This window comes from Leptodactylus fuscus, chromosome 6 (assembly GCF_031893055.1).
Source record: "Leptodactylus fuscus isolate aLepFus1 chromosome 6, aLepFus1.hap2, whole genome shotgun sequence".
NCBI classification, from domain to species: domain Eukaryota; kingdom Metazoa; phylum Chordata; class Amphibia; order Anura; family Leptodactylidae; genus Leptodactylus; species Leptodactylus fuscus.
In genome coordinates this window covers 119,363,788-119,507,966 of record NC_134270.1, presented here as the reverse complement: position 1 = coordinate 119,507,966, position 144,179 = coordinate 119,363,788, and the positions used below count along the sequence as shown (strand labels likewise).

Here is a 144,179-nt window from a genome sequence, read left to right as displayed (position 1 = left end):
CAATCGGAGAGGTCAGAGCCAGAAGCAGTATGAGAGGTCAGAGCCGGAATCAGACTGTGAGGTCAGAGCCAGAATCAGACTGAAAGGTCCGAGCCGGAATCAGTATGAGAGGTCAGAGCCATAATCAGTATGAGAGGTCAGAGCAAGAATCAGTCTGAGAGGTCAGAGCCAGAATCAGTATGAGAGGACAGAACCAGAAGCAGTAGGAAAGGTCAGAGCCGGAATCAGTATGAGAGGACAGAGCAAGAATCAGTATGAGAGATCAGTGCCAGAAACAGTATGAGGGTGCATGCACACTACGTAACGCCGGGCGTGTATGAGAGCCGTACACGCCGGCGTTACAGCAGACTGCCGAACACTTCCCATTCACTTCAATGGGAGCGCTTGTAACAGCGGCGTTTACGAGCGCTCCCATTGAAGTGAATGGGAAGTGTTCAGTAGCCCTGCTGTAACGCCGACGTGTACGGCTCTCATACACGCCCGGCGTTACGTACTGTGCATGCACCCTGAGAGGTCAGAGCCAGAATCAGTCTGAGAGGTCAGAGCCAGAATCAGTCTGAGAGGTCAGAGCCAGAATCAGTCTGAGAGGTCAGAGCCAGAATCAGTCTAAAGAGGTCAGAGCCAGAATCAGTCTGAGAGGTCAGAGCCAGAATCAGTCTGAGAGGTCAGAGCCAGAATCAGTCTGAGAGGTCAGAGCCAGAATCAGTCTGAGAGGTCAGAGCCAAAATCAGTATGAGAGGTGAGAGCCAGAATCAGTCATAGAGGTCAGAGCCAGAATCAATATGAGAGGTCAGAGCCGGAATCAGTATGAGAGGTCAGAGCCGGAATCAGACTGAGAGGTCAGAGCCAGAATCAGTCTGAGTGGTCAGAGCCAGAATCAGTATGAGAGGTAAGAGCCAGAATCAGTATGAGAGGTAAGAGCCAGAATTAGACTGAGAGGTCAGAGCCAGAATTAGTATGCGAAGTCAGAGCCAGAATCAGTCTGAGAGGTAAGAGCCAGAATCAGACTGAGAGGTCAGAGCCAGAATTAGTTTGAGAAGTCAGAGCCAGAATCAGTCTGAGAGGTCAGAGCCAGAATCAGTCTGAGAGGTCAGAGCCAGAATCAGTCTGAGAGGTCAGAGCCAGAATCGGTATGAGAGGTCAGAGCCGGAAGCAGTATGAAAGGTCAGAACTGGAATCGGTATGAGAGGTCAGAGCCAGAATCAGTATGAGAGGTCAGAGCCGGAATCAGTATGAGAGGTCAGAGCCAGAATCAGTATGAGAGGACAAAACCAGAAGCAGTAGGAAAGGTCAGAGCTGGAATCAGTATGAGAGGACAAAGCAAGAATCAGTATGAGAGGTCAGAGCCAGAATCAGTCTGAGAGGTCAGAGCCAGAATTAGTCTGAGAGGTCAGAGCAAGAATCAGTCTGAGAGATCAGATCCAGAATCAGTCTGAGAGGTCAGATCCAGAATCAGTCTGAGAGGTCAGAGCCACAATCGGTATAAGAGGTCAGAGACGGAAGCAGTATGAAAGGTCAGAGCCAGAATCAGTCTGAGAGGTCAGAGCCAGAATCAGTCTGAGAGGTCAGAGCCAGAATCAGTCTGAGAGGTCAGAGCCAGAATCAGACTGAGAGGTCAGAGCCAGAATCAGTCTGAGAGGTGAGAGCCTGAATCAGTCTGAGAGGTCAGAGCCAGAATCAGTATGAGAGGTCAGAGCCAGAATCAGTATGAGAGGTCAGAGCCAGAATCATTCTGAGTGGTCAGAGCCAGAATCAGTATGAGAGGTCAGAGCCAGAATCAGTCTGAGAGGTCAGAGCCAGAATCAGTCTGAGAGGTCAGAGCCAGAATCAGTCTGAGAGGTCAGAGCCAGAATCGGTATGAGAGGTCAGAGCCAGTATCAGTATGAGAAGTCAGAGCCAGAATCAGTATGAGAGGTCAGAGCCGGAATTAGACTGAGAGGTCAGAGCCAGAATCAGTCTGAGAGGTCAGAGCCAGAATCGGTATGAGAGGTCAGAGCCTGAAGCAATATGAGAGGTCCGAGCCGGAATCAGACTGAGAGGTCAAAGGAAGAATCAGTATGAGAGGTCAGAGCCAGAATCAGTATGAGAGGTCAGAGCCAGAATCAGACTGAGAGGTCAGAGGAAGAATCAGTCTGAGAGGTCAGAGCCGGAATCAGACTGAGAGTTCAGAGCCAGAATCAGTTTGAGAAGTCAGAGCCAGAAGTAGTATTAGACGTCAGAGCCAGAATCAGTCTGAGAGGTCGGAGCCAGAATCAGTCTGAGAGGTCAGAGCCAGAATCAGTCTGAGAGGTCGGAGCCAGAATCAGTATGAGAGGTCAGAGCCAGAATCGGTATGAGAGGTCAGAGCCAGAAGCAGTATGAAAGGTCAGAACTGGAATCAGTATGAGAGGTCAGAGACAGAATCAGTATGAGAGTTCAGAGCCAGAATCAGTCTGAAAGGTCAGAGCCAGAATTAGACTGAGAGGTCAGAGCCAGAATTAGTATGAGAGGTCAGAACCAGAATCACTATGAGAGGTCAGAGCCAGAATCAGTCAAAGAGGTCAGAGCCAGAATCGATCTGAGAGTTCAGGGCCAGAATCAGTCTGAGAAGTCAGAGCCAGAAGTAGTATTAGACGTCAGAGCCAGAATCAGTAAGAGAGGTCAGACCCAGAATCAGTATGAGAGGTCAGAGCCAGAAACAGTAAAAAAGGTCAGAGCCAAAATCAGTCTGAGAGGTCAGAGCCAGAAGAAGTATGAGAAGTCAGAGACAGAAGTAGTATTAGACGTCAGAGCCAGAATCAGTAAGAGAGGTCAGACCCAGAATTAGTATGAGAGGTCAGAGCCAGAAACAGTAAAAAAGGTCAGAGCCAGATTCAGTCTGAGAGGTCAGAGCCAGAATCAGTATGAAAGGTCAGAGCAAGAATCAGACTGAGAGGTCAGAGCCAGAATTAGTATGAGAGGTCAGAGCCAGAATCAGTCTGAGAGGTCAGAGACAGAATAAGGGTGAATTCACACTGAGTAAACGCTAGCTTATTCTGAACGTAAAACACGTTCAGAATAAGCGGCGTCTAAAGCAGCTCCATTCATCTCTATGGGAGCCGGCATACGAGCGCTCCCCATAGAAATGAATGGGCTGCTTCTTTCACTCCGTGCAGTCCCATTGAAGTGAATGGGGAGTGCCGGCGTATACGGCAAGCTCTGCTCATGCCGGAGCGTACGCGCCGGCACTCCCCATTCACTTCAATGGGACTGCACGGAGTGAAAGAAGCAGCCCATTCATTTCTATGGGAGCGGGGATACGAGCGCTCCCCATAGAAATGAATGGAGCTGCTTTAGACGCCGCTTAATCTGAACGTGTTTTACGTTCAGAATAAGCTAGCATTTACTCAGTGTGAATGCACCCTAAGTCTGAAAGGTCAGAGCCAGAACCGGTATGAGAGGTCAGAGCCAGAAGCAGTATGAAAGGTCATAACTGGAATCAGTACGAGAGCTCAGAGCCAGAATCAGTATGAGAGGTCAGAGCCAGAATTAGTATGAGAGATCAGAGTCAGAATCAGTATGAGAGATCAGAGTCAGAATCAGTATGAGAGATCAGAGCCAGAATCATTATGAGAGGTCAGAGCTGGAATCAATATGAGAGGTCAGAGCCGGAATCAGTCTGAAAGGTCAGAGCCAGAAGCAGTATGAGACGTCAGAGCCAGAATCAGTCTGAGAGGTCAGAGCCAGAATTAGTATGAGAGGTCAGAGCCAGAATCAGTCTGAAAGGTCAGAGCCAGAATCAGTATGAGAGATCAGAGCCAGAATCAGTATGAGAGGTCAGAGCCAGAATCAGTATGAGAGGTCAGAGCCAGAATCAGTATGAGAGGTCAGAGCCATAATCAGTCTGAGAGGTCAGAGCCAGAATCAGTATTAGAGATCAGAGCCAGAATCAGTATGAGAGGACAGAGCCGAAATCAGACTGAGAGGTCAGAGCCAGAAGCAGTCTGAGACGTCAGAGCCAGAAGCAGTCTGAGAGGTCAGAGCCAGAAGCAGTATAAGAGGTCAGAGCAAAAATCAGCATTAGAGATCAGAACCAGAATCAGTCTGAGAGGTCAGAGCCAGAATCAGTATGAGACGTCAGAGCCAGAATCAGTCTGAGAGGTCAGAGCCAGAATCAGTCTGAGAGATCAGAGCCAGAATCAGTCTGAGAGGTCACAGCCAGAATCGGTATGAGAGGTCAGAGCCAGAATCAGTATGAGAAGTCAGAGCCAGAATCAGTATGAGAGGTCAGAGCCGGAATCAGACTGAGAGGTCAGAGCCAAAATCAGTCTGAGAGGTCAGAGCCAGAATCGGTATGAGAGGTCAGAGCTAGAAGCAATATGAGAGGTCAGAGCCGGAATCAGACTGAGAGGTCAAAGGAAGAATCAGTATGAGAGGTCAGAGCCAGAATCAGTATGAGAGGTCAGAGCCAGAATCAGACTGAGAGGTCAGAGGAAGAATCAGTCTAAGAGGTCAGAGCCAGAATCAGACTGAGAGTTCAGAGCCAGAATCAGTCTGAGAAGTCAGAGCCAGAAGTAGTATTAGACGTCAGAGCCAGAATCAGTCTGAGAGGTCAGAGCCAGAATCAGTCTGAGAGGTCAGAGCCAGAATCAGACTGAGAGGTTTGAGCCAGAATCAGTATGAGAGATTAGTGCCAGAAACAGTATGAGAGGTCAGAGCCGAAATCAGTATGAGAGGTCAGACCCAGAATCACTCTGAGAGGACAGAACCAGAAGCAGTAGGAAAGGTCAGAGCCGGAATCAGTATGAGAGGACAGAGCAAGAATCAGTATGAGAGATCAGTGCCAGAAACAGTATGAGAGGTCAGAGCCGGAATCAGTATGAGAGGTCAGACCCAGAATCAATCTGAGAGGTCAGACCCAGAATCAGTATGAGAGGTCAGAGCCAGAATCAGACTGAAAGATCAGAGCCGGAATCAGTATGAGAGGTCAGAGCCAGAATCAGTATGAGAGGTCAGAGCTGGAATCAGACTGAGAGGTCGGTGCCAGAATCAGTCTGAGAGGTCAGACCCAGAATCAGTCTGAGAGGTCAGAGCCAGAATCAGTCTGAGAGGTCAGAGCCAGGTCGAGCGCATATGTATGCGAACGCATATGTATGCAAGGGCATATGTATGCGACACCCGCGCACATGTGCGCGCAAATTTTTTTGGGACACCCAGTATATATATGCGAGCACCCTGTATAATATATATATATATATATATATATATATATATACACATACATACCTACATACATGAGCACATATATATATGGGACACCCGCATGAGCGCATATGTATGCGATGTCAGAGCCAGAATCAGTATGAGAGGTCAGAGCAAGAATCAGTATGAAAGATCAGTGCCAGAATCAGTATGAGAGGTCGGAGCCAGAATCAGTCTGAGAGGTCAGAGCCAGAATCAGTCTGAGAGGTCAGAGCCAGAATCAATCGGAGAGGTCAGAGCCAGAAGCAGTATGAGAGGTCAGAGCCGGAATCAGACTGTGAGGTCAGAGCCAGAATCAGACTGAAAGGTCCGAGCCGGAATCAGTATGAGAGGTCAGAGCCATAATCAGTATGAGAGGTCAGAGCAAGAATCAGTCTGAGAGGTCAGAGCCAGAATCAGTATGAGAGGACAGAACCAGAAGCAGTAGGAAAGGTCAGAGCCGGAATCAGTATGAGAGGACAGAGCAAGAATCAGTATGAGAGATCAGTGCCAGAAACAGTATGAGGGTGCATGCACACTACGTAACGCCGGGCGTGTATGAGAGCCGTACACGCCGGCGTTACAGCAGACTGCCGAACACTTCCCATTCACTTCAATGGGAGCGCTCGTAACAGCGGCGTTTACGAGCGCTCCCATTGAAGTGAATGGGAAGTGTTCAGTAGCCCTGCTGTAACGCCGACGTGTACGGCTCTCATACACGCCCGGCGTTACGTAGTGTGCATGCACCCTGAGAGGTCAGAGCCAGAATCAGTCTGAGAGGTCAGAGCCAGAATCAGTCTGAGAGGTCAGAGCCAGAATCAGTCTGAGAGGTCAGAGCCAGAATCAGTCTAAAGAGGTCAGAGCCAGAATCAGTCTGAGAGGTCAGAGCCAGAATCAGTCTGAGAGGTCAGAGCCAGAATCAGTCTGAGAGGTCAGAGCCAGAATCAGTCTGAGAGGTCAGAGCCAAAATCAGTATGAGAGGTGAGAGCCAGAATCAGTCATAGAGGTCAGAGCCAGAATCAATATGAGAGGTCAGAGCCGGAATCAGTATGAGAGGTCAGAGCCGGAATCAGACTGAGAGGTCAGAGCCAGAATCAGTCTGAGTGGTCAGAGCCAGAATCAGTATGAGAGGTAAGAGCCAGAATCAGTATGAGAGGTAAGAGCCAGAATTAGACTGAGAGGTCAGAGCCAGAATTAGTATGCGAAGTCAGAGCCAGAATCAGTCTGAGAGGTAAGAGCCAGAATCAGACTGAAAGGTCAGAGCCAGAATTAGTTTGAGAAGTCAGAGCCAGAATCAGTCTGAGAGGTCAGAGCCAGAATCAGTCTGAGAGGTCAGAGCTAGAATCAGTCTGAGAGGTCAGAGCCAGAATCGGTATGAGAGGTCAGAGCCGGAAGCAGTATGAAAGGTCAGAACTGGAATCGGTATGAGAGGTCAGAGCCAGAATCAGTATGAGAGGTCAGAGCCGGAATCAGTATGAGAGGTCAGAGCCAGAATCAGTATGAGAGGACAAAACCAGAAGCAGTAGGAAAGGTCAGAGCTGGAATCAGTATGAGAGGACAAAGCAAGAATCAGTATGAGAGGTCAGAGCCAGAATCAGTCTGAGAGGTCAGAGCCAGAATTAGTCTGAGAGGTCAGAGCCAGAATCAGTATGAAAGGTCAGAGCCAGAATCAGTATGAGAGGTCAGAGCCAGAATCAGTATGAGAGGTCAGAGCCAGAATCAGACTGAGAGGTCAGAGGCAGAATTAGTATGAGAAGTAAGAGCCAGAATACGTCTGAGAGGTCAGAGCAAGAATCAGTCTGAGAGATCAGATCCAGAATCAGTCTGAGAGGTCAGATACAGAATCAGTCTGAGAGGTCAGAGCCACAATCGGTATAAGAGGTCAGAGACGGAAGCAGTATGAAAGGTCAGAGCCAGAATCAGTCTGAGAGGTCAGAGCCAGAATCAGTCTGAGAGGTCAGAGCCAGAATCAGTCTGAGAGGTCAGAGCCAGAATCAGACTGAGAGGTCAGAGCCAGAATCAGTCTGAGAGGTGAGAGCCTGAATCAGTCTGAGAGGTCAGAGCCAGAATCAGTATGAGAGGTCAGAGCCAGAATCAGTATGAGAGGTCAGAGCCAGAATCATTCTGAGTGGTCAGAGCCAGAATCAGTATGAGAGGTCAGAGCCAGAATCAGTCTGAGAGGTCAGAGCCAGAATCAGTCTGAGAGGTCAGAGCCAGAATCAGTCTGAGAGGTCAGAGCCAGAATCGGTATGAGAGGTCAGAGCCAGTATCAGTATGAGAAGTCAGAGCCAGAATCAGTATGAGAGGTCAGAGCCGGAATTAGACTGAGAGGTCAGAGCCAGAATCAGTCTGAGAGGTCAGAGCCAGAATCGGTATGAGAGGTCAGAGCCTGAAGCAATATGAGAGGTCCGAGCCGGAATCAGACTGAGAGGTCAAAGGAAGAATCAGTATGAGAGGTCAGAGCCAGAATCAGTATGAGAGGTCAGAGCCAGAATCAGACTGAGAGGTCAGAGGAAGAATCAGTCTGAGAGGTCAGAGCCGGAATCAGACTGAGAGTTCAGAGCCAGAATCAGTTTGAGAAGTCAGAGCCAGAAGTAGTATTAGACGTCAGAGCCAGAATCAGTCTGAGAGGTCGGAGCCAGAATCAGTCTGAGAGGTCAGAGCCAGAATCAGTCTGAGAGGTCGGAGCCAGAATCAGTATGAGAGGTCAGAGCCAGAATCGGTATGAGAGGTCAGAGCCAGAAGCAGTATGAAAGGTCAGAACTGGAATCAGTATGAGAGGTCAGAGACAGAATCAGTATGAGAGTTCAGAGCCAGAATCAGTCTGAGAGGTCAGAGCCAGAATTAGACTGAGAGGTCAGAGCCAGAATTAGTATGAGAGGTCAGAACCAGAATCACTATGAGAGGTCAGAGCCAGAATCAGTCAAAGAGGTCAGAGCCAGAATCGATCTGAGAGTTCAGGGCCAGAATCAGTCTGAGAAGTCAGAGCCAGAAGTAGTATTAGACGTCAGAGCCAGAATCAGTAAGAGAGGTCAGACCCAGAATCAGTATGAGAGGTCAGAGCCAGAAACAGTAAAAAAGGTCAGAGCCAAAATCAGTCTGAGAGGTCAGAGCCAGAAGAAGTATGAGAAGTCAGAGACAGAAGTAGTATTAGACGTCAGAGCCAGAATCAGTAAGAGAGGTCAGACCCAGAATTAGTATGAGAGGTCAGAGCCAGAAACAGTAAAAAAGGTCAGAGCCAGAATCAGTCTGAGAGGTCAGAGCCAGAATCAGTATGAAAGGTCAGAGCAAGAATCAGACTGAGAGGTCAGAGCCAGAATTAGTATGAGAGGTCAGAGCCAGAATCAGTCTGAGAGGTCAGAGACAGAATAAGGGTGAATTCACACTGAGTAAACGCTAGCTTATTCTGAACGTAAAACACGTTCAGAATAAGCGGCGTCTAAAGCAGCTCCATTCATCTCTATGGGAGCCGGCATACGAGCGCTCCCCATAGAAATGAATGGGCTGCTTCTTTCACTCCGTGCAGTCCCATTGAAGTGAATGGGGAGTGCCGGCGTATACGGCAAGCTCTGCTCATGCCGGAGCGTACGCGCCGGCACTCCCCATTCACTTCAATGGGACTGCACGGAGTGAAAGAAGCAGCCCATTCATTTCTATGGGGAGCGCTCGTATCCCCGCTCCCATAGAAATGAATGGAGCTGCTTTAGACGCCGCTTAATCTGAACGTGTTTTACGTTCAGAATAAGCTAGCGTTTACTCAGTGTGAATGCACCCTAAGTCTGAAAGGTCAGAGCCAGAACCGGTATGAGAGGTCAGAGCCAGAAGCAGTATGAAAGGTCATAACTGGAATCAGTACGAGAGCTCAGAGCCAGAATCAGTATGAGAGGTCAGAGCCAGAATTAGTATGAGAGATCAGAGTCAGAATCAGTATGAGAGATCAGAGTCAGAATCAGTATGAGAGATCAGAGCCAGAATCATTATGAGAGGTCAGAGCTGGAATCAATATGAGAGGTCAGAGCCGGAATCAGTCTGAAAGGTCAGAGCCAGAAGCAGTATGAGACGTCAGAGCCAGAATCAGTCTGAGAGGTCAGAGCCAGAATTAGTATGAGAGGTCAGAGCCAGAATCAGTCTGAAAGGTCAGAGCCAGAATCAGTATGAGAGATCAGAGCCAGAATCAGTATGAGAGGTCAGAGCCAGAATCAGTATGAGAGGTCAGAGCCAGAATCAGTATGAGAGGTCAGAGCCATAATCAGTCTGAGAGGTCAGAGCCAGAATCAGTATTAGAGATCAGAGCCAGAATCAGTATGAGAGGACAGAGCCGAAATCAGACTGAGAGGTCAGAGCCAGAAGCAGTCTGAGATGTCAGAGCCAGAAGCAGTCTGAGAGGTCAGAGCCAGAAGCAGTATAAGAGGTCAGAGCAAAAATCAGCATTAGAGATCAGAACCAGAATCAGTCTGAGAGGTCAGAGCCAGAATCAGTATGAGACGTCAGAGCCAGAATCAGTATGAGAGGTCAGAGCCAGAATCAATATGAGAGATCAGAACTGGAATCAGTCTGAGAGGTCAGAGCCGGAATCAGTATGAGAGGTCAGAGCAGGAATCAGACTGAGAGGTCAGAGCCGGAATCAGACTGAGAGGTCAGAGCCGGAATCAGTCTGAGAGGTCAGAGCAAGAAGCAGTATGAGACGTCAGAGCCGGAATCAGACTGAGAGTTCAGAGCCAGAATCAGTTTGAGAAGTCAGAGCCAGAAGTAGTATTAGACGTCAGAGCCAGAATCAGTCTGAGAGGTCGGAGCCAGAATCAGTCTGAGAGGTCAGAGCCAGAATCAGTCTGAGAGGTCGGAGCCAGAATCAGTATAAGAGGTCAGAGCCAGAATCGGTATGAGAGGTCAGAGCCAGAAGCAGTATGAAAGGTCAGAACTGGAATCAGTATGAGAGGTCAGAGACAGAATCAGTATGAGAGTTCAGAGCCAGAATCAGTCTGAGAGGTCAGAGCCAGAATTAGACTGAGAGGTCAGAGCCAGAATTAGTATGAGAGGTCAGAACCAGAATCACTATGAGAGGTCAGAGCCAGAATCAGTCAAAGAGGTCAGAGCCAGAATCGATCTGAGAGTTCAGGGCCAGAATCAGTCTGAGAAGTCAGAGCCAGAAGTAGTATTAGACGTCAGAGCCAGAATCAGTAAGAGAGGTCAGACCCAGAATCAGTATGAGAGGTCAGAGCCAGAAACAGTAAAAAAGGTCAGAGCCAAAATCAGTCTGAGAGGTCAGAGCCAGAAGAAGTATGAGAAGTCAGAGACAGAAGTAGTATTAGACGTCAGAGCCAGAATCAGTAAGAGAGGTCAGACCCAGAATTAGTATGAGAGGTCAGAGCCAGAAACAGTAAAAAAGGTCAGAGCCAGAATCAGTCTGAGAGGTCAGAGCCAGAATCAGTATGAAAGGTCAGAGCAAGAATCAGACTGAGAGGTCAGAGCCAGAATTAGTATGAGAGGTCAGAGCCAGAATCAGTCTGAGAGGTCAGAGACAGAATAAGTGTGAATTCACACTGAGTAAACGCTAGCTTATTCTGAACGTAAAACACGTTCAGAATAAGCGGCGTCTAAAGCAGCTCCATTCATCTCTATGGGAGCCGGCATACGAGCACTCCCCATAGAAATGAATGGGCTGCTTCTTTCACTCCGTGCAGTCCCATTGAAGTGAATGGGGAGTGCCGGCGTATACGGCAAGCTCTGCTCATGCCGGAGCGTACGCGCCGGCACTCCCCATTCACTTCAATGGGACTGCACGGAGTGAAAGAAGCAGCCCATTCATTTCTATGGGGAGCGCTCGTATCCCCGCTCCCATAGAAATGAATGGAGCTGCTTTAGACGCCGCTTAATCTGAACGTGTTTTACGTTCAGAATAAGCTAGCGTTTACTCAGTGTGAATGCACCCTAAGTCTGAAAGGTCAGAGCCAGAACCGGTATGAGAGGTCAGAGCCAGAAGCAGTATGAAAGGTCATAACTGGAATCAGTACGAGAGCTCAGAGCCAGAATCAGTATGAGAGGTCAGAGCCAGAATTAGTATGAGAGATCAGAGTCAGAATCAGTATGAGAGATCAGAGTCAGAATCAGTATGAGAGATCAGAGCCAGAATCATTATGAGAGGTCAGAGCTGGAATCAATATGAGAGGTCAGAGCCGGAATCAGTCTGAAAGGTCAGAGCCAGAAGCAGTATGAGACGTCAGAGCCAGAATCAGTCTGAGAGGTCAGAGCCAGAATTAGTATGAGAGGTCAGAGCCAGAATCAGTCTGAAAGGTCAGAGCCAGAATCAGTATGAGAGATCAGAGCCAGAATCAGTATGAGAAGTCAGAGCCAGAATCAGTATGAGAGGTCAGAGCCAGAATCAGTATGAGAGGTCAGAGCCATAATCAGTCTGAGAGGTCAGAGCCAGAATCAGTATTAGAGATCAGAGCCAGAATCAGTATGAGAGGACAGAGCCGAAATCAGACTGAGAGGTCAGAGCCAGAAGCAGTCTGAGACGTCAGAGCCAGAAGCAGTCTGAGAGGTCAGAGCCAGAAGCAGTATAAGAGGTCAGAGCAAAAATCAGCATGAGAGATCAGAACCAGAATCAGTCTGAGAGGTCAGAGCCAGAATCAGTATGAGACGTCAGAGCCAGAATCAGTATGAGAGGTCAGAGCCAGAATCAATATGAGAGATCAGAACTGGAATCAGTCTGAGAGGTCAGAGCCGGAATCAGTATGAGAGGTCAGAGCAGGAATCAGACTGAGAGGTCAGAGCCGGAATCAGACTGAGAGGTCAGAGCCGGAATCAGTCTGAGAGGTCAGAGCAAGAAGCAGTATGAGACGTCAGAGTCAGAATCAGTATGAGAGGTCAGAGCCAGAATCAGTCTGAGAGGTCAGAGCCAGAATCAGTTTGAAAGGTCATAGCCAGAATTAGTATGAGAGGTCAGAGCCAGAATCAGTTTGAGAGGTCAGAGCCACAATCAGTCTGAGAGGTCAGAGCCAGAAGCATTCTGAGAGGTCAGAGCCAGAAGCAGTCTGAGAGGTCAGAGCCGGAATCAGCCTGAGAGGTCAGAGCAAGAAGCAGTATGAGACGTCAGAGTCAGATTCAGTATGAGAGGTCAGAGCCAGAATCAGTATGAGAGGTCAGAGCCAGAGTCAGTCTGAGAGGTCAGAGCCAGAATTAGTATGAAAGGTCAGAGCCAGAAATCATTCTGAGAGGTCAGAGCCAGAATAAGTCTTAGAGGTCAGAGCCAGAAGAAGTATGAGATGTCAAAGCCAGAATCAGTATGAGAGATCAGAGCCAGAATCAGTATGAGAGGTTAGAGCCGGAATCAGTATGAGAGGTCAGAGCCGGAATCAGTATGAGAGGTCAGAGCCAGAATCAGTCTGAGAGGTCATTGCCAGAAGTAGTATGAAAGGTCAGAACTGGAATCAGTATGAGAGGTCAGAGCCAGAAGAAGTATGAGATGTCAGAGCCAGAATCAGACTGAGAGGTCAGAGACAGAATCAGTATGAGAGGTCAGAGCCAGAATCAGTCTGAGAGGTCAGAGCCGGAATCAGTATGAGAGGTCAGAGCCAGAATCAGTATGAGAGGTCATTGCCAGAAGTAGTATGAAAGGTCAGAACTGGAATCAGTATGAGAGGTCAGAGCCAGAATCAGTATGAGAGATCAGTGCCAGAATCAGTATGAGAGGTCAGAGACAGAATCAGTATGAGAGGTCAGAGCCAGAATCAGTCTGAGAGGTCAGAGCCGGAATCAGTATGAGAGGTCAGAGCCAGAATCAGTCTCAGAGGTCATTGCCAGAAGTAGTATGAAAGGTCAGAGCCGGAATCAGTATGAGAGGTCAGAGCCAGAATCAGTATGAGAGATCAGTGCCAGAATCAGTATGAAAGGTCAGAGCCGGAATCAGTATGAGAGGTCAGAGCCAGAAGCAGTATGAGAGGTCAGAGTCAGAAGCAGTCTGAGAGGTCAGAACCAGAATCAGTCTGATTAGTCAGAGCCGGAATCAGACTGAGAGGTCAGAGCCAGAATCAGTCTGAGAGGTCAGAGCCAGAATCATTATGAGAGGTCAGAGCCAGAATCATTATGAGAGGTCAGAGCCAGAATCAGTCTGAGAGGTCAGAGCAAGAATTAGTATGAGACATCAGAGCTAGAAGCAGTCTGAGAGGTCAGAGCAAGAATTAGTATGAGAGATCAGTGCCAGTATCAGTATGAGAGGACAGAGCCAGAAGCAGTATGAAAGGTCAGAGCCGGAATCAGTATGAGAGGTCAGAGCCAGAAGCAGTATGAGACATTAGAGCCAGAAGCAGTCTGAGAGGTCAGAGCCAGAATCAGTCTGAGAAGTCAGAGCCGGAATCAGACTGAGAGGTCAGAGCCAGAATCATTCTGAGAGGTCAGAGTCAGAATCAATATGAGAGGTCAGAGCCAGAATCAGTCTGAGAGGTCAGAGCAAGAATTAGTATGAGACATCAGAGCTAGAAGCAGTCTGAGAGGTCAGAGCAAGAATTAGTATGAGACGTCAGAGCTAGAAGCAGTATGAGAGATCAGAGCCAGAATCAGTCTGAGAGGTCAGAGCCAGAATCAGTCTGAGAGGTCAGAGCCAGAATCAGTCTGAGAGGTGAGAGCCAGAAGCAATATGAAAGTTCAGAACCGGAATCAGTATGAGAGGTCAGAGCCAGAATCGGTATGAGAGGTCAGAGCCAGATTCAGTCTGAGATATATAAATACAGGGTGTCCATAAAAACGCGCGCGCACATGGGCGCGGGTGTCCCATATATATACGTGCACATATACAGGGTCTCGCATATATATGCGCTCGCATATATATGCGCGCGCATATACAGGGTGTCGCATATATATGCGTGCGCATATACAGGGTGTCCAAAAAAAATGTATACACATTTTAGCAGCTGATAATTCAATTATTTATTCTTTCTTTACAGACTGAACCCATTACGAGCGCTCCCATTGAAGTTAAAGGGAAGTGTTCGGCAGCCTGCCGTAGCGCTGGCGTGTACGGCTGTGATACACGCTCGGTGTTACTCTGTGTGAATGTTCCCTTACACGTGGTTGTGCACGTCAGTTTCACAACCTGAACAGGTGAGAGGCCATCGGGTCTAAATAGATATTATTACTTTTTATACTTTTTTTGTAACAACCATATTTTAAAAATTACTACACTATCATCGGTTTTTGCTCGGTGCTGTTTTGTTTTGTGTTCTCTTTGAGGTTTAATATGATGGAAGTTCTTGGTTGTCCTGATCTGGTCCTAGTCTTCGCTGAAGTCCTCGCCTGTCTTGGATTGTGTTCAGTCCTGGTCTTGGGTTGTGTCTAGCCTTGTCCTGGATTGTGTCTATTCCTGTCCTTGGGCTGTATCTAGTCCTGTATTGGGCTGTGTGTAGCCTGGTCTTGGGCTGTGTCTAGACCTATTCTTGGGCTGTGTCTGACCCTGTCCTGGATCGGGTCTAGTCCTGTCTTGGACTGTATCTAGTCCTGGTCTCGGGCTGTGTCTGACCTTGTCCTGGATTGAGTCTAGTCCTGTCCTTGGACTGTATCTAGTCCTGGTCTTGGGCTGTGTCTGACCTTGTCCTGTCTTGGACTGTATCTAGTCCTGTATTGGGCCGTGTCTAGACCTATTCTTGGGCTGTGTCTGACCCTGTCCTAGATTGTGTCTAGTCCTGTCTTGGACTGTATCTAGTCCTGTCTTGGACTGTATCTAGTCCTGTATTGGCCTGGTGTAGCCTGCTTTTGGGCCGTGTCTAGACCTATCCTTGGGCTGTGTCTGGCCTTGTCTTGTATTGTGTCTAGTCCTGTCTTGGGCTGTATCTAGTTCTGACCTAGGGCTCTGTTTAGCCTGATCTTTGGATGCTTCTTAGTCTTGTCTTGGGCTCCGTATACTCCTGATCTAATATTATCTATAGTCAGAGTGTTTTGAGCATGCATTATCCCTAGCTTCACACAGCGGGGACTCAGTAGTCAGCACTGCTACATCTGTCAGACCCCATAGGAATGTTATTATCCATATTCTGCACCGATTCTATGCTGACGGCTTAAAGTGACAGAGCAGACTTTCATATAACCTTCATGGAGTGCATCTGTCAGGGGTTTGTGTGATGCTGCGGTGCCGTACGTGTCTCATTCAGTCCATTCTTTGTTACACACACACACATATATATATATATATATATATATATATATATATACACACACATACTGTACATATCATGGAGGCTTCAGACCCGGGAGGTCAATTATTACCATCTCCCAGTACATGCTCGGCGTTCTACCTCCCAGAGGACACAATCCGCAGCAGAACCATCACCCAATTATATCGACAACCCAGCAGGAGCCACAATTATTATTATTTCTTTCTAGTCACGTCCAATGTAAGCATTATAAAAAAAGTATTTGCCCCCTTCCAGAATCATTATTTATGAGTGTAAATGTACTTCAGTACTTTCCTCCTGTATTTGTAGTGCAGAAGTCTCGCCCCTGGCCATTGGGGGTAGCTGGTTCCATAGATCCAAAAAGCCCCAAGATGTCTCCGTAGGACAGAGGCAGGGTCTTCAGTATGGCACCTGTGAACCGAGTAGGGTCCAGTACGTAGACAATGGGGCTGAGCCACAGAACTACCATTGGAGAGGCTAGACAATGTTGCAGACAGAAAAATGGAAAAGAGTCCATGTTGCTAGTTGGGATGGGTACAGCACAGATCCAGTTGTGAACCCTCAACAACATGGAAGACGTCATCTTATCAAGAGACTGAGTTGGCCTGGAACCTGGAGGACAAACCTGGGTTTGTCCTTGTAACGTAAGAGACCAGCTTGTAGGCCGTGGGTTGAAGACCAGAGGCAAAGACAGCAGAGACACTGCACTTATTTGGAGATCCCTGGGTGGAAGTGGTGATCCTTATACCGCCAAAAACGGCCTATAGAGTCACCTGTAGGGGTGGGATGAAGCCTCTTCTCCCCAGTTCTGTTGATCTACTTGTTAAATATTTGGCAGGTTTGCAAAGACAGTGATAAAAGGTTCCACCGATGTGATTCTGAGCCTCCGGTAGAGCAGGAAGCCATAGGCCTCCTGCCCTACCACTCTGATATATAGGTTAAAAGTACCCTGCGGTCTACAAGGTGCGAGGAAAAAAGACAAGTTACGTGTCCTGGTGCAGGTGGTGGAATAATTACTGCCTTGTGTCCCCCGTGTCGGGTCACTCATGTCCTCTCAGAGCTCCCGATACCTTGTATGTGGCTCACAATTTGGAAGAAGAAGCAGCGTCACCGCGGGATGGCGGAGGTGAGTATAATATTCACACATCGGGGGGGTTATAATAAGGGGACATTGTGGGGGATTATATTATTGGGGTAATCAGGTTACATTACAGGAGGGTATAAAAACATGGTGGCAGCAGGTGACATTGATGGTCTTAGAGCACATTGGGGGGATTGGTTATATCATGGGGGTATCAGGGGATATTGGGGGAATATTAATACAAAGAGACACCATTTATATCAGGCTATAGTCATACTACCTTCTTTCTATCTTGAAACACTATGCTAAAAAAGCGCAATGCCACAAAAAATGTTTAACAAAAATATATCAGACTTTATTTAAATACATGTTAAAACATATATAAGAAAAGAGATAATGAGGTGGTACAACCATACAAAAAATGGAGGCCCAATTGAGATAATACTATATATTAGTAAGTAAATGACACTCTCATTGCATACATATAAGGATATATACAATATCCATAATTTTTAGAGTGCAAATACAACATAGAATTATCATAGTACAAAAATATTAATTATCTATGGGAAGACCTCCATATAGTAAACGCACCCCAGGGACCTCCAAACAAGGACACAGGTCGCAGCATGGGCATGTTATACTGTATGGGGGAGCACTGCTGGGCTTGCTATACTGTGGGGGGACACACTGCTAGGGATATAATACTGTGGGGGGACACACTGCTGGGCATGAAATACTGTGTGTGGGGGGGGACACTGCTGGGCATGTAATACTGTGGGGGGGGGGCACTGCTGAGCATGAAATACTGTGCACGACACTGCCCTCCCCCTTGGATGCAGCAGTACCCCCAAAGATCTCCTGCTCCCCCTTAAATGCCAGAAACACCCAAAGAACCCTGTCTCCCTCCATGCCAACGACTCCTATACCACCCTAAACATCAATCCAATCCCTCAGACCCTCCATGATACAGTCCCATATAAAACATCATTCTCTTTTCAGCCTCATCCAACATGCAGTCCCGTGTAACTACATAACTCACCCCCCCAGCCTTACCCAACGTGCAGCCCCATGTAACTAACTCACTCCCCCCTCAGCCTCATCCAATGTGCAGTCCCATGTAACTACATCACTCCCCCCTCAGCCTCATCCAACGTGCAGTCCCATGTAACTAACTCACTCCCCCCTCAGCCTCATCCAATGTGCAGTCCCATGTAACTACATCACTCCTTCCCTCAGCCTCATCCAACATGCAGCCCCATGTAACTACATCACTCCCCCCTCAGCCTCATCCAACGTGCAGTCCCATGTAACTACATCACTCCCCCCTCAGCCTCATCCAACGTGCAGTCCCATGTAACTACATCACTCCCCCCTCAGCCTCATCCAACATGCAGTCCCTTGTAACTACATCATTCCCCCCTCAGCCTCATCCAAAGTGCAGTCCCATGTAACTACATCACTCCCCCCTCAGCCTCATCCAACGTGCAGTCCCATGTAACTACATCACTCGCTTCCCTCAGCCAACGTGCAGTCCCATGTAACTACATCACTTGCTTCCCTCAGCCTCGTCGAACATGCAGTCCTATGTCACTACATCACTCTCTCCCCTCAGCCTCATCCAACGTGCAGTCCCATGTAACTACATCACTCTCTCCCCTCAGCCTAATCTAACGTGCAGTCCCAAGTAACTACATCAATCCTTCCCTCAGCCTCATCCAACATGCAGTCCCATGTAACTACATCACTCGGTACTATTCCGTTATCGGGCCAGCAGCAGCGCAGTTCAGCAGCAGCTTTCGGGACAGCAGTTCAGCAGCGGGAATTACAATGACATCCGAGGACTGCTGGCCCGATGCTTGTGCCCAGTAACCAGTACATCGATGACCCCCCTCCCCCATCCTTCTCCTCCTGCCAGTGCTGCCCCCCAGCTCTCCTTACATCTTCCCCGTACCCTCTCCCCGCCACACGACTAGGCCTCACCTCAGCGCTAGTACCGAGACCGAAAGGAAAGACACCGGGGCTCAATCCAGGCCCTGACAAGAAACACGCCGACTATAGGAACGGTGAGCTACAGCGAGCCGGAGGGACAAACTTTCTGCAGCGTCCGGCGGCTATCTAGTAGCATTCATTGCTCAAGATTTACGGTGAGGCCTATTACAGGGAGAGGGTACGGGGCAGATGTAAGAAGAGCTGGGGGGCAGCACTGGAAGGAAGAGGAGGATGAGGGCATCGATCGATGTACTGCCTACTACACACAAGCACGGCCTCTATCATCGGGCCAGCATCGGCTTAGTCATGTGGCGGGGAGAGGGTACGGGGTAGATGTAAGGAGAGCTGGGGGGCAGCACTGGAAGGAGGAGGAGATGGAGGGGGGGTCATTGATGTACTGGCTACTGGGCACAAGCATCGGGCCAGCAGTCCTCGGATGTCATTGTAATTCCCGCTGCTGAACTGAACTGCTGTCCCGAAAGCTGGTGCTGAAATGCGCTGCTGCTGGCCCGATAACGGAATAGTACCCATCACTCCTTACCTCAGCCTCATCAACGTGCAGGCCCATGTAACTACATCACTCTCTTCCCCCTCAGCCTAATCTAACGTGCAGTCCTATGTAACTACATCACTCTCTCCCCTCAGCCTCATCCAACATGCAGTCCCATGCAACTACATCAATCCTTCCTCAGCCTCATCCAACATGCAGTCCCATGTAACTACATCACTCCTTACCTCAGCCTCATTGAATGTGCAGTCCCATGTAACTACATCACTCACTCCCCTCAGCCTCATCCAACATGCCGTCTCATGTAAAACAAACCTGTCTCTCCCCTTCCATCCTCCATTACCACGCTACAATCCCCTCTGCTTTCTGTTCTCCAGCTCCATGTGCTCTGCTCCGGCTTCCTCTACACAGCACAGAGCAGTGATGGCCGAAACTCCGCCCTCCTCTGAGAGGCCACGCCCCTTCCTTTGACATCATACCTACCAGGAGCAACTCCACTCTAGTCACGACCCTGTGATAAGAGCGGGGGTAGCAAGGGTAGCTGTCACCGGGCCCCTAATGTCCCGGGCCCTGTGGCAGCTGCCTCTGCTGCTATGGTGGTAGTTACGCCACTGTGTCAAGGGGAAAACAGGTATGAGAAAGAAGAGAAAAAGGAAAACAAAAAGACACCGGGGGGCACAGACAACAAAGGAGGATACAGGAGGAAGGGGATTGGGGGGACCAAGAAGGCTTATGAGAAGAGACTAGTAAACTCCGAGGATCCCTGAAACACCAACCATGGCCACTGGAGCAGCTAGTCTGTTATTAAAGGGGTAAATTAAGAGTTTTCCCAAATACATTGCTTTAGCAATGCTGCTTCATTCACCTGCTCTGTAACATCATTCCTCCCATTGTTTACACATCATTGTCAAGGCTCCTGGCCTCTACCTGATCTTAGGTCAGATGAACTGATTCACTCACTGTTCCCTGGAGCTATTATTTCTTGCATTTCTGTCCAGGCAATCAGGCCAGCTAACTGCAGTTTGCTGACAAAGGCTCAGACAGTGTCATTTATCTCTCTATGATAACTTTTCTCAATGCAATTCCATTCTCTCCTCTGCAGCATGTAAGTTTGTTCTCTCCTAGTCTGTGTAATGTAATATACATTTACTGTGCATATTATTTGGTCTGCATTTCTATTAGATTTCTAGTAATAATAATAAATAATTTATCATGATAAAGGCAATGTCTATATCTACTGAGGTACCTTATAGTGTTCTGTTCATCAAACACTTAAAACCCACCCCCCAGATTGTTGAAGAATATAGGAAGTGAGAAGAGATAGCAGGCAAAGGCAGGCCTTTTAGTTTGGAAGTGTTTACTTGTGCAGAGGTGTTCTGGTGTTGTAGTCTGTCATTCACTTACCATGTTTTCCCAAAAATAAGACAGTGTCTTATATTAAATTCTCGTCCTAAATATAGGACATGTCTTATTTTGGGGGGACAACACGCTCCATAAAACATGCAGGACGTTAAGCGAGGGGAGGGGGAGGTAGGCTACAGAAGTGGTGGGCGGGGCTTAGCAAGGTTGCCAGCAGTTGCCAGGGAGCCTCACTTTGTGGGCATTGCAGCCAGCTGAATGCTGTGCAATGTGTTCCATGTGCACAGGAAAGCCGGCTGCTGCCTCTGCTGTGATACTGGCTGCTGTGGGATGAGCTGGGAGAGCCAACTCCCTGCAGCATATGCACAGCGGGCATCTCTCAGTTCATCCTACAGCGGGGACAGTGGATACAACCCACGGTATCACAGCAGAGGCAGCAGCTGGCTTTCCTGTGCACACAGAACATTGTGCACAGTGTTCAGCCAGCTGTAATGGTTTTTTGGGGATGCCTTATTTTCGGGGGGTGTCTTATATTAGGCAATTAAAAAGAAACCTCCCCCATGCCTTATTTTCGGGGGATGACCTATTTTCAGGGAAACACGGTAATAAAAGCTATGGTAGTACTGGCAGTCTATTGTAATATTCTTGAACAATTCCATCCCAAATCATTAGTTATTTCCTTGCTGTATACTTTACAGCATCTCCTTTGTATCTAATCTCAGAATCTTCCTACAGTCTATGTAATGAAAGTGATGATTCTGTAGACCACAGGAACTAAAAGATGGATTTGGTTTCTGTAGTTCTTCTTACTTTTCTACTGAAACTAGATAGAAGCCCTGAGCTCTTATTGACATAGCCCTCACCTCAGTCAGTGCTCAGGAAAGTTGGGTACATAGAAATCGATTGCTGCACACAGGCAGTCATTTCAACACCAAATATACTGGAAATCATCCTTGCAAAACTAGTCATTTCAACATTTGTGTTCTCAGAAGGAGATTTTTACTTTCTGTTCCACTATTGGCCAACACTAAGGTACGTGCAGATGAGGACGAGGTAAACGGCAAACACTTCTGCATGTGTGACTATCGAGGGTGTGTTTGCTTGGTCATCAGTTTCTGATTCAATGATCCACACACAAACAGCCAATGACATATGTGTACAGGATATGGCTGAAGACAGTAAGTTGATGCAGTGACTACCGACAAAACATTGCCACTTCAGACCACCTGCAGCCTTGCAGCCCCAGAGAAGGGAATGTAGTACCGGTCATGCAAGTGCATTGGTGGTTCTTTCGTAAGGAAGCACCAGGGAGCCTTTTGGGCCCTTTTTCTCCTGTGGATAGGAGATAAGTGTCTGCAGTGGCCAAAGCCCTGGCAAAATAGGAATTGTCCTTGTCCTCTAGGGTAGGACTAACAAAGATAGTTTATGTCAGTTTTTTTGAAAGCCACAAAAAACGGACATGCGAATAAACACATTAAATTCAAGGTGTTCTCAAAATGGATGTGTGACAGACTTGCAGAAATGGCCTTTACATGTCAATTTTTCATGTTGTGTGAATAAACCCTAAGGCTAGGGCTACAGAGCTACTTTGGTCATGTGCATTACTTGTGATGTTGAAAGGCTAGACGGCAATCTTTTGGACATGTGATGGCAGTTTCATCCAAAAGGAGACATTGTATACACGAACTATATGAATAGATCTACTCTACAAGGAAAGTTACTGGCAAAGTAGTCTTTTCTTCAATCAGAGTCTGTCCTCTTGTTGAGCGTACGCATTGTATTTTTTTTGCTGCCTTTTTGTCTATGGTATATCTTCACTTATTAACCCCATAACACAAAATGACATAATAGTACGTCATGGGAAGGTGTCATGTTAATTTTATCCGCTCAGAAGCCGCGCGGGTGACAGCTGTAAACAACAACTGACACCCATGTGTAATAACCATGGCCCGAGGCTGAGCTCTGATCGTGGATGTTAACCAATTATATGCCGCAATCAATCATGACATTCGCAGGATTCCCGCTTAAGAGTTTTTGAAATGTGTCCCTCTGCTAACATAAGCTGGGCACAACATATTAGGCACTAAAATGCTGTATCTCTGGAAAAACTGCAATTTTCACCTTTCAATATAAGCTGCGCATTTGTTTTTAGAAATTAAATTAATGTAACATTCAAGGGTTAAAAATGCTTGCTACACCACTTGATAAATCCCTTGAGGGGCGTAGTTTCAAAAATGGGGTCACATGTATACGGATTCCATTTTACTGGCATTTCAGGGACTCTGCCAACACATATCATTAGTGATATGTGGAGGAGTGACGACAGGATTTGCAGACTGAAACAGAATCCTTTGGGACTCACACCTTATGTACTCTAACACCGCATGGCTTGAACCATAAATGTGATCTATTCATTTTTTTTATTTGGCATCTATGTATGATCGTCCACACAAATACTCACCTCCACATTTTTATATTATAGATCAGATCTTTAATATCATCCACATAGTAGGATCTGTTTTTTGTTCTGTTTATTGCTAGTAAATAGAGATGAGCGAACACTAAAATGTTCGAGGTTCGAAATTCGATTCGAACAGCCGCTCAATGTTCGTGTGTTCGAACGGGTTTCGAACCCCATTATAGTCTATGGGGAACAGATACTCGTTAAGGGGGAAACCCAAATCCGTGTCTGGAGGGTCACCAAGTCCACTATGACAACCCAGGAAATGATGCCAACACCTCTGGAATGACACTGGGACAGCAGGGGAAGCATGTCTGGGGGCATCTAACACACCAAAGACCCTCTATTACCCCAACATCACAGCCTAACAACTACACACTTTACACACTCAATACCACCTCTCTGACAGTAGGAAAACACCTTGAAACATGTGTATTTGGCACTTGCAGTGAGGAGAGCTTGTCACCAGCAGTGAATTTGGCCCTTGTAGTAAGTTGAGGTTGGCACCAACATTTGTTTTGAAAATCAGGGTGGATTGAGCCTCTAACCAGCAGAGTTTGGGCAAATTCATGGTGGAGGGAGCCTCTAAAAACCCCAGTTTGGACCAATTCATGGTGGAGGAAGCCTCTAAAAACCCCAGTTTGGACCAATTCATGGTGGAGGGAGCCTCTAAAAACCCCAGTTTGGACCAATTCATGGTGGAGGGAGCCTCTAAACAGCCCAGTTTGGACCAATTCATGGTGGAGGGAGCCTCTAAAAACCCCAGTTTGGACCAATTCATGGTGGAGGGAGCCTCTAAACAGCCCAGTTTGGGCAAATTCATGGTGGAGGGAGCCTCTAACCAGCCCAGTTTGGACCAATTCATGGTGGAGGGAGCCTCTAAAAACCCCAGTTTGGACCAATTCATGGTGGAGGGAGCCTCTAAAAACCCCAGTTTGGACCAATTCATGATGGAGGGAGCCTCTAAACAGCCCAGTTTGGGCAAATTCATGGTGGAGGGAGCCTCTAAAAACCCCCAGTTTGGACCAATTCATGGTGGAGGGAGCCTCTAAAAACCCCAGTTTGGACCAATTCATGGTGGAGGGAGCCTCTAAACAGCCCAGTTTGGGCAAATTCATGGTGGAGGGAGCCTCTAAACAGCCCAGTTTGAGCAAATTCATGGTGGAGGGAGCCTCTAAAAACCCCAGTTTGGACCAATTCATGGTGGAGGGAGCCTCTAAAAACCCCAGTTTGGACCAATTCATGGTGGAGGGAGCCTCTAAAAACCCCAGTTTGGACCAATTCATGATGGAGGGAGCCTCTAAACAGCCCAGTTTGGGCAAATTCATGGTGGAGGGAGCCTCTAAAAACCCCCAGTTTGGACCAATTCATGGTGGAGGGAGCCTCTAAAAACCCCAGTTTGGACCAATTCATGGTGGAGGGAGCCTCTAAACAGCTCAGTTTGGGCAAATTCATGGTGGAGGGAGCCTCTAAAAACCCCAGTTTGGACCAATTCATGGTGGAGGGAGCCTCTAAACAGCCCAGTTTGGGCAAATTCATGGTGGAGGGAGCCTCTAACCAGCCCAGTTTGGACCAATTCATGGTGGAGGGAGCCTCTAAAAACCCCAGTTTGGACCAATTCATGGTGGAGGGAGCCTCTAAAAACCCCAGTTTGGACCAATTCATGATGGAGGGAGCCTCTAAACAGCCCAGTTTGGGCAAATTCATGGTGGAGGGAGCCTCTAAAAACCCCCAGTTTGGACCAATTCATGGTGGAGGGAGCCTCTAAAAACCCCAGTTTGGACCAATTCATGGTGGAGGGAGCCTCTAAACAGCCCAGTTTGGGCAAATTCATGGTGGAGGGAGCCTCTAAACAGCCCAGTTTGAGCAAATTCATGGTGGAGGGAGCCTCTAAAAACCCCAGTTTGGACCAATTCATGGTGGAGGGAGCCTCTAAAAACCCCAGTTTGGACCAATTCATGGTGGAGGGAGCCTCTAAAAACCCCAGTTTGGACCAATTCATGATGGAGGGAGCCTCTAAACAGCCCAGTTTGGGCAAATTCATGGTGGAGGGAGCCTCTAAAAACCCCCAGTTTGGACCAATTCATGGTGGAGGGAGCCTCTAAAAACCCCAGTTTGGACCAATTCATGGTGGAGGGAGCCTCTAAACAGCTCAGTTTGGGCAAATTCATGGTGGAGGGAGCCTCTAAACAGCCCAGTTTGGGCAAATTCATGGTGGAGGGAGCCTCTAAAAACCCCAGTTTGGACCAATTCATGGTGGAGGGAGCCTCTAAAAACCCCAGTTTGGACCAATTCATGGTGGAGGGAGCCTCTAAACAGCCCAGTTTGGACCAATTCATGGTGGAGGGAGCCTCTAAAAACCCCAGTTTGGACCAATTCATGGTGGAGGGAGCCTCTAAACAGCCCAGTTTGGGCAAATTCATGGTGGAGGGAGCCTCTAAAAACCCCCAGTTTGGACCAATTCATGGTGGAGGGAGCCTCTAAAAACCCCAGTTTGGACCAATTCATGGTGGAGGGAGCCTCTAAACAGCCCAGTTTGGGCAAATTCATGGTGGAGGGAGCCTCTAAAAACCCCCAGTTTGGACCAATTCATGGTGGAGGGAGCCTCTAAAACCCCAGTTTGGACCAATTCATGGTGGAGGGAGCCTCTAAACAGCTCAGTTTGGGCAAATTCATGGTGGAGGGAGCCTCTAAACAGCCCAGTTTGGGCAAATTCATGGTGGAGGGAGCCTCTAAAAACCCCAGTTTGGACCAATTCATGGTGGAGGGAGCCTCTAAAAACCCCAGTTTGGACCAATTCATGGTGGAGGGAGCCTCTAAACAGCCCAGTTTGGACCAATTCATGGTGGAGGGAGCCTCTAAAAACCCCAGTTTGGACCAATTCATGATAGAGGGAGCCTCTAAACAGCCCAGTTTGGGCAAATTCATGGTGGAGGGAGCCTCTAAAAACCCGCAGTTTGGACCAATTCATGGTGGAGGGAGCCTCTAAAAACCCCAGTTTGGACCAATTCATGGTGGAGGGAGCCTCTAAACAGCCCAGTTTGGGCAAATTCATGGTGGAGGGAGCCTCTAAACAGCCCAGTTTGGGCAAATTCATGGTGGAGGGAGCCTCTAAAAACCCCAGTTTGGACCAATTCATGGTGGAGGGAGCCTCTAAAAACCCCAGTTTGGACCAATTCATGGTGGAGGGAGCCTCTAAAAACCCCAGTTTGGACCAATTCATGATGGAGGGAGCCTCTAAACAGCCCAGTTTGGGCAAATTCATGGTGGAGGGAGCCTCTAAAAACCCCCAGTTTGGACCAATTCATGGTGGAGGGAGCCTCTAAAAACCCCAGTTTGGACCAATTCATGGTGGAGGGAGCCTCTAAACAGCTCAGTTTGGGCAAATTCATGGTGGAGGAGCCTCTAAACAGCCCAGTTTGGGCAAATTCATGGTGGAGGGAGCCTCTAAAAACCCCAGTTTGGACCAATTCATGGTGGAGGGAGCCTCTAAAAACCCCAGTTTGGACCAATTCATGGTGGAGGGAGCCTCTAAACAGCCCAGTTTGGACCAATTCATGGTGGAGGGAGCCTCTAAAAACCCCAGTTTGGACCAATTCATGGTGGAGGGAGCCTCTAAACAGCCCAGTTTGGGCAAATTCATGGTGGAGGGAGCCTCTAACCAGCCCAGTTTGGACCAAATCATGGTGGAGGGAGCCTCTAAAAACCCCAGTTTGGACCAATTCATGATGGAGGGAGCCTCTAAACAGCCCAGTTTGGACCAATTCATGGTGGAGAGAGCCTCTAAAAACCCCAGTTTGGATCAATTCATGGTGGAGGGAGCCTCTAAACAGGCCAGTTTGGGCAAATTCATGGTGGAGGGAGCCTCTAAACAGCCCAGTTTGGGCAAATTCATGGTGGAGGGAGCCTCTAACCAGCCCAGTTTGGACCAATTCATGGTGGAGGGAGCCTCTAAAAACCCCAGTTTGGACCAATTCATGGTGGAGGGAGCCTCTAAACAGCCCAGTTTGGACCAATTCATGGTGGAGGGAGCCTCTAAAAACCCCAGTTTGGACCAATTCATGGTGGAGGGAGCCGCTAAACAGCCCAGTTTGGACCAATTCATGGTGGAGGGAGCCTCTAACCAGCAGAGTTGGTGGAAATCAGGGTGGAGGGAGCCTCTAACCAGCAGAGTTGTGGGAAAGCAGGGTGGAGGGAGCCTCTAACCAGCAGAGTTGGTGGAAATCAGGGTGGAGGGAGCCTCTAACCAGCAGAGTTGTGGGAAAGCAGGGTGGAGGGAGCCTCTAACCAGCAGAGTTGTGGGAAAGCAGGGTGGAGGGAGCCTCTAACCAGCAGAGTTGTGGGAAAGCAGGGTGGAGGGAGCCTCTAACCAGCAGAGTTGGGGGAAATCAGGGTGGAGGGAGCCTAGTATTAGCAGAATTGTGCAACGCTTATGGTGGATGAGTATGAGGATGCGGAGGAATTGGAGAGGTTGAGTACAGACATGGAGTTTCATGTTGGGGTGCTTTACACAGGTGGGCACAAAAATGAAGGCTCTATCCAGTGGTGGTTCATTTTTATCAAAGTGAGCCGGTCGGCACTCTCAGCTGACAGACGGGTGCGCTTGTCAGTGATGATGCCACCGGCTGCACTGAACACCCTCTCAGATAGGACGCTGGCGGCAGGACAGGACAGCACCTCCAAGGCATATAGGGCAAGTTCAAGCCACAGGTCCAACTTTGACACCCAATACGTGTAGGGCGCAGAGGGGTCGGAGAGGACAGGGCTGTGGTCGGAAAGGTATTCCCGCAACATGCGCCTATACTTCTCACGCCTGGTGACACTAGGACCCTCTGTGGCGGCACTTTGGCGAGGGGGTGCCATCAAGGTGTCCCAGACCTTAGACAGTGTGCCCCTCGTTTGTGTGGACCGGTGAGAACTTGGTTGCCTACTGGAGGAACTGCCCTCCCTGCCGCCAACGTCACATGCTGGAAACATCTCCATCATATTCTGCACCAATTGCCTGTGGCAAGCATTGATGCGATTGGCCCTCCCCTCTACCGGAATAAAAGACGAGATGTTGTTTTTATACCGGGGGTCAAGGATAGCAAAGATCCAGTACTGGTTGTCCTCCATGATTTTGACAATACGCTTGTCGGTTGTAAAGCACCCCAACATGAACTCAGCCATGTCTGCCACAGTGTTAGTTGGCATGACTCCTCTGGCCCCACCGGAAAGTTCAATCTCCATTTCCTCCTCATCCTCCATGTCTACCCATCCGCGCTGCAACAATGGGACAATTCGAAGTTGCCCGGAAGCCTCCTGTATCACCATCACATCATCGGACAACTCTTCTTCCTCCTCCTCCTCCTCCTCCTCCTCCATTAAACGCAGTGAAGCGGACAGATGTGTGGACCTACTCTCCAGCTGTGACGGATCGGATGCTATCCCTAACTCCTCTGTGTGATCTGAGTTATCCCTGATGTCAATCAGGGATTCTCTCAGAACACACAAGAGCGGGATTGTAAGGCTCACCATCGCATCCTCAGAGCTCACCCTCCTTGTGGACTCCTCAAAGACCCGTAGGATGTCACAAAGGTCTCTCATCCATGGCCACTCATGGATGTGAAACTGAGGCAGCTGACTTTGTGGCACCCTAGGGTTTTGTAGCTGGTATTCCATCAAAGGTCTCTGCTGCTCAACCACTCTATTCAACATCTGAAACGTTGAGTTCCAGCGTGTGGGGACGTCGCACAAAAGCCGGTGTTGTGGCACATGCAGGCGTTGCTGGAGAGATTTTAAGCTAGCAGCGGCTACTGTCGACTTGCGAAAGTGGGCGCACATGCGCCGCACTTTCACCAGTAGCTCTGGAACATTGGGGTAGCTCTTTAGGAAACGTTGCACCACTAGGTTGAAGACGTGGGCCAGGCATGGAACATGTTGGAGTCCGGCAAGCTCCAGAGCTTCTACCAGGTTCCGGCCATTATCACAAACGACCATGCCTGGGCCCAGGTGCAGCGGCTCAAACCATATTGCCGTCTCATCGAGGAGGGCATCCCTCACCTCGGAGGCAGTGTGCTGTCTGTCCCCCAAGCTGATCAGCTTCAGCACAGCCTGCTGACGTCTACCAACGCCAGTGCTGCAACGTTTCCAACTCGTAGCTGGGGTCAATCTAACAGCGGAGGAGGAGGCGGTGGCGGAGGAGGAGGCGGTGGCAGAGGAGGAGGCGGTAGAGGAGGAGGAGGAGGGGGGTGTTCTTCTCGTGTCCCTGCCAGGAATGTTAGGCGGGGAGACGAGGTACACCGGGCCAGTTTGGGAAGCAGTCCCAGCCTCAACTACATTCACCCAGTGTGCCGTCAGTGAAATGTAGCGTCCCTGTCCGCATGCACTTGTCCACGCGTCGGTGGTCAAGTGGACCTTTGTGCAAAGCGCGGAACTAAGGGCCCGCCTGATGTTGAGTGACACGTGCTGGTGCAAGGCGGGGACGGCACACCGGGAGAAGTAGTGACGGCTAGGGACGGCATAGCGAGGTGCCGCAGTTGCCATCAGGTCCAGGAAGGCGGGAGTTTCAACAAGCCGGAACGCCAACATCTCCTGGGCCAGCAGTTTAGCGATGTTGGCGTTCAAGGCTTGCGCGTGTGGGTGGTTAGCAGTGTATTTCTGCCGCCGCTCCAATGTCTGAGAGATGGTGGGTTGTTGTAAAGAAGCGCCTGATGGTGCCTTTGATGGTGCAGGAGAAGGAGATAAGACAGGAACAGGGGAGGATGAGGGAGAAGTCAACAAAGTGGCGGAGGCAGATGAAGTGGTGTCCTGGCTCGTCCTCTGGAGTGCATTGCCAGCACAGTCAGCAGTGGCAGTGGCAGAGGCAGAGGCAGTGGCAGAGGCAGTGGCAGTGGCGTGAACGGCAGGCGGCCTTTGTCCTGCCGTTGCTGCCTGCCACTGATTCCAGTGCTTGGATTCCAAATGACGGCGCATTGAAGTGGTGGACAGGTTGCTCTTCTCAGAGCCCCTAATCAATTTCGAGAGGCAAATTGTGCAGACAACACTATATCTGTCCTCGGCGCATTCCTTGAAAAAACTCCACACCTTCGAGAAACGTGCCCTCGAGGTGGGAGTTTTTCGGGGCTGGGTACGAACTGGAACATCTTGGGAGATTCCGGGTGTGGCCTGGCTTCGCCTAAGCTGCTGACCTCTGCCTCTGCCTCTAGCTACCCTTTTTGGTGCTGCACCTGCCTCAACATCCACACTACTTTCCCCGCTTGACATCCCCCCTGTCCAGGTCGGGTCAGTGTCCTCATCATCCACCACTTCCTCTTCCAACTCCTGTCTCATCTCCTCCTCCCGCACAATGCGCCGGTCAACTGGATGCCCTGACGGCAACTGCGTCACATCATCGTCGATGAGGGTGGGTTGCTGGTCATCCACCACCAAATCGAACAGAGATGGAGGAGACTCTAGTGTTTGAGCATCTGGACACAGATGCTCCTCTGTTAGGTTCGTGGAATCGTGACGTGGAGAGGCAGGTTGAGGGACAATGAAAGGAGCGGAGAACAGCTCTGGGGAGCAGGGACAGTTGGGGTTATTGTTCAGTGAAGCTTGGGAATTTTGGGAGGAAGGAGGACAAGACTGTTGGGTAATATGAGGAGAGGAGGCAGAGTCTGACTGGCTGCTGGACAATGTGCTGTAAGCGTTCTCTGACAGCCATTGCAAGACCTGTTCCTGGTTCTCGGGCCTACTAAGGTTTGTACCCTGCAGTTTAGTTAATGTGGCAAGCAACCCTGGCACTGTGGAGTGGCGCAATGCTTGCTGCCCCACAGGAGTAGGCACGGGACGCCCTGTGGCTTCACTGCTACCTTGCTCCCCAGAACCATTCCCCCGACCTCGCCCACGGCCTCGTCCACGTCCCTTTCCGGGAGCCTTGCGCATTTTGAATTCCCAGTTAGAAATTGGCACTATATACCAGTAGCAAAAATTGTGGGTGCACGTAACCCCAATATATTCTTTGAATTACCAGTCAGACAATGGCACTATATACCAGTAGCAAGAAATGAGGGTATTTATAACCCCAATATATTCTTTGAATTACCAGTCAGAAACTGGCACTATATGGCAGTAGCAAGAAATGAGGGTATTTATAACCCCAATATATTCTTTGAATTACCAGTCAGAAACTGGCACTATATGGCAGTAGCAAGAAATGAGGGTATTTGTAACCCCAATATATTCTTTGAATTCCCAGTCAGACAATGGCACTATATACCAGTAGCAAGAAATGAGGGTATTTGTAACTCCAATATATTCTTTGAATTCCCAGTCAGACAATGGCACTATATACCAGTAGCAAAAATTGTGGGTGCACGTAACCCCAATATATTCTTTGAATTACCAGTCAGAAACTGGCACTATAGGGCAGTAGCAAGAAATGAGGGTATTTGTAACCCCAATATATTCTTTGAATTCCCAGTCAGACAATGGCACTATATACCAGTAGCAAGAAATGAGGGTATTTGTAACCCCAATATATTCTTTGAATTCCCAGTCAGACAATGGCACTATATACCAGTAGCAAAAATTGTGGGTGCACGTAACCCCAATATATTCTTTGAATTACCAGTCAGAAACTGGCACTATATGGCAGTAGCAAGAAATGAGGGTATTTGTAACCCCAATATATTCTTTGAATTCCCAGTCAGACAATGGCACTATATACCAGTAGCAAGAAATGAGGGTATTTATAACCCCAATATATTCTTTGAATTCCCAGTCAGACAATGGCACTATATACCAGTAGTAAGAAATGAGGGTATTTATAACCCCAATATATTCTTTGAATTCCCAGTCAGACAATGGCACTATATACCAGTAGCAAAAATTGTGGGTGCACGTAACCCCAATATATTCTTTGAATTACCAGTCAGAAACTGGCACTATATGGCAGTAGCAAGAAATGAGGGTATTTGTAACCCCAATATATTCTTTGAATTCCCAGTCAGACAATGGCACTATATACCAGTAGCAAGAAATGAGGGTATTTGTAACCCCAATATATTCTTTGAATTCCCAGTCAGAAACTGGCACTATATGGCAGTAGCAAGAAATGAGGGTATTTATAACCCCAATATATTCTTTGAATTACCAGTCAGAAACTGGCACTATATGGCAGTAGCAAGAAATGAGGGTATTTGTAACCCCAATATATTCTTTGAATTCCCAGTCAGACAATGGCACTATATACCAGTAGCAAGAAATGAGGGTATTTGTAACCCCAATATATTCTTTGAATTCCCAGTCAGACAATGGCACTATATACCAGTAGCAAAAATTGTGGGTGCACGTAACCCCAATATATTCTTTGAATTACCAGTCAGAAACTGGCACTATATGGCAGTAGCAAGAAATGAGGGTATTTATAACCCCAATATATTCTTTGAATTCCCAGTCAGACAATGGCACTATATACCAGTAGCAAGAAATGAGGGTATTTGTAACTCCAATATATTCTTTGAATTCCCAGTCAGACAATGGCACTATATACCAGTAGCAAAAATTGTGGGTGCACGTAACCCCAATATATTCTTTGAATTACCAGTCAGAAACTGGCACTATATGGCAGTAGCAAGAAATGAGGGTATTTGTAACCCCAATATATTCTTTGAATTCCCAGTCAGACAATGGCACTATATACCAGTAGCAAGAAATGAGGGTATTTATAACCCCAATATATTCTTTGAATTCCCAGTCAGACAATGGCACTATATACCAGTAGCAAGAAATGAGGGTATTTGTAACCCCAATATATTCTTTGAATTCCCAGTCAGACAATGGCACTATATACCAGTAGCAAGAAATGAGGGTATTTGTAACCCCAATATATTCTTTGAATTCCCAGTCAGACAATGGCACTATATACCAGTAGCAAGAAATGAGGGTATTTGTAACCCCAATATATTCTTTGAATTCCCAGTCAGACAATGGCACTATATACCAGTAGCAAAAATTGTGGGTGCACGTAACCCCAATATATTCTTTGAATTACCAGTCAGAAACTGGCACTATATGGCAGTAGCAAGAAATGAGGGTATTTGCAACCCCAATATATTCTTTGAATTCCCAGTCAGACAATGGCACTATATACCAGTAGCAAGAAATGAGGGTATTTATAACCCCAATATATTCTTTGAATTCCCAGTCAGACAATGGCACTATATACCAGTAGCAAGAAATGAGGGTATTTGTAACCCCAATATATTCTTTGAATTCCCAGTGAGACAATGGCACTATATACCAGTAGCAAAAATTGTGGGTGCACGTAACCCCAATATATTCTTTGAATTACCAGTCAGAAACTGGCACTATATGGCAGTAGCAAGAAATGAGGGTATTTGTAACCCCAATATATTCTTTGAATTCCCAGTCAGACAATGGCACTATATACCAGTAGCAAGAAATGAGGGTATTTATAACCCCAATATATTCTTTGAATTCCCAGTCAGACAATGGCACTATATTCCAGTAGCAAGAAATGAGGGTATTTGTAACCCCAATATATTCTTTGAATTCCCAGTGAGACAATGGCACTATATACCAGTAGCAAAAATTGTGGGTGCACGTAACCCCAATATATTCTTTGAATTACCAGTCAGAAACTGGCACTATATGGCAGTAGCAAGAAATGAGGGTATTTGTAACCCCAATATATTCTTTGAATTCCCAGTCAGACAATGGCACTATATACCAGTAGCAAGAAATGAGGGTATTTATAACCCCAATATATTCTTTGAATTACCAGTCAGAAACTGGCACTATATGGCAGTAGCAAGAAATGAGGGTATTTGTAACCCCAATATATTCTTTGAATTCCCAGTCAGACAATGGCACTATATACCAGTAGCAAGAAATGAGGGTATTTATAACCCCAATATATTCTTTGAATTCCCAGTCAGACAATGGCACTATATACCAGTAGCAAGAAATGAGGGTATTTATAACCCCAATATATTCTTTGAATTACCAGTCAGAAACTGGCACTATATGGCAGTAGCAAGAAATGAGGATATTTGTAACCCCAATATATTCTTTGAATTCCCAGTCAGAAACTGGCACTATATGGCAGTAGCAAGAAATGAGGGTATTTGTAACCCCAATATATTCTTTGAATTCCCAGTCAGACAATGGCACTATATACCAGTAGCAAGAAATGAGGGTATTTATAACCCCAATATATTCTTTGAATTACCAGTCAGAAACTGGCACTATATGGCAGTAGCAAGAAATGAGGGTATTTGTAACCCCAATATATTCTTTGAATTCCCAGTCAGACAATGGCACTATATACCAGTAGCAAGAAATGAGGGTATTTATAACCCCAATATATTCTTTGAATTCCCAGTCAGACAATGGCACTATATACCAGTAGCAAGAAATGAGGGTATTTATAACCCCAATATATTCTTTGAATTACCAGTCAGAAACTGGCACTATATGGCAGTAGCAAGAAATGAGGGTATTTATAACCCCAATATATTCTTTGAATTACCAGTCAGACAATGGCACTATATACCAGTAGCAAAAATTGTGGGTGCACGTAACCCCAATATATTCTTTGAATTCCCAGTCAGACAATGGCACTATATGGCAGTAGCAAAAATAGTGGGTGTATATAGCCCCAATTCTATTGCTAGGAGACTTGCAGTGTATTTCTGGGGTGAAGGTGGGGGGGCACACCGTTGGAACGGGTATCGGGGGTATATATCGGGTATACGGGAATACACTGTCAGTGTATTCCATTCAGGATCCTGGGAAAGCTGGGTTGCGGCGATTGAGCCCGTCAGTGCCACGTTACACTGACAAGCTTCTCCCTGGAATTGAAGTTATATGTAAGCCCAATATATTCTTTGAATTCCCAGTGAGACAATGGCACTATATAGCAGTAGCAAAAATAGTGGGTGTATATAGCCCCAATTCTATTGCTAGGGGACTTGCAGGGTATTTCTGGGGTGAAGGTGGGGGGGCACACCGTTGGAACGGGTATCGGGGGTATATATCGGGTATACGGGAATACACTGACAGTGTATTCCATTCAGGATCCTGGGAAAGCTGGGTTGCGGCGATTGAGCCCGTCAGTGCCACGTTACACTGACAAGCTTCTCCCTGGAATTTAGCTCTTATAAGAGCTGTTGGTTGTCTTCTCCTTCCTATCCTAGCCTGTCCCTGCCTACCCAGAATCTAAGCCCTAGCTAACTGGACGGAAACCTCCGTCCCCGGTGAATTGCAAGCTCAGAATGACGCGAAGCTGGGCGTCGCTGTTCTTTTAAATTAGAGGTCACATGTTTTCGGCAGCCAATGGGTTTTGCCTACTTTTTTCAACGTCACCGGTGTCGTAGTTCCTGTCCCACCTACCCTGCGCTGTTATTGGAGCAAAAAAGGCGCCAGGGAAGGTGGGAGGGGAATCGAGTAATGGCGCACTTTACCACGCGGTGTTCGATTCGATTCGAACATGCCGAACAGCCTAATATCCGATCGAACATGAGTTCGATAGAACACTGTTCGCTCATCTCTACTAGTAAACCATCTTGACATAATGCAATTTTTATGATGTAGATTTTCAAGTTAGGATTTAATATGTCATGCATGATATTTATTATATTGGTCACTGGGCCCTTAAATGTGACATTTTTAGGGATGTTGTATCTAATATGATTCTAGAATTATTGAGAAATCCATTGATCATCATTATAATAATAATAATAATATGATGTTATGATAAACAAATTGTAGATTCCTTTTTCCTTGAAGTTTTTCCTCCATATATGGCTACAATTACTCCATATAGAGATCCTTTTATATATCAATATAGGTGATATTCTTCCCTTTTTTATGTCACCCTATTTCATCTGCAATTTCTCTACAATGGTGTTAATGTGATGCAAAATAGCGTAATGAATTTCATATATGACTATATCTTTATTACTATCATGGACAGCACGGTGGCTCAGTGGTTAGCACTGCAACATTGGAGTCCTGGGCTCAAATCCTACCAAGGACAACATCTGCAAGGAGTTTGTATGTTCTTCCTGTTTTGGTGTGAGTTTCCTCCCACACTCCAAAAACATACTGGTAGGGAATATAGATTGTGAGTCTTATATGGGACAGTGATGACATTGTCTGTAAAGCACTGTGGAATATTATCGTGCATATATGCTTATATAAGTAAGCATAATAAATAATAATAATCATTGTTGTTCAGTGTTTTCGAAGCATGTGCGCACACACACAATTTTAGTGAAACTAAAATACCTTTATTCATAGCTACTTGAAGATACTGCGCATGCGCAGGTTTAGATGTCACGTGACCACTACTCGGTGCTGCTTATGATGTCATCTCTTAAGGACCTTCACACTATTTAAAGCTTGGAAAGTGTACAGCAGGTTAACAGTGGCTCATACATCCTAATCCATGCGTGCGGGAACACTGCGATTTCCAAAACCAGCGCATGTCAATTAGACCTACCGAAATGGCGGCAGTTTCCCCAAAGGTATAATTGTAACAGAAAGTCTGCGGAGGAAAACTACATGAAGTTTCTGTAGAAGTCGCTGAGGGAAGAACTGCGATGCGTTCCCACCACGTTTTATTGCTGTGGGATGTCCCATGAGGCCGTAACCATAATCACATTTTTGTAGTCCCAACAACTCCTTTAAGCTGAAGACCCAGCCCAGTTTTACAGTCCATTCAGTCTAGCTAATCCCATCCACACATTGCAGAAAAATACCTACAGTGGAAATACTGCAATTTCCCAAACCATTGCATTTTTGGAAATCGTAGCATGTCAATTATACCTATCAATGCGTTTCCATCATGTTTTTGTTTTCCCGAAATGCTTTTTAGTTGTGTCCTGGTATGTGGGTTCTTAGCCTTAAGTGGGTTACTCAGGATACAACAGTCTTTTGATTGTTCGCCTCTGATGCAAGTTGGGCTACTGTTCATTGAAATTATGTATTTCTGGAAAAATTACAATTTTCTCTATCAGCTGTGCATTCATTTCAGTAAAATAAATGAAAGCAGCGCGGGGGTTACAGATGCTCACTAAAACCCTGAAAAAAAATTCCTTGTTAAGTGCAGTGTCCAAAATGGGTTGACTTGTCAGGGGCTCTGTAAAAGTGGCATGGCATCTAAAACCAAACCATCTAAATCTGTACCCCAAGAACCAAACAGCGCTCCTTCCATTCTGTGCCCTGCTGCATGCGCAAACAGCATATGACATTGTTAAGTGAGTTATTCTGGCTACAACAATGTCATATATGTCGCCATAAACTGCTGTTTCACTAAAGTAAGGCGTAAAAGGAAATTATAGTTTTTGACTTTTAGGGTATGTTCATACAGGCGGTTTTTGCAGGCTGATTTTAAAGTGGAAACCCAGACTAATTACTAGGATGGTGGAGTCATTCTGGGGGGTCATTTGGTGTCTTCTATTTTTCTGGTGATGCAGCTATATGAGGGTTTGTTCTTTGCGAGATGAGATGCATTTGTAACAGCACCATTCTGGGGTGCCCATAGCACAGTGTTGGACTGGGGTATCTAGGGCCCACCAGTGGAACTGTTTCTAGGGGCCCACCATCAGGACCCCTGCAGTGCTGGGGACAAAAGCTCAATAAAAAACACTGTGGGAAAAAATACATTGTGTTTCATCGTTATTTTTTTTCCACAGTGTTTTTTAGCTGCATCTCGCTGTTGCGCCTAATCCTTAAAGAGGACCTTTCACCATCTGGGGCACATGCAGTTTAATATACCGCTAGAAAGCCGACAGTGCACTGAATATCGGCTTTCCCCTTCTGTGCCCCCAGTGAAGAGCTATTGGTGCCAGTGCTGTAGCTCTTCAGTGCCAGAAGGGCATTTCTGACAGTCACAGCAGCGTCCTCACAGCAGGGTCTACAGAGCTGTACTGTGAGAGGGGGCGTTGCTTACCGGCCAGCCATGATGCTGAGCGGTGAGGAACACTCCCCCCCCCAGTACTAGTCTATGGACGAGTACTGTCAGGAGGGGAGGGGGCGTTCTTCACCGCTCTCACAGTACAGCGCTATAGGTGCTACCGTGAGGAAGGGCGTTCCTGACAGACTGTCAGAAACACCCTTCTGGCAGTGATGAGCTACAGTACTGGCACCGATAACTCTTCATCGGGGGCACAAAACAGGAAAGCCGATAGAGCGCTGAATTCGGTGCACTTTCGGCTTTCTAGCGGTATATAAAACCGCATGTGACCCAAGATGTGAAGGGTCCTCTTTAACATATCAATATACTGTACATTACACTATAAGGACAAGGCCTAACACAGCGTCCCTCAGCAAAAAAAAAAAGCGCTGCAGGAAAACCCCTGGCGGGAACATATCAGTTTTTCCCCCAGAACTTTTTTCAGAAATTTCGCAAAGTTTTCTTCTGAGGACTTTCTGCTTCCTTTATACCTATAGGGACTCTGTAGGTATAAGTGACATGCTGCAATCTCCAAAATCGCAACAGTTTTGGACATTGCAGTGTGTCCACTGCATGTATTTTTCTGCAATGTGTGGATGGGATTGTACATACTATATACAGTACCTACACACTCATATATATATATATATATACATTCCTATATACTCACACATATATATATATATATATATATATATATATATATATATATATATAATAGCATATATACATTTATATACCATATATAAGCCATATACAGTGTTGGCCAAAAGTATTGGCACCCCTGCAATTCTGTCAGATAATACTCGTTTTCTTCCAGAAAATGATTGCAAGCACAAACTCTTTGGTATTAATATTTTCATTTATTTTGCTTGCAATGAAAAAAAACACAAAAGAGAATGGAAAAAAAGTCAAATCATTGATCATTTTACACAAAACTCCAAAAATGGGCCGGACAAAAGTATTGGCACCCTCAGCCTAATACTTGATAGCACAACCTTTAGACAAAATAACTGCGAACATCAGCTTCCGGTAACCATGAATGAGTTTCTTACAATGCTCTGCTGGAATTTTAGACCGTTCTTCTTTGGCAAACTGCTCCAGGTCCCTGAGATGTGAAGGGCGCCTTCTCCAAACTGCCATCAAGAGATCTCTCCACAGGTGTTCTATGGGATTCAGGTCTGGACTCATTGCTGGCCACTTTAGAAGTCTCCAGTGCTTTCTATCAAATCATTTTCTAGTGCTGACCTGAAGTGTGTTTTGGGTCATTGTCCTGCTGGAAGACCCATGACCTCTGAGGGAGACCCAGCTTTCTCACACTGGGCCCTATATTATGCTGCAAAATGTGTTGGTAGTCTTCAGACTTCATAATGCCATGCACACAGTCAAGCAGTCCAGTGCCAGAGGCAGCAAAGCAACCCGAAAACATCAGGGAACCTCCGCCATGTTTGACTGTAGGGACCGTGTTCTTTTCTTTGAAGGCCTCTTTTTTTTTCCTGTAAACTCTATGTTGATGCCTTTTCCCAAAAAGCTCTACTTTTGTCTCATCTGACCAGAGAACATTCTTCCAAAACGTTTTCGGCTTTCTCAGGTAAGTTTTGGCAAGCTCCAGCCTGGCTTTTTTATGTGTCTGGGTAAGAAGTGGGGTCTTCCTGGGTATCCTACCATACAGTCCCTTTTCATTCATACGCCGACGGATAGTATGGGTTGACATTGTTGTACCCTCGGACTGCAGGGTAGCTTGAACTTGTTTGGATGTTAGTCGAGGTTTTTTATCCACCATCCGCACAATCTTGCATTGAAATCTGTCGTCAATTTTTCTTTTCCGTCCACATCTAGGGAGGTTAGCCACAGTGCCATGGGCTTTAAACTTCTTGATGACACTGAGCACGGTAGACACAGGAACATTCAGGTCTTTGGAGATGGACTTGTAGCCTTGAGATTGCTCATGCTTCCTCACAATTTTGCTTCTCAAGTCCTCAGACAGTTCTTTGGTCTTCTTTCTTTTCTCCATGCTCAATGTGGTACACACAAGGACACAGGACAGAGGTTGAATCAACTTTAATCCATTTCAACTGGCTGCAAGTGTGATTTAGTTATTGCCACCACCTGTTAGGTGTCTCAGGTAAGTAACAGGTGCTGTTAATTACATAAATTAGAGAAGCATCACATGATTTTTCAAACAGTGCCAATACTTTTGTCCACCCCCTTTTTTATGTTTGGTGTGGAATTATATACAATTTGGCTTTTTGACAATTCTTTTAGTGGTTTTCCATCGAAGACAAATTAAATGAACATAATAATACTAAAGAATTTGTGATTGCAATCATTTTATGGAAGAAAAGGAGTATTATCTGACAGAATTGCAGGGGTGTGAATACTTTTGGCCAACACTGTATAAGCCCTCCAAGATGTAATAACACCAGCAGCACATAAACTAATATTAATTATAGTCATATTAATAGTCATAGTAATTAGGACCCAATTATAGAATAGTAATAATAGTAATAGTATAATAATAATCTTAGAAAAAATAGTATATAATAATATAATTATTAAGGTTACTTAGATATTATCTATAACAGCTTTGATCTGGGGTCCTGGGACTGATCGCCTTTTCCCGGGGTCAAGAAAGAATAATCCCCCTGTGATATGAATTGGCCGAATATGTCCAAGGGTTTTGGCTTTCTTCTGGATCAACAGCTTTAGGGCTAGGACTTAAGGTATTACTAGAGCAATATAGCAATAAAACCAATAACTTTAGGAGGAATAATTTAAAAAAAAATCCCCAAAAAATAGAATAGCAATAATAAAAGTAATATTATAAAAGTAGTCAAATAATAATAGCAAAAAAAAATTTAAAAAAAATTTATAGATAGAGTAATATATAATTAGAGTTATATTGATAGCAATAATTAGAATTTAACATAGAATATTAATATTATTTCAATAGTTTCTAGTTATAGCAATGTATCAATAGAATGATTAGTAATAATGATAAGTATAAAATAGTACCAGTTACTAATAGGAAAATATTAATAATTATTCGCTTAATACACATAATATTTAGTATATTTTTAATAGGAATCAGCAGGTTTGATCCGGGGTCCTAGGACTGATCGCCTTTTCCCGGGGTCAAGAAGGAATTTTTCCCCTGTGACACAAATTGGCTGAATGTGTCCAGAGGTTTTCGCCTTCTTCTGAATCAACAGCTTTAAGGATAGCGATGTAGGTTAGAGTTCATAGTACATATATAAAAGTAAACATATAACAATGTTGTAATAATAAGAATAATATAAAAAAGCAACAAAAATATTATATCAGTATTTAGGATAACTAAGTATAGTAATAAATGACAATAGACTTCAGCAGGTTTGATCCGGGGTCCTAGGACTAATCGCCTTTTCCAGGGGTCAAGAAGGAATTTTCCCCCTGTGACACAAATTGGCTGAAAGTGTCCAGAGGTTTTCGCCTTCTTCTGGATCAACAGTTTTAGGGATAGGGATCTAGTTTAGCGTTATTTTTCCCTGTGGCAGCAGTAGTGATTGTAATAATATTAATTGTTAGAAATAAAGAATTACTTATTATTATTATTATTATAAAAAACAAAAAACTTTTAAGAACGCACTCACCTCCGCAAAGCAGGTCTACTTCACCACACTCATATCTGCACTCTCTTGCAACCCCAGACAGCTCTTCTCCACCTTCAACTCCCTCCTCCGTCCCCCTGTCCCCCCTCCGACATCACTTATCTCAGCTGATGACTTTGCCTCTTACTTCAAAACTAAAATTGACACCATCAGAGACAGTCTCACCCTACACCCTCGACAACCCCTCTACCCAACTACTTGCTGCTCCTCATCCCTGACCTGTTTCCCCACCATCACGTGCAGAAGATGGAAAGCTGTCAGACCGAGTCCGGCCGTGAGCGCCGGTGAGCGTTTTATGCTCACCGCCACAAAAATGTTTTTTTTAAACCGGACACAGAGTACTGCATGTCTGATTCTGTGTCTGGTTTAAAAGAACTGGTTTCGAGGCACAGAGCATAAAACGCTCACCGGCGCTCACGGATGGACATCTTTCAAACCCATTCTCTGTTTTGTGCAGGAAACGAAAACCTGTATGAACGGAGACCGGGCACAGATGTGAACAAGCCCTTACACGTGGCGAGGACTGCCACTGGAACAAGCCCTGGGGCGCCATTGAACCAGACAGGGGTGGAAGGACCAGGGACAGGTGAGTGTGGGTTTTATTTTTCACTTTCCCCGGCCTCCTTGCTGAAACCTGTAGTTCCTGGACAACCTCTTTAAGGCCGGGGCCCCACAGGAAAAATCTTGGCATTTTACAGTCAGGGAAAAGTGGATGGAATTCACAGTCAAGTCACAGCTGGAAGGCTGGTCATGGCGTTATAAAGGGAAGAGATGGGAAATGTGGGAAGACGTCTCCTGTGAGTATTACTGCACCAAATATTACTGCATTGTATTTACTGTAATGTTACCACTAGCACCCCCCTCCCCCACTGCCTGAGGTGGATGATCAAAAGATGAACACACACCCCCCCTCCACCACCCCCGGTATTCAGTCGGGGGGAGGGGGGGGTGTCTTTCGATCGTCCGCCTCAGGCAGCAGAAAGGCTAGGTTCGCCACTGCTGATACGTGGTGTACTGCTTTTTCCAATAAAAGGACATTTTCCATCCAAACAAGTTGCTGACAGACCGGATTGTTTATATATATATATATATAGTCCTATGAAAAAGTTTGGGCACCCCTATTAATCTTAATCATTTTTAGTTGTAAATATTTTGGTGTTTGCAGCAGCCATTTCAGTTTAATATATCTAATAACTGATGGACACAGTAATATTTCAGGATTGAAATGAGGTTTATTGTACTAACAGAAAATGTGCAATATGCATTAAACCAAAATTTAACCGGTGCAAAAGTATGGGCACCTCAACAGAAAAGTGACATTAATATTTAGTAGATCCTCCTTTTGCCTCTAGTCGCTTCCTGTAGCTTTTAATCAGTTCCTGGATCCTGGATGAAGGGATTTTGGACCATTCCTCTGTACAAAACAATTCAAGTTCAGTTAAGTTTGATATGTATAATATGTATAATGAAATAGAAAATATACCTCCCAATGTGTGAATTGTGATTAATTATAGGCCTATCTTAAACAGCCTCATCTTGTAAGAGGCTGTTTCCTTTTGTTCTATAAAATTATATTTTGAGCATTGTTATATATACCTCGGAGTTGATGTGATTTTTTGGGTTGCACTCAGTTAACTCTGATATGGTGAGGGATAGTCTCCCTGATATCCTATGGACTAGTTTTATTCAGGGTTCCTAGTGTTGCAGCCATGGTTTAGACTTATCCCTGCATTTAGGATAGGCCTATAATTAATCACAATTCACACATTGGGAGGTATATTTTTATTTCATTATACATATTTATACCCTGGGTTTTTCATTTTAACGTATATCAATAAAGAATTAGTTTTAAATTGTTGCCATTTCAGTTGGAATTAGTGTTGGAATATTTTGTTCCCTTTGGACTATTCCCACGTGGTGCCTTGCAGCATAAAAGCGCTGCGGGAAAAAACAGAGCCATGACACATCACGTTTCTTCCTGCAGCCCTTTGCACAGAAAGTTTGCAGAGCTTTCCTCTGCATATTTTCTGCTTCAATTATATCTAAACCGCCAGAATTTCCGTAGGTATGCTGCAATGTATAAAACTGAGAAATTTGGAAATTACAGTGTATATCTTATTTTCCCGCGAAGTGAGGATGGGGCCTCACGTGGTGAAAACACCATGAGAAAACCCTACATTTTACAGTTCCTGCAACGTGAATGGGATTCTAGCAATTCCCCTCCACACATTGTGGAAAAATATGTGCAGTGAACACGCTGTGATTTCCGAAACCATTGGGGTTTTAGGAATCGCAGCATATCAATTATACCTATAAAAACACTGGTGGTTTCCCTACAGGTGTAATGGAAGCAGACTGTGAAAAGCGCTGTGGGAAAAAAAACACAATGCGTTACTGCTGCGGTTTTTCCTGCAGCGCTATTTTGTTGCAGTTTGCAATGTGAGGCCTTAGTCTTAATAAAGCCCAAGTGCCACATTCATTAAATTAATTGCCCCCTCATAGTATGCCCCTGATTCCCCCTGACATAAGTACTGCACCCTTAAACCCCTCATTAAACCCCTTTAATGACCACTTTTATCAATGACCACCCCTTATGTTCATAATGCCTACTAATATAACTTCCCCTTGTAGTCATAATGTCCCCTAATAACCCTTATATAAATGACCCCCCCTTATGTTCATAATGCCCCCCCCCCAGTATAGTTATAATTTACCCCTCTAAACAACCCTTTGTACTATTAAAATACCGAACAACTAAGCTTAAAAAAAAAAAAGTTATACTGACCTACCTGCGATCCTGATTAACAGAGTCACCGCCTCCTTTACGTCCAAGTGCAGGACATCTGTGTATCCGCACAGTCGATCTAGTTAAAAGTAAGATATATTAATGGCGGCCCAGGGCAGCTGCCATTGGCGTAACTAAAGTTTTGCGGGCCCGGGTGCAAACTTTGGTCCGGGGCCCCCTATCCCCTTCCTAGAGAGAATTCTTGATAGTGGTGGTTATGGGCGCTAAAGCGATATCTCAGATACTTGAAAGTGATAAAGCTTTAGTACCCACAACAGCAGCTATCCAAAATACGGTGAGTAAGAAGCACAGTGTGCTGCATGTAAGCAATACTGGGACAGTACAACGTGCTCCACAATGGCCTCCCATGGTATTACATGCTCCATGGTGACCCCCATATAGAATTACGTGCTCCACAGTGGCCCCCAAACAGTATTACATACTCCATGGCGACCCCCATACAGTATTATGTGCACCACAGTGGCCGCCAAAAAGTGTTACGTGGTCACCAGTGATCCCACACACAGTATTATATGCTCACAGTGCCCCCCACAGAGCCTGCACCTCCAGTACCCCCCTTCTTGCTCACACAGCCTGCACCCCCATTCCCCCTTTTGCTCACATAGCCTGCACCCCATGTCTCCCCTCTTACTCACACATGCTGTCTCTTCTCTCCTCACCTTCCATCAGACTGTTCCCAGCAAATTCATCTTCCTGTGTAACATCACATTGGTGTGTACGATCCCGTGTAGCTCTGACCACACAACATTATCACAGGTGCTTAAGCCCAAGAGCATCTTCCTGCAGCATGGAGTCTCTTTCATTAGCATCTCACTGCTGACACCGGCCCTGGGTAGAGACCTTACCGAACCTCCACTGCATATTGAAAAAAAGGCAGTGGAGGTCCGGTAGGGTCCCATAAAGGCCCCAATGAGGATTAATAGTGAATGTTTGGGGCCCACTGGGGGATTCCCTGGTCCCTGGTGGGACAGTCCGACCCTGCCATAGAATACCGACTAAATATTATTAACACTTTCCTGGGAGGTGGGGCATCAATAATGGCATTGCTTTTTAACATGTTACATATTTTTGCCATATACTGTACAACCTAAGTAACGTAATCTATTTTCCATGGGTCAGTACTATTACAGTAATACCTCCATTATATTGTTTTTTTATGCATGTTACTAATTTTGCAGAGTAAAAAACAATTTGGGAAAAAGAAATCAATTATTTTTGCATCACCACATTCTTAGAGGTACAAAGTACATTGGGGTTAACTGGCCAGGAATTTGGTAACTTGTGATATTTCATTATATGTTATAAATATGGCACATCAAGAGAAGAGATCATTGCCTGACACAAATAAGGAAATGAATACAAGAAGATAGCAAGGGAATGAATGTCCCTAGAGATAAAGCTAGCCGCATAGGTCACAAGATTAAAGTTATATAGAGGCTACACTAGCTGGACTGGCAGAAAGAGGAAGCTGTCACTGGTTGCCACCAGAATTCCAGGGGGGAGGGATTGAGTAATCCCTGCAGAAACATTTTTCAATTTTTGTTTTTCATACCATACCTTATAAAAGCTATAACTTTTGTATTTTTCTGTTCACAGAGACTTATAAGGGCTTCAGTTTTGCAAAAAAAAAATTGTTCTTCATAATGCCACCATGTAATATTCCATACAATGTGTTGAGAGGCTGGAAAAATAATTTCAAATGGGGTGTATTTGTGTGACTTCATTGGCTTCATTTATGCAGCGTTAATTGTGAAAAGTGACATGTTTTATGTATTCTGAGGGTCATTACTATTACAGCAATACCAAATTTATAGAGTACAGACCAAACGTTTGTACACACCTTCTCATTCAAAGAGTTTTCTGTATTTTCATGACTATGAAAATTAAGATTCACACTGAAGGCATCAAAACTATGAATTATCACATGCAGTGGCGGATCCAGGCTTTGCGGGGCCCTGGGCGATTGACTTATCGGGGGGGTCTGGGGGTATAGAATACCCCCCGGGGAACGGGGGAAAGGGGTCTGGGGGTCCCCCCCCCCCCCCGAATTATTTGAAAAAATTAGCCCTAAAAATGTGTTTTTGAGGCGTTTTTTTAACTAGTTAGCTGTATTTGACCAACCGGGGGGAGGGATATGGGCCAAGTACACGGGAGCGAGCCTGTTCCTGTGTCTGCACCACACATGTGACCTAGCTTCCTGCTCACAGATAAAGGAGGGTCTCACCATCTATTTATAGAGCTGTATGTCTGATGCCTAGCTTCACCTATAATTTAAAAAAAAACTAATGTTATCCTGCACACCCCCTTTAATGTTCCCCAGGCTATTGGCTTCCATCACTGCACTCCCATGGTTTAATGTGCTCCTCCAGTGACCCCCATTATTTAATGTCCCCCTACAGTTGTCTCCAGTTTAATGACCCTCTTAAAGAGGACCTTTCATCACTTTGGGCAAATGCGGTTTTATATACCGCTAGAAAGCCGACTTTCATGATCTGTGCCCCATGTGAAGAGCTATCGGAGCTCTTCACCTGGGGCACATAATCCCCCTTCAGTATTATATGCTTCACAGTGGCCCCTCACACAGTATAATATGCTCCATTTTAGGCCCTGAAACAGTATTATATTCTCCACTTTGGGCCCCCACACAAAGGGTTATATGCACCACAGTAGACCCCCACATAGTATCCCACTCAGTATCATATGCACCACAGTAGAGTCCACACACTCAGTATTATATGCATCACAGTAGGGCCCCCAGACTCAGTATTATATGCGCCACAGTAGGGCCCCACACTCAGTATTATATGCACCACAGTAGGGCCCCACACTCAGTATTATATGCACCACAGTAGGGCCCCCAGACTCAGTATTATATGCACCACAGTAGGGCCCCACACTCAGTAATATATGCACTACAGTAGACCCCCACTCAGTATCATATGCATCACAGTAGGGCCCCCACACAGTAGACCACCACTCAGTATCATGTGCATCACAGTAGGGCCCCCACACCCCGAGAATTTTACTTACCTGAAGTTCCACATGACATGTCCCACGAAGAGCAGCCAGCGTCCTCCTCCATGTTCTAGCTGCCAGCGCTGATGACGTCAGTCCCTGGCAGACGCTGCGTCGGGGCAGAGGTCACTCTACAGTCAGTGCAGGCCGTGGGCCACGCGACCACAGCCTGCACTGACAGCTTTCAGCGGTATGTGCATTTGCACATATTGCTGAAAACAACAGTCGCTAACTAACGGGAATTCCAGTACAGAATTCCCCGTTAGTTCTGTGCTGGGGCGGGCAAGTGCCAGGGGCCCCCAGAGGCTGTGTGCGCCCCGGCACTTGCCCAACTATGATGTGTGCTGCCGCTGGCCATGCGACCTGCGTTCCGGGCTACGCCGCGGGGCCCCGCCGGGCGCGGGGCCCCGGGCGGTTGCCCGGCTTGCCCGGCCCTGGATCTGCCTCTGATCACATGTGGAATTATATACTTAACAAAAAAGTGTGACACAACTGAAAATATGTCTTATATTCTCGGTTCTTCAAAGTGGCCGCCTTTTGCTTTGATTACTGCTTTGCACACTTTCTCTTGATGAGCTTCAAGAGGTAGTCACCGGAAATGGTTTTCACTTCACAGGTGTGCCCTGTCAGGTTTAATAAGTGGGATATCTTGCCTTATAAATAGGGTTGGGACCATCAGTTGTGTTGTGCAGAAGTCAGGTGGATACACAGCTGATAGTCCTACTGAATAGACTGTTAGAATTTGTATTATGGCAAGAAAAAAGTAGCTAAGAAAAAACGAATGGCCATCATTACTTTAAGAAATGAAGGTTAGTCAGTCCAAAAATTCGGAAAACTTTGAAAGTGTCCCCAAGTGCAGTTCCAAAAACCATCAAGTGCTACAAAGAAACTGGCTCACATGAGGACCACCCCAGAAACGGAAGACCAAGAGTCACCTCTGCTGCGGAGGATAAGTTCATCCGAGTCACCAACTCAGAAATCGCAGGTTAACAGCAGCTCAGATTAGAGACCAGGTCAATGCCACACAGAGTTCTAGCAGCAGACACATCTCTACAACAACTGTTAAGAGGAGACTTTGTGCAGCAGGCCTTCATGGTAAAATAGCTGCTAGAAAACCACTGCTAAGGACAGGCAACAAGCAGAAGAGACTTGTTTGGGCTAAAGAACACAAGGAATGGACATTAGACCAGTGGAAATTTGTGCTTTGGTCTGATGAGTCCAAATGTGAGATCTTTGGTTCCAACCACCGTGTCTTTGTGCAATGCAGAAAAGGTGAACGGATGGACTCTGCATGCCTGGTTCCCACCGTGAAGCATGGAGGAGGAGGTGTGATGGTGTGGGGGTGCTTTGCTGGTGACACTGTTGGGACTTATTCAAAATTGAAGGCATACTGAACCAGCATGGCTACCACGGTATCTTACAGCGGCCTGCTATTCCATCCGGTTTGCGTTTAGTTGGACCATCATTTATTTTCCAACAGAACAATGACCCCAAACACACCTCCAGGCTGTGTAAGGGCTATTTGACCAAGAAGGAGACTGATGGGGTGCTACGCCAGATGACCTGGCCTCCATAGTCACCAGACCTAAACCCAATCGAGATGGTTTGGGGTGAGCTGGATTGCAGAGTGAAGGCAAAAGGGCCAACAAGTGCTAAGCATCTCTGGGAACTCCTTCAAGACTGTTGGAAGACCATTTCTGGTGACTACCTCTTGAAGCTCATCAAGAGAATGCCAAGAGTGTGCAAAGCAAAAGGTGGCTACTTTGAAGAACCTAGAATATAAGACATATTTTCAGTTGTTTCATGCGTTTTTGTTAAGTATATAATTCCACATATGTTACTTCATAGTTTTGATGCCTTCAGTGTGAATCTACCATTTTCATAGTCATTAAAATACAGAAAACTCTTTGAATGAGAAGGTGTGTCCAAACTTTTGGTCTGTACCGTATAAACTTTGAATAAAATGAATTTCTTTACCTAATGTGTGTGTGTTTAGTGTTTTACTATATTTTCTTATCTAATCTAGGGAAAAGAAGTGATTTCGTGACTTGTATTTTTTTTTTTTACTTTTATTTTTAGAGCCCTGAGGGTCCTTGTATAACCATGCTTTCAAGTTTTGGAAAATGTTGTTTGCATATATATAGTGTATTGTATTTTTCAATTTGAATATTTTTTTTTACATCTCTTCCTTTCCAAATCATCACATGGGTTGTGTCATGTGCAGGAAAGAAAAAGGAAATAGAAGTTTGTTTTTCAACCACGTCTCATTTTCATACTAACACTGTGATAATCCCAAAATGTTTTATGATCTTATGACTACATGTACTAACTGTGATGACTTTTATCACTTACCATGCTTAGGTTAGGACATGTAGAGAGATCACTAATTATAAATGAGACTCCAACATAGTCTTTGACCATATCCTAGATAAGTCAAATTCCCAGACTGCCTGGTTACTCCTTCTGACTTAATATATGTTAGGTGAAGTCACCTTTTAGTCATGCTGCATAGTCTGTAATAAATTCTACCTTTGTCCTTGTCAAATTACTTCTTCGGGTAATTGTAACTGAATTCAGTCCTCGCTTCTGGCCCAACCATTATATGCCTGTAGTCATATTTGAACGCCTTTAGGCTTGACCCAACTTCCACTGGAACATGTTTGAATCCTTTTTGACTAAGGGCTCGTTCACATCTACGTCCGGGAGTCTGTTCAGGAGGTTTCCCTTTCCTGCACAAAACAGAGGCAGGAGACGGAAACCTGCCGGCATCTTTCAAACCCATTAATTTGAATGGGTTTGAAAAGTGTCTGGCCGTGAGCGCCAGTGAGTGTTTTATGCTCTCCGCGGCAAAACCGTTTTTTTTAACCGAACACAGAGTCGGACATGCAGTACTCTGTGTCTGGTTTTAAAAAAAACGGTTTCGCCGCCGAGAGCTCAAAACACTCACTGGCGCTCATGGCCGGACTCGGCATGACAGCTTTCCGTCTTCTGCATGCAGAAGACGGAAACCTGAGAACGGAGTGCCATACACTGGTGTGAACCCAGCGTAAGGCTCTTGCTTCCCTCCTAGGAACATAACCTCTACTTAAAGCAGAAGCTTCTTATGGCTTTAATGTTTAGGCAAAAAATAGTTTAAGGTGGTCATACTGGAAATTTATCTCCAAGCCCTATAAGGCAGGGACAAAAATTTTGACCAATATTTTATTACTATCACTAAGACTTCTATTCAGTTCTTTCGAACCACACAAAAGTGTAGTGTTTGTTAATGTAAGGCAAGTTTCCATCTCTCTACCCTTTCTTTTGTTTCAGGTTAAGGTGATTCGGGTTCCCTCCTTGATCAACCCAGGGTGATAATATTGACTAAGAGTTGGAAACGGTTCCTCCTCTTCCATCTCTCATTGCATGATGTGTTTTTCCTATAGAATATACAATAGAGGGATCACATCACTGATGGTGGAGTTGTCACTGCTAACAAATTTGGTGGCCTCTTCAAAAAAGTTGGAAAGCCGACACACTTCCCTCATGAGCTTCCAATGACATTTCATGAAGAAACACACTGTCCCTGTGGTTGGCTGTATGCAGTGATAGTTTACAAAAGAAAAATTATATATCCTTGTACCGTGTTAGCCAGTGGATATGAAATGAAAGAAATTTTTTGAGAGAAGTCCTCAGTAGTTGATACCTTTTTTAATGGCTAACTCAAAAAGTTTTTTGATGACATATCGAGCTTTCGGGACTACTATAAAGGTCCCTTCATCAGGATGGTAATAGTTTATCACCTTCTGCTGCTCACACAGACACTCAAGCATGTTTAAGATGGAGTTCCACATTGGAAAATCACAGATAAGCCAAAGACAGACCATTTTGAGATGCAAATCGAACAGGGCTTTATTTGCAACATAAGAACAGCTGAAATGTGCAGAGATTTTTCTGGCCATGGGAAGCATCTCTTTTAAGGCATCATACATGGCAATAAAGTGTTCAACCACCATATTAAACACATGCGCGTTACAGAGACAATGTGTTATTCAACCTAACTGCAGCATAGCAACAACAGCGGTGCCACTGTCACTAGCAAGGCTGCCCAGTTGGAGTTGGCGAAGAGCTATTTAGTAGGATACTTGCTTCAGGATAAAAGTAAGCAGCTTCTTTGCAGTGCAGCTCCTCTGATCCAGGCTCATTGATTGTAAAATTGCATGGCATGCCCTTCACAATACACCCATGAAATGGGGACGGAGGAGTGGAAGAAATACATTGTCCTGGTCAAGGTGGCCCTGGGAAACAGTCCCGCAAGGAAGGGTAAAGAGGAAACAGATGGGCCATGCATGTTGTTGAAACTGGGCCTACACGAGGTGGAATTAGCACCTGGTCTTGTTATGTTACTGGAATGTGGCGATTGCCGAACATTGATCCAGTGGGCTATGAAAGCCATTTATTCTTCTTGTTCATAATTGCAGCTCCACATGTCAACAGTGCAATGCACCTTTCCCCAAACAGACATATCCAAATAGCGAGGAGCTGCCGAAATCCACAGGTCAATGTGGGAAAATCATTGTGCACTGCAAATCTAACCGTTATGAAAAATTGGCAAGATAAGAACCATTAATGAAAGAAAGACATAAGAAGTATTGTTTGCAGTTTGCCATAAGTCATATAGGGGATACAGCAAACATGTGGAAGAAGATGCTCTGGGCAGATAAGATCAAAGATGAACTTTTTGGCCTAAACACAAAGTGCTTTGTGTGGCAAAAAAGTAATACTACTCATCACCCTGAACACACCATACCTACTGTGATACATGGTGGTGGCAGTATCATACTGGGAGTAGGCTTTTCTTTAGCAGGGACAGGGAAGCTGGTCAGAGTTGATGGGAATATGGATGGAGCTAAATACAGGGCAATCCTAGAAGAAAACCCATTGGAGGCTACAAAAGACTTGAGACTGGGAAGGAGATTTGTCTTCTAGCAAGACAATGACCCTAAACACACAGCCAGAGCTACAGTGGAATGGTTTAGCTAAAAGAACATTAATGTGTTAGAATGGCCTAATCAAAATCCATACCTAAATCCCATTGAGCATCTGTAGCAAGACATGAAAATTGCTGTTCACAGACATTTTCTATCCAATATGCCTGAGTTTGAGTTATTTTGCAAAGAAGAATAGGCAAAATTCTCAGTCTCTAAATGCGCAAAACTGGTAGAGAAATACGTCAAAAGATTTCCAGCTGTAATTGCAGCAAAAGATGGCTCTATAAAGTATTGATATAGGGGGGGGGGGCTGAATATTTTTGCATGTCACACTTTACAGATTTTTATTTGATTAAAATTTTGTAAACCATGTATCAATTTCCTTCTACATCACAATTATCTGCTACTTTTTGTTGGTCTATCATTTAAAATCTCAAAATGTGAAAAGGATCGAGTATGAATACTTTTGCAAGACACTGTAGGAATCCTCTAACAAGGTACTTTGCTTGCCACTAACCCCCACCCTATGAGCTTCCCCTAGGTCTGCCCCTGCAGGCTTTTTTGGATGTTGGGCCTGTGCTTTGCCTCAAGTTGCTACTACTACCACTGCCATCTTCTACCTCCTTCTTCACCTCATGTCACCTTGACCTGATTGCCAGGTCCTATCCGTAAAAGAATTATCATTGGCAATGTCTTCATTCTCCCTGCTTTCTTTCTAACACATCATGGCTATGAGATTCCTGCATGCCCTCATAATTTCCACCTCCAGATTTCCCTCTAGCTACACTACCAAAACAACTACCAGTAGTAGTACCACACCCACTGCCATTACTACCTACACCACCAGCAGTCATGTCTTCTTCCTCTACTTGCACACAACGCTGACTGTTCTCATTCTGCTCTGACTAGCAGAAATAGTTTCTCAGCAGGTGCCACATCACTACCAGGGATCTGTGTCAGTGAAGATGAAGTAAACCCAGTTGACAGTCCAGAGAGGCCCTATAGTAAATGACATGCTATGAAGGAGAAGGAATACACACACCACACCACTATTAGATGCAATATCCTCCTGTAACTGAAATGAGCGAATTAAGTAATCAAAAGCTGCATTTTTATTCTTAGGAAGTACTAAGAATCCAGTGGCTATTGGCAGTGCCACCAAAACCACAGGTAGCGTTGCTGTTGCCACCCAGATTATTATTGTTAGTATTTGCACAATTTCCCTCTCCTTCTCCTTTTGCCTGACCTCTGACATGTTTTTTCCACTAATTTTGTTTTTTACTGCATACTGCTTAATCATAACAGTGATAACATTGGGTGTATGTCTTTTTTGTTTTACAAACATTATTTCAAGAAAACTAGCAAAGCACTAGAGGCACTAAAAGGGTGACCTGAACGGCATCTTTGAATAACTTTGCTTTTTTTTTTTTAGATTAGCACAATCAGTCACACTGTGTAATGAGCAAGCAGAGCAGAAAAAAATCCTTATATAGCAGAATTTTTTTAAGATTAGTGCGACGATTTGTCAAACTATGAGACTATATATGAGCAAGAACAACAAAAAAAAACAAACGCTTAAGAACACAATATTTTTACAGATTACACTCTGTCACACTGTGTGTTGGGTGAGTGAAGCAGAAAAAAACCCTCAAATAACAGAGGGCTTTTTCAGATTAACACAGGCTGTACACTGTATATTGGGTAAGCAACACAATAAAATAACAGTTTTTTTCATAGTAGAGCAGGCAGAATCAGTGTTTTGCTGTTAGAACAGTAGTTTCTATGTATTTAATGAAAACTGTTGCCCAAAAAATCGCTTAATCGTAAAATTTTCACTAATGGGACTGACAGTCAGTAAAAATGTAAAGACTCTGTATACAGATGAAACTGCTCTATTGCACAACAATAGAGCAGTTTGTATTCCTGGACAGAATACATACGCTAGTGTGAACCAACACTTAGGCTCCATTCACAGAGTAACGGTGGCGTTTTTTGTGCTTATTTTGGCACATAGCGCCGCATAAATGTCGCGTTGTACGGTGCAAACGCAGCGTTTACGCGGCGCTATGTGCCAAAATAAGCACAAAAAACACCACCGTTACTCAGTGTGAATGGAGCCTAAGTGTTGGTTCACACTAGCGTTTGTATTCCGTCCAGGGAGAATCCGCATGGAGACCCCCTGGAAGGAATACAATCGCAATTACACACGCTGTGCTGTCAAAGCACACGGGCCTCATAGACTATAATGGGGTCCGTGTGCTTGCCGCGCACTGCCTGCACTAATCATTCGTTCACTCCTAATATCTATGATTCTATCACTAATTTGCCTGTAATTGATTAAATCTGACTAAACTCTCCCATCCCTTAGATTCTCTAACTCTACTGCTTGCAACTGTAAGCATCTCAGAACTCAGTGCTCTGTATGATGCAGTGAGCTGAGTCACAGACCCATCTCTATATCCACCATTACAACTACTGTATGTCTCATGATCACACTTGCAGCACGTTATACAGTGGATATGACATTGCTACCACTGTATATTGGCTGAGAGGCTGTCAGGATGTCAGGTAGTGCTAGAACGTCACACTGACTCAAAAGAAACCAAATAATTTTATATATTGGGGTTCATTCATCTCTAGAAGCAGACTTCAGTTTTGCCCTAGGCTCACAGTTTTTATTCTTGCATTTGAAAACTTCAATAAAAACCGATAAAAAAAATAGCATTCCTTTTTAATATTTTTTGACGCTAGGTTCACACCAGCGTTCTTCTTTCCGTTCTGTGCTTTCCGTCTTCTGCATGCCAGAAGACGGAAAGCACAGACCGGGTCCGGCCGTGAGCGGCGGTGAGCGTTTTATGCTCTCCGCCGCGAAACCGGATTTTTTTATCCGGACACAGAGTACTGCATGTCCGACTCTGTGTCCAGATTATAAAACCCGGTTTCGCGGCGGAGAGCATAAAACGCTCGCCGCCGCTCACGGCCGGACATCTCTCTCACCCATTCAAATGAATGGGAGAGAGAGACTCCTGCAGGTTTCCATCTCCTGCCTCTGTTTTAGGCAGGAAACGGAAACCTGCAGAACGGAGTTCACAACGCAGATGTAAATGAGCCCTTAGTCTGGTTACATGAGGAATACAGCCTCCTAGAATTTACTACACAGGTAACTGGGATCCTCTAGAATTCCTGCAGCTCAGGCTTTTCCCCGACACTCACCACATCAAATGACCACTAGGCAAGGAGGAAGTCGCATCATGGCAGCTCTCATAACTGTATACACAGCGCTCATTGATCACTGTTTATACATAGATCGGGAAGGAATGGACAGTAATAAACCACCTCTGCCTTCTATTTGGAAAATGTATGTAGACTACAAGAGGTCGGCAAATAGTTAAAGAGGACCTTTCACATCCTCATAGAAGTGCGGTATTATTTACCTCTAAAAAGCTAAAGTGTGCTGAATTCAGTGAACTTGGCTTTCCTGATATGCACTCAGTGATTGAGATATCAGTGCCGTTAATTTCAGCACCGAATCTCCCCACTGTCAACAAGGCAGGCCTTTCAACAGTACTCTTCCATAGACTTCTACTGTCGGGGAGGGGGGGGGTGGCGTTCCTTACAGCGCAGCGATGACACTGAGCTGGAAAGTCTGCCTTTCAAACAGTGGGGAGATATCAATGCCGATGTCTATGAGGTTATGAAAGGTCCTCTTTAATTTAACTTACTGTAGCCAGGTCATCACATACATATACTGTTCCTGTCTGCTTCTGTGTTCCTGCAGGAGAAGACAAGATGGCCGCTATAAGGAAATCATAGCTGGATTTCTGACCAGTGCCAGCCCATAGAAACTTACTGGATTTATGGTCATATACACTGGAAATCTATTAAGCCAAAAATCCACTACTTAGAGGCTTATAGAAAATCTTTGAAATTTGCAAAAATATTAAAAGTTGTAATGAACAAATATGGCGATGTTCATGGGAAACCCCTATAATGTAACATATAACATATAAAATGGTATGGTATTTTTTTGCTATCTGATGGTTTATAGGCGTAATAAATAGGACAAGTTTTATGAGGAAGCAGTGCTTGAGACCTTCTTAGAAACAACACAAGTTCTCCTTCCTGTTCAGGTTGACTGGCAGCAGCAATAAACGCTCAGCTGAGCATGTGACTTGTGCTCAGTCAGCCAAACTGGATTTTGGAGGACTAGCGTATGGCTGCAGCCTCAGCATTTCATTGTGAAACAGCCAAAGAGCTTACATGGTGTTCTACAATCAGCTGCAGAAGCGTCACATAAGGTCCACGTTTCCAAAATCTTGCCAGATGGTTGGTACAATATTTTAGGATCTGGGGTAGTCCCCAAGATTCCCCATTGTGAAAAATACACCATAAACCACATCTGGTGAAAAGAGGGTGGGCATAGAAAGACAAATGTATGGTAAGCTTTTGCAGGTGGTCATTTATGAGGGGATGGGGGCAGTCGAATTGAAGATTTGTCACATGGTCGTTTTTCACATTTGTGTGAATAAGGCCTTAGAAATGCGAAACATTTTCACAAGAGTAACCTTTATTTATTGTTACATTTGTCTTATCATTTTTATCAGCATGGTTTAGTTGCTGTTCTGCATTCCTTATCACATCTTAATATGCGGTGTGAGAAGGTGACAGGCAGGGTGCTGGAATCTCGCTATATCTCCCCCAGGTTTTTAACTTATGTGGTCCAGTGCAGATCTTCAGTAGGCCTCAGCTCCAGGAGTGAGTCAGTGGCTCATTACTGCAGATCCAAGTACTGAGAGGAATTGAACCCAATCAAGAATCCGTGGGACCACTTCAATTAGCTTGTTCGCGCCATGGATGCTCAACCACATAACCTAGCGCAGCTGGCTACGGCACTGGAGTCGGCATGGCTTAATATCCCAGTGAACATCATCACAACATCCTCTCTCTTCCTGCACGTCTCGCAGCTGTCCGCTCTGCCAAAGGTGGTTATTCTGGATTTTGACAGGTGGACATTAATATGACTGGATTGTGTATAATATTTAAAAGCCCTCTGTGATGCTGAATGATCAATGGTGGAATTGTTCATACAAGCAATCCAACCATCTAATTCAATCTTCCAAGCTGCCCGATCAGTTTATACATTAAAAATATAATGAGGCTGCTCAAAAAGGTAAATGATCAGCCAGATTTAGCCAGTCATGAAACACACTTGCATTTATGGTTGGCCCGTGTTCGAAAATTTACAACTCACTGGATCAGTTTTCTGACAGGCAGAAGTCAGCCATTAGCCATTGTGATCAGCATGGTAGCTCAGTGGTTAGCACTAATGCCTTACAGTGCTAGAGTACTAGATTCAAATTTGGCCAAGGACATCTACAAGGGGTTTTTATGTTCTCCTCATGTTCCCACTGTGGCATATGATGGCACTATACAAGTAAGCAAAATAAATAAATAATTGTGAGGGGGCATTAAATTGGGGGAAGTTGGAGGAGGATTTTAATATCCCTTTCTAGTTGCCCCAGTTTAAACTTGGGTAACTTTAAAGGGACTTTATAATGTGGGGGCATATAATGTTAGGCTGACTGTAGGAGTATTATGCTTTGTGGGGCACAAAGAAAAAAATGGGAATGGGTGAAGTCAATGCAGCAGTGGGTGGAACTAAATTTGCCATGGCACGCTATGCACAACACGTTTTCTGTCCTTTGAAAGTTGGGAGGTATACGCTGGCATCAATGTTTTCCACCGGATGGAGCCTTCTATTTCAGCAGCACCCCATGTATAGTATGTGGCACATGAGGCAGGTGGAACTGCTGACTGGTGTATGGGCAGGATGTCTAACCACTCATCAGATACAGATGGCACAACCCGAGGAAATGTTACCAGTATGAGAATAAAATAAATAATATAAGAAGCAACACAATTTTAACAAATGGATCATATTCTTTGGATAAAACTCTGTGATGCAAAACAAAGTAAAGGAGGAAATGTTCATGTGATGTGCTGGTCATATGAACATATGACTGAATAAGTTACTTTTAGGCCTCATGCACACAACTGTGTGTATTATAAGTCTCCAATGATCTCCTAATGGCTAAATCCAATGGTGACTTCTCTCTTCTTATTCTTCTGGACCTCTCTGCAGCTTTTGACACTGTTGACCATCAACTCCTCCTCACTATGCTCTGCTCAGTCGGCCTCAATGACACTGCGCTCTCCTGGTTCTCCTCTTATCTCTCAGACCGCACTTTCAGTGTATCATTAGCGGGCTTTGTTTCCTCCCCTCTTCCCCTTGCTGTTGGGGTTCCTCAGGGCTCGGTCCTAGGCCCCCTGCTCTTTTCTCTCTACACAGCCCCCATTGGACAAACCATTGCCAGATTTGGCTTCAGGTACCATCTTTATGCTGATGACACCCAATTATACACATCTTTCCGGGACATCACCCCTGCACTATACAGAACACCAGCAACTGTCTCTCTGCTGTCTCAAATATCATGTCCTCACTCTATCTGAAACTAAATCTCTCCAAGACTGAACTACTACTGTTTCCACCATCTAATAGATCTGTCCCTGATATATCCATTGCAGTCTCAGGCCTTACTATAACTCCTAGGCAGCAGGCCCGCTGCCTCGGGGTCATGTTTGACGCAGACCTTTCCTTCACCCCTCATATTGAATCCCTCGCACGTTCATGTCACCTCCACCTCAATAACATCTCCAGAATACGCCCTTTCCTTACCAGAGATACACTAAAGACACTTATTGTCTCTCTGATTCATTCTCGCCTTGACTACTGTAACTCCTTACTAATCGGTCTTCCCCTCACTAAACTCTCCCCTCTACAATCTATTCTGAATGCAGCGGCCAGGCACATCTATCAGTCTAGACGCTACAGCGATGCCTCTGGTCTGTGTCAGTCGCTACATTGGCTGCCTATTCATTATAGAATAAAATATAAAGTTATCACTCTCATCCACAAGGCTCTCCATAATGCTGCACCTCCCTACATTTCCTCCTTCATCTCTGTCTACCGCCCAACCCGTGCTCTCCGCTCAGTCAATGACCTAACACTTACACCCTCTATTATCAGAACCTCCCACGCTCGTATACAAGACTTCTCCCGAGCTGCACCACTTCTCTGGAATGCTCTACCCCGGACAATCAGATTAACTCCCAATTTCTACAGTTTCAAACGCAAACTAAAGACACATCTTTTCAGACAAGCCTATCACAATGTCTAACGTAAACCCTTAACCCTCCTCTGTCCCCGCTCCCACATTTCCCCACATGATATGATGTCATCTCATGCTAACTTTATAGGTCCAAGCTCCATCCACATGTTAAAGGACACGACTGTCGACTGCTCATAAAGTCTTATGTTTATGTAATGACAGTAATCTCTATTACAAAAGTGTCTGACCTCTGCATAAGCAATACCGCCCCTGCTACCTCTTGTGTCTCCCCCTCTACCTCATAGATTGTAAGCTCTTACGAGCAGGGCCCTCAGTCCCATTGTGTGAAATGACTTTCTTTGTAATGTATTGTTCCGTCTGTATTTGAACCCTACAAATTGTACAGCGCTGCGGAATATGTTGGCGCTATATAAATAAAATTTATTATTATTATATATTAAGTGTACTAAGGGCTCGTTCACATCTGCGCCCAGGTGTCCATTATGCAGGTTTCCGTTTCCTGCATAAAACAGAGCAGGAGACGGAAACCTGCAGGAGTCTCTCACCCATTCATTTGAATGGGAGAGAAAGCTGTCCGGCCGTGAGCGTTTTATGCTCTCCACGGCGAAACCGGGTATTTTAATCTGGACACAGAGTCGGACATGCAGTACTCTGTGTCCGGATTTAAAAAACCGGACCCGGTCTGTGGTTTCCGTCTTCTTGCATGCAGAAGACGGAAACCACAGAACGGAGACCAGAACGCAGGTGTGAACCTAGCGTAACCATGTTTTTATCGGCTAGCACACGGGGCAAAATTGAGAGCAGTAAATGTGGCCATATTTTTATAAATTTGTAGAGCAGGCATTTTCGGACAAAAGAATACCTATCATGTATGCGTCTCACTGTATTTAACTACTTTTATATGTGTTCTAGGGAGAGGGGGGGTGATTTGAATTTTTAAAGGTCCTATAATTCAAACACTTTTTTTCTCATTAAAAGGGCTCTATCACTGGGAAAAGTCATTTTTATCTAAACACATGCTTGCATAGGCTTTAGAAATGCTACTTCACACCTACCTTTAGTATGTAGTTTGCCTCAGTGGTGTCTGAATAAGTCCGTTTTTATTCATATGCTAATGAGCCTCCAGCCAGCACAGGAAGTTCCCAGCAGCCTCCTCTCTTCTATTATCTCCTATGTGTGTGAGGCAAACAGGAAGTGAGTCATCATCAGCAGCAGCAGCAATCTCCCATAGAAAACAATAGGAGAGGTGTAATTAGCATATGAATAAAAACAGACTTATTCAGAAATCACTGAGGCAATCTACATACTATAGGTAGGTGTTAAATAGACTTTCTAAAGGCTATGCAAAGGTGTGACTTTTCCTAGTGATAGAGCCCCTTTAACACGTCGGAATAGCCTTAAGAAAGACTATTCTTCTCCTACCTTTTGTTGTCTTCTCGGCGCCGCCGTTTACTTGTAATCCCGTTTTTGTCAGTATGCAGCACTGGGGGTGGGCCCCAGCGCTCAAACAGCACTGTAATTTTCTTTTGGCCGGCGGGCATACGCAGTTGGCTTTGCCCTAGGTCTAGAAGTCTGAAGCCTGCACCGGAAGATGACGAGTGAAGAGGACGTTGCTGAAGAAGATGGAGGCAGCACTGGAGAGAGTTCTCTGGCAGCATTGGGGACACCCCCATTGCTGTTTGAGCGCTGGGGCCCGCCCCCAGTGCTGCGAGAGAGCTCATTTGCATACTAACAAAAAACGGGATTTCAAGTGAACGGCGGCACGTAGAAGAATAGCCTTTCTTAAGGCTATTCTGACGTGTTAATGAGAAAAAAAAGTGATTGAATGATAGGATTCCTTTAATACTTTTTAATTTTTTTGATATTCTTTTTTACTTTTTTTTTTTTTGCATTTATTAGACCCCCTAATGGTCTTCACAGGGGGTCTGATCACTAATGCAATGCAATATAAAAGAAAATCACTGCAGGCAGGCAGGGGAGCCTTTACAAGGGCTTTTTAAATGAGGCTGGGGGAAGGGAAGGGAGGGGTGTGGTGGAAAAAAAAACAAAGAAAACATACCTGTCAGTTGGCCTGGTCCTGCTGCCGGAAGTCACATGACTGTTGAGGCCAATTAGTGATCTAAGTAGAGGAAACGTAACGTCAAAGGTAATGATGTCCGGTGTCCTTTGCTGAGAGCGCTGATTGGTGTAACGGGTTCTTCTGCCAGAAGAACACAATGGAGCAGCAAAACTGGACTGCGTTGGGAGACATCAGAGTATTGAGGACAGGAGAGTATTTTTTAATTATTATTATCATGACCTACCTCAGCCTAAATAAAAGACAAAAATGTATCCTGGACAACGCCTTTAACTATTACTGTGATCGTATTAGAAAAGTTTGGGGTTTATTTTCAGGTGTGTTCTTCCTGTATTCCAGAATGCAAACATACATATTACATGAACCAAGCTTAGGCTAGGTTCACACCTGCACTCGGGTTTTCCGTTCTTTGGGTCTGCTTGGACCCACACCTGCGATCATCAGGCATTCTGCCCCCCATTATAGTCTGAGGGCTCCCGCATGTAAACACTTTTTTTTTTTTTAGAAAAATAGGGTTTCCATTTTTCGTCTCCCCAAGCAGACCCCAAAAAAACAGAAACCTGAGCGCAGATGTGAACCAAGCTTAGGGTGCATTCCCACAGTGCAGTCGGAGTGCAGTTTTGATCCTGTTTTTGGTTCTGATCTTACAGGTGACACACAGTAAATAAATGCACTCCTCCTGTAACATTATAAGAACCTGCACCAAAACCGCATCTGGCTTTTCCAGTGCCAATTGTAACTGGACCCCCAATAAAAGCTTTATTACACCGTACATACAGTACAGTCCATCCATAGGCTGTATCTGTAGTCTGCCACCTGCTGACACACCACAGATACCCTCACACCCTGGAAGCCACAGGCCGCACTATCTACACAAACATCTGGGGCTTCTCGGTAATCACGTGCGCGGTCATGTGACCGTGGGCTCCTTAGTCATGTGACGCCTGCAGCTCGTGACCTACAAAGCGCTGCTGGGAATGACGGGACTGTCAGCGAATAGGAGGGAAGAGTGGGCGGGGCTTTTGTTATAAGAGGCCCAGTGCCGGGGACGGGTCAGGCTGAGCCACTGACGCTGCAGACAGGTGAGCAGGCGCGCGATGTCTACCCCAGTGTGTACCGGACCTCGTTGTCACCTGTGTTGCATACTGGTGTCCACTCCTAATGCAAATTGCCATTATTCTTTACCTTGTACATCTGTCTTTTCTTTATCTCGCAGTTACAGGTGCAGCAGAGATGGCTTTGTCACTTGGTACAGCTTAGTGTAGTATAAGTTTTACATAGGACTGCAGGCAGACCTCAGTGCTCACTATGCGGTTAGTCAGAGGTCTGCATCAATACATTCTCCAACTTGTATTACTTTATCTCTAAACAGCTTGCAATTAAGTTCATCTACTGCAGCCTCGGTCTGTCTTCTGGCTGCTCAACACACTTGTGTTGTGGGGTGTCAGCTGAAAGGGTTAAATGAGTGGAAATGATGGGTGACAACTATGGGGTCTAGATTAACAGACATTGGCGGTCAGACACACTAGTGTAGTCAGTGTGTGTGTGTGTGTATATATGTGTATGTGTGTGTGTGTGTGTGTATATATATATATATATATATATATCTGCTACTCACTATATAGGGATATGTGCACTGTAGTACAAGGATTGACCACAGCTCCAAACAGGTTATACAGTACATGTTGGGACTAGGTGCTGGACCCCTGCCATTTGGGTGTTCATGGCCTAGTCTAAGGATAGTCTATAAAAGTCCTGGAAAAGATCTCTATGCACGTTTGCAAGGAGTGTCCCTCCAATCTGATGCTGTCTGAATATTCATTAACTGTCTCCTAGCTGTCAACTTCTTTAAATTGCTGTAACCTATCTGGGGAGATGAGTGGTCCTTCTTAAAGGCTGTAATATTTGTTGTCATGGCTTTCTTAGTAATGGTTAGGACCTGATTCACATTTGCATTTGGGCCATTCAGTTCGCCTATCTGCATGAAATATGTGGGGAGAAGTCCTGCAAGTAGCATTTTTTTTTTCTCAGCACTTTTTGCACAGAAACCACACGGACCCCGTTATAGTTTATGGGGTCTGCAGGTTTTGTTAGGCGACCATGTTTTTATGCAGATAGGTTTCTGTTTGGGGAATACCCAAGGGGACTTCCTGAATTGAAACACGAACGCAGATGTGAACCGGGCCTAATAGTAATAGGAAATCGTTGGAGAACAATAGTTACAGGATTCTGAGGCTTTCTAGTTTACATTAGTATTTCAAGATCTGTCTCTTTTTGGGCCTTCAGCTTCCTAGCTCCTAATTTTACTGGTGACTTATTCACTAGCTTTTTCTCTGCACAGGAAAGTGGGTTTGTCATTTAGGATTCTGGGAGAATAAGTGGGAACTCGTCTCGTAAGTTAGTGATGAGCTGCTAGCTGTGCAGACATGCTGAGAGTTGTAGTCCTCCAACTGCCAGAGCCACAAATTGTAGCCGTTCACTGTTTATAAACACTAAAGATGTATTTACGCGCACAAATTCTGCAGTGTTATTTACCTACTTGGTTCTATTCACTGGGTGTGGCTTTCCTCTGGGGGGGTGATAGCTTCTCACTTCCTTGTTGGGAAACCAAGCTACTTCACAAGAAGTTACAGAATTCAGTTGGATTGTGGCCTGCAGAATATTGACCTTTGCTCCATCTGTACTTTCCAGCGATCATTAAGAGATTAAAGATTGGGAGAGGTGGTTGTTCATGCTAAAATGCAAAAGGAAATTAGTAAAGAATTGTCTTGTCTGCCTCAAACACCTGTTCATGTCAATAGTTGTCAAGAGCCGACTAGATATTTCCCTCTAGCTGATTGATTCGTGAGGAATTTTTAAAGCGGATTCTGCCACAATCAGTTTGGGAGCCTTTGTGAACTTGCTCTACAGACTCACAACAATTCTTTATACAATTCCCTTTTGGAGTTTCACATCCATAATCTGTTTGTAAAAACCTCAGGTGGTGGAAGTCGTCCACTTCCATATTGTGCCTAAGTTGAGGACTTATAGTTTGATAGTAGGAGATCTCGCTCCTAGACAGGCTTAGGGTATGCTCACACAGTTTTTTGGCAGCGGATTTTGATGCAGAATCAGCCTCAAAATCGTTGCCAAAACGGCATCCATTGACTTCAATGGGAGCCACTTGCTGCTTTTTTTCTGCTAGCTAGTAGCGGAAAAAAGCGACATGCCCTATCTTGCCGTGGACTCCATTCATTCGGGCCTAATCCGGAGCGGAATCCCACAACGGGGTGCTTGTGCACTGCATCAGTATTCCATTGCGGCTAGCCGTGTGGTATGTTCACACATGGAATCCTTTTTCTGCCATATGAACATACCCTTATACAGTTTATTGCATTGCAGTAATAGTGTTATTGTGTTATAGCTGGTGACTTTTATCTGCATTGAAATACTTTATTCTGTAGCTATCACGTTAATTAACACTTCTAGATTTTTTTTATTTTTTTTAAGAAAAGTAATTTGTTGCTTCTCAAGAGGCAAAATATTCTTGCGCTTATAGGTTGTGCTGTGGACAGTGTTCTACACAATTGTCATGGTACAGTTTTACATATGCGGCAACCTATTTTTCACTCTAATAGAAGTGGTGTCTCAGCGGAAATCAAAGGGTCAGTTCGCACAGTTTTTTGCAGGCGGATTTTGACATGGAATCCGCCTAAAGTCTCCCATTCATTTCAATGGGAGTCTCTAGTTTGTTTTTTGTTTTTTTCCAGCTAACAGAGGAAAAAAACATCACCCATCTTCAGGAGGCTCGAGACTCCCTCCTGATTTGGCCCATTCATCCGGGCCTAATCAGGAGCGGGATGCCACAACGGGATGCTGATGTATTGCATCAGTATCCCATCATGGCTAGCCACGCAAAAAAGCCAGCAGCGGAAATTGGGGTGAGGGATTAAAGGGGGTTCCTCTTATCAAGCATTGGGGTAAATCCAGTGAGCATCTGTAAGTTAAGATATAGGTTTATGAGAGAGATTACAGAGAAATATTTGAGACAAAATATTTCCAGTTTGCATAACAAATCTTGAACGCTGACGTGACCTTGGAAGATGTTGGATCCTCTTTTCTTCTGACCTGTGGTGTGATTTGTTGTGAGACCATCATAGTATTGCAATAGTCCTAAATCACAATTCCTAACTGTCTTCTGCGATAGGTCAGTGGGGCTGAAATTCTTCCTCCTTAGGAGAGAGCATTTTCATATAGGGGGGAAAGGACAAACTTGAGTTTTGTTGGTGCAGTTTTTGAAGCAAATACCAGGTATATGTCATGAATTGAGACATTTTGTTAAAAAAACCTTTTGGTTGCACTTGCTTTTGCAGTCATGGACTACATTACACTTTGCAACAGACTTTTCTGCAACTTTATCTTAATAGGTTGCCCATGGATGTGACAAGGAATGCAGAAACTCCAGCGGTCTGGCTTTTGTCATAAACCTGCCATGACTTCCTTATTGTGGCGCTGCTTATGCTCACTTCGAGAAAATGGAGCTTGTTTATCAATAGAAGTCTAATGTTTTTCTGTCTGTGTTTATGCCAGAATTTATGGTGCACATCACCACCTATTTCTAAATGGTGTGCACCAGAAAGAACAAATATTTCTAGCTTCACATTTTGGGAAATTGTGCACCAGAACGAGCACGGTTTAGATGCATATAACTCATACAGCACATATATGAAACATAAAAAAACTATGGTGTGAATTTTGCAAAATATACAAAGCTTAAAATGGTGTAAACTTACCGTAAATATAAATTTATGTAAATTTTTCTTGTGGCCCATAATTTTGTCTGCTATATTTCTCAGTAAATGAGGTCTTATTTTGCACCCTAAACTGTAGTTTGATGTGTGTGCCAAATGTGCGTTCCTTATAGTGTACAAGTTGTGCCTAAAATTGATATATTTGTTGCGAGCACCAAATTAGTGCTAAAGCTTGAGACTTTGACATTGGGTTCACACTAGCGTTCAGTTCTGTCCTTCAGGTCAAGATGATCAGAAAGATGGAGACCCTGTCCACTTAAAGTGGTTACTCGCAGAACCCATAGACTGTAATGGGGTCTGCCAGGCTTCTACCAGTTGTATACAAATTCCAACATGGATGTGAATCTAGCCTTAGTCTGATGACATTTGTGTCAGGATTCTGGTGCTTTTAGAAACTCTAGTCATGAAGGCCCAAACGACAGATTCATAGATGTCTAAAACGGAGTGGGATTTGAGCTTGGAGCATTTACGCCATGCATACACCTTTGGATGGGGACAAAAGTTAGACTTGTGGTACTTTTGTTCCATTCAAAAAAAAATTGAGATCCACACACAAACGGTTGGTTTATTTTGTTTTTTTGTTTTTTTTGTTTAACACTGAGCACTATGGAAGATGGACATAAAAAATAAATAAATAAATAAATACTTTAACGGATACTGATTGACCTGTCGAAAAAGACAATTACATGTGCTGTGTAACTTTTTTTTTTGTTGTTGAACGGATTCATAATGGGTGAGCACCAGGTACTGATGTGAGCATAGTGTCAAAACGTCCACCTGATCTGTCCAGTGGTGCTGAGAAAACACAGCTTCTAGCATAGATGATCTGAATTCTAGCAGAGATCATTTTGTCTACAAGGGGATAGAGCTGGTGGGACTGAGCATGTCAGGGGTCACATCAGGAAGATGAATTTTCAGAAGAATGGTAGGGCACCATTTTTAAGTTGGTAACCCTTTCATTATGAACATGCAGGCCTCAAAAGGAAAGCAGAACTGTAAGAAACAAGATAATTTTGATACATCCAGTGGGTTCTGCCAAGTTCTGTGAAGCAAAAATGGTGTGAAGAAGGCCAATATAATACAGTCTGATAAATAAGTGTTCTGTAATACAGCAAGTTGTAGGATGCCTCAAGGACTATGCAAACTGTGTCAGATATTTCAAAATTCCACCTATGGCATAACTTTGGGTGTTTCTTCCATGCATTTTCTCATGGTCTGTACTGACCGCTGCCTCTATAGATATGAGCTACACAAATAACTTCCATGGACCTGAGCAGAGCCCATATTTTACAATGGAAGCCATTATTTTCAGGAATATAAAACAAAGGGTTGTGGTAGTAATTCCACATTGTAAGTGATGAGGACAGTGAAATGGTGGTTGGGGTTGTGCAATACAAGACTTACAGGGATGACTGGGCATTCTATATGCATTGCTTAGTTGTGTTTTCTGCACAGCTCAAAATAAGAAATCACAAGTTTAAAAAGGATGTTTCGCCACCTCCACCAAGTTCTTAACATCTGTTAATAGCCTCTGTTCCACTGACTCATTGCAGCTGGAATCTCTTGGTGTCTGTGGGAGCTCCTGGTATCTTCTGTATTTGTTTAAATGGTGTTATCTTCCCCCCCCCCCCCCCCCCCCCGTTACACATCTCCCAAATCTCACTAGCTACACTAAGCTAACCCTTCTCAACTAAGCCCACATCATTGCATCATACTTGCCTAGCTATTGATCTTGGAGACAGCTCCTCCTTTCTTCACTGTGCGCAGGCTGGAGACGCTGGATGCAGGCTGGAGATGCTGGGCACAGACCAGAAGGGTCTGTGAGGCCTGCACAGTAGGGATGATGTGCCATCTCTACTGCTCATGTCTTGCCCTCGCCTCCAAGTGTTTGAGGAGAGGAGGAGACCTTTCCAGACACAGGAAGACTCCTAAGAATTGATGGTGTTGAAGGGAGAGTGGGACATACTGGTAACATTCTGTTTCGGAAGTGGTGAAACCAAACGTCATTGGATCATCAGAAAGTTTGCCTAGGGTGGTCACATGGGATTACGCAGGGCTATGGGTAACTATACTTTTTAGTAGAAGTAAATGAGTATAGATGAGGGGGCTTAAGTTTAGGGGTTAATTTGTAGTTTATACCAGACAACTCGTTTAATTTACTTTCTATACTTGGAAGACAAAAGGGTGGTCCTGCACAGTAAACACTTGCTGTTTGAGGTGAGACTGTTGGTCATATAGAACATCCACCCTCTTTAACACCAAGCTTGGAATCATCAGGGACTTGAAGCGTTTTTTTTGTGCAAAAAGCGGTTTGTTTTTTTTCTCCTTAATGCTGTGAATTAATAAATGCACCTAAATACTTTGGTGTGGTTTCTCTGTGAGCTCCTGTTATCCTCTGCATTTGTTTACACTGTGTAGTTTCCTGTTTTTATCCCACAACTGCCATGATGCATTGTACATCATTCAGGGCTGACTCACTACTCCCTCTCAGACGCCCTAGCTAGCTCACTACTCACCCTTACTAACTAACTCAGGCGTGCCCCCCCAAAAAAAAAAAAAAAAAAATCATACTGGCCTTTCTTTCTGTCCTGATATTCTGGGCACAGGAGATTACTTCCTTCTCTGGCACTGGCTCCTCCTCTGGACATCTGCCTACACAAGAGAACTGCATTGCTGGTATTGCACTGTTGTTGGCACTCCAGTTCTATTGCCAAGGGGCAGACATCAACAAGAGGAGCAGTCACCACACGCAGGAAGTATTCTCCTGTGCCGGGAAGACAGTGCCCTGAAGCATATGATGGAGGAGAATGGAGGCTAGAATTGCTGTCTCTGGAAAATCAGAAAATGTCACGACAAGCAAGTTTAAGGTAAAGGGGTTTACCCCTTTACAGGATAAAGTAAGAATTAACACCCTAAACTAGACCCCCTGCCTAACTTCATATTTATGTCAATTTAAAAAAAAAATCTAAATTATCCATATCCCTGGAGCAAACATTGCTTCCGAAACGGAACGTCCCCATTACTATTCTCCCCCCTCCCCCAATCCCCATCAATACTTACCAAGGCTACCTGGCTGGGAACGGCTACTCCCCTCTTCCTCTCTGCTAGCAGTGGGCAGGATTGCTAGGCTAGGGAGACGTGGGAGGTGCTAGTAATGGGTGGGATCGCAAGGCTAGGGAAACAGGGAGGGGGAGGCATAGTGAGAGGGATCTAGTGTGGAAGCTGCACAGCAGGAAGTTACACCTAGTAAACAAAGGCAGAGGATGCCAGCAGCTGACAGACACCCAGAAATCACTTCAAACGCTGCTAAAGGTATATGGGTGCACTTATTAACCAATTACTAGAGCTAACAAACCTCTCAAAACAACAAACAAAAACAAAAAAAACTCTGGCTGGAAATCCACTTTAAGGGATGGGTGTTTAGCTTGGTGTAGAAAGATCATCTTATCCCAAACAACCCCTTAAATAAGATGAAATAAGTCATACTGAATATTTTCCCTAAACTGACTGTTCTTGAGGTTGCATTCTATACTGGCCACAAATAGGACTCTGTGTATCTAGTGAAGGGTTGTTTTGAAAGCCCCAATATATTCCATAGTTCTCTATAATACCCAAGATGTGCTAGCTTCAGTCTTTAGAAGAAGGACCTGCCTGGACAAGGAAGTGATCCAAGAATAGACATACAGCAGTGGACCAGCCACATTGTAGTAAGCCTCTGAATAGTTGTAAGAGCAGCCATAGTGGCAGTCACTTCGTGTTCTTATACAGTTACCCATAGACTATGTAGAGTTAACTTAACAGAAGAGCTATTTGGAAAAATCTCCAAATTATCCAGAAAATATCCATAGTAAAGTCGTCATTTTTTTTCAGGACAGTTGGTGCAATGTCTGGCATCATAATGGATTTGGTAGCTTTTACAATAGTGGTGTCGGCACAGATATCTGTTCCTTCTGTGGTTGTCTGACTGCTAATCACAGCAGAGAAAATGTGATATAATAAAAGATAAAAATCTTCTGATAGTGGTGACAGTGGTTTATCGCAGAGGGTGGAAATGAGTGGAAGCAATGAAAGTGAAAACTGGAAGTAGATAAAGCAGAAGTTCTGTCAAGGGCGACAGAGTACAGCTAGAAATAAATGATAGAAGTGGTATCAGATGTAAGCTGCTAAATAACAATTGACTAATCTCCCAATACTGGGCCAGGTATTACAGGAGACTGCTGCTAGGAAAAGGAGATTTGTAATAGAGAATATATATATATATATATATATATATATATAAAAAAATATCTCTGCAGTAGGACTGTCAGTGTTGGCTTCATATAAATATGCACTGGCAAAATGTCTGTCCTAGGCACGAGAGTATATTGTATCAGGCAAAGATATGTATTACTGCTCGATGGATCCGCTCTGCCCGTAAAGGGGAAATTGATAGGTAAATTATCTAGGGTTAATGGTTGAACATACTGGGGCTACCTGACTGATCCCTTCTAGACCTAAAGTCCTATATATTGCTAGTATCCCATGAACTTGTTTCCAAACCATGTGAATGACTTTCCAGTGAGACTCCTAATCTTGGATGTTTAGCCATAGTCTGTATTTCCTTAAGGCTGGTCTTAGATGACCATAATTTAAGTCTGCCATTGAGGGGTTTCAATTGCGGACACATTATATTCAGTATGGCCTCTTACACCACCGGGTATTTTATAGAGCAGGTCCACAAAGGCCGTGAATTCACAGCACTGCACGGACTCGCCCATAGAACTCTATGGGCAAGTGCGGCAGGACATGGGCGTCTGTGGTGTCTATGTTGCTTGCGGACTGGAAAACAGATACGATCGTGTAAGACCAGCCTAAGAGGGGGCTTCTTGCTCTGAGGCCCATGTCCATTATAGTTTGTGTATAACATAATAATTTGTAGTTTTTCATGGTTGTAGGTTTTCCCTTCCTCATGTACCGTCACAAACTTTGTGCTAAATGAAAAATATTTTTGTTCATAATAAAACAAAATGTAAAAAGTCATCTGAATGACACCAGCCATTCACTAAGGCCCTCCTGTCTCACTATAGAATGGTTCCTCCTTGGTCTCTCCTGCTGTTGGTCGCATCTGCTGCTGCAGTCCAATGCCCTGATGGAAGAACATGCGGTGAGAAGACTCTATGCTGTGAGCTGCCTGATGGCAATGGCTATGGCTGCTGTCCAGAAAATGAGGTAAGATCATTATATTCTGACGTATTTGTGCAAATAAGACTGTACTCCAGCAAGAGAAGGTAACCGGACCTGGTTATTACAGGGGTGGCTCCCTTGTGGCTGTATGCATTGACTATAGATCTGCATGCATTTCACAGATGGAGTTTGTAGGTAACATTCTGGGGATGGTATACTGTAGTAACTGTTTATGGTGATAACAGGCAGTCAGCGTGACGAAACTTCATTGTTTTGGGTAAATGATATGAATAAACAAACCAGTTCTAGCTATAATCAGATTTATTATTATCCTATCAGGTCGTGTCTCATTCTCTCCCAATGATCACATCTGAGGTTTCCTGCTCTGATGACAAAGGTTGCCCTGAGGAATATTCGTGTGTTGGCACTTCACATGGAGGGTCTGCCTGTTGTCCTTTTGCCAAGGTAAGTATCTTGCAGTTGTTTCAGTAGCTAGGTGATGGTAATGGGTGCACAGTATGAAGATATGCAGGAGTTCATAGATTGCAGGTATGGCTCAGATATGGCTGATGTTTGATGTGATCTGTTAGAGGATGAGAATTATGCTTGAATAGATAAGTGGCAAGTATTAAGTCATGATAACCCCCACTTGTGTCTTTATACTAGGTATAGCAGTGTTTTGTTTTTTGTTTTTTTGTGACCTTTTAATTTCTACAGCCTGGGGACAGCCACTATATTAGTTATAACTAACTTTTCTTTGTATGACCAGGGAACATCTTGCCAGGATGGACATCACTGCTGTCCCTCTGGGAGCCATTGCTCTGAAGATGGTCACTATTGTATCCCAGGTCAGAATTCTCTCAAGTACTATTTCATGCAATGCTTTTTGCTGCATTTGCTAATCTGTTTGTCCTTCAGCTTCAAACATTTCAGCCGTAGTGTGTCCTGATGGAAGATCAGAGTGTCCAAATGGTGCAACTTGCTGTCAGATGGCTGACCAAACTTGGGGGTGCTGTCCAATTCCAGAGGTAAAGGAACAGATGACTTGGCTTCAAATTGCAGAATCTTGGAAATTGACTTGACTATAGAAGGAAGACCTTATTGTCCAACTTGTATTTGAGCTTTTCAACTTTATAGGCGATTTGAGCTGTTAACAGCTGTATACTGCTATACTATAGTGTAAGCCTTCAGTACTGTAATATTCATTATATAGTGATTAACCTTTTAATTGCTGAAAAAAGAGGTTAATATTCTAGTGACAGATTGACTTGGAGTTTAAGGATTATAAAATGCCACCCCTTTCCCATGGGTTGTGGCTGATATTGCAGCTTTCATTCTGATGGGGTGGGGGGGGGGTGCTGAGTTATAATGCAGCCTGTTGTAGCACCTAGTTTTCTTAAACCCTAGGCAACCCTTTGTTGAACAGTCCTGTGGCCAGCTGAAACAATTTCTCCTGATTCCTGCAGCAAGTGTCTGTCTGCCACACTAAACCTCAGCTGCCTAATGTCATGCTATAAGTTTAGTGGACCCTTTAACCTGGTAATGGCTTTACTTTTCAATGACATGTAAGCTTAACTCTGACCTTAATTTGTAGGCAACTTGCTGTAGTGATCACCTGCATTGCTGCCCACATGCATCAGTGTGTGACTTAGCACACGGTAAATGTACATCTGAGAATGGGGAAGTTCCTCTACTGAAGAAACTTCCGGCGAGAGTAAGACTGATAAATTCCGGTGAGTGCTAGGATTCAGCCTGTCTTGTAACATGGTCTTGTCTCCTTTAGTAAACTATAGTGAATAAAACAAAAGCAACCGGAGTTGGTGTCATGTATGATGTAACTGTTGCCCCCATATAAAATTGTTCTTTAGATGAAAAATTTATAGATGCAGCAGGTCCTTGTTTGAGGCCCATCTTGCTGCTTTTGCACCTCCCAAAAAAACAGGCTGAGATCTAAACTGATTTAGACCAAATCTCCTTGACAGCTTTCAAGAAAGTGGATTGTTCTGATGGTTCCACTTGTCCTGATGGGACAACCTGCTGCAAAACTGAGGACAAACATTACGGCTGCTGCCCCTTCACATCTGTAAGTGTCTTTTGGGCAGCCACAAATATTAGTATGACGAATAATACTTGAATTACTTGGCTCTGTCAACGACTGTATTGCAGGCGGTGTGCTGTGATGACTTTGTCCACTGTTGTCCTTCTGGGACTACCTGTGATGTTTCTCGTAAGAAGTGTGTGAATGCAAACTTTGAGATTCCAATGTACAGTAAGATCCCAGCTGTACGTGAGGAAGGTAAGCAGCTAACATAATATTGGAGTAACTCTACCAAACACTTCAGGGGGAAGGCCAGGGAGAAAGAGGGCTAGAGTATATCTGTAGTGAGATTGAACTTTGTAATACTGAAAACGGACCCTCTGCCACAACTGCAGCATTTAGCCAGTCACTTCAGCAGCAACCAGAAGGGCCTAAAAACAGTTTGGGACCACCAGTGTAGATTCCAGTGATACCCATTGGGGGTGGTTGTGTTCACTATGGATAGTGCTCAGTTGAGCTTGGTGGCTATATAATATCTATAAAGATTAGGGCCTGAAAAATCTCACATGTCTGAGATGTGGCCTTTTATAATCACAAAGTTAAAGATCTTGTAGGATAGTTAGGGAAGCAGAGGACACTGGGGTTGCGAGGGTGCAAAAGAGTACAGAATTCAGGATAGGGTAAACATTTTGGCCAAGTGTACATGTCCATATCCATAAAGGAGTGGGACAGTGCCAGGCAACCAGGTCTTTGAGGAGGTTCGGTATTAATATGGTGCAATTCTGTTTAAAATGTACGGAGGAGTCGCAAAGGTTAACGCCTAGAAAGATCTACTCTAGTCTGAAAGGGACGTTATTGTAGGATTTTTGATTGACCTATTAAGTGTAAGTCATGATAGTGTCTTAAACGGGGAGAGTGTATTAAGTTCAGGGAGAGAGACTAAGGGGTTGGTGATTAACAGCATGTAGTCTGCAAAAAGTTGACTTAGGGTGCATTCAGACTACGTAACGCCGGGCGTGTATGAGAGCCGTACACGCCGGCATTACGGCAGACTGCCGAACACTTCCCATTCACTTCAATGGGAGCGCTCGTAACAGCGGCGTTTACGAGCGCTCCCATTGAAGTGAATGGGAAGTGTTCGGCAGTCTGCCGTAATGCCGGCGTGTACGGCTCTCATACACGCCCGGCGTTACGTAGTCTGAATGCACCCTTATAGTGAGACTTTGATCTGCACATCTCAGATATTAGGGCACGAACATATGGCAATCACCAGGGACTGTCTAGTGCAAATAGGGCATGGCATAGAGGGCATCTCTGGCAGGTGCCATGACAAGTGTGAATGGGCTTGGGGAATTAGCAGAGCTTCACATATTCAATAGAGTCGCAACAGAGAGCCCCAAGGGCTTTCTGAAAATGGGGATGCCCATGAATCTTAGAACATGAGTCAGGTATGTCCTGGATAAACTACTGAAGGACTTTTCATTGTCGAGGACTAGGGGGGGGAGATGACAATTTGCACAATGGACTATTAGAGCTTTCGCACATTCAGAGGCCTGTTTACCTGGGACGAAACCTACTTAGTCAGTGGATGAGTCTTGGCAAGATTCAATTTAAGCATGAGGTGCAGATAGAGGAAAGCAACTTTATATTTAGGAGAGAGCGATCTATAATTGGCTGGGGTGGTGGCATCCTTTCTGAGTTTAGGGATAATTGTAAGATGCTCTAAGCATGTCTTGGGGTAATTTCCCTCCCTGGAGCATGTGATTAAACATTACGAGTAAGTTTGGAGAAAGGATCACTAAATTTCTTATAATAGAGGTCGAAAAAGCCACTAGGACCTGGGGCTTTCCGATTAAGATCATCAACAACAGTATCCAGTTCCTCTGTGGTGATGGATTGTTCAGAGTAGACTCCTGGCTTGAGAAATTGGGAAGGCTAGGAGTGGAAAAACAAAGTAATCTCCGATGGGTTAGCCGTAGCAGGGGCAGAGTGAAGTTTCTCATAAAATTGGTGGAAATGAGTATATATGGTATTGGGGTTCGTTGTCAGGATACCACCTGGCTCTTGTATCTGGTAAATAGGATTTTGCCTGATGTGCTCATGATTTAGCAGCCAATTGCTTATCTGGTTTATTAGCAGATCTATAGCAATGAGCCAGTCAATCACAACCTTTTCAGTCCAGTGCATCAACATTGGTGTCAAGCTTCAATTTTAACATTTTGTAAGATGGCGACTGAGCTGAAGCTGGTTGGCCATTTCAAGCTTCAAATGTTTCTATTCAAAGTCTGAGATTTTAGTCCTTTCCAGTTTCAATCAAGAGGAGTCTTCTATAAAAGAACCTCATATTGTGTTTTTATGGGCCATCCAGTTAAAAGCTGTATCAGTGTCCAAGGCAATGTTATACTCAAAGTAGTTAGGGTGTCCATAGTCTTCCTCAAATACCAGTGTCTGTCACTCATTCACTTGCCAGCTAGAGTAGGGTAGTAGATGGCTTAAACTCTATCAATCATAAGTCATGGTCTGACCAAGCAAAAGCAGGATGTTTAGAGGGCAGATATAACTTTAAAACCTTGCAAATGTGTACAAAAGATATGCACTTGTTACAGTGGAAGCAATTATTCACGTAAATGGGTGCTAAAAAGTATTTGGGGAGCCCTGTCACAAATTGTAGTATAATTCACACACTTAGAACTTTAAAACCTTATCAGAAAAGGGATTGGATGGGCTGTAGCATGTTATCCACAGGATAGAGGATAGTAGCAGGTTGGTCAGGGTCCAAGTGGCCTGACCACCAGCCAATCATGAGAATGAGGGTTCCCAGTTCAGAATGGAGCATTGACTGTACAAACACAATACTTCATTCACTTCAATAGGACCATCTGAGGGCAGGAGTTACTGAAATGAGGAAATGCCATTAATGGAGTACTGGGGTGGTTAATAACTGATGCTAATACGTCTTTTATCAAATGGCAACCAATAGTTTGTCATGTCTGTCTGGTCTATGCAGCCACTGTTAAATGTGATGATGAATCCTCATGCCCTGGCACTGACACATGCTGCCGCTTACCCTCTGGAGAATGGGGTTGTTGCCCTTATGAGAAGGTATGTACCGTAGCTTATGGGATGGGACAGTCTGGTGGAATTTTGCCATGGAATACTGAATCTTCTTTTACCAGGCTGTGTGCTGTGATGATCATCAGCACTGCTGTCCCAATGGATTTACCTGTGTTCAGGGGTCATGTCAACAGGAGACTGTGTCCATTCCTTGGTCAGAGAAGAGCCCAGCTATAAAGCAGAAGAGTAAGTGGTCCTTGGATATGGCTGCGATGTTCTGTATTTCAAAATTAATTTTTTTTTATTTTTTTTTTTTGTGGCAAAAATATTCCCAGGTCAGGAGTGAAATTCCCACAATACTAATCTAAAGAGCTGTAACAGTCATATATGCCAGACTTACTGATGATGGTTTAGTGCACGTGTCACTAGCAAGCCTTCTACTTTTTGTAGGTACTGACATCCAATGTGATGATGAAACTTCTTGTCCCGATAAGACAACCTGCTGCAAACTTCAGTCTGGGGAATGGGGTTGCTGCCCTTTTGAGCAGGTATCATGTCATGCACTGTACAATAACCTGCTGCTGTCTAACCTCTGCTTCTGTTTCTACTCTTTTTTTTCCTCTATAGTTCACCAGTGTGTTTTCCCTAAATAGGTCACCTGTTGCCCCAATGGGTTGACATGTGATGAACAGACTACCTGTGTGCTAGGTCACTCCCCTACCCCAGGGTCCAGCAAGATCAGTGCACAGGCCCCTGAGGTCAAGTGTGACAAGTCTCATAGCTGTGCCCAGGGTACCACATGCTGCCATACAGTGGGTGGAGGCTGGGCATGCTGCCCTCTGGAGGAGGTGAGATCCAATTCCAGAAAGCATTTCAAGGGTGCATGACTGAATATTTCTCAGTGCCCTGAAGAGGTTTTATTTTGGAATGTGGGGAAATTAAGACCCAACAGACCTTGTTTAGTCACAATCTAACCAGGTTTGCTGATTTTATGAAATTGGCTAATAGATTGAACAAATCCATCCCCAAGGCTTGGTTTTTAATGAGCATGAGACATTCTTACGATCACTACCTTTTAGCTTAAGCATAATAGCTGCGTTGACATCCTGAACATTAATATGGAGGTCCATCATTTCTCCACCTGCTCAGTAGAAAGGTAGGGGCCACAGCCATTATATACTTAGCACCTATGTTCTGTAACCGTCTTGACCTTGCTTCCATCTATCTTGTCCTGTTCTATAATGCTGTCTTTTCTCCTATGAAATGTATTGACACTTAATGTATGTTGGGGCAGCTTCTTATGCTTGAACTCTTTAAAAGTATGGCCAGCCTGTCAGCAGTAAATGTTATAATCCTTATTCCGGTACCTTGTAGAGGTGATGCTTCAGTTTCCAAATATTTGACTGTTCAGCTTTGCGGATGAATTAAATGGCAATTTACAAAAAATGAAGCTCCAAAGCATAGTAAGGCATGTGTGGAAACTGCAGAATCATGACTACAAGGTACTTTGACTAGGTTTCTAACCAACTTGCTGCTGACTCTCTAAGATCACTTTCTGCTGAAATGCAGTCAGTCATAATATGTTGGATAGTTTGCGTGAATAAACTACATCAACATGCAATTCAGTTAGAGCAGGGGAGGTACTTGTTAGAAGAAAGCAGCAATGTTTTTAAAGTCCTACAAAACTTCAAGCATGTGCTATCTGTTGATCATATAACCATGTTTTGAAAGTCCTGCAGTACCCCTTTTAGTGTGTGTAAAGTGGTAAGACTGGAATGGCTACATTTAGCTTGTCATGCCATAGGTTTGTATTTCCTGCTATCAAAAGACCAACCTGGCAGATGACTCTTCTACCTGAAATGGATAAACCTGCTGTTTAGAACATCTCTTGCATGTATGCAGTTAATTTGCATAGTCTGCCTCAGTAGACGGAGGCATCCTGCCTATACTCTAATCTCTGGAGTCATGAGGATGAATCTCAATAGCTGTCTAGTAGTTACTTACGGCATATGTATGAAACTGATGAGCTGCATTGTTTGGCTTGGTTGATGTACTGCCCACCACCTTGCACTGCAGCTTGTGAACTTGACTTTCTCTTATCCTTGTAAGGCTGTGTGCTGTTCAGACCACCTTCACTGTTGTCCTTCTGGCTACACTTGTGACGTCGCTTCAGGCAGTTGCAATAAACCATCTGGCGCTCTCCAAAAGGCTACTCCGATCCAACCACTGAGCTATGTATGGTGTGATGCAACACATGCTTGCTATGATGGTCAGACTTGTTGTGTAGGAGTTGGTGGAATTTGGACATGCTGCCCTTATTCTAATGTAAGTATTTGGGGTGTGTGGGGTGGGGGCATTAATGGCGTTTAATAATGTGTGCACTTACTGTGTGGCTTTCTCTGCAGGGTGTATGCTGTCCTGATAGAGTGCACTGCTGTCCTTATGGCCATGTGTGTCTATTCTCTGGTGCACAGTGTAGTCGTAGTGGAAGTCCACGGTGGGATCTGGTATGGGAAGAGCTGAAGCCTCGTCTGTGAGAAACCAGATGTGTTAATCCCTTTACTTCACTATCATTGTCAATCATACAATCAAATGCAAAGAACACTGGAATAAAATTTTATATTTAAACCTATGAATGAGGTTATGTATTTCTAGGGATGTAAAGTTCTGATACCACCAATTCAATAAAATTTCTAATGTACAGGTCTAGTCAATGTAAGTCGGGAACTGGGTATGTTGGAACAGCTGAAATTCATGTATGGTGTCCCTGCAAATGTTACTGCTCTGGACTATTATGGCAATATAATGCAGAGGCTGTTTTAGGTGCCCAAGCACAGAAAGCTTCCAAGAAATATTACTAATGGCAGGAAAATCATCTTGCAGTGGCAATGCTTGCACAAAGTTTTAAAATATGTATGTCTTAGGTCTGGTTCACATCTGTGTCTGGTATTCCGTTTGGGGAGTCCGCATGAGGACCCCTATACTGAATATCAAATGCATTGACAATTGGCAAGCTTATGAAAGCACATAGACCCCATGTTTGCCGGAGGATCTCCACATGAGTCTTGCAGAGAGGAAAGTAGTTCATGAAGTACTTTTCTCTCTGCATGTTCTGTGTGGGAAAACCTACAGACCCCAATAGTCTATGGGGTCTGTGTGCTTTCATAAGCTCACCACTTAGAATACTGAACAAATTGCTGTTCAGGGGGGTCCATAAGCAGACACCCCGAACAAAATACAGAATGCAGATGTGAACCAGGCCATAGTGACATGCCAGAGGTTCTAAGCTCAAGTGAGCACTTCTGCCATTGTTTTAGGAGTGTGCCATGACTGCTGCCAACACATGGCTTCAAGAGTGTGCACTAAAGTATTCAGAGCAGTGCCACTCTTGCCTATGGTCTGTCAGTGCAGTTTAGACTTTCTATTGAATACAGATGAGCTACTTTACCTGACATGTCCCTTGGATATCTACAGCAGAGGTAGGGAATCTTCAGCACTCAGCTGTAAGACTACAACTCCCAGCATGCATACTTGCTTAGCTATTCTTGGAACTCCCATGGAAGTGCATGGATCATTTTGGGAATTGTAGTATCAAGGCTGGAGTGCCAAAGATTTCTGACCCTTTATGTACAGCATGTTACTCAGGGGAAGCAAACTATCATGGAAACCTGGTTGTTAAACAGCATCCGCAATAGCTTAACTTGCAAACAATTTATGCAACCTTTTCAATCACATGTCTTGATATATCTGGTACAAACTGGTTCCTATTGACTGCAAATTTCTATATCCTCAGACTGGCTCATACAAGAGACCAAGGATGTGTGCACTGTCCCTATAATACATGTGTAGGGTTTGTGCTGTATAGGTACCCATTTGCTTGAGGGACTGCATGCTACCCAAGAGAACTCACTTTTAGGGGAATCACTGCCATATAATGCAGTATTCACTGGAGCACCTCACACTGTCAGACCACAAAAATTAGCCAGTCACAGCGACTAATGGATGCAGTAATGTAGTATATGGTGAGGGTTTATGGTGCCTTTTAAACAGTCTATATGGTCTATCATGATGTGGAGCAGACTAGACCACTTGTCTGTAATCTGCCTCCGTTATTTTATAGCATACAAACCACTGATAATGTGGGTAGGTTTTGAGATTAAAGTTAATAATTTTGCATTCATGTCAGTCTTAAACTTTGGGTAAATGGTCAGCATGAAGTATCAACACTGCCACCTAGTGGCCTTGTTCTGGAAAGTTGAGACTTGTGAACCTCTAGGCCCAAATCATTGTAAGGGCTCGTTCACACGGTGTAACGTGCCGCGTGATGTGGCACGTGTACGTCGCGTGACCCTTTGCGTGCCGTACACGCTCCCATTCATTTCAATGGGAGCGGGGATCGTATGCGCTGGGCTAGTTTGCGGCCGTGAATAAATGCACGGCCACAAACTAGCGCGGTGCATATGATCCCCGCTCCCATTAAAATGAATGGGAGCGTGTATGGCACGCAAATGGTCAGCGGCGTACACGTGCCAATGCACAAGGTTTATCCTGCCAAACTGTTTGGAATTACACATGTGGGGTGACATTTATCTGTGAGTCTCATTTGGAAATCCAGTATCCTCCTGAAAATCAGTGGTAAAGTCCTACATGGAGGATTTTTTTTTTTTTTTTCTCTGCCAATTTCAGTTTTAAAATGACAAACACCTAAAGGATCCCATTAGGCTTAGTTCACACGTGAAAAGAGCCTTGCTGATTTTGTCACTGATTTTTCAGCGTCGCTTTTTTTGGACACTGTTTTTTTGCATTGGACGCTGTTTTTGACACTGTTTTTGATGCTTTTTCAGTCAGTTTTTTTTAAGCTTTTTTTTTTGCATTACAAAAAAGTACATGATAAAAAAAACCGCTAGCGGTTTCAGTCGCTGTTTTTGCCAAAACAGCTGCAAAAATAAGCGACCAAAAAATGCTAGCGGTTTTTTCAGTGCCCCATAGACTCCTATTCATTTTTTCAGGCGTTAAACACCTGAAGAAAGGTCATGTTGCTTCTTTTTCTGCTAGCAAAAAAAGCTAGCAATAAAAAAAGCTAGCAGAAAAAAAGTTAGCAATTCACATAGGGCTACATTTTATGGAGGCTGATTTGGCCGCGAAATCAGCTGTCAAAATCAGCGTCCATGTCCCCGTGTGAACTAGCCCTTATAGTCAATGGAGACCATCAGACTACATGTGTTTACCACCATTAAAGCAGTCTACCATAGTTCTGGTTCTCTGACAGACCAGAACTGAGGCAAAGGTGGTGTGAACCTAGTGTCATACTGACTATTACCCTTATTGATGGTTGTCACCGGCAGTCCGTTACGCCAGTGTGGATTGCATGCTTTACTGCATCAGTGATTTTAGAAACTTATAAATGACCTATTGGGATAGGTCATCAGTTAAAGGTTGATGGTGGTCTGACAGGGCCTGGTCTGATCAGCTTTTTAGAGTCTACAGCAGTGAGTGAGCACTACATCAGTAGTTACTGTGCACAGCACTGTATTTTACAGCATACTGTCTCCTTGAATGGGACTGAGCAGCAATCAGGTGCTAACTGACATGGTGTCACATGGCCTGTGTAGCAGAAGTGGTACTTAGAGTGCTGCTTTTGCTGCAACCAGTGGATACATGTCCTATCTTTAGATCAAACATCAATTATGATGTGAGGGTCAAAGTCCTGAAAAACTCTTCATTGGTGAATGCATACACTGCATATCGGCAGTGTAACATTGTTCCAGCTAAGATGGTGCTAATATCATCAATGCCTGCAGAGATCTTCCATATTTAAACTGATCTGCATTGTAGAATATGAAGCAGGTCAGTGCCAATGCATAGGGTGAAATCTACAGCAAATTCACATGAAACCCAAATGCAGTAAAATGTGCCTGCAAATATGTTAATGTGGCTGTGACGCAAGCTATGCCAGTATGTGAACATTGAAGCAGTCATCAGTCATATGCTGTCTGCTTGTAAGCTTAGATCAGGAGGACTGTTGGAGAGTCAGCTGAGCAGGGTTTTTATTTTGATATAAATTCCCCTTAAGGTAGTTTGTCAATGATTCAATGACTTTGCCCTACCGGACAATGCTTAAAGCATGGCAAACTTGGCAAGATGTGTATGAATTCTCATGTCACTAATGGATATTTATTACCATTATGGTTAACTTGAATCCAACATGTGCCATAAGGGTGGCCCCATTCCTGCCAAGTGCTCTGGGGCTCGCTAACACTGCCTAACTTTTCCCTTTGTGTAATAAATGACAATGTGTCTATCAACACTATGGAAAACTTGTGATACAAAACTGGTATTTTGTAAATGAGCCTCCATGCCCTGATATTTAAGACTAGTGTCTTGCTGTGAAAGCTTACTGTACACCTATGGTCTAGCTCCAAGATGAGCAGTTTCTGTAACTCCAATAGAAGTGAATGGGGAAAATGAAAACATAGCGCACTGGTTGAAAGGTACAGTCAGCTAAGTAGCAGGGCATGGTGGTTATTGGGGGGTGGGGTTTTTAGATTCCGGTTCTGACAAGACCCACATTGCAAACATAATGGCATTGTCTGGGAAAACTCCTCTAAATTTTGAGCCTCATACATGTGCCAAGAGACCTTGCTCAATGATGAATTAGTGTTGCCACATTAAGAGGACACTACTGTGTGAGTCTCAAAAGGGTGCAGTGTACTGTGGGGGAGGACACAGGTATGCATGGGAAGAGGGGCACAGCCATGTTGGGGAGCTATGCCTTGTGAATCTGCCTTCTGGAAGTTTCACTTTGCCAATATGCAAATGATTTTTTTTTTTTTTTTTTTGAGCTTCAAGGGCATTGCAGTTTACCACTTTTGGGTTGGTGTCTGAGTCAGACTCCTTTAAAGGGGTTGTCCCAACCCTCCCTGGCATCCGCCTCTCTATTACAGCGGATGCCGGGGTCTGTATTGGCATTGTGAAGGCTAGACTGGTCTCACCATCTATGAGCGTGCACGCAGGGCCAGCAGCATCTCGCCGCTGGCTTTGCATATGTAACCCCGCCCACCAATGATGCAACAAAGCAGGAAGAAGATTTTACAGCAACGGAGACTGGTGAGTATGCGACGTGAGAATACCCCTTTAAGTGCCTCCACTGAGTGCTGTGAGTTGCTGCGTAACCTGAACAGAAAGTATTCGGCAAGTGCCCTCTAGTGGTAACTGCAGGGAGCTATAGCAGTTTTACACGTTCACACAAACTTAAGAACAAGTGCAAAAAAAAAAAAAAAAAAGCCATAAACTGACTAATGATATTTAGGAGAATTGGCCTGAACTTCAGCTCTGCTTATTAAATCTGCCACTGGGTTAGGCTGTTTACATCAGACTCCACTTCTGTTCCGCTCAGTTACAGGAGCCAAGCAACTGGAATAAAGGAAGTGCCGGATGTTTAACACAAACTGAGCCCTAAACATCTCGTGGTCTATAATGTTTAGCTTGTTGGACAATAAATAAAGCAATTGCCAACGCAGCAGTGGAGGAATTCTCGCTGTTCACCTGATGTGGTTTCTGGCCCCACTTATTCCTATTCTGCCCTTATTGCTCAACCAAGCCTTTGTAGGTAGAAGATGCATGTATGTGGGTGTACTCTAAAGGGTACACACATAAAATGTAATGTTCCTAGTATAGATCAAAAACCGCAATGTCTGCCATTGTCAACTTTTAATGTGTTTGTGTGTGTGTGTGTGTGTGTGTGTGTGTGTGTCTTTTTCCCCTAGTATGGCACCACCTGGTGTTTGTGATGCATAACAATGTGCAGACGCACCTATACAGATGTGTGCTAGGGACATGCTTGTTCAGTCACTCCTCACAGTTGGTGTCTACATAGAGATCCTAGCTGCCCAATAGAGCAGCCAATAAAAACTGACTTTCTGCAGGATAAAAGTGTGTGTGTTTTAAAAGTGAACACAGTACTTCTATGTAGAGATCCTACTGTGAGGATGGTGAATGAAAGAGTGTCCACCAGCAGTGAGCTCATTGGGTGTACCTGCGTATTCCTATACTCTGCATTCTAAACACCAGGGACCATATACTAGATCTCATTTCACTGGATCATTATAACTTCATGTACCATAAATGGCAAAGCCTATTAATCTATATAATGATTTTTAGTGGTCAGACAATCTCTAATATCAATGTTCACAAGCAGTCAGATCAATTTCATAAAGATGACTAGAACCAACATTTAGCCACACATTTCTTAACCTATTCTGGTGCATGTGCATCCACCCTTAAAGGTGATGTTAGGGATACCTAACTTAGGGTTGGTTCACACTAGCGCTTGTATTCCGTCTGCAAGGAGACACCCACGATTATAGTCTATGGGCTCCGTGTGCTTAACTGCACAGCACTTGCATTAGCGTTGGTATTCCATCTGGGGGGGGGGGGGCTCCATGCAGACGGAATACAAGCACTAGTGTGAACCAACCCTTACTAGCTTCCTGCCTGGGTTCGTTCTTTGGGGTTAGGACACCTAGTCATGGGGCAGGCACCAGCCTTCCCTCTTATCTTTGGGATGATGTATATTACTCGTAATGGCTAAGCCAGTCCCCTTCTGTTCCTGCCCATGTAAATTAGAGAGGGAGGCTAGCTTTGCTGTTACTCTTCTTCCTTGGTTTTATGTACATTGTGGGGTCTTGCTCATTTGGTCTGGGTATATGACCAGGGGTTGGAACTAGCATGGGGGATCAGAATAAGATCTGGAAGCTGCTACATTAACCACTTTAAGACCCCACAAGCATGTTGCATGGGGGTAACATCCCATTCTAACTTCAGTTTTCTGTAAAAGGGAGCTTTTACCTCCTTGTCACCTTTCAGTAGATGATCCACTGACTTTGCTCAAAACTAGAGGGACTAGAGAATAAATATATATATATATATATATATATATATATATATATATATATATATATGTAATATACACTGTTTCAGCACCCAGTATGCTAATTGGGTTCTCTACTGTCCAGTCCTGGTGGACCATATTGGGTACTGAAACTAACAAAGGATTGTTCAGGAACAGTGGGGGCTACAGACAAAAACCTACCAGTGGAACAGAGCCTATTAAATAATGCAATGCCATAGTGAAAGATCCTCTTTTAAAGGAGGGTGTATTCCCTTCTCCAGTTAGATTAGGCTACAAGTTTCAAGATGACTCTTATCTACCTTGTTCCATTTGCCAGACACTGCTTATTAGGTCTCCTCAGTGGTCATAGCTGGTTGTGTGGGTTTCAAACCGACCTGGTCCCTACTTGCACCCATCTATATTCTCTTCTTTCTCTGCAAAGTACACTCAGGTGCTGTGCCCTGATAAGGACTGGCAGCTAAAACATTGCTTCTTTAATGTTTATGTAAATCTGGAAAGAACCTCAGTGTATAGCAAGAAACAGTATGCTGTTGGCCTGAGCTGAAAACCGGAAAGAGAAGGGTAGAGCAGAGGAGACAGGAGTGTAGGTAAAACCCTTAGAGGACAATACCCTTTTAACCTGCTGTTAGACCTCTGATTTCACAGTATAAAATTATGTATGAGGCTTCCTATTGTGGTGACTGCACATAGCCAGCAAGTCACATTATAAATCTAATGAGCTCAGCAGGGTATATGGATCTGGGTATCAAAGTGCAGGTCAAGTCCTAGTCAGTGGTGCTCTCTAAGTACATTGATGGGAGCTGAGTATTATAACTTGCACTGTAAACTTTTTCTTTCATGTTTTATTAGTAATGTTTGTAGGAAACGGCAGTAATAGTTCAACATGACAAATACACTTTTCTTGTGCTGTTCTTCTTGGGAAATTTCAAGGGATTGGCTTCTTGCAATACAAATAGCTTCCCTGTCAAGAAACGTAACCACATGTGCCGGAATGCATCATGAAATAAGTCTGAATACCCTTAGAAATATCTGGTTCCAAAGACCATAATGCATTGCAAAAAGGGAGGAACATGGTATTCCTATAATATATTAATACTATGTTGACCAGAATGCATTACACGTTATTGGCTAATATTGAGATGTAGTGGGGGCAGGGTTACAATGAGTACAATGCATTGCCAGGCATGTTATAGGACTGAGAATTACAAGGATCTTAATGCATCATGACAGGCATTTGTGGTCTCCATGTTAAGGGGGTGGATGGAACCACAATGCAGTGAAAAGTGGAGCCATTGAAGTAGAAAAGAGAAATCTGTAGGACTGGCATGGCTCCCTACATGAGAACTTGAAGGACCACAATGCATTGCAAGCTATGATGTTTCACACACCTTACACAAAACACTAGGACCACAATGTTCAAGCTACTAGGAGATGTCATGTTTCTACCGGGCTTTCGCATACCCTGGTGCCAGAATGCCGAAACCATCTCCGCAGCAATGATGATAATGACTGAGCCAACGTCAATTCTGAGCCGACCGAACCTGCACCTGTTGTCTTTGTATCACTATGTTAACAGGAATGAAGAGAAGAATCAAGGGTACATATCCAATCCATAAATCTTGTCCCACCCAACATGAGGGGACTGGTCCCACTAAGAGTCTCACTGTATAGTGTCATAGACTCCCAGTTCAGAGGGACTACTATATTCTTGTGTTTGTGTGCTGTGTACAGTAATTGTCAGTATGTACTGTATACATGTGTGCATGATGATGTGTACGTGTGTATGTATGTGTACATGGTGCCTGTAGTTATTTATATCATGGTGCCTCCGGCCTTACACACAGGAATCTCGCCAATGCTGGGGCTGTGCCTCGAAGATAGGGGAGAGTTGGGGGCAGGGTGTTGTCACTCTCCAAGCCCCAGGCTTCGGATTCAAGGGTTATCCCTGCGTTTTCTCCCCGAAGTCCTTTGAGGGGTATATCCTATACACAGAATGAGAATTGAGAAATCCCTCATTATTTTACATTAAACACCATCAGTGGTCTCTCCTCTCTCTTTTGCCAGGGGCTCTTCTTATCTTGGTCATCCCCACCTTCAGATTGGTCATTAAGGTCCTCATCCGGGCTGGTCATAGAATCCCTTCTTAGTTCACTGGTGCTGCTGCGGGAACTGTCGCCTCTGCTGCGCCCTCTCCTGTTCATTACTGGGCAAGTCTCAGAGGCCTCATCGAGAAGTGGTGTGAGTGAGCTGTCTTCTGGGGAGCAGCCACCAGCAGTCCGACTCTCACTGAGGCTATGTTCACCTTCTTCTGCAAAGACCAATTTGGAGTAGGTCAAGCTAGAAGGCTGATGTTGTGACCTCCCACCTCTCCCTTCCTCTGGCCCAGGTTTTACTTTAATCTCATTGACATCCACACCTGAGTCCAGACTGGCATCATTGCTGCGTGTTTTGTCTCCAGCCTGCAGATCAATATAAGAATGACGCACTTGTGCATTAGAACGTCCATCTAGTGACACAAACCAGGCTCTTGGGTGAGGTTTGACTCCAAGTTCTAAAAGTTTCTTCTCAGTCAGTGCTTGAAGTTCTCCATTCAGTTGTGCCATTGTGGACTCATTGAAAACTACAGGAATGGTGACAGAACCATGATTACCCCAGTTTTTTCCATCTTGGTCTTGTGAGGAGCCAGTGGATGCCCCTTGTTGATAGTTATGACCTTGCTGAAGTAATTGCTGGCGTTGGGCATGGTCTTGAGGAGCAAATTGATGAGCATGTGAAACTTGGGTGGATCCTGATTCATTATCTGTCTGCTCTTCACCTTGTCCACCAGGATTTTCTTCTGATGACAATCTTACATAATGAGCTGGAATGACCAGTGTGGGCATAGCATGTCTGTACCCTCCTTCCTTCATGTGATCTATGGATCCACAAAATATTAGTTGCCCAGGTTGTGTCAAAGATGTAGGGCGTGATAATGGATCTGCTGACTGTGTCATCAAATAATCAGGTGGCTTTGAGTCTCCAATCACATGCTTGAAAGGTGGTGGAAGTGGAGGAGGGGATGGAGGAGGATCTCTGGCTCCACCCCTACCTCCTCGCCTCCTCTGCTGCCCCTTACCACCAGTGCCATAGCCTCTTTTCATATCTTCTGAATCCAGCAGGTCCCCAGAGCGAGCAGATTTTAGTGGGTATTCGTCTCGTGGACCTGGCCTTAATGGAAGAGTATCTGTAGAATGCTGAATGGAAGAACGTCCACCAGACTTACAAAAGTCCTCTCGAGAAGAAAAAGCAGAGCGCAGAACTGGAGTCCGAAGGTCACTGTCAGCTGTAGAGGTGGAGTCCAAATGGCTGGTACTGATAAGGTTAAGGTGGGAGGTCGAGGTTGCCTGGTCCCGTTTAGGCTCATTAAGGCCAGACAGCTGCAGCTTATGATGCTGTTGTCTTGGTTTCAAACATCGTCTCCTGCCAAAAGAAAAGAAAAAAGGAAAGGTAAAAACATTGTTCCAGAATTGAAGAAGAATTGGTCTGAAATATGAGGGAGCATGCAATTGTAAATAACTATGTGCTTGTACAAATCTCAGGAATAGAAGGAGTTAAACCTAAGTGTAAGAAACTAAATGCCCTAAAGAAGACCGAGGCTTTACCTGCAGTAGTATATTAGTAGGCAAAGAAGGATGAGGACCAGGAGTGTAAGAGCACCCAGAATGGAGAGCAGAAAGATTGTATGGTATCCAGCAATGTCCACGCCACTCATAAGGGACAGCATACCTGAAAAAAGACCACAATGTAAGAGACCTAGGGACAGTGGAAGATGAGGACTCAGAAATGACATACATATCTAATCAGATATAGTTATAGAATTATGACAGACATACAAAATAACAGGTAGAAAAGAACCAAAATGTTAAATAGGAGATTATATGAAGGAAATCAGGAGAAAGAGAATGTCTTACCACGACCAGTAGATGGGATAGCTGCTGCCCAGTAACCTAGTTTTGGATAGGAAAATGTCCAGTACAATTGTTGTCCATCTCTTCGCACTACACCCATACCAGCACGTAGCCACAGACCTTAAACAAAGAGAAGTATTTTAGAATCAGAATAACATATTAAACATATTAAAAAAAATAACATATTATTCATATCAACTTGTGTCTTGTATGTGTTCACCTACCGGTCTTTGGCTCAAATTTCCAGGCAGGTATACTGCTAGAAGGTGTAAGACCGCTGTCTGAGGGAATGGGAAGGGATAGCTGAGCTGGGCCAGTTAGATGAACTTCAGAACCATTCCCCGTAAAGAGATGGACACTCACTGCAGCCACAGGTAGCAACTCCACCCAGCTGGAATTACCTGGTTATAAGAACCACAAAGAGAAGAAGCCAATAGCAAGGTGATGGAAGCCATAAGTACTGAATAAATACAATAAAAAATTCCTCAACTGAAAGATATTTAAAGATAATGGGGGGAACTTATTAAGATTTGTGTTTCCTATGCCAGTCTTAATTTAAAAAAACACTGACAGGCGATACATTTGAATTATTAAGATGCTCTTGTGTATCAGAATGGAACTGCTTTAGATTTCCTGTATAGCTCATGCTACATTTCTGTATATATAAAGTCCCTTCAATACACAATCTTTTAAGACAATTTACTGTCTATGTAGCCAGATATCTGTGCCCAATGACTACAAAATAAGTTATGAGATGGCAACAAATATCTTCTCTACTGCTTAATGCCTTACAAGACTCCCCACTGACTGTAAGATTTCAGCATCTGGATGAGATTATGCTGCAATTATTACTTTTAAACTGCAAAGTGCAGCAAATATGAAGACATTATGAATAATTAATATTGTGAACATTAAACCATCTCCCTCGGCTCACAATGGGCTTTTCATGAGCAGCATTGTAAATGATACTCCCAGGCTTTGCTTCAAAGAGGACTATACATAGACCTGTCACAGTGTGGGGCATGGACTCAATGATAGCAGGATATTGGTTTTCTATAAGGAATGGACCTTTTGCTATCTCTATGATGGCACCTCCATTCTTTGAGTCCCTGACATGAGATCGCACTTCTAATGCTCTAATTCTCTCTTTATAATGTCTGTGTACTGGTTCCATCCTTAGCAAAACCACTTCGATTCAATATGTAAATTAGGCTTTTAAAGTCAACGGAAGGAACTAGCATATAAAGTCAATCTTCCCATTCTCCATATCTTCCCCACTGTGATGTCCCTCGGCTATCCCGGAGGCATTACTGATGTGAACTAATTAAATCCTTCACCTATTTCATGAAAGTGAAACTTTGCCCTGTAGCTGGGTGTACATCTCAAGTTTATGGTCATCACTTCAGCCAGGTATACACGCACTCATGCCAAATCACAAGCACCATGATTTGCTGAAGCCAGGGACATGCACCAAACTTCAGTGCTGAGCTTCACTTCCATGGAATAGGTGTGGCATTTCATGGCCTACAACGATTACATCACAGGTGTAGGAGAGGCTCATCATAGCAGAGGGGAAGAGGTGGAGCGTGGACAGCTTGACCACCACCCCTTTGACTTTAAATCCCTAATTTACATATTGAATAAAAGTGATTTTTCTAAGGATGGCGAGATGTCCTGCTAGGTACTGTTGACAGTTGTAGTGGCAAAATTGTTCTGACATGATCCCTTTAAGCCTGTGTCGATTCTGAGTGTAAGAGTTCATTGGATGGCCTAAGTGATTAACAGCTATACACTAAACAAAACTGCTCATCAATTATGTGGCAACTCCTCCCACAATATGGTACGGCTGGTACCCCTAAATTTTAATATGGTGAGAGAAGAATCCATTATCTAGCATGAAGTTGCCCGAGACAGCTAGTCCTTTTCAAATGGTCTTTGTATGAAGAATTAGGCTACATGGAAGCTAGGATTTCAGGTGCTCTCTTTGGCAGCACATATACTTAAAAAAAACAAACTAGGATTTCGGCAGCACTCCACCTTCCCTCTCTTTTATTCCTACCCCCATTGCTGGAATCTGGATCGGCTCCAATAAATGCTGGGAATCCTCTCATTTGGTGCAGATTGTTGGCAGTGGTGAGTGAAGAGGACAGTTGGTTATAAGTGGAGGATCGGGGTAAGCGGGCAGCCTTTCTCTGGAACTGAACCAAGGGCTGACTACGGACACCTACAAAGACAGAGAAGGGAATACCTGAGTCAATAAAAACCACATATTTATATGTCAATATGGATTAATATAGATGAGTTGATGAGTTTTATTTGCTTATCAATGTCTCCGTGTTCTCTCAATGACTTAGACTGGGTTCACACCAACAGTAATATAGCATACATTATAGCATGCATGATCTAAGCATTATACCGTATGTCCTTCACAGGGGATAATGCAAGATTCACAAAATCACAGTATTAGCTCATTTGCAAATGTGAATGAGGTTTTGTACATAGGAGCTGAACTGCTCTTTCTGGTGCTCCAGTGTCTAGTGTCGGCACTCGAGACAGTTACATAAACAATGAAGTCATTAGGAGCCGAGCAGCTGTCAATCCACTTAGCCTGAGCTGCCTTTAAAATCATCCAGATCTATGGAGAGCAATGCACAGCATCACCAAATTACAATGTACAGCATCCATTTAATATAAGGAACCTATAGTGATTACGGGGTTAACTGTGCCACATATCCATAATTTACCGTAATCATTGGGCAATATCTTTCTACAGTGCAAAAGTCATTGTAGCTTTAATTCAGAGAAGAGGGCAAATGGCTGCTAGAAATGGGTAAACCAGTCATATTACACAACGGTGGCACTCCTATTGATACAGTGCTGGATTCTACCCACCAGCTTAAAGGGCAAGGGACTCATAAAGAATAAACTCATTACAAACAGTGGAGCCACCATCATATTACACAAGGGTGGCACTCCTACTAATAGAGTGCTGAATTCTACCCACCAGCTTAATCCACACATGCTCCATGCCCAATTTCAGCAGGAAAGTGGAAAAAACTGCCGCCATTGTGATACTTGCACACATGAAGCAATTCTCCCCAAATAAAAAGTCAAAATCCAATGCATTTCCGCACCAGATTGGTACATTGATCAGTGCCTGATGCTGAAATGCATTGCAAAACTCATCTATGTGAACAGGACCTTATTCTGTCAAAAGGCAAGGAGAGGTCACACTGCAGCCTGGTTCTTAGCAGGCACAATAGTGATAAAGGCTTAAAACGAAGAGGCTTTAAGCCGGTTTGTGCAGTGTCTAGATCTCTTTCAATACACTCTTACAGGCCCTGCAGTACAGACAGTAGGTGGATAAGACTATGTAAGCCACAACTTATATTACACGGGTGTAAAGTTGTGCACATGGTTTGGGCTTTTACCTTTTCAGTCTCACTGGATCAGATATGTATGGATTGTAACATTATGTCAGGAGGTTTGGAAACAAGTCTCGTCTGCTTTTCATAAAATTATTATTGATATTCACAAAGTAATACCTGGTGATCCCAGCAGAATCTGCACAATGTCTTCATATAGGATGAGTGTGGCTGGCCGCTCAGGAACCAGGTACAGGCTAACAGAGGCGTACACTGAAATAAAAATATATTTTGTGAGAAAGAGAAAGGGACGTGAAGACAGACATGGATGTGTGTAGATGGCTCCTTTAGGGTCCGTTCACACGGAGTAAATGTGCACTCATTTTGGCAAAATACACGTATAAAGAACACACGTGTAAAAATAAGACTCCCATTGACTTCAATAACATTTTACACGTGTATTTGGATGTGTATTTTGACGTGTATTTTTACACGTGTAAAAAAATGACACTGAAGTCAATGGGAGTCTTATTTTTACACATGTATTTTTTACACGTGTTTTTTGCCAAAATGAGCGCGCGTTTATTCCGTGTAAAAGGACCCTTATAAGGAGGACTTTCCCCCACCTCCACCATCTCCAGTTCTTTCATTCATTCAATAGGTGCCATTTTGCTGATTCTGAAGCAGATGGAATTTTCTCTGTACCCCTACATTTATTTATGATATTAGCTTCAGCAAAATTATGTTCTCTACTGTCAGGTGGGTGGTGTCAGACAGGGGCAGATAGAGAAGGACCGCCCATCTGACAGTGGAGAGGATAATCATACTTAGGCTGAGTTCACACATAATGTTGGTCAGAATTTTGAGGCCAACTTCGCCTCAAAATCCTGACCAAAAAGACGGCTCCCATTGAAATCAATGGGAGCCGGTCAGTTCTTTTTTCTGGGATACATTTGTTCCAGCTTTCGGAAAAAAGAAGCGATATGCGACATGCCTTGCGAATCCGCCTGAAGACACTCCCTTCTCCTGACTAGGCCCATTCATTGGGCCTAATCTGGAGCGGAGTGCGCGACTGCACCGGCATCAAGTCGCAGCTACCCTCCGCCTCAGTTTCTGGACCAAAGAACCCGGTGTGAACCCGGCCTAAAAGTATAGAATATGGTGATGCTATATTGGCTATGTGGTGAGATTTTGCATGTCTAGACCTTCATGTAAATGTGTCTGTAGATGTGTCCATGACCCACAACCATTCTAGTGATCTGTGCATTGCTCTTTGGAAGATGATTCTATATCTGGGATATTCTTCCGTCATGCTCACATTTATACACATAATATTCTTGTGTGGATTTTGATTATTAATAAATATATTATATATTTTTATAGAATATTAACACTGTTATATTTCATTTTTCTACTGCTAACACTTGTCTATTGACTGTACACTGGACATTAGGGACCGGATTAGACGACTAGTCCACAACCATTGACTTTCTATCTCTTTTGTAAGATACGATGAAAAATAAGAAGTTGGATAAAAGTAAGGAAAGGGTAAAACAAAGAGGGAGGAGGAAGAAGAAGGAAAAGAACAGGAGATGAATGAAAGAAAATTGTGACAGAAATTGTATTTTTTTTTTTTTTTTTTGTGACCTTGGATAAGAGACAGGAAACAAAATACATCCTGTCAGACTGGGGGAGGAAAAGAAAGCAGCAAACATTGGTAAAAAAAAACCTATTCAACATAAAGAATGCCCTATAAGTGAAATACATGGCAGTCCGGATGTGAAGGAGGAGCGGACTTGTCCTATGATTTTGCTCATTTTATTTTGTGAAGGTGGCAAAAACAGCACATTGACTGCTGTATCTCAATACTGAGGTGTGAGGCGCAATATATATCTGAGGTGTGAGGCACTATATACCTCAGCAACATGAGAGGCTAAACTTTAGCTCAGTCTACACTGCTTAGCAGGCCTACATTAGGGGGCCTGCACACGGAGTTACGCTCCGCTCATTCTGAACGTAAAATTCGTTCAGAATGAGCGGCGTAAAAACCAGCTCCTATTGATTTCTATGGGTGCCGGCATACATGCGCTTCCCTTTGAAATCAATGGGAGGCTTTGTTACCTATTGCTTTCATTGTGATACGTGTGTATGCCGACACCTATAGAAATCAATGGGAGCTGGTTTTTACGCCGCTCATTCTGAACGAATTTTACGTTCAGAATGAGCGGAGCGTAACTCCATGTGCAGGCTCCCTTAGGGCTAAAGTAGAAAGCAAAGACCACAGCACAGTGACCCCTCCCAAGCACAGCTGTGAATGGCCTCGCCAGGAATTTCACTATATCTGACCAGTGTGGACAGGTGGCAAAATAAGCTTTCCAATATGAAAATAACAGCAGATGCTGGCCTGTAACCCCCAGTCCATGCTGGAGAAAGTAGCTAAAAGGGTCACGGAGATCAGTTCAGAGGAAAGCTTTAGGAGTGACTGGAGGAAGCAGGAGGCCATGTAAGAAATTCTGTGAGTCTGATGTAAACCATGAACATACTCCTGAGTATCCTCAGCAAACATGTATATCTACAACTGCAGCATGACACAATATTTATGGCCTTGTCTGTCTGGAAAGGAAGCGTCAGAACTGGTAGTATCACTGACAATTTTTTTTTCTTTCCATATTCATCTGAAATAAGATATTTCTACCACTATAACGCCTGTGGGGGATAGGACCTGGCTTGTCACTGTCACAGAAGCTACCTGCACGTGTCACTAGGGGGAGCTACCTGCACTATGCACACCGGGGTAGATTTATCATGAGGGGTATTTTTAAAGTCAGTTTTGCTTCCGTCTTTGTTGCTCATAGTTTCCAATAAGTTCATAAACGGTTGCACAAAACTTTGCCCATCTTTTTGGCCTTATTCACATGAATGTGCTTGTCTCTTTCCTGTGAGAAACAGATGCAAATCCATTTTGATGATCCTTAGTCTAAGGCCCCACGGGATGACCAGCAGCAATAAAGCACTGCCGGAAAATCTGCGGTGGCAAAGCATCACAGTTCTTCATGCAGCGCTTTAAACAGAAAGTTTGCAGAGTTTTCCTTTGTAGACTTTCTGTTACAATTATATCTATGGGGAACCACCAGAGTTTCCATAGATATAACTGACATGCTGCGATTTCCAAAACTTGCCAGTTTTGGAAATCGCAACGTATCCGCACCGTGTATACGTGTCTAAATGAGCAGCATGCTTACACCGTGTAAAGGGGTCCTATCTCTAACACTTCTGCCATGAGATATTACTGCATTTTCTATTCAGCATCCATTACCAGGGGTGGCTCCAACAGCAATATGACACAAGATTTCTATATAAGCACATAACAGTGGACTCAACATAACACACAGATATACATATGGTATGTCTCACAATCCTTACGTGGAAGTCTATCCACCCGCCAGGGCACAGAGTTGGTTACGTAGCCTCTCTTGCTGGCAGTAACAAGAACCCAGGTTCCCAGTCTGTAGCTGATGCCCAGCACGGCCACACCATCCTGGTCGGTGACTCCAGATGCCAGACCGCTCTGATTCCCAAATATTTCCACCACAGCCGAGGCCAGGGGTGACAGATCTCCATTCTCATACACCTGGACTTTTATGTTGACTTCTGCCAAGGACACAGAAATGGGCTCAGTTTGGAACACCAAAGAAAACATAATGACATGTATCATGACTTTCATTAAATTGTAAAATAATGGCACATATTGTAGTAGAAAGCAGAAAATGGTAAATAATAGTCTGACATTTTGATCACATGTTTCTGAATGTAGAGCAATGGTTAGCCACTGGCAGTACTTTGGTGCTGTCTCTGTGGCTATCATATTCTACAGTATACATATTGATGATGTATCAGAGCAAGTGCAAGAAGCTGTGTACGGTCTGTATAGGATGTGAACTCCAGATTCCACATTTTTATCAATCTCTGTCCTTATGTCATATCTATAAGTCTTGTCATAAGTGTTCGATTGGATTAATGGGATCCTCTAATGTTCAGAGATTCCATGTCCCCAATTTCCAATGATATTCATATCTGCGCAGTTAACCGCCAATACTCTGAATACTCACTTGGCTGTGTTTTTTGCTCTCATAGACTATACTAGAAAACGATTATGTATATGCTACCATCTCTCTGCTGAAAATGGGAAACGAGAAACTTGGAATATAATATGTGGCTGCTGGGGGAGGCCCTGATAATGTGCTAGGCAAGACACAATAAGTATAAGAAAATCTTTCTATTTTCCCAGTATGCTGCAACAAAGGTGCCTCTCATCTTGCTAATTTGCTGTTCACTCACTGTTACTAGCAAGGTTCCGTCTTTAGAAACCAACAAACTTAGGACGGATCACAGTGAGTAGGGGGAGGGCAGGTCTGTCTTTACTGCCCCTACATGACTGTGCACAGCTTTTTCTGCCTGTACAATGCTCAGATGGGATTCTTCAGCTTCTCACAGCATACAGAGAGAATAATTAGAGTCTACCTATTTCTATATACTTCTGACTAGCAGCCTGTATTATTGCTGGTTAATCATAGATTGCAAACATAATTCCTTATTGTGCTCAAATTTTTCCTTTTATGTGTACAGGAATTTTTTATCTGAATTATAACCTGATTTTCAAGTCAAGTGTAGCTGGATCTCCTACATTATATTCACTTAGGCTTTTGTAAGCTATGTGTTTGCTATTTTACAGTTACTCCTGGCCGAATTACATGGAATGAAATCAGAAACAATAGTAAGGGATGGCAGAGAGGGCAGACTGTTATATATTGCACATACTCCAGCTTCAGACAGAAATGCAAATATACTACTGCCAGAATGAGGCATTAACACCAGAAAACTTGTAGGGTATCACATAAGAAGGGTTATACAGGGTTATATACCCTGCAGATATTTAAAGTTTTCATGAACACTTGGGTAACCTTTAATTTTGTTTTCATTTCAGTCTCATATGGCTTGGCTTGTAAAGAAGAATTTAGCTTTTTCCCATATACTACCATACTTTTAATCTTGCTCTGCCTATAACTTTTTCGCGTCCTCTCAAATCTAGAATTTTGTAACCCCCCCAAGTCACCAGTATTACCTTCCGCATGTCATCCACCATTCTCCAGAATTTTTGGTGCACTTTTTTGGCACATGGTATTGCACATCAAGCACTATCCACTTGTTAGGCAAGGTGCATTAAGTGTTACATAGTGTCTAAAACAATTAGAAAGTGAGGTATAGAGCATGTACACCAGTTTTTCTTGTGCATATTATGCCAGAATTCTGGAACATTTTTCATTAGTTTGTTTGCTTTTTTTTTTCTTTTTTTTTTACATTTTTATATCAACCTGTTTGTAGAGTACTGTGCATGCACAGCGCCATAGACGATAATGGCACTGCTTAAACTAGAAGGTAAAGGTGACATTTTCTGTCTACTGGTATCCTCAATAACCATTAAAGTACAACCAAACTATTTCTTATATGTAAAATAAATTGTTCTGAATTTTTCCCTATTATTTTACCTTTCTACCTCCTCCTGACCCATGAGTGAGAACTCAATTCGATAAAAAGCAAAGAAAAAAAGCAAAGCCAGAAGACTGAACCATTGTTTGTGGTTCTATGGGACATCACAGAAATAATTTGGTCTGTACATAGTAATATGAAAAATGCATATAACACGGTAAAGAAGTCGATCAACATCTCATTCTAGCCGCACGTCATAAACTCGCATCTTTACGGATATAATCCCACTCTGGTCATTGTGAGGCCAACCAAACAACTGTTGAAAAGCACAATACAACGGGGGTGGCCATAATCCTTATCTGAACTTGAATGAGCATTATTTCCTTCAAAAGGCCTAAAGAAATACTCAAAGCAGTCATCCTGAAAAGCATCTAGCTACACAAGAGGAAGCTTATAATAATGCAAGAAACAAGTATCACAGTATGATGTACTCGCTGTAACACATAACTCTTGTTATAATGGCTATTACTTTCTAAAATTTATCTTCATATTTCCTACAATTACCCCAAATAACTTCCCCTACATGTCATATAACTATAACCACTCCATATTTCTCTTTCTATTGCTCAATATAACCTCTCAATATTACTCTACCTGTTACTCCATATAACCTCTCCCTATATCTCCTCCTATTACTCCATATAACCTCTCCCTATATCTCCTCCTATTACTCCATATAACCTCTCCCTATATCTCTTCCTATTACTCCATATAACCTTTCCCTGTATCTCCCCCTATTACTCCATATAACCTCTCCCTATATCTCCTCCTATTACTCGATATATCCTCTCCCTATATCTCCTGCTATTACTCCATATAACCTCTCCCTATATCTCCTCCTATTACTCCATACAACCTCTCCCTATATCTCCTCCTATTACTCCATATAACCTCTCCCTATGTCTCCTCCTATTACTCCATATAACCTCTCCCTATATCTCCTCCTATTACTCTATATAACCTCTCCCTGTATCTCCTCCTATTACTTCATATAACCTCTCCCTGTATCTCCGCCTATTACTCCATATAATCTCTCCCTATATCTCTTCCTATTACTCTATATAACCTTTCCCTGTATCTCCCCCTATTACTCCATATAACCTCTCCCTATATCTCCTCCTATTACTCGATATAACCTCTCCCTATATCTCCTCCTATTACTCCATATAACCTCTCCCTATATCTCCTCCTATTACTCCATACAACCTCTCCCTATATCTCCTCCTATTACTCCATATAACCTCTCCCTATGTCTCCTCCTATTACTCCATATAACCTCTCCCTATATCGCCTCCTATTACTCTATATAACCTCTCCCTGTATCTCCTCCTATTACTCCATATAACCTCTCCCTATATTTCCTCCTATTACTCCATATAATCTCTCCCTATATCTCCTCCTATTACTCCATATAACATCTCCCTAGCTCTCCTCCTATTACTCCAAATAACCTCTCCCTATATCTCCTCCTATTACTCCATACAACCTCTCCCTATATCTCCTCCTATTACTCCATATAACCTTTCCCTATATCTCCTCCTATTACTCCATATAACCTCTCCCTATATCTCCTCCTATTACTCCCTATAACCTCTCCGTATATCTCCTCCTATTACTCCATATAACCTCTCCCTATATCTCTTCCTATTACTCCATATAACCTTTCCTTGTATCTCCCCCTATTACTCCATATAACCTCTCCCTATATCTCCTCCTATTACTCGATATAACCTCTCCCTATATCTCCTCCTATTACTCCATATAACCTCTCCCTATATCTCCTCCTATTACTCCATACAACCTCTCCCTATATCTCCTCCTATTACTCCATATAACCTCTCCCTATGTCTCCTCCTATTACTCCATATAACCTCTCCCTATATCTCCTCCTATTACTCCATATAACCTCTCCCTGTATCTCCTCCTATTACTCCATATAACCTCTCCCTGTATCTCCTCCTATTACTCCATATAATCTCTCCCTATATCTCCTCCTATTACTCCATATAACATCTCCCTAGCTCTCCTCCTATTACTCCATATAACCTCTCCCTATATCTCCTCCTATTACTCCATATAACCTGTCCCTATATCTCTTCCTATTACTCCATAGAACCTCTCCCTATATCTCCTCCTATTACTCCATATAACCTCTCCCTATATCTCCTCCTATTACTCCATATATCCTCTCCCTATATCTGCTCCTATTACTCCATAGAACCTCTCCCTATATCTCCTCCTATTACTCCGTATAACCTCTCCCTATATCTCCCCCTATTACTCCATATAATCTCTCCCTATATCTTCTCCTATTACTCCATATAACCTCTCCCTATATCTCCTCCTATTACTCCATACAGCCTCTCCCTATATCTCCTCCTATTACTCCATATAACCTCTCTCTATATCTCCTCCTATTACTCCATATAACCTCTCCCTATATCTCCTCCTATTACTCCATATAACCTCTCCCTATATCTCCTCCTATTACGCCATATAACCCCTCCCTATGTCCCCCCTATTACTCCATATAACCTCTCCCTATATCTCCTCCTATTACTCCATATAACCTCTCCCTATATCTCCTCCTATTACTCCATATAGCCTCTCCCTATATCTCCTCCTATTACTCCATATAACCTCTCCCTATATCTCCTCCTATTACTCCATATAACCTCTCCCTATGTCTCCCCCTATTACTCCATATAACCTCTCCCTATATCTCCTCCTATTACTCCATATAACCTCTCCCTATATCTCCTCCTATTACTCCATATAACCTCTCCCTATATCTCCTCCTATTACTCCATATAACCTCTCCCTATATCTCCTCCTATTACTCCATATAACCTCTCCCTATATCTCCTCCTATTACTCCATATAACCTCTCCCTATATCTCCTCCTATTACTCCATATAACCTCTCCCTATATCTCCTCCTATTACTCCATATAACCTCTCCCTATATCTCCTCCTATTACTCCATATAACCTCTCCCTATATCTCCTCCTATTACTCCATATAACCTCTCCCTATATCTCCTCCTATTACTCCATATATCCTCTCCCTATGTCTCCTCCTATTACTCCATATAACCTCTCCCTATATCTCCTCCTATTACTCCATATAACCTCTCCCTGTATCTCCTCCTATTACTCCATATAACCTCTCCCTGTATCTCCTCCTATTACTCCATATAATCTCTCCCTATATCTCCTCCTATTACTCCATATAACATCTCCCTAGCTCTCCTCCTATTACTCCATATAACCTCTCCCTATATCTCCTCCTATTACTCCATATAACCTGTCCCTATATCTCTTCCTATTACTCCATAGAACCTCTCCCTATATCTCCTCCTATTACTCCATATAACCTCTCCCTATATCTCCTCCTATTACTCCATATATCCTCTCCCTATATCTGCTCCTATTACTCCATAGAACCTCTCCCTATATCTCCTCCTATTACTCCGTATAACCTCTCCCTATATCTCCCCCTATTACTCCATATAATCTCTCCCTATATCTTCTCCTATTACTCCATATAACCTCTCCCTATATCTCCTCCTATTACTCCATACAGCCTCTCCCTATATCTCCTCCTATTACTCCATATAACCTCTCTCTATATCTCCTCCTATTACTCCATATAACCTCTCCCTATATCTCCTCCTATTACTCCATATAACCTCTCCCTATATCTCCTCCTATTACGCCATATAACCCCTCCCTATGTCCCCCCTATTACTCCATATAACCTCTCCCTATATCTCCTCCTATTACTCCATATAACCTCTCCCTATATCTCCTCCTATTACTCCATATAGCCTCTCCCTATATCTCCTCCTATTACTCCATATAACCTCTCCCTATATCTCCTCCTATTACTCCATATAACCTCTCCCTATGTCTCCCCCTATTACTCCATATAACCTCTCCCTATATCTCCTCCTATTACTCCATATAACCTCTCCCTATATCTCCTCCTATTACTCCATATAACCTCTCCCTATATCTCCTCCTATTACTCCATATAACCTCTCCCTATATCTCCTCCTATTACTCCATATAACCTCTCCCTATATCTCCTCCTATTTCTCCATATAACCCCTCCCTATGTCTCCCCCTATTACTCCATATAACCTCTCCCTATATCTCCTCCTATTACTCCATATAACCTCTCCCTATATCTCCTCCTATTACTCCATATAACCTCTCCCTATATCTCCTCCTATTACTCCATATAACCTCTCCCTATATCTCCTCCTATTACTCCATATAACCTCTCCCTATATCTCCTCCTATTACTCCATATAACCTCTCCCTATATCTCCTCCTATTACTCCATATAACCTCTCCCTATATCTCCTCCTATTACTCCATATAACCCCTCCCTATGTCTCCCCCTATTACTCCATATAACCTCTCCCTATATCTCCTCCTATTACTCCATATAACCTCTCCCTATATCTCCTCCTATTACTCCATATAACCCCTCCCTATATCTCCTCCTATTACTCCATATAACCTCTCCCTATATCTCCTCCTATTACTCCATATAACCTCTCCCTATATCTCCTCCTATTACTCCATATAACCTCTCCCTATAACTCCTTCTATTACTCCATATAACCTCTCTCTATATCTCCTCCTATTACTCCATATAACCTCTCCCTATATCTCCTCCTATTACTCCATATAACCTTTCCCTATATCTCCTCCTATTACTCCATATAACGTCTCCCTATATCTCCTCCTATTACTCCATATAACCTCTCCCTATATCTCCTCCTATTACTCCATATAACCTCTCCCTATATCTCCGCCTATTACTCCATATAACCTTTCCCTATATCTCCTCCTATTACTCCATATAACCTCTCCCTATATCTCCTCCTATTACTCCATATAATATCTCCTTATATCTCCTATTACTCCATATAACCTCTCCCTATATCTCCTCCTATTACTCCATATAACCCCTCCCTATGTCTCCCCCTATTACTCCATATAACCTCTCCCTATAGCTCCTCCTATTACTCCATATAACCTCTCCCTATATCTCCTCCTATTACTCCATATAACCTGTCCCTATATCTCCTCCTATTATTCCATATAACCTCTCCATATATCTCCTCCTATTACTCCATATAACCTCTCCCTATAACTCCTTCTATTACTCCATATAACCTCTCTCTATATCTCCTCCTATTACTCCATATAGCCTCTCCCTATATCTCCTCCTATTACTCCATATAACCTCTCCCTATATCTCCTCCTATTACTCCATATATCCTCTCCCTATATCTCCTCCTATTACTCCATATAATATCTCCCTATATCTCCTATTACTCCATATATCCTCTCCCTATATCTCCTCCTATTACTCCATATAACCTCTCTCTATATCTCCTCCTATTACTCCATATAACCTCTCCCTATATCTCCTCCTATTACTCCATATAACCTCTCCCTATATCTCCCCATTACTCCATATAACCTCTCCCTATATCTCCTCCTATTACTCCATGTAACATCTCCCTATATATCCTCCTATTACTCCATATAACCTCTCCCTATATCTCCTCCTATTACTCCATATATCCTCTCCCTATATCTCCTCCTATTACTCCATATAATATCTCCCTATATCTCCTATTACTCCATATATCCTCTCCCTATATCTCCTCCTATTACTCCATATAACCTCTCTCTATATCTCCTCCTATTACTCCATATAACCTCTCCCTATATCTCCTCCTATTACTCCATATAACCTCTCCCTATATCTCCCCATTACTCCATATAACCTCTCCCTATATCTCCTCCTATTACTCCATGTAACATCTCCCTATATCTCCTCCTATTACTCCATATAACATCTCCTTATATATCCTCCTATTACTCCATATAACATCTCTCTATATCTCCCCATATTACTCCATATAACCCCTCCCTATATCTCCTCCTATTACTCCATATAACCTCTCCCTATAACTCCTTCTATTACTCCATATAACCTCTCCCTATATCTCCTCCTATTACTCCATATAACCTCTCCCTATATCTCCTCCTATTACTCCATATAACCTCTCCCTATAACTCCTCCTATTACTCCATATACCCTCTCCCTATATATCCTCCTATTACTCCATATAACCTCCCCTATATCTCCTCCTATTACTCCATATAACCTCTCCCTATATCTCCTCCTATTACTCCATATAACCTCTCTCTATATCTCCTCCTATTACTCCATATAACCTCTCCCTATATCTCCTTCTATTACTCCATATAACCTCTCCCTATATCTCCTCCTATTACTCCATATAACCTCTCCCTATATCTCCTCCTATTACTCCATATAACCTCTCCCTATAACTCCTCCTATTACTCCATATACCCTCTCCCTATATATCCTCCTATTACTCCATATAACCTCCCCTATATCTCCTCCTATTACTCCATATAACCTCTCCCTATATCTCCTCCTATTACTCCATATAACCTCTCTCTATATCTCCTCCTATTACTCCATATAACCTCTCTCTATATCTCCTCCTATTACTCCATATAACCTCTCCCTATATCTCCTCCTATTACTCCATATAACCTCTCCCTATAACTCCTCCTATTACTACATATAACCTCTCCCTATATCTCCTTCTATTACACCATATAACCTCTCCCTATATCTCCTCCTATTACTCCATATAACCTCTCCCTATATCTCCTTCTATTACTCCATATAACCTCTCCCTATATCTCCTATTACTCCATATAACCTCTCCCTATATCTCCTCCTATTACTCCATATAACCTCTCCCTATATCTCCTCCTATTACTCCATATAACTTCTCTCTATATCTCCTCCTATTACTCCATATAACCTCTCCCTATATCTCTTCCTATTACTCCATATACCCTCTCCCTATATATCCTCCTATTACTCCATATAACCTCTCCCTATATCTCCTCCTATTACCCCATATATCCACTCCCTATATCCCCCTCGTCCTATTGCACCATGTAACATCCCTACCTATCTCATCTTTCTCCATATATTGATAACTAGTATAGGATGACATATTTTTCTATGGTGCCTTCTTTATGTATTCAGGCTGTGTGTTGGGTAAGTGAAGTGTGACAAGGTGACAGGTCTTGGGACAGTCTCCCAGTATTCAATGGTTGTGAATGGGATGGAAGACAGCTCCTGTTGTCTTGGTAACGACCTCATTCACATCCGCTGGGCTCACAAATGGGTATAGAAAAAAAGGAGGGGGCGACTGGGTAGAAGAAGAGACACAACATTACAGAAGACCCAAAGTGCCAAACCAGAGGACAGCAGCTCTAACAATGTTCTAGGGACCAGGCAGGGCTTTCCTAAAACTATAGAGAATGCAAGAATCTATCACATACATTGCCCAGGACCAGAGGAAGATCACTTTCTAATGGGGTTACTTTTACTTTATTGTAGGTCTGTGTTACATGTAAACAGTGGGATTACCTGCTGATAAAATAAACTCCAAAAGGGGTAATGTCTCTCGTACAGAGAGTATTAAACTTATTATGCATGCGCTGCTGAGAATTCTGGGTAGGGTAAACTATGGTGATATACATAAGCTGTAACCATTCACATATGCAGCTCTGCCGCATCTGTATATCACGCAAAAAAGCATTAAAATGACATAAGGTGTCAGTCAAATATTCCACACTAAAAGATGAAGAGAATATATCATTCTGAAAGTCGAGAAGGATGAGGAGGAACTGAAGTTTCTACATCTTCATGAGGCCTTCAGGTTTGCTCAAGTTGCTCTGGGCGGCTTATCTGAGTTCTTAGATTAAAAATATAACACAGAGCCTCACGTAGGTAAAGTCTTAAAAGAACTCTCCACAAAAAATGGATACATTGAAGGAGATTTAGTAAGCCAGAAATGGGGATTAATTTATGCCAAAACAGACCTTGCACCATAGTTATTGTATTTTAGTCACTTTTTGCACTTTCCTAGACAATTTTGAAAAGGGACATGGCCAAAGTTGCACCATATTTATGTGTAAAATATTCATGTAAGGTAAGCCAACCAAACGGTAGTGTAAAGAAAAGCAACTGCCATGTCTACATAGATGCGTCAAATCTAACAGCGTGAGCCACTTTGCACAGCGTTTTTTGGAGCAAAGAGGTTTTCCAGGCTACAGTGTACAGAGCCGGAAGCAGTATGCAGTGTATGGAGCCATTCACTATACCGATGTCACCAGGAAGCTTCTACTCTTCCCCCATTCACTTATATAGGAGAAGAGCATATACCAGTTGTATACCTTTTATATGGCTTCCAGCAGCCACATCAACTGATTGGTGCGGGGTCCAAGTGTTGAACCAACACACACCCACACCTGATACTGATGTTTTTCAGCATGATGGCCTTGCAGCACTTGGAGACCGAGGATCAAATCCACCCAAGAACAACATCTGCAAGGAGCTTGTATGTCGTTCCGTGTTTGCATGGGTTTCCTCCAGGTACTCCAGTTTCCACCCTCATTCTGAACAGATACTGATAGGGAATTTAGATTGTGAGCCCTATATGGGACAATGAATGACAATTAAGTGCTGCAGAATATGTAATAATATGTAAGAGAAAGAAATAACAGTTCATCAATATCCATTACCAGGGCCGGCGTCAGCGCACGGCATAGTCGGGCAAGTGCCGGGGCCCACAGAGCCTCTGGGGGCCCCCCGGCACTTGCCTGTCACAATTTCAGCTCATCGGCGTCCGTCCGCCGATGAGCTGGAATACATACGCGATGCAGGAGCTGCGAGATCAGCTCCTGCTTTAAAGCTCCGGCCCGGCTTGCGTGTGTAGGCGCGATGACGTCATCACATCACGCCTACACACGCAAGCCAGGCCGGAGCTAAGCAGGAGCTGATCTCACAGCTCCTGCATCGCGTATGTGACTGGAGTGGGAGAGAGGAGAGAGGAGCGTCGGGGGAACGAGGGAAGGTGAGTGATAGAAGGTGAGTGTAAGTGTTTGTTTTGTATTACATATTAAGGTGAAACATAATGAAGGGGGCCCATGAAACTGGGGGGCAAATGAAGGGGAGGGGGGGAACGGCATGACACTGGAGAACATGAAGGGGGTGGGGAGAGAACGGCATGAAACTGGGGACAGAGATGGAGGGGGCCCAAAGAAACTGGGGGGCAAATGAAGGGGAGGGGGGAACAGCATGACACTGGGGCAGATGGAGGGGGTGGGGAGAGAACGGCATGGAACTGGGGACAGAGATGGAGGGGGCCCAATGAAACTGAAGGGGCAAATGAAGGGGAGGGGGGAACGGCATGACACTGGGGCAGAGACGGGGGACATGAAACTGTGGGCAGATGAAGGGGGAGAACGTGATGAAACTGGGGACAGAGATGGAGGGGGGACATGAAACTGGGGGCAGAGGAAGGGTGTATATATATATATTCAGTGCAGTCTCTCTACCCTCTGTCACACTGTATGTGGGAAGAGGTTAGACAATGGGTGACCACTAAGCCAGAACAATAGTGATAGACACAGACAGGCACCTTTCAGTCATCCACCTTCTTTTTTTTTAATATATCAGTTAGGTGATATATAATTTACAGGTGACTGTAGGAGGATTATACTGTGTGGGAGCACATAATGAATGAGAATGGGTGGAATCAACATAAAAGTGGGTGGAGCTAAATTTGCAGCGGCACGCAGAGCGCGCCGCACATTTTGCCCCTCTTTCTACTCTTTAAAAGATTGGGAGGTATGGCGTTGGTGACACCACACTCCTGCATGACGTCACTCGCTTCATCTGCAACGCACAGTGTCTCGACTCCCCCACCTCCTTTACAAGGGGGCCCACTGAGGCTCTGTCGCCCAAGGGCCCATAAAAACCTGGAGCCGGCCCTGTCCATTACACCTGGGTCTCAGATAACCCCTTTAAAGTGGACCTTTCATGTCCTCTTGCACATGTGGTTTTTGCATTCAGCGCACTGTTGGCTTTCCTGTTCTGTGCCCTAGGGCAGGTGATATTGCTGCCGTTAGTTCAGCACCGATTTCTGCCCACTGTCAGAATGGTGTCCCTGACAGTAGCTGGGCTGTGTGGAACGCCACTCCAGACAGTACTTGTCTATAGCCCTATACCTGGAGGGACGTTTTTCACAGCTCAGCGTCACGGCTGGGCAGTAAGGAACGCCCCCTCTGACAGTATAGAGCTATGGACAGGGGGGAAGGCATTCCTCACAGCCCTGATAGACTGTTAGAAACACCCTTCTGACAGTGGGCAGAGATCGGTGCTGAAACTAACGACACTGACTAACGACACTGACTAACGACACTCACTAACGACACTCACTAACGACACTCACTAACGACACTCACTAACGACACTGATAATCTCCAGCTCCGGGGCACATAATGGGAAAGCTGACAGTGCGCTGAATTCAGCGCACTGTCAGCTTTCTAGTGGTATATAAAACTGCATCTGCAGGAGGACATGAAAGGTCCTCTTTAACATAAGCTTTCTACTGTCTATTAGATTGTAGGTAAATACCTATGCTAATAAACTTCATGGCTACCAATTACTGGCAGATTGTTAGATAGGGTATGATAGACAGCTTTATACTGAGATACTGGAAAACAAGGGCCCCATAAGTGTTCTTACACAGGGGCCTGCAACCCTGGTGATAGATTCCCTTTAACTATAGATAGAAATGTCTCCTGTGGACCACAAAGGAAATAATACTAAAGTGTAAAAAGCTATATGTAATTTCTAAAAGTCATGTGGGTATAACCAATACTATATAAAAAGGGAAAGAAACAAAGGGGGGGGACATAAAAGGAATTAGGAAATGAGATGGCAGGAGATAAATGTGATGAGTAATAAACTTGTGGCCTGGGAGCCGTCCAGAAACACCAGACACAATATACGCTTTGTATGATAGAAGAGGAAATCTTACAAAAATAACGTAGACCAGGCGTCTCATACACAAAAAACATCGCTGTTTGTCAATTAAGGTAGATCCCCAGCCACCACCTAACACAAAGCAGAGGCCCCAGGAGACTTCCAGCAATGCACATACACAGAAAATACAGCATCTCACATCCTACCATTCATCCTACCTACAGTCACATAAATGTGACACGACTGTCTGCAGGCCGAACATAGCAGCATATAGCAGGACCTCTGTCCCTTAGCATTGATATGACATACGGTATCTACGTGGTGAGTGAACATTTAGCAGCCACCTGACCTGTACTTACAACCCCTACCGGTAGATGGAAGACAAGATCTACTGCTTTTCCCTGATGCTGATCAGCATCAGAGCTGTGAGATAAAGACTTCCATACCAGAGGGGCAGGCGGCCAAGGGGCAGCTACAGGGTCATGCAATGGTTGGTCCAATTGTCTATGCACTGACTGAAAACAAGAAAAAGAATATGCCCAATGGTCAGCAAAAAGGTCTCAGAGGCCAACAAATACCAGGCTCAAATGTTCTGGATAGAAAACCCAGCACCATGAGGATGAATTGATATGCGGCATAAACTTGAGTAATTTCATTGTAGAAAATGCGTAAATTTGTACCATGAAATCCTATGGAGAAAAAAATAACAACATATACAAAGTTTTTACTATCCTGCAGCTTCAAACACTGTATTTGTTGTGAATCTTCAATACTATTAGAAAATCCGCACCAATATCTGCAACACAAATACTTTGAGAAATTTAGAAATGTAAGGCTAAGTTCACATTTGTACCAGAGTCCCCTGCTGCATGAAGGACTTTCCTCTCAGTCGCTTTGAGTGTGAAAAGGACAGATCTGAGCAAAGGAAAGACCGGCACAGATATGAACCTAGCCAAAATTTGCAGCTAAAAATGACTAAAAATCCACGTCTTTAAGAAAACAGTACATAGAGAATTTTTACAGTAGATTTTGTGAATTCACCCTAATGGACCCTTTATTCTATGTAAACCACTGCCGGGGGAGGAAATGACTTGTGAGCAGATACTTGGTGGCCACTTCCTGCCAGCACTAGTCTGAGTAGAGGAATGTTTTTTGTTGTTGAAAAATTTATTGCAATTTTGTTTAAAAACATTTAAGAATATGTAAGAAGAACTAAAACATAGCATACTCGTGATGACATAAACATTCTGTGTATATTATCCACAAGCAAACTATATGTGTGCATGCGTCTGCTCTGTGGTTGAATAGCACAGACGGCACATGGATGATGTAACAGATCTACACTATAGTATTGCTCGGTGTCCTGTCGTTTTGTGTTTTTACAGAATATAATGGGTCCATGTTCTAGCCATTAAAACAAAGGCTAGCACATTGACCTGTGTCCTATGCATGTGCCTATGAAGATATTTCTGGTAACAGCAGAATGAATAACTTCAGTATTGGTCAGTATGCTGGCTAATAGTACATCCAACATATAGTACATATCTTTACTATATTCAATGACAATACAAGGAAAGTTAACATCAGATAACAGAAAGGAGTACATCAGATTACAAAGGGAAGTCACTAAAGGGAAGAGATGGGGAAAAGATGTACCCTGGATTAAGGACCAGACACTTTGCCTTGCAAAGTCAGTGGTCGATAACTAAGGGCATATTCTCACAGTCACAGTAGTATCTGGCACTGAGTTTGAGTCAGTTTCCACCCCCAAATAGGCAGCAGTTTATGCTCTAATTCTGCCTCCCACTGTTTTCAATGGGAGGTAGATATCAAAGCCGGCGCTGAAAAATAAGTGCCCTGCTCAACCTTGTTGCGGATTCTGCAGCTGATTCAGCTGCAACGTTGATGGCGTCAGACACCCTGCTATAGGCAGGAATGGAAGAGGAATTTGTGACAGATCTAATCTAAGAGTTTCTAGGGAGCCAGATAGATCAGATAATTCTGTTATCAAGAACAGAAGAATGGAGAACAGTTTGTTTCCAGTGGGACCCTATACGTCTTGGAGGAGTAGGCTGGCAAGAAAAGAACAGATCTGGCATGACAGGGCATTAAGCAGGTATGTCAATGTGTCTAAAGGGGAAGAGATACCCAATACTTGTTCAAGTAATGTCTGTGTCTGCACCCAGAGAGGGCATATCATTGTACAATCCAAAAAACAATGGTGGAGGGTTCCCCTCTACCTCCAACATCTCCAGCAACAGTCCTCCTAGTTTGGTAAAAATTAGCATTTATATATGATGTATTATTAGCATAAGTAACCAAAATATCTTTAATAAATCCTATCATCACTGATGTCCCATTAGTATCCTATATAAGGAGGATGAGAAGTGTCATTGTAAAATGATTTGATGATTGGAATTCCCTTCTCAGATATACCCAGCATGTGAACTCCATGTTCTTGTGTTCCAGTGAACTACAGTCCTTGCAGATATGAACTCCTCTCACATCTATTAGGTCTTCTTTTTCCATCCCACCCATTTGTTAAAAAGGACAAGTCTCCATTCACAGAAGAAAGAATCCCTTTTATTTACTAATAGAAACTGCTCAAGAAGAACCAGGTACAATTACTAATCTGATATTCCAGGATTTTATTCAGCGCAGTCTCTCTACCCTCTGTCACACTGTATGTGGGAAGAGGTTAGACAATGGGTGACCACTAAGCCAGAACAATAGTGATGGACACAGACAGGCACCTTTCAGTCATCCACCTTCTTTTTTTTTAATATATCAGTTAGGTGATATATAAGAAAATATAAACACTGGGCCAGAACTCCACTAATGGTTTTAGCAGAGTATATTTAGGATCTCCTAGCTTACTACATGTGATAGAATATACAGCATCACAGGGTCATATGGTAGAATTCAGCATGGGTCCATTAATATTGATATGCCATTAACCAAGGTAAGTATTCCTCTGTTGGTAATAAATATATAATCACCCTATTCATGTCCTAGACCCATAGTCAAGAGGAACGTGTAATGGGCAGTTAGATCAATAGTGGAACAGGTCTACCTGATAGTATATGGAACCCCTAGAAGTTATCACTATTCTAACCCTTAACTGTCCTCCATACCACAATCCACTCTACAGCCCTGTGTGGCCCTATGCCAATATGGAGATATTTAATGGGTCTACCTTGGTATAAGTGGACCCCTATGATGCCTGAATATACCCCAGCACTGGATCCTGTTCTGTCCCTTAACCATTCTGAGAAGGACAGTCCAAAGATCTGCTGGAATCCTGTGAGTCCTTTAGACCCATACTGTATAGTCCATCCTAGTATGGTAACAACCCTTAACTTAAGGACCGTCCAATTATCTACTAAAACCCTGTACCCTCCTATTGCAATTAATAAGGAAGTCCACACTGGTGTTAGTGGTCCCTTAAGGAGGAGACCCTGGCCCAAAACTGTCCTGAAAATCACAGTCCAACAATCCTCTGAAGACTTGTTTTTCCCTATCTGTATCCTGATGCAATCCTCTCAAGCTGAGATTCATTAGGACATATACAAAGCAAAGAGAGGCCCAGAGCGTGACCCAGCAGCCTGACCAGAAGTGTGGTATGCTTGTAGCCACACAACTCACCCCTATATACTACACTTCTAGAAAGATTGACGGGAAGGAAATTTACTAGGGAATCAATAGTCCCTAGCATCACCTTTGTGGGCTGGGTCCCCTGTGATATCAGCAGGGATTTCTATGCATCACAGGAGTGTGTTGTACTACCGTCTATCACTAGGAAGGGAGTGCAAATATACTCCACCCCCAGGGGCGGATCCAGGGCCGGGCGAGCCGGGCAACCGCCCAGGGCCCCGCGCTTAGCGGGGCTCCGCGGCCCGGCCCTAATAAAATGGTCCCATCAGCCTCGGCATAGTCGGGCAAGTGCCGGGGCCCACAGAACCTCTGGGGGCCTCCCGGCACTTGCCTGTCACGATTTCAGCTCATCGGCGTCCGTCCGCCGATGAGCTGAATACATAACGATTACAGCAGGAGCTGTGAGCTCAGCTCCTGCTTTAAAGCTCCGGCCCGGCTTGCGTGTGTAGGCGCGATGATGTCATCACATCACGCTTACACACGCAAGCCGGGCCGCAGCTAAGCAGGAGCTGAGGTCACAGCTCCTGCATCGCGTATGTGACTGGAGTGAGAGAGAGGAGCGTCGGGGGAACGATGTAAGGTGAGTGATAGAAGGTGAGTGTAAGTGTTTGTTTTGTATTAAATATTAAGGTGGAACATAATGAAGGGGGCCCATGAAACTGGGGGGCAAATGAAGTGGAGGGGGGGAACGGCATGACACTGGGGAAGATGAAGGGGGTGGGGAGAGAACGGCATGAAACTGGCGACAGAGATGGAGGGGGCCCAAAGAAACTGGGGGGCAAATGAAGGGGAGGGGGGAACAGCATGACACTGGGGCAGATGGAGGGGGGGAGAACAGCATGACACTGGGGCAGATAGAGGGGGGGAGAACAGCATGACACTGGGCAGATGAAGGGGGGAGAACGGCATGACACTGGGGCAGATGGAGGGGGGGAGAACAGCATGACACTGGGGCAGATGGAGGGGGGGGAGAACAGCATGACACTGGGGCAGATGGAGGGGGGAGAATGGCATGACACTGGGGCAGATGGAGGGGGGGAGAACGGCATGACACTGGGGCAGATGGAGGGGGGGGGAGAACAGCATGACACTGGGGCAGATGGAGGGGGGGAGAACGGCATGACACTGAGGCAGATGAAGGGAGGAGAATAGCATGACACTGGGGTGGATGGAGGGGGGAGAACAGCATGACACTGGGGCAGATGAAGGGGGAGAGAACGACATGACACTGGGGCAGATGGAGGGGGGGAGAACAGCATGACACTGGGGCAGATAGAGGGGGGGAGAACAGCATGACACTGGGGCAGATGAAGGGGGGAGAACGGCATGACACTGGGGCAGATGGAGGGGGGGAGAACAGCATGACACTAGGGCAGATGGAGGGGGGGATAACAGCATGACACTGGGGCAGATGGAGGGGAGGAGAACGGCATGACACTGAGGCAGATGAAGGGGGAGAGAACGGCATGACACTGGGGCAAATGAAGGGGGGGAGAACGGCATGACACTGAGGCAGATGAAAGGGGGAGAATGGCATGACACTGGGGCAGATGAAGGGGGGATGGCATGACACTGGGGCAGATGAAGGGGGGGAGAACAGCATGACACTGGGGCAGATGGAGGGGGGGGAGAACAGCATGACACTGGGGCAGATGGAGGGGGGGAGAACGGCATGACACTGAGGCAGATGAAGGGGGAGAGAACGGCATGACACTGGGGCAAATGAAGGGGGGGAGAACGGCATGACACTGAGGCAGATGAAGGGGGGAGAATGGCATGACACTGGCATGACATAAAAGTGGGCGAGGCCTAATTTGCTGCGGCGCGCTGTGCGTAGGGCCCCGCCAAAGTCAATTGCCCAGGGCCCCGCAAACCCTGGATCTGCCACTGTCCACCCCAATACTAATGGCTCTCAAGCATGCACCATTAGGATGGTGCATCCTGCATGTACCACTCGTTCTGTCAAAGAGGCAGGAGCACCAGGGCACTGAGGTAAGTGAATGCAGGGTCCGCCTACTTGAGCAAACTATGTATGAGCAGTTCCAGGGTGGTAAAAACAAGGAGCCAAATTCCAAACACAGCCTTCCCTTCCTACCTAGGTCAGTGCAAAGCAGGGTGTCAGCTGTCAGAGGCAGTCCTAAACACAGACCAAACAGCTGTCAAGGGGCATAGCAGTAGGAGCAATCAGGTAAACAAGGGCAGATGCTATAAGTGCATTGGCAGGTCAAGTGCTATAATAAAACCAAGAATGAGTGACAGATCGGAGCTTAGGCTTGTATATGGGGAACACACATTCATGAACTGAGTGTCTCTTAAAGGGGCTCTATCACTGGGAAAAGTCATTTTTAACTAATCACATCCTTGCATAGCCTTTAGAAAGTCTATTCCACACCTACCTTTAGTATGTAGATTGCTTCAGTGGTTTTTGAATAAGTCCATTTTTATTCATATGCTAATTAGACGCGGTGCACGATGCATCATGCACCCTCTTTGCTATTGTTTCCTATTGGTGTATACAGCACAGGCTGATGATGATGATGACTCAGCTTCCTGTTTGCACATACACATAGGAAAGAATAGCAGAGACAAGTGCTGCTGGGAACTTCCTGTGCTGGCTAGAAGCTCATTAGCATATGAATAAAAACAGACTTATTCAGAAACCACTGAGGCAATTTACATACTAAAGGTAGGTGTGGAATAACATTTCTAAAGGCTATGCAAAGGTGTGATTAGTTAAAAATGACTTTTCCCAAATGATAAAGCCCCTTTAAAGAAACAGTTGCGGTTCGCTATATAGAAAGATTCCAACGCAACAAACATTTGTGATTGATTAATATATATATATATATATATATATATATATATATATATATATATATATAAAGGATCCAAACTAGCTAAGTATCCAAGCACGTATAGAAGATATGGAAGAGGATGTTTAAAATCAATATAGAACAGAAACTCCATAACCAGAACAAAGACAGGTTGTTCCCTGGGGAGTTCGCTAACACCAGGGTGGACTCCTACATTACGGGTCTAAGAGACTTGTAAGGTTTCAGTAGATCCTCTGATTTTCCCTTTCAAGGTGGTATCCACTTATACTTGGGTAGACTCAGGAAACATAGGAGTCCACGAATACCAGGATGGACTCCTTATAATAATACATTTTATTTATATAGTGCCAAGTTGCCAACATATTCTGCAGCGCTTTACAAATTGTAGGTTTCAAGTACAGACAATTGATACATTACAGAGGAATAGTCAATTCATACAATGAGACTGAGGGCCCTGCTCACAAGATATTACAATCTATGAGACCTCTTCAATATTTCCACAATGGCATAGGGACATACAGGGTGGTCCCCTCCCTGTCTCCCTAGCTATCTCGCTCACTGCTAGTCCTTCCCAACTAACTAACTCAACCCACTCCTCCACCCCCTCATACTTATCTGTCTTCCTCTCCAGACTTCCTTCAGCGGGGACGGCTCCTCCTCTTCTTTGATTCTGCCAACGCATGCGCAGGCCGGAGGAACATCACATGTCTGCGCAGTAGAGATGGAGTGCCGGCTACAGCGCAAGGCCGAGACTATTGCACGCGTGCTAGCAGAATCAAAGAACAGGAAGACTGAACTGGAAGTCAGATAAGTATCCTTTTGGGGGAAACAGAACGTTATTGATAATCAGAAAATGTGCTTGGGGCGGTCACATGACTACCCTGGGGATATAGGTAAATATACATTATTGATAAAGTATGTAATTTAGAAAGTAAACGGGAGGAGGGTGTTTAGATTAGTGTAGTAAATGCATTTTATCTTGGACAACCCCATTAAGACTAAGGCCTCACGTTGTGGAAACACAGCTTTTTTTGTTGCAGATTTTGCTGCATTTTTTTGAGCCGAAGTCCAGAATGGCTGCAAAAGTAATGGGAAATATATAGAAAGTTCTTATACTTCCACCTTCTACTCAATCCACTCCTAGCTTTGGCTAAAAAAAAAAACCACTCAAAATCTGCAACACAAAAAAAGCTGCGTTCCCGCAACGTTGGACCTCAGTTTTTTTTGTCATGAACATAACTGTATTAAATTTGTAGATATTTGAAAAGTTTTAAACGTTTTTACAAATATAAATAATTTAACATTTTGCAAAGTTTTAAAGATTTTCTCTAACCATCTTAATGGTGACAGTCTCTTATATTTTAACCATAATATCCTTATTGTGGCCAGGTTATCAGGCAGGGACACTACATGTATGAGAAGATAACCCGGCCACAATAAGGAAGACATGGCTGGTTTCTGACAAATGCCAAGCCATAGAAAGTTCCTGCATTCATGGCCGCATCCATTGACAGCTGATCAAGACAACAGATTTTCGCTACTAAGATAGTAAAAAAAAAAACAAAAAAAACACCTTTTTTTTCATTTTTTAATTATTTATATTTGTAAATCTGTTTCAATTTTTACTCATTTAAATATGGTTATGTTCATGGGAAAAGCACTTTAGCAACAAGGCCCATGCTGGAATCTGACCCTGTGCTGTGATGCTGTATATTCTATAGTTTGTAGGAAGGTAGGGGTACCAGATTAGGGGGCGTTCATATTTGCGCCCGGTCTCCGCCCTGTATCACTCTGTCAGGTTTCCGTAATCAGTCCCGTCCTCAGCCCCGAGAAACTGGACAGGGAACGGCTTCCCGGCGGTCATTGTCTAAAACCATCCCACCTTATATAGAGGACGGAGATTGCAGTGAAGAAAATCCGTGAATATTGGATAAGTACCGGTAATTGTTCCTAGCTTCTTGAACAGTTTTTATTAGTAAATAAAAGTGAATTCTTATATTCCACTCTTTCTTCTGAGAAAGTATTATGTATTATTTGAGTGGTTGACTGTATAGGGAGCCTGATATCATTAGAATACCCCCTGACACAGTGACCTGCTTTTTTCTAGGACATTTCACCACCTCCACCAGCTCCAGTTCTTTGCATCATTTAATAGGTGCCGCCCCAGTTTTGGTTTCTAATATGATAATTAGACTCTCTACTGTCAAGGGGGAGGGATTCTGAGTTTCATTCAGATATGGACGGTGTCAAAGCTTAGAATCCCATCACTTGCTTGGTCCTTCTTGAGACCATCCTCATGACTGTAGGGAGCCTAGGATCATGTTACAATGATAATCACATTACTTGGTGAAACTGGTACTTTTGGGTCAGTTGGGGTATGGCAAAGGTGGCATGGAGTTACACACTTCAAGGTTTTATTACATATGCATAGGATCCATTCCCATAAAACAGAAGAAAAAATAGGTATCTGGTATCCCAGTATTCCTGAATGCATGTTAGCATGTGACCAATGCTGTGTCTGTAATGGATACTTATGTGTGTCTGGCATCATGGATGAACATATTCTAAAGAAACTGTGTGATGAGAACTTGTGTAAGCCTTCTCTCCCCAGAGTAAAACAAGCAACTGGCCCAAGAGTCATTGCAGGGGAAGGAAACACCAGACCCTGCTGTGCTTGGTGGTGTATTGTTCTGTACTGGGGACTCCCAAAGCAATGTGGACACTGCTAAGCAATCTCCATACATGTATACATTATTCATTAATGGGAATCTGTCAGCACATTCAGCTGCCCTAAACGCAGGTAGTGTGAAATACCGACAACTTTTCAGAGCAAAATGTAGTGAATTGCTATGAGGGAGCCTATCAATATTTCATGCCCATGGCTAGGGCAGCATGAATCTGCTGATACATTCCCTTTAAGGGGGTTTCCCAGGACTTACATATTAATGACCTATTGTTAGATTAGGGCATCAGTATGTGATTGGTGGGTGTCTGACACTCAGTTACCCTACAGATCAGCTGGTTCAGGTAAGTGCTGTAGTCTCTGTACTAAATAAAACAGGGAAATGCAATGGGGCTGTTTTTGGTATTGCATCTCAGCCCCATTCACTTGAATGGAACTGAGCTTCTGAACATGACAGCGTAAGAAGAGGAAAGAAACCACAGTGATTGTGAACACCACAACCTCTTCAAACAGTTGATCTATGGCAATCTCTTTTAGGCCAGGTCCCCACGTGGCGTAAATTCTATGGGAAAAATTACGGCGTTTTACAGTCAGGGCAAAGTAGTTGGGATTCTAGCGACTCCCATGCCCATTTTGCAGTAAAAACCGTGGTGCGAACATGCTGTGATTTCCAAAACCAACGCAGTTTTGGAAATCACAGCATGTCAATTATACCCCCGGAAACATCGGTGGTTTCCCCATAGGTACAATTGAATCAGAAGGTCCGCAGAGGAAACCTCTGCGAACTTTGTCTAAAGCACTGCAGGAAGAACCGCGATGCTTTGCCGCCATAGTTTTTCCTGCAGTGCTTTTTTGCAGGAGGACGCCATGTGGAGCCTTAGCCTTATCGTGTCTGTAAAGTTCATAAGTGAATGTTTACAACTTGAGCTTTATCTTACTTTAGGCTGAGGCCCCACATTGCAGAAACGCAGCTTTTTTTGTTGCAGATTTTGTTGTGGTTTTTTGAGCCATAGTCAGGAGTGAATTCAGCAGAAGATAGAAGTATTAGAGCTTCCTATATATTTCTCATTCCTCTTGTAGCCATTCTTGGCTTTGGCTCCTAAAACTGCAACAAAATCTGCAATAAAAAAAGCTGAGTTTCTGCAACGTGGGGCCTTAGCCTAAAAGTGCTCATCCATATACTTACCATCATAGTCTGAAATTTTCGTATGACTAGGTTCACACTAGTCTTAGGTTTCCTGGCATTTGGGTCCATATTAGGGCCCGAAAGACCGAAACGCTGTCTGCTTTAAAAAGAATTGCGCTACAATGGAGTCTGCCAGGTTTCCACCCGGTTTCTGACAATTTTATAGTACAATTTAACCAATATCCTGGACAGAGATTGCAGATGACATCACATACATTTACATCAGCCATTATAGTCATTCAGTTTAGCCATACATTTTCACTGACACCAGGTGAAGGACAAAATCTTTCTGGGAACTTTCTTTCAAGAAAAGATTGTTTGTTGGCACAAGATCTTAAGAATGAAATATCTTTTGTCAGATGACGTCAAACCTGCCCAACTTCTCTCCAGATGAGAATATGTCAGGTGATCATTCATTGTTACATTTAACCTGACAAATGTTCATTATAGTTGATCTATTTTTATGAACATCTGCCTAAAGTGTATGGGAACCTGTAGGTAAAAAATAACCATGGGGCTTGTGTGCCACCACACAGAAACTTTATCATTCCAGCATTGTCCACCTAAGCAGAAGCCACTCCAAGAACCAACAGGAGAACTTTCAACTTTGCAGATGCATTGGCTGCCCAGGTTCTGGGATTTCTGGGTGCTCCCTACTACTGAAATATTGGTATGTCTATGCTATATCTACATTTGTCCACATTCTCCACAATAAGTTCCAGACAGTGAGCAAAGCAGGCAGAACAGCTATAGAGTACCCATATATTGCCCTCATACTATAATCTATTCATCTGCATACATACACAGTTATGATATAGTGAATATGAGCATAGCAACCACTGGGCTCCCCACGTTCGTTATTGCTGAATGGCACCGGAGTCATATAAGCTGCATCTTCATTGGTTGCTATGATGCCTAGCAGATTTGTACCATTGCACCATGGCACCCTATATTTAATAGGGGAGGTCTTCAGTGTAGGTACAATCTGTATTCTTTTGTTTAGTTTGCATATACAGTTATTCACATTACTGTGGTAATCCCATGAACGACTAAAATGGTGACCACCCTAAATTTCACCAGGCACAGATGCCCCTTGAAAGAGAATTGCAAGCAGACAGTCGTCTGCCAGGAAGACAGCTGGGAGCTGAGACAGCTGATATTGGGAGTTACTACAAATAGAGAGATGGCTAATATACACTTTTCCCTGGAGAATCGCATCCACCAACATTCCCTAAACATGTGAGTGTACCGGGGGGTCTCACCGCCCTCTTACAATAACAGAAAAGGGCATCATGTGATATTAAGGCAATTAACCCCTTAGCTTCTCTTACAGTGAATTACCTCATCAGCATGTCACTAGGCTGTGAGTCACTATGCACAAGAAGCCACCGATTGGCAAATATTGCCCCTTGTATGCTATCATACATAAACAGCAGCATCATGTGTATCACAATGTAACAATTTACTCTCCATTAGATGCCTACAATGTAACATTAATCATTAAAAAACAATCCTTCTTCTTCCATGGCTAGATTAGCTGTTTCTACACCCCAAATCCATTCCCCACCCATTACATCACACATTACAATTACCCTAGAGACTGGAACCCCCTCCCCTAACTGTGTTACTCCAGTATTCCACCTAATCCATAGCTACTCCAGCTTCATTCACATGATATATCCAACAGTGCTTGCACCCCAACAAAATGAATGAAGTCCTCCAGAAATCGGCATCCACAGAATAGGGTCACCCTAATTTATCAGTCTGAGCCAATCAAAAATCAGGAGCCCTCTCTCCTATCAGAGATCAGGACCACCCTCTCCAATCAAAGATCAGGCTCCCTGAATTCTCAAATGTCCTCACCCCAGAAATGGTAACAATAGACCCTGCATTCAAGCACCCCCAGATCCAGCAGGCATCATACATGCATCCATGTCAGAAGCATAAAATGCATTCAATGTATTCCTAGCAGAGCTCCATGCACATCCTCTCACCCTGCTACCACCCATTTCATTGTCTTCCCATCCTGCAGACTTACCCTGAGGCATTAGGGGCTCCACCAGTGATTTTGCATGGCAGCCTATGCAGCACATCACCATCAGGCCCAGCCAAGGATTCCTGAGCCCCCCAGAAGGCATCCCTAAATCCAGTGCTCGCCCCATGTCTCCCACTCATCACCCCTCCATTCTTCCTTCTCCTCTACATACACAGACAGCTTATAATTCCCTGCTTCTCCCTCCCTCCCCTCTGTCTTTCTGTCTCTCCTGTGCCACACCTCCCCTTTTTTCCACTTGAAAACCAGCTCCATCTGCTGGCCAGATGTGAAGTTACAGGGATGGATAAACTCATTGAGGTGAGAATAATGCTTTACTGGCAAAACCTCATAGATACAAGGGTTTACTCACCGCCAATGATGACTGTGCCCCCTCCCTTGCCACATTGGCTTCTGTCCTATTATCTGACAAACCTCAAACGCTTCCTGGACAAGCAACCTACATTTTATACCTGGATGATTTTTCTATATCCAAATTGTAAGATCAACGATGGAGAAATGTATAGAACCTTAGCAGATGCAATATATTGCTGCTTGGATGATCAAAAAAATCAATTCACTTATAGATTTCTGCATGAAAAAAAGAGGATTGACAACGTAATAAGATAATAATTTTAACTCCTTCTAATTCTATTACCGCATTGATTTTTCCCCAGCCTTTTAGTGGTCATAACTTTTCAATTAAGTCAACATAGTCGTAGGCCTTGTTTTTTGCTGGACAGGATCAGGGGTGCACCACTAATGAGGAGGCCAACTCAGGTGGCACTATCGGAGGGTTGGCAACTTTACTTTTTTTTTTTTTTCCGTAAACTAGCCCAAGACAGGTCGCGCTAAAAACAAAACTGAGAGGACCTGTCCTGGTCTGGCTTAGACTTCTGTGTCTCGGCGCAGGCGGCAATGCTAAGACGTCATCACACCTCCTGCGCTGAGACACAGATGGGTGAAGAAGAAGAGGCAGCAGCAGCCGTGGCAGCTCCATCAAGGGTTCGCAGGTAGGTGAGGATAACTTTTTTGTTTTCTTTAATAGGCCTCTACCTGCTGGAGTATCCCCAGCAGAATATGGCCTATCTGGTCCTGCCCATGGAGTATAATAATTGGGGACTCGGGGGAGGTGAGGGAATATAAAAAACACTGTTACTCACCTCTCCTGGATCGATGTTACTCCTAGCAGGCTTTGGGTCTTGGTAATGGCCCCACTGACTTTAAGTGGGTTGGAGTAGGGGAAGTTAAGGCAAGCCCCGAGTAACAGTTGCTTGATGTAGGTGATGTGGGCCACATGACCCTGGCTTCTACATTCATTAGTGGTATAGTCAGCAGATTACCAAATCACTGCCACGAAGACTAAGTGATTTCCTGAGATGATGAAGGATGGAATGAGAAAGGGTAGTGGTGATGGAGCTTGTGTGACTTAATCTGGGATAACAGGTACTGTGTGGCCAAGCTTGGCCTAGTTGGATTTGAAGACATCCAAGGCTCCTTTACAGTTTCTGTACATGGTGGACTTAAGAAAGTATTTCATCTACATAAGAAGGTGCTGCCAATGCCATCTGGGGATGGAACATGTCAATGTGGTGTTTCGCATTCATACTGGTGCACCTGGAATATTCAAAGACAGATGTAAAGAGCTGCCTGGACAATCAGGATACAAAGTCCATGGAGACTGATAACCGAAGGGCCTACGCAGGGGAACCCTCTGCTGCATGTCAGAGGAAAAAGCAGCAAAAGGGGTACCATGGCCCTGGAGGTTGGAGAAGAAACTTCCCACCCAGTCTTCTAAACTGGGTTGAGTAGTGTATAAAATGCAATTTTTTTGCAAAGAAGTTTAACCCTCAAGTACTATCATGGTTTCTATCCTAATGATATGTCTATGGTAGTGGTGTATGACAGACACTTAAAGGGGTAGAAAGTAGATAGTACTTAAAGGGGCTCTATCATTGGGAAAAGTCAGATAGTCAGATAGTAGATAGTACTTAAAGGGGCTCAGATAGTAGATAGTATTTAAAGGGGCTCTATCATTGGGAAAAGTCATTTTTAACTAATCACATCCTTGCATAGCCTTTAGAAAGTCTATTCCACACCTACCTTTTGTATGTAAATTGCCTCAATGGTTTCTGAATAAGTCTGTTTTATTCATATGCTGATGAGCTTCCAGCCAGCACAGGAAGTTCCCAGCAGCACTCATCTCTGCTATTATCTCCTGTGTGTGCAAACAGGAAGCAGGAAGTCATCAGCAGCAGCCTGTGCATATACTCCCATAGGAAACAATAGCAAAGAGGGTGCACGATGCATTGCCTTTTTAAAGGCTATGCAAGGATGTGATTAGTTAAAAATGACTTTTCCCAGTGATAGAGCCCCTTTAAGGGTTAAGAAGTTTCAAAACTTTACTTTTTAAAGGCCTGAGAACCTTTATGACACCAAATGCCTCTTAATTCATCATAAACATTCATAAGCAATGGACCGACTGCTCCTCCACCATCACTTAACCTTCTAGTGAGAGGTCCGGCAGCACATAACTGGATGTGTCTTTCCAAAGAATAGGTGAAGATATATAATAGCAGTAATGGGCAGACTAGATGGATGATTTCTAGGTTTCCATTGAAATATAGATGGAGATATTAAACGCAGACACAATTGATGAAACTGATCAGAACTGTGATACTAAACCAGTCAGAGTTCTGTCTTCTATGACAAATGGTCTCTCCTGTCCATTAGCTCAGAAAATTAGATGTCACCTCTTATGTTGTAATGATTTACACAACACCAGGATCGTACTGTATATATTACTGTTACTGGAGATTATATTAGATTGCATACATTTCAGCCTGTCATACAGTAGGTATCAAAAATCAAGAAGTTACTTGACTTGTATGGGTCACTATAACCTTGTAGAGAAAGGACAAAATTGTTATAGGAAATTACTGAAAATGGCAAATACCCTGTTAACAATCCTGTGATCTCTAATCTGTGGCCCTGATATTCACGAAACAACATCGCACCTCCCAGCATGCTGACAGCTGCAGGATAGGCAAATCCATGAACTACAGGACAGAGCATGCCCTACCATTTAGGGTCTCCAGTGGGATCTATCGTTCTAGAACATTGTGGACGCTTGCAATGCAATGTTTGCTGAAATTTGCAGCTGACAAACTATTGTATATTCTGACAGTGTTGTGCAACAGCTGCAATAAAAGTCAGTGAAGATCACAGCCCAAGCCTTCAACTGCCTTCTTAAAGGGGGGCGGGGGGATATAAAATTGGTCAACTAAGCTACAATTTGATGTCTGCCTAGTGCATAAATACCTCGTTCTATTTGCCTGTAAATGAGCACACATTTTATGGTAAACAATAATAGTCCATATTTCCAGGGGCATGGCTAGGGGTTAAGTACAGGGGGGAGCAAACACATCCAAGTTGGCCCCCCAACTCAGGTATACCAATATACAGTCCTATGAAAAAGTTTGGGCACCCCTATTAATCTTAATCATTTTTAGTTGTAAATATTTTGGTATTTGCAACAGCCATTTCAGTTTGATATATCTAATAACTGATGGACACAGTAATATTTCAGGATTGAAATGAGGTTTATTGTACTAACAGAAAATGTGCAATATGCATTAAACCAAAATTTGACCAGTGCAAAAGTATGGGCACCTCAACAGAAAAGTGACATTAATATTTAGTAGATCCTCCTTTTGCAAAGATAACAGCCTCTAGTCGCTTCCTGTAGCTTTTAATCAGTTCCTGGATCCTGGATAAAGGTATTTTGGACAAACAATTCAAGTTCAGTTAAGTTAGATGGTCGCCGAGCATGGACAGCCCGCTTCAAATCATCCCACAGATGTTCAATGATATTCAGGTCTGGGGACTGGGATGGCCATTCCAGAACATTGTAATTGTTCCTCTGCATGAATGCCTGAGGATTTGGAGCGGTGTTTTGGATCATTGTCTTGCTGAAATATCCATCCCCGGCGTAACTTCAACTTCGTCACTGATTCTTGAACATTATTCTCAAGAATCTGCTGATACTGAGTGGAATCCATGCGACTCTCAACTTTAACATGATTCCCGATGCCGGCATTGGCCACACAGCCCCAAAGCATGATGGAACCTCCACCAAAATTTACAGTGGGTAGCATGTGTTTTTCTTGGAATGCTGTTTCTTTTTGGACGCCATGCATAACGCCTTTTTTTTATAACCAAACAACTCAATTTTTGTTTCCAAAATGAAGCTGCCTTGTCCAAATGTGCTTTTTCATACCTCAGGCAACTCTATTTGTGGCGTACGTGCAGAAACGGCTTCTTTCTCATCACTCTCCCATACAGCTTCTATTTGTGCAAAGTGCGCTGTATAGTTGACCGATGCACAGTGACACCATCTGCAGCAAGATGATGCTGCAGCTCTTTGGAGGTGGTCTGTGGATTGTCCTTGACTGTTCTCACCATTCTTCTTCTCTGCCTTTCTGATATTTTTCTTTGCCTGCCACTTCTGGGCTTAACAAGAACTGTCCCTGTGGTCTTCCATTTCCTTACTATGTTCCTCACAGTGGAAACTGACAGGTTAAATCTCTGAGACAACGTTTTGTATCCTTCCCCTGAACAACTATGTTGAACAATCTTTGTTTTCAGATCATTTGAGAGCGGGCTGTCCATGTTCGGAGACCATCAAACTTAACTGAACTTGAATTGTTTTGTAGAAAGAAATGGTCCAAAATACCTTCATCCAGGATCCAGGAACTGATTAAAAGCTACAGGAAGCGACTAGAGGCTGTTATCTTTGCAAAAGGAGGATGTACTGAATATTAATGTCACTTTTCTGTTGAGGTGCCCATATTTTTGCACCGGTCAAATTTTGGTTTAATGCATATTGCGCATTTTCTGTTAGTACAATAAACCTCATTTCAATCCTGAAATATTACTGTGTCCATCAGTTATTAGATATATCAAACTGAAATGGCTGTTGCAAACACCAAAATATTTAGAACTAAAAATGATTAAGATTAATAGGGGTGCCCAAACTTTTTCATAGGACTGTATACCACCAGATACCGGCTCTACACAGACTATCTAGGTGAATACAGTACTGTAAATATTTAGTGACTTCCATGTGACGACTCTGGCCGTAATCATTCATATTTCTTGATTTTTCCATCCAGACCCCATGAACACTTCTTCTAGTAACTTCTTTGACTACTCACTTTTCCAGGCACCTGACCCACATTTTCTTCACCTATATAAAGTCCCTATCCTGCTTCTACTCCAATTATATTGGAAATGAGCAATATCCCCTATGTGCACCTTTAAATTATTATTAATACCCCTGTGTGTCCCATTAAAATAGTGAATTCCTATATGTCCTTTTAAATAGAACCCCTTTTTTGGCCCCCCTCATTAAAAGGGTTGTCCATCTCATTTTTATACTGAGGATAGGTCATCGGTAAAAGATCAGCAGAGATCCAACAGAGGCCTAAGTTGAAATTCCTGGGCCCAATCTTTGGGTCAACTCGTGGTCCAGGGTCTGGTAGCAACTGGTACTGCTGCAACTCCTGGAATCCAATGCCTGGACAAACGCTGTAACCCCTGTTTTTCTGTGTTAAACAAAACCTTGAGGTCTTGAACAACAGAGGCCGCCGCCATAATATCAGAGTGTGGGGTCTGACTGTGGCCACGGGGGAAGAGAATGTGAAACTTACTCTGGAGGCTATCTTCAATATGATATTGGGAAAACCTCCTGACAATCGCATCAAGCTGGATAGGGTCCTCCACCTGAAAAGACCAACTTGTATCCCGATCTCTCCTGAATCACTCTAAAAAAATGAAATACCCTGAGGTCTCTACTATCTGTCTTGTGGGAGCACCTGCTATCATACTGCTCCGCTCCAACTGTCCTCTTCTTTAGTCCTGTGGGCTCTTGATGCCATGAAAACCAGTTGTTGCTGCACTTTCCAGCTTTAGTGTCATCTTTTTTGCCATTATTAATATTGCTAGTTATGTTATCTTTTATATTTGCACTTTTACCATTAGCTATTTCTGGGGGAGACCAATGCCTCTTGGCTGGAGTCACCTGGTTCTGACTCCCCTTTGCTGGGCTTCCTTGGCCTCATCAGACTCGCCGAACCTGGCAAAGAAATACCTGTCCTCCTACCTCCTTTGTGGGGCTTCCATGGGTTCCATTCAGCGCTGCACCTCCCATGAGGCGACCTGAAGCGACCGCTTCAGGCGGCGCTATGCCAGGGCCTCGGGAGGGCGGCATTTTTGCTGACCTAAGCCAGTCCAGGACAAGCTGTCCTGGACTGGCTTAGAGTCACCGTGTCTGCAGCCCGACACGGGAAGCGAGCGGTGTATTGGGGTGGCCCTGCTGGACGCAGCGCTGCTCCAGCGGCCGCCCCTCACACTCAGGCAGAGCGCAGGTCCTCTCCCTGCCTGCGAACGCCGCTCGCTCCGCTCGGCCATGCCCCCTTTCCGCTCGACCCCGCCCCTTTATTGTGACCCCGCCCCCTCAGTGGCTTCAGGCGGCAGAAAGCCCAGGTTCACCCCTGGTTCCATTCCTTGTTCTAATAATGCCTCTGTTCTGATAGACCTGGCGAAAATAGCAAAGACTGGACCCCATAGCAAACTTTTGATTTGGGTGGCCTCTTCTCTTTTTAAGACCCCAGAGTATAATGATTGGACATCTTTAATGACGTTGTCATCTGTAGGATAGGGGATAAATACTAGATTGATGATGATGATGGGGGGGGCTGCTGGGGAAGAGGAGGGGGGCTTTTGGATGTCTGTCTGCCCCTTCCTTGGGCTGGAGAATTTTTTTTTTTCCACGGTTAAAGAGGACCTTTCATGAGTTGGGGCACATGCGGTTATATATACCGCTGGAAAGCCAACAGTGCGCTAAATTCAGTGCACTGTCGGCTTTCACGATTTGTGCCTCCGGAGAAGAGCTATCGGTGCCGGTACCGCAGCTCTTCACAGTCAGAAGGGCGTTCCTGACAGTGAGTCAGAAACGCCCTTCCTCATAACAGTGCCTATAGCGCTGTACTGGGAGACCGGGGAGGAATGCCCCCTCACATCCTGATAGTGCTCGTCCATAGATGAGTACTGGTAGAGGCCTTCCTCCCCGGTCTCACAGTACAGGGCTATAGACACTGCTGTGAGGAAGGGTGTTCCTGACTGACTGTCAGGAATGCCCTTTTGATGGTGAAGAGCTACGGTACCGGCACTGATAGCTCTTCACCTAGGAGACAGATCGTGAATTCAGCACACTCTTGGCTTTCCAGCGGTATATAAAACCGCCCGTGCCCCAACTCATGAAATGTCCTCTTTAATAATAGTTTATGGGTGTGCAACTGTGGGGCATAATATAGCTTGAAGAGTCCACTTTAGCCCCTGTAACCTCTATTATGCCCCACAGTCTATTGTACCACTGTGAGGCATAATATAGGCTGCTGGGGCTGCTTTGGGACATTATATATGGGGGTTGGGTGCATGGAGACGTGAGGAGTCAAAGATGTCTGTGTTGCAAACTTTACAGAATCAAGTCATAGGTGAAAGAAGTGGTCATGGCAGTCCAAAGGGAAGAGACGAGAAATATGGGAAGATGTCTCCTGTGAGTATTACTGCACAAAATATTACTGCATTGTATTTATTGTAATGTTACCGCTAGCACGCCCAACCCCCCCCCCCCCCCCCCCCCCCCCCATTCCCTGTTACCTGAGGCCTCAGGCAGCAGAGAGGCTGGGTTCACCACTGCCCAAAAATATAATAATCGATGGGCATAGAAGGCATGTACAGAAAATAAAAAGAAACATTACATTCTTCCTAGACCTCTTCCTCTGACATCCACCGTCTGTGATCCCTGAGTCTCCACTGAGGCCTGCTATTTGATCCTCCAACTACTTTGACATCACCCATTCTACTTGAGAAGTAAGAGCAGTACTCCCAGGGCTAAAGCCCCAACCTCCGTGCACCAACTGCCTCAGTTTCATAAGATGTCAAAGTTCTTTTAGTCCAAATTGACAAAAGTGACATGCATGACAAATATATGTTGTTTATTACTCTAATATGCTCTGTAACAGCTCTTATGAGAGGTGCTAGACTTTAATATATATAGAGAGCTCTCTCTCTCTCTCTCTCTCTCTATATATATATATATATATATATATATATATATATATATATATATATATATATACAGTCCTATGAAAAAGTTTGGGCACCCCTATTAATCTTAATCATTTTTTGTTCTAAATATCTTGGTGTTTGCAACAGCCATTTCAGTTTGATATATCTAATAACTGATGGACACAGTAATATTTCAGGATTGAAATGAGGTTTATTGTACTAACAGAAAATGTGCAATATGCATTAAACCAAAATTTGACCGGTGCAAAAGTATGGGCACCCTTATCATTTTATTGATTTGAATTCCCCTAACTACTTTTTACTGACTTACTGAAGCACAAAATTGGTTTTGTAACCTCAGTGAGCTTTGAACTTCATAGCCAGATGTATCCAATCATAAGAAAAGGTATTTAAGGTGGCCAATTGCAAGTTGATCTCCTATTTGAATCTCCTCTGAAGAGTGGCATCATGGGCTACTCAAAACAACTCTCAAATGATCTGAAAACAAAGATTGTTCAACATAGTTGTTCAGGGGAAGGATACAAAAAGTTGTCTCAGAGATTTAACCTGTCAGTTTCCACTGTGAGGAACATAGTAAGGAAATGGAAGACCACAGGGACAGTTCTTGTTAAGCCCAGAAGTGGCAGGCCAAGAAAAATATCAGAAAGGCAGAGAAGAAGAATGGTGAGAACAGTCAAGGACAATCCACAGATGACCTCCAAAGAGCTGTAGCATCATCTTGCTGCAGATGGTGTCACTGTGCATCGGTCAACAATACAGCGCACTTTGCACAAGGAGAAGCTGTATGGGAGAGTGATGAGAAAGAAGCCGTTTCTGCAAGCACGCCACAAACAGAGTCGCCTGAGGTATGCAAAAGCACATTTGGACAAGCCAGCTTCATTTTGGATGAAGGTCCTGTGGACTGATGAAACAAAGATTGAGTTGTTTGGTCATACAAAAAGGCGTTATGCATGGCGTCCAAAAAAACAGCATTACAAGAAAAACACTTGCTACCCACTGTAAAATTTGGTGGAGGTTCCATCATGCTTTGGGGCTGTGTGGCCAATGCTGGCACCGGGAATCTTGTTAAAGTTGAGGGTCGCATGGATTCCACTCAGCATCCGCAGATTCTTGAGAATAATGTTCAAGAATCAGTGACGAAGTTGAAGTTACGCCGGGGATGGATATTTCAGCAAGACAATGATCCAAAACACCGCTCCAAATCGACTCAGGCATTCATGCAGAGGAACAATTACAATGTTCTGGAATGGCCATCCCAGTCCTCAGACCTGAATATCATTGAACATCTGTGGGATGATTGGAAGCAGGCTGTCCATGCTCGGCCACCATCACACTGAACTGAACTTGAATTGTTTTGTAAAGAGGAATGGTCCAAAATACCTTCATCCAGGATCCAGGAACTGATTAAAAGCTACATGAAGCGACTAGAGGCTGTTATCTTTGTAAAAGGAGGATCTACTAAATATTAATGTCACTTTTCTGTTGAGGTGCCCATACTTTTGCACCGGTCAAATTTTGGTTTAATGCATATTGCACATTTTCTGTTAGTACAATAAACCTCATTTCAATCCTGAAATATTACTGTGTCCATCAGTTATTAGATATATCAAACTGAAATGGCTGTTATAAACACCAAAATATTTAGAACTAAAAATGATTAAGATTAATAGGGGTGCCCAAACTTTTTCATAGGACTGTATATATCTTTTATTAGACTGTCTAAAGGTATGATAGTTCTCAATATAATGTCCCCTACATGATTCATGATATTGAGATTCCTGTTGGCAGACTCCCTTTAAGGGGCAACTGCAGCAAATGCCTTCATTCCATATGTACTTCCATGCAGATACACACAATGAAAATATTTGACATCCATTAACTTTGGCTTGTATGATATGACAATAATGAAGTGCAATAGCTTTGACTGTTAAGCTGGATTTCTACACTCATTTTTTAAAAAGCGGTTTTTGAAGCCAAAACCAAAAGAGAAGTACCATCTGTCCTTTATATGTTCTCTCCCTTTATGATCCACACCTGGTTCTGGCTTCATAAACTGCAGAAAAAAACCTGAATATGAAAAAGCAGCCCTAGATCATTCCATAAATATGCCACAGTCATTAGTATACAGTATATTGCACATTATCCCTGCTTGTCATTTCCCATGAACATAACCATATTTATATTTGTAGATAATTAAAAGTTAAACATTTTTACAGCTATAACTAATAAAAATATTTGCTGAGTTTAAAAAGTAACTGTTGTTTCAAATTATTTTTTTGGAAATGAATAGTTTGGATGAATATAAGAAGCTTCAGAGGAAATTACTTCCATCTGCTGTTATCAGCTTCTCTTCAGTAAGGCAAACTACTTATTTCACTGAGAAGTCTTAGGCTCCGTTCTCACGGAGTAATGCGCTGCTCATTTAGACACGTAAACACGTATCAGAGTGAGGAGCTTCAAAACAGATCCCATTGACTTCAATGGGTGCCGGCTACACATTAAAATCAATGGGGTACAAAGCCTCCCATTGATTTCAATGTGTAGTGCGCGTAAGCCGGCACTCATTGAAGTCAATGTGATCTGTTTTGAAGCGCCTCACTCTGATACGTGTTTACGTGTCAAAATGAGCAGCGCATTACTCCGTGAGAACGGAGCCTAAGACTTCTCAGTGAAATAAGTAGTTACTTTTTAAACACTTTTTCATCAGGTCTTCACAGGAGTGAGCATTATAGATGTGCACAGGGCCAGTTTTATACAAAGTGTGGCCCTGGGCAAAATTAAAAAGTGGAGCTCCAAATGCTAACATTTTGCACCTACAACACCGTCACATTCTGCTAATTCAGTGTGCTGTACTGCTGATCTTTGGCTCTTGCCAGGGGCATTCCTGGAATTTTTAAAGATCATTGGCATAAGCAATAAGGCAAATGTCCTTCCCAACATAAAAATTATGTATACACATATAGAATTATTAAATATCAGGGCCCAATGTGATCATGTCAGTTCCTTACTACAAGACAGATTTCCCCCATGCCCCAAAAATATAATCCACATGTAGCTCCTTTTATTGTAGAATGTGCCCCACATGATGCCACCCACTCCACTAGTGTCAGAGTTACCTCCATGCCTCTATATACACTCACCGGCCACTTTATTAGGTACACCATGCTAGTAACGGGTTGGACCCCCTTTTGCCTTCAGAACTGCCTCAATTCTTCGTGGCATAGATTCAACAAGGTGCTGGAAGCATTCCTCAGAGATTTTGGTCCATATTGACATGATGGCATCACACAGTTGCCGCAGATTTGTCGGCTGCACATCCATGATGCGAATCTCCCGTTCCACCACATCCCAAAGATGCTCTATTGGATTGAGATCTGGTGACTGTGGAGGCCATTGGAGTACAGTGAACTCATTGTCATGTTCAAGAAACCAGTCTGAGATGATTCCAGCTTTATGACATGGCGCATTATCCTGCTGAAAGTAGCCATCAGATGTTGGGTACATTGTGGTCATAAAGGGATGGACATGGTCAGCAACAATACTCAGGTAGGCTTTGGCGTTGCAACGATGCTCAATTGGTACCAAGGGGCCCAAAGAGTGCCAAGAAAATATTCCCCACACCATGACACCACCACCACCAGCCTGAACCGTTGATACAAGGCAGGATGGATCCATGCTTTCATGTTGTTGACGCCAAATTCTGACCCTACCACCCGAATGTCGCAGCAGAAATCGAGACTCATCAGACCAGGCAACGTTTTTCCAATCTTCAATTGTCCAATTTCGATGAGCTTGTGCAAATTGTAGCCCCAGTTTCCTGTTCTTAGCTGAAAGGAGTGGCACCCGGTGTGGTCTTCTGCTGCTGTAGCCCATCTGCCTCAAAGTTCGACATACTGTGCATTCAGAGATGCTCTTCTGGCTACCTTGGTTGTAACGGGTGGCTATTTGAGTCACTGTTGCCTTTCTATCAGCTCGAACCAGTCTGGCCATTCTCCTCTGACCTCTGGCATCAACAACGCATTTCCGCCCACAGAACTGCCGCTCACTGGATGTTTTTTCTTTTTCGGACCATTCTCTGTAAATCTTAGAGATGGTTGTGCGTGAAAATCCCAGTAGATCAGCAGTTTCTGAAATACTCAGACCAGCCCTTCTGGCACCAACAACCATGCCACATTCAAAGGCACTCAAATCACCTTTCTTCCCCATACTGATGCAGGAGATTGTCTTGACCATGTCTACATGCCGAAATGCACTGAGTTGCCGCCATGTTGGACAGGTGTACCTAATAAAGTGGCCGGTGAGTGTATGGAACACAAATAGTCCCCTTTTATCACAAATGTTCTGCTCATAATGCCAACCAGCATATTAAAGTGGTTGTCCTGATATTTGTATGTATCATCTGACTGATGGGGGGCCCAATAGCTGTGCCCAGCATGGATCATCTATTCATGGCCACTTCTAACCCCCATACTACACATTTCAGGGAGCCAGAAGCAGATGTGTCTGTGCCCTGTATAGTGGAAAGGCGCTGATAGTACAGCTCAGCTCCCATTGAAATGAATTGTTAACAGAGCTGCAGTAAACCTGTAGGGTCACTATACATCGAACGGATCCCTCTACTTCTGTGCAGTTACATATTTAGGCCATAAATAAATATTCCTGCACTACTTCTTTAATCTACCCTGCACTACAATAGCACACAGAAGTAAGCAGGTTATTCCTGTAAGCTATTTACTATAAAGAGTACAGTGATGACATGGCCATAGGAGCTATATACTACAATGCGTGCAGTGATGGTATGGCCATAGGAGCTGCGCCTACCCCATCACTTGCAAGTTCCAGTGTCTCCCAAAGAAATACACTGTATTGGCACCAGTTTCCTGCCTGAGCAAAAGTACTAGACAAGCAGGAAACTGGTGCAGGAAGATTGCCAAGTCAAGCCAAGTCTCAGGGCACTTCAAATGGAGATGTCTGTTCCTCTGTACTCAAGATCCTCCTCAGAGAGTATTTTCCTCTGAAGCTCCAAGCCTACAAGCACTAAAGTTTACGGACCTGCTTATCCATCTCATCTGGGACCTCTACATGTACCTCTCGATTCAAGTAAGTCTTTGGGACAAATCTATATTTAAGAAACCCATAGCTAGTCTGGTAGAATTTGAGGGTCTCCCGCTGTCGACAACTCTATTTCCTCTCCTACATACGTGTACCCAGTTTGTTGAGGACTAACCCCCTGGATACAGGCCATCTTTACAAGTATATACAAGTTTAACTACCCAAGCAACTACTAATTAAACTATCCAAAGCATTCCTGCTCCAAGCTCCATCACCTGCTTAATTGGACACCACCTACAAAGATCGCTGTAGGGGCCACACGGTGGCTCAGTGGTTAGCACTGCAGCCTTGCAGCGCTGGAGTCCTGGTGTTCAAATCCCGCCAAGGGCAAAAAACCATCTGCAAGGAGTTTGTATGTTCTCCCTGTGTTTGCATGGATTTCCATCCCATATTTAAAAAAAAAAAAAAAAAAAAAGACATACTGATAGGGAAAAATGTACATTGTGAGCCCTATGTGGGGCTCACAATCTACATAAAAAAAAAAAAAAAAAAAAAAAGATCGCTGTATTGTATGTGAAGAATTACTCCATATGTAAATTTGTATTACCTTGTCCTGCTAGTAAAAGAGCAACGACTACCCCTGAGACCTGGTTGTCTGTTGTCATTTTCAGATACCACGTGGGGGTGGGTAGTCCGGGACATCAAAAAGGAGATTTTGTGCACATTTGGGACCCAGGGACCCCCTAAAATCCGGCCACATCTGATATATTACCCGAGATACCAGCCATGGCCCTCCTGAGTGTTACAAGCTCCCTTTTTTGTGGAGCCCAGAGAAAAACTGATACCCCCCAACCAAGCATCAGCCATCTGCCAAGCCAAAACCCCCAACATGCCCTGAACAAGGCTTAAATAAAAGGAGTCATTGAGAGAGACAAAGAGCGGTACATCGAGGAATGGAGAAGCGCAATAAATAACTCCAAGAAACTCACTATGTACCAGTCACTGCAAAGGGACTACACCATGGCCACCTACCTGGAGAGAATACGCCACCCCAAACACAGACAGACCCTGAGCCGGTACAGACTGAGCGCCCACAACCTGGAGATGGAGACGGGGCGACACAGGCAGACGTACAAGCCACGGGAGAACGGACTGTGCCAGCACTGTGACCAGGGGGCCCTAGAAGACGAGACCCACTTCCTGCTACACTGCACCAAATACTCAGCTGTGAGGGCCGTCTACTACCAAAGACTCTCTGCCCACATCCCAGACTTCATATCTGCAGACGAGAAGAGGAAACTCTACATCCTACTGGGAGAAGAAGAGGCCACTGTGGAGATCGCTGCCCAATACGTGTCCAGCTGTCACCAAACAAGAGGAGGATGAGACTCCACGGACTGTTATACCCCAAACCACCCGCCCCACTCCACCTCCCCATATAGCGGTCACCAACTAAGAGGAAATTGAGACTCCATGGACTGTTACACCTCAAATCAGCCACCACCCCCATACTCTCCCCCTTGACTCCAACTCGCAATATCCATTCGGATGTGCCAATAAAGCCTATTTGATTTGATTTGATTGCGTTTCATTAGGAGATGCTGATGACATCACATGACCCTCTATTAGCAGATATTTTTAGGCTAACATTATGTGCCGCACCACAATGGCATTTAACGTGACAGAACTTCTAGAAAGTTTATATTGTGCAGACTACTGAGTATATACACACTGGACACCACCTTGAAGTCTGGACGAATCTTTTGCGTGTACGTCTTCATACACCGAAGGGGTTTCTCCTATAATCACAGCTTATTACCTGCCCACAGAATAGGTGTTGTGATGTCCCATTTGAATGACAGTTGGTAGCAGAACGCTGAACATACTCAACCGCCAAAACATGCTAATGGGAGAGAAAAGAACACCTGACTGATGGTGTTCCTAGAGGTCACAAACTTATGACCTAACCTTAGGTTATAAACTTTGATCTTAGGAGAACGACCTTTCATATCCTTGGGCATATCTGGTGACTTGAGAGCCGGTGTCTTGCAGAGGGTTCATCAGATGACAAATAAGAACCCTCTAAATATGGCCTGATCTTTTGCTGTTATGTGTCTTTTCTTGGTTTCCACTGCCTCCATTCTGGCCAGGTTGAAATGCTTGGCAGGGCAGCAGATCCTCCAACGTCGCCAGTCAACTCCAACTGTCACCGTCACCTGTCAGTCACTGTTCATATACATACATCAGACTGGCCGCACGGCTGGCACTGGTCATGTGATCAGTAACTGACCATTACAGGTCAGCCATATCTGCCATTGGCTTATATTATACATTATACATCAACTGATAAAATGTCCTAATACATTGTAATGGATTTAATTTTGGTTTATATTAATGTAAATTTGGCACAAACATTCGCCATATTTATGTAAGGTGTGTTCTGTGACATGTATGACAACTGTAATACAAATCCATCACATGGTAGACCAAACAACAAGTAATGGTTACACCAAATACAGTGCGGTGAGATATGGCCAATATATTTTGTAGCATGAACCATGGGGTGAGATTTGGTGGGATTTGCTCCACACTTTGCTTTGTGAGGTATAATTCTTACACTATTGATGAATGTTGCCATGTTACGGCCGCAAAATAACGCGGCATTTACAATCCACGCTCCCATTGAAATCAATGGAAGAATATACGGCTCACAAAATCTCACACGGCGTATACGTGCCAGGTCACGCGACACGTTACTCCGTGTGAATGGACCCTAAGGATTAAGCCAAGCACTGCAAAAATAACACTGGAGAAAAAAAAAGCTGCGAAAACACAGGTTTTTTCCCACAGTGTTTTTCATTGAGCTTTTGCTGAATTTTTCCCTGCCCTTACTTCCTCTATTAAAATATGTGGTAAGGCTGAGACCCCGCAGCTAAAACTAACCTGCTGTGGATGAGATTAATGATTACATTTTGTTCACTTTGCTGGCACTTCCTGCAGCCGCCATAAACGCAGTGTGTCAAATTACGGAAAATCTGATTTTTTTTTGTTGCAGATTTTGCTGCATTTTTTTGTGCAGTGTGTGCATGGGATTAGCCAGAATCTCATCCACTTTGCAGGTACTGTAAAATACCGCGTTTTTTGCTGCAGTGTTTTTTCTGTATCCAAAACGCTGCGTTTTCGCAATGTGGGGCCCTGGCCTTAAAGAGAACCTTTCACCACTTGGGGCACATGCGGTTTTACATACTGTTAGAAAGCTGACAGTGCACTGAATTCAGTGCAATATCAGCTTTCACGTTTTGTGCCCCAGGTGAAGAGCTATCGGTGCCTGTACCGTAGCTCTTCACTGTCAGAAGGGAGTTTCTGACAGTCAGCTGGCCGGTTAGCAATGACCACTCTCACAGCACAGCGCTATAGACGGTACTTTAAGGAAGGGCGTTGCTGACTGACTGTCAGAAACGCCCTTCTGACAGTGACGAGCTACGGTGCTGGCACTGATAGCTCTTCACCGGGGCACAGAATGGGAAAGCGCACTGTTGGCTTTTTAGTGGTGTATTACACTGCATGTGCCCCAGGAGGTGAAAGGTCCTCTTTAAAGACCATAGGAACACTTTAGTAAACAGCAATGATAGGCAGTGCAGCACATCAACTTAACAATAGGATTATGTATATTTAAACATTTGGGGGCCCACTTTTAATTTTGCCCAGGGCCTTACTTTGTCTAAAACCAGCCCTGCATATATGTTTCAAAGGAAGAGGAGCCACATGGCGGTCCAAAGGGAAGTGATGGGAAATGTGGGAAGACGTCCTCTTGTAAGTATTACTACACAAAATATTACTGCATTGTATTCAACGTAATGTTACCACTAGCACCCCCTCTCCCCACTGCCTGAGGCGGACAATCAAAAGATGAACTTTTGTTGTGTGACTTTTGGGAGGGAGTCCATCGTCTGACATCCCAGATCTTTCAGACTTCTCTACCCTTTACCCCGGCTTTTTTCTTGCTCCATCTTTCTGCTTTTCCCCAACGGGCGTACCGTAAATCCGCGGTCAGACACTTGATCAACGCTGCCAGAGCCTGTATCCCAGCTCTCTGGAAATCCCCGAATCCCCCTTCTCTTCGCCATTGGCTCCGCAAGGTGGAGGACATCCAAGCTATGGAAGATCTTACAGCGTCTCTTCATGACGCCCATGGGTCTTATTTGACTGCCTGGACTCCGTGGATCCTATTCCAGGGGTCGCAGCAGTACAAGGATATCTTGGGGTAGGTTTTGGTGTGGGCCCGGGCTCCCCCCCCTTCCCTTTTCTATGCCCTCTGTCTACCTCCCTCCCCTTCCCCCCTTCTTTGCCTGCCACCCCCCCCCCCCCCCCCCCCTGTCCTTTCCCTGTTTCTTTATGCCTCCGACATGATCGGTTAATTTTCGAACGCTCCTGTTTCGACACTTATTGTTTTGTTGTGTCTTACTGGGCCTCCTTGTTGTTGCTGGCCCTAACTGTTCTGTTTTGCCTCTACTTGATTGCAGTTGCGATCTGTTGTTTTTCTTGTTTTGTTATGTATCATAAATAAAGAATTTATAAAAAAAAATAAAAAGATAATAACTATATTATAGTAAGAAAAATGTTGGGACAAATGTCACAGTACTTCAATAATCCACAATAATGATGGTGCAGGTCAGGAGGTGGTGAACACAGTAGAAGAACAGTGCATCAAGGAAATTATATATACAGATTAATACCAAACAAAATGGGGTAATGTATTAAATCCAACGTTGCCAATGCAGTTTTAAAGGATAATAATAACGTGGGACAGCAAAATTGCAGGCCACTAGTATAAATAACAGCATATGTCCAAACATGAGGAGCAAAAGAGGGAATACCCAAATAATGAAAATAAAGCATCGTGACATGACAATTTACCACGATATGCACCTTTGCATGTTTTCCCCCAATAGAGGTTTCATCTGAGGACTTAGAAGTCCTATTTTCAACATTCATTATCCCAGAGGGACTAGGACACAGTTTGGTTACATCAAATCCACCATTGCCCAATGGATCGAGTCAGCTGTTGGTGAGGTATATTGCACTAAGGATGTTTTGTGGGCAATCCATCACAGGGCTTCCTTCATTCTTGTATGAAAAGGCACTACATTGTCATGCCAAACCTCCTCCAAATTTTACTGGAAGCACACTTTCTCATCCTCCAATGCTGCTCTTGTTTGCAGAATAGTGCAGTTCACTGACCACTGCTTTTTAACCAACTTTTTAATGTGATCATCTGTGTCTACAAATGAAATGGATGCAAAGGCATAGCTATGATGTAGTAGTGATGGGGGTGTTTGTGGGGCCCACCTCAACACCAATATCCCCTTCAATTCTATTGGTACTCAAGCAAGGTGACCACTTCTTAGCAAAGGTGGGTTGGGATGCAGACATCTTGTCTATGGTTGGGATCCAATGTAAGAGACAAGCCTCAAGTAGCTTGAGGCTTACAAGTCAGAGCAAGAAGTAAGAAGATGTGACGGCATCAAGGGAGTGGAGGCAGGAGAGTATGGATGTATGTAGATAATCTGTTTTCCCTTAGTCCCAACAGCGGCACAATATGGGTATTTTCTGCCCCTGTGTGCTGGTAGGACAGGCAGAATTTTTAATTAGCCAAATTATTTACACATGGCTGGCCCCTATAAGAGGGCACAGAGACCCTCCCCCTGTGTGTTAGTACAAGAGTATAATATACAACTTTATACATATATATATATACATGTACATTTTTGTTAAAGTTTTTTTTTTTTTTTTTTTTACAATCCTTATTGCAAACATAGGGAGGGAAGCCTTGTGCTGCTGTTGGGACTAAGGGAAAACAAATTATCTACATAATCATCCATTCCCTGTCGTCCCACCAGCGGCACAATACGGGAAGATATCGAGTAATCCCCTAGGGCGGGTTTTGTCGCTCAACTGAGTTTAGTACCGCACGCCCGAAGGCAGAGGCTTCTGCAGAACTGCTACATAATCTGTAATGTTTAACGAAAGTGGAGTCTGAGGACCATGCAGCTGCAGCGCAGATCTGCTCTTGCTCTAGGGGCAAAGCCCGCTTCTCGACCCATGAGGTCACCACTGACCTCGTAGAATGAGCCGTTAGGAAGGCAGGTGGAGGCAGACCTTGGGATGAAAAAGAAGCTTTAATAGCCTCCTTCACCCACCTGGATATGGCCCTTCTGCCCTCCTACGAAATTGACGAGGAGGTTTTCTGCTCTTCTGAAGGAACAAGTGCGCTCTATATAGATCCCCAGACATCTGGACAGATCCAGGGTATGGAACCTGATTTCTTCCGCCGAGGAAGGAGACGGATGGAATACCGGTAGTGTAACCAACTGTTCCAAGTTGGAAATGGAAGGTACCTTAGGCCTAAATCCAGGGAGGTACCTGAGCTGGACTCTATCTTCAACGGAAATGGTGTAAGGTTCTTTAGAGGAGAATTCCTGTAACTCACCTACCCTCTTGGCCAATATTATGGCCAGGAGGAAAGCTGTTTTAAAGGTGAGGAACTTCAATTCTGTCTCTTCTAGAGGCTCAAAAAGCATTTCACATAGTGCTGACAGGACCATACTGAGGTCCCATTTGTGACTGCTGGTCTCAACCTCCCAGCACCCTTTAAAAAGGTGCTTATTAGAGAGTATTGAGATAAACGCCTCCCCAGATAGGCGGGCAAAGCAGCTACGTGCACCTTCAGGGTAGCGACAGAGATCCCCTTGTCTAGCCCGTCCTGAAGGAAGTCCAGGATCGCCTCCACTGGGGGATCTGAGGAGTCCACCTCATGTTCCCAGCACCAGAAATTAAATACATTACTGATTCTATGGTAATTTTTGTTAGTTGATTCCGCCCGGGCATATGTAAGCGTCTTCAGGACGGCTCTTGAAAGTCCGCTATTCCTTAATAGGGACTGGTCAACCTCCAGGCTGTCAGGATGAATCTTCTCAATCCTGGCAGGTCAGCTCTCCTTGGGTTACCAGGTCTGGGAGGGGGGAAGCCTCCAGTAAACGCCTTGACTCATCCTCATGAGCTGGGCAAACCAAGTCCTTTTCAGCCAGAACGGGATTATGGCGATTCCTGAGACTTGGTCCTGTCTTATATTCATCAATACCTTGCGTATGATGGGAATTGGAGGAAAGATGTATATCAGCCTGAACCTCCATGGGATGGACAGGACATCCACTGCCAAGTGATTGGTACAGGTACTGGTACAGAGAGCAGAAGGTTTCCACCTTGGCATTGAGTCGGGTTTCCATAAGATTGACGTCTGGGAGACCCCATCTTTAGACGATCTATTGAAATACGTCTGGACTGAGAGACCATTCTCCCGATACGGTGATACCCCAACTCAACTGATCTACTACTACTACTACTACTACTACTACTATGTTCAGGGAGCCCTTGATGTGAACAGCGGCTAACTGGGTCAGAATCTTTTCTGCCCAGGAGAATATTAGATTCGCCTCTCTGAGCAGGGCTGGAGATCTGGTGCCGTCTTGTTTGTTCAGATAGATTACAGTGGTCATGTTATCTGAACGAACCTTCACTGCTTTGCCTCTGAGATCCTGAAGAAAGTGAAGAAGCACCAGGTAGACTGCTCTGAGCTCTTTGATATTGGACATTCCCAACTCCGGTCTCCTCCAACGACCTTGCACAGTCTTGTCTTCCAGATGGGCTCCCCATCCCAGATGGGATGCATCTGTTGTCAACAGGGTCCACACTGTCAGGACCGAGGACCTTCTGTCTTTTAGGTGTATCCACCATCTGAGGAAAAGACGTGTACTGGGAGAAAGGCAGATCTTCTTGTGCAATCCCAGTGGAGAGCCATTCCAGGTTCTCAACACTTATGTCTGAAGGGGACGCAAATGCCATAAAGCCCAAGGGACCGCCCTGGCCGAGGATGACATCAGGCTGAGGACTCTCACGGCGGTACAGATGGTAACTCGCCGGGTCCGAAATAGGAAGCGGGCGGCAGCCTCTTTTCTCAACCTCCTTGGGCTGGAAAGGAAGATCTGCTTCTGAGTTATGTCAGGGGGAGGACGTGGGGCCTGGGCTAGGGCACCCTTCCTGTTCTCCATGAAGGAGAACCAAAGAGCCCATCTGGAGCAAAAGCTAGAGAAGGTATGATTTTTGGAGGCCAGCATCTGCTCCAGGGTAAAGGCCAAGTCTACGTGGTGAATTAGTTCGCCTACCGTCAAGCAGGGCGCAAATTTCCATTCATTTATAATAATGTATATTTGAAAGCTACTTCCATTTTCCAGGAATTACTTGTAGGATTTTGCTGTGTTCTCTGTAGCTGATGTAATTGACAAGCCTGAGTGTCATACATTATACACGAGTCTGAAAGTAATAAATAGTTCTTCTGGTATCGGATTAGTCATACTTGTGTTATTTTCATCTTTCATCCTTGTCACACAGGTAGGTAGCATTGTGGGCTATCAGTTATCTCACCTTTTGGAAACTGCATATACACAACTCTTTTCCATCTCCACAAGTTTCTTTTACCAAACAGGGGCTACGTTTACAGCATAAGGTCACTTTCACATGGCAGTACTTAAGGTCAGTATTTGTGAGGCAAAACCAGAAGAGGAAACTACAGAGGAAAAATATAATAGCAACTAGGAGTGGACAATGTAGCGAATTTTCAATGCTGTTTCGATATTCTGAACGGTTTGTATCGGGTCACATCTTGATACTGCAATAAGTATCGGTATTGAACTCCAAATTCTGGGATCATGACAACTCTAATAAAAACTTTTAAACTTTGTGTATGGGGTTAATGATGTTATCTTGTCATAATGATGGTAATGGGGTTAATGATTAGAGATGAGCAAGTACTGTTCGGATCAGCCGATCCGAACAGCACGCTCGCATAGAAATGAATGGACGTAGCTGGCACGCGGGGGGGTTAAGCGGCTGGCCGCCGTCAAAGCTGAAGTACCAGGTGCATCCATTCATTTCTATGGAGCGTGCTGTTCAGATCGGCTGATCCGAACAGTACTCGCTCATCTCTATTAATGATGTTATCTTGTCATAACATGTTTCATTTTGCATTTTTGCTGTTTTTTGGCTGTGTGTTGGCTGAAGGGCAGGATCAAGAGAGACTGAGAGCACTGGGACTGAGGAGCAAGTGTTGCAGTCTGACTGCGCCCATTGGCTATGCAATTGGTGGTGTCATTTTTGCACCATGCAAGGTAAAGACTTTGAACACTATGGTTTGACAGCTTGTAGTTAAGCCAGACCAGACAGTCTCCTATAAAAGATTCAGAAGCAATCTAGTATTAGGGCCCGTTCACACGGAGTAAATGCGTGTGTATTTTGGCAAAATACACGTGTAAAAATAAGACTCCCATTGACTTCAATGACATTTTACACGTGCATTTTGACGTATATTTTTTACACATGTAAAAA

At 44.2% G+C, this 144,179-nt stretch overlaps 2 protein-coding genes across 5 annotated transcripts; one reads left to right on the top strand and one right to left on the bottom strand.

The window, feature by feature from the left end:
- Positions 1–62,397: 62,397 nt before the first annotated feature.
- Positions 62,398–79,092, top strand: GRN (granulin precursor). 2 transcript variants are annotated; one of them, XM_075278292.1, is made up of 14 exons: positions 62,398–62,497; positions 71,272–71,413; positions 71,708–71,833; positions 72,138–72,216; positions 72,287–72,396; positions 72,963–73,101; positions 73,351–73,451; positions 73,535–73,664; positions 76,414–76,508; positions 76,583–76,706; positions 76,911–77,008; positions 77,114–77,308; positions 78,570–78,785; positions 78,866–79,092. In XM_075278292.1, the coding sequence occupies exons 2-14, from the start codon at positions 71,273–71,275 to the stop codon at positions 78,995–78,997; spliced, it is 1,686 nt and encodes a 561-aa protein (XP_075134393.1). In that variant the 5' UTR covers positions 62,398–62,497; position 71,272; the 3' UTR covers positions 78,998–79,092. The 2 variants fall into 2 exon arrangements, with proteins under 2 accessions (XP_075134393.1, XP_075134395.1); XM_075278294.1 differs by lacking the exon at positions 77,114–77,308.
- A 7,106-nt stretch (positions 79,093–86,198) lies between these two features.
- On the bottom strand, positions 86,199–121,742 carry FAM171A2 (family with sequence similarity 171 member A2). Of its 3 annotated transcripts, XM_075278274.1 has the most exons (9): positions 121,539–121,742; positions 96,098–96,334; positions 92,864–92,956; positions 91,378–91,542; positions 89,543–89,719; positions 89,322–89,438; positions 89,013–89,136; positions 87,464–88,830; positions 86,199–87,353 (listed from the first exon to the last, which is right to left on the bottom strand). In XM_075278274.1, the coding sequence occupies exons 1-9, from the start codon at positions 121,660–121,662 to the stop codon at positions 87,304–87,306; spliced, it is 2,454 nt and encodes an 817-aa protein (XP_075134375.1). In that variant the 5' UTR covers positions 121,663–121,742; the 3' UTR covers positions 86,199–87,303. The 3 variants fall into 3 exon arrangements, with proteins under 3 accessions (XP_075134375.1, XP_075134373.1, XP_075134374.1); XM_075278272.1 differs by having other exon boundaries at positions 86,199–88,830; XM_075278273.1 differs by having other exon boundaries at positions 86,199–88,830; positions 96,107–96,334.
- Between the last annotated feature and the right edge of the window lie 22,437 nt (positions 121,743–144,179).

What these genes read in the sequence shown, in the direction of transcription:
- GRN (XM_075278292.1), top strand. Translation starts at nt 71,273, where the DNA reads ATGGTTCCTCCTTGGTCTCTCCTGCTGTTGGTCGCATCTGCTGCTGCA. An exon ending in GGTGCTGTCCAATTCCAGAG is followed by an intron (nt 72,397 to 72,962) that starts GTAAAGGAACAG and finishes CTTAATTTGTAG; the next exon opens with GCAACTTGCTGTAGTGATCA. An exon ending in GCTGCTGCCCCTTCACATCT is followed by an intron (nt 73,452 to 73,534) that starts GTAAGTGTCTTT and finishes ACTGTATTGCAG; the next exon opens with GCGGTGTGCTGTGATGACTT.
- FAM171A2 (XM_075278272.1), bottom strand. Translation starts at nt 121,662, where the DNA reads ATGGGGCGAGCACTGGATTTAGGGATGCCTTCTGGGGGGCTCAGGAAT. An exon ending in TAGACTTCCACGTAAGGATT is followed by an intron (nt 92,957 to 96,097) that starts GTGAGACATACC and finishes TTTTTATTTCAG; the next exon opens with TGTACGCCTCTGTTAGCCTG. An exon ending in CTACTAATATACTACTGCAG is followed by an intron (nt 88,831 to 89,012) that starts GTAAAGCCTCGG and finishes TTCTTTTGGCAG; the next exon opens with GAGACGATGTTTGAAACCAA.